We start from the raw sequence: 143,281 nt of genomic DNA on the forward strand, positions 1-143,281 counted from the left end.
ACCAAAGAGACTAATATGACTAGTACTTGGTTAAAGAAGGAGGACTGATCAATTCCTTTCTTTTCACTGATCCATATAGCTAGGTAATGGTATGAGAATATTTACCTGCAATTGTAAAGCATAAAACTTTTTCCTGCAAATGTATGACTCAGGGTCTACACCGGGTGCCTTGATCTTTACGAAGGTCCCGTCTATGGCACCTTAACATGAAAGTATAAATTAACAACATCATTTTACTATTTGCCAAAAATTTTGATTTTCAAACCATTTTCACTCCAGAGTTTATTTGGCTAATCCCTTCTTAAACCTCTATTTTCTCAAGCTAACCAACAATGAGCAACGAGACAGTTGATTTAAATGAGTGCCAATTTCAATTTTTCATTATTCTACATCTAATCCCTTGCACTGTACAATGTAGATTAAGAACCACCCCCTTTCCCCCTTTCTAATGTTACACACAATCAAAGCAACTCTTGCAGATAAATTAATCCAACATTGCTTCAGGGGAAGGGGGTAACAACGAACAGGGGCAGGGTGAGATGTGCCCAAGGAACTCAAGAAAAGTAGAGGGTCTCAACACTGCTGTTGCCCATTAAAGCAAGAAACTAAATTTTCAGGCTTATAAACAGTATATAACTGTGTGTAAAACGTATAGTTTGAAATATACATGTTAAGACTGAGGAACCTGCAAGGTATTCAAGGACCAGGGTGAGCAACGATATGCATAGCTGGAACTACATACAGCTTTTTCTTCTTTTCAAATATAGCATGTGCCAATAGACTTTCATTTTTATGTCACCCAGCTGAATCCAATGTTTGCAAAAGTGAATAAAAATTAAGATCTCCAGTTTGCTTTCCACTTCATCACTGAATTTTATTCATGAGGACATGGTTATTGGCTTCAGCGTACACTGACCCACGTCCATGGTAAAGAGATAAAGAGTGTCATGAGCAATATAGAAGGAACTTTCCATGTTTTCACCTATGGCACCTACCAATTGTTCCAGGCATTCCTCCATCTTCAAAACTTTGTGAGATTTCTCTCATTTCCGCGACTGCAAAATACCCCATAATGAAGATTAAAGTTTTAATTAATTTCCATATATACGTGTAATTCCTGTTAATAATGCCAAAAAAAGGTAATTAATTTACTCAAGCAACACTGATAAATTATGACATGCTCCAGTTATTACCACTGTCAAGAACAGACTGACAGCAGATAAAAACAAACAAACACGGGTTTGTTTACAGCTTAATTATGACTAACAAAAAATGGAGAAAAATAGTATAGTCTCACCATTAGGCCACTAGAGATAGCATGGAAGCATTGACAGGATGGCAGTATTTACTTTTCGCAGCACCCTACCGCAACTACTCATAGTGACATTGAAGCGATCGGCCACTTGTCTTGACGTCTCATTACGATTAGCCAGCATCCACAAATAAATCAAAATTTGTTTCTCTGGTGGAATTGGGGTCCTTCCAAACCGGTTTAAACCCCCATTAAGGCAGTCAGAGGCAACAATTTCTCGCACGAGCAACTCACAGGTGTTGCGAGTCAGCCGAAAATGACTCTTAAATTCGTCCCCAAAATATGATGGCACAGTTTCTTCGAAGTAGCCTTGAATTCTACTGAGGCCTCGTTGCATAACCGTAGAGCCCACAGCAAGTACAAAAACGTCGTCGTTGCACTCTACCAACTCATGACAGTCCTCGTCGTCATTCAAAACAGCAATCAAAAACCCATGTAGCGCCATTTTTAATTGTTTTCAATTAGCCACTTGTTGTCATAGTGACAGTGAATCAACCGCTACAATACCTTATCGGGGGCTCAAATATCCGTTTGGCACATGGTTAATGGTTCAAGACCCGTTTCCCCCGTTCTTTCCGGATGGAAATTAGCTTACCATTAATAGAGAAATTTTCATCCGGATGGTTCATGTAAATGGTAAGCACCCGAAATGTATTACCGAGCATCCAGGATTCCAGTCAACCTGTTTTGATGTTTGGGTGCTTGAAACTGCCTGAGGCAGCAAAATACAAGATAGAAAAATCCTCAACTTTTTGCGCAACATTGTTTTGTTGGAAGTTTTGGTCGATGTTTCCCATTTTTCAGCTTGTATGATCAACTTGTCGTGCAACAAAAACATTTGTTGCGGTTGAAGAAAGTTGATGTGAACAGTAGAGCACGGGTCTACTTTAAGCAACAAATTTTGGCTTTGTTGATCGTTTTTCACCAAAATCACAACTTTTCATGCAACAAATTTGCTCATGCTCACATCTGATTGGCTAGTAGAAGTCACGTGTCCACATCAGAGCAAGTAGCCAGAGGTAAACAAACATGGCGGACGTTTCACTGCAAAATCTTTCCCCGAAAGCAATATTACTACAATGCCGAAGAGGTGGATATTGTATTGGGTAAAACGCTTAAGGATGAAAGGAAGCTGGAGCTTATTGCAAAGTTGAAAGAATTCCCATGCCTTTGGGTGAGGAGCAGTCCGTCTTGTACAGTCAATAAAAAAGCAAAAGAGATAGCAATGGAGGAGTTAAGCAAAAATTTCAATCTTGAGAGAGACAGCCTCCGTAGTCTTATACATGGACTAAGGTCAGGTTTGAACCGTGAGTCAGAGGGAGGCAGAGAGCAAGGTTGTCAAATGGAAATTTTACCATGCACTCAACTATATGAAGGAGGACATTGTCAAAAGTACGAAGGTAGATCGCGTTTCATAGCATCCATTTATTATAACAACAAGAGGCTCCAAGTAGCCTATACTCATGTGCAAGGAATTTTTTGTTCACGTGTTAGACTTGTTTATGTTGGTTGTTAGGAATATATTCCAGTACTGGGCCACTGTAACAAATATCAACTTTGCCTTATTTTTATTATATTTGTAATTTGGTTTTAAAGTATACTTAAAACTTGATAAAATAACATTACTCCTCAGTAGGCACCTGGTGTTTTTTTGTAAGTTATATCCATGCAATGCCATATTTCCGAAAATTAAAATATTATTATATATATCCTTACTCATGTTGCTAAAAATGTAATAGGTTTCAATAACTGATACAAAATACAAGATGTACCAGACTAACCGAGAGGCAGAAAAGAATCAAAGGCTCTGTGAGCCAACTGGTGAATTTGATGAGGCAATGTAATTTAAATATCGTCAATAGAAAATGATGTTTGATTTCCATAAAAGGGTATGAAGCGTTCTATGAGGTGTTGGACCGGTAAAGGAACATTTTGAGGAATACGAAATGAAATTAAATTAAGCTTCAAAGACAGAAAATATATGCTGAGTAGAAGTTGGTGTAAGACAATCACTGGTCTAGATTTTAGTTGAAAGGTTTGCGGAGGGAAAGTTCAAAAGGGTGAAGTTTTGTTTATCGAAAAGCTATTGTTGCAATGTTAAGGTCGGTATTCACTTGCGATATAAGCATAGGGATAACCATAAAAGCTTATGCGCTAGATGAGAGGCCCGGACATAAGGATAAGCATATATGCATAAGATAAGCTTGCGTTGTTTTTATGTTTGTGTTGTCTAGTTAGGGCTTGGTTGGCATAAGCATAAGTATAAACATAAGCGAAAGACTTTCAGGCAATCAGCGAGCACTATACTGCTAATAGCAACCATTTCCTTATTTAACATGACATCGACGTAAGCATAAGCATAAGACTGAGCGTTTGTGCTTATGCCTATGCTGCAGCTGTGTTCACCCGTGCATAAGCTTGTTATGCTTATTCTTCTGCTTGTGTTGCAAGTGAGTACCGTGCTTAAAGCCTGTTTCGCACATCTGATATAATTATTAATATGAGGGTGAAGACAAGTACAAGGTTGTTCACACTAGTAAAGTACGCATGCGCAGTGCCAGTTAGATCATTGATGAAACAGCATAGTGATTGAATGAACTTATGCTTGTGCTTACTTTTCGGGAGTTCCCACATGTGAAATAAGCATGTGCGGAAGAACAAGAAAGAAGGGAAATGTTTCTTTTTCTTGTGCTTATGAAGGCTACTGCATGTATAACGGGAGCTCAGTCACCTGAGGCACCTAAGTTAGGAGTCCGGACGAGTTAATTTTTGTTGAAGGAGCCTGAGTGGGCGTCTAAACATGGCGTTTTCAGTCGCATCTACATAGAAATAATTACAAATAATTCCTGATTTTCACTTTGTTCTACCAGCATAAAAATTTCAATTAACAAGCGTGTACGACCATCGCTGGTCATCATGGATATGTGCAGGGACAATGCTAGTGGGTAAACTTGAGGGTTTTTCTAACTCGCGCTCGTTCTGACTGGCTGGGATGTTTCTCATGAAAGTGCTCATAACATCAGTCACACAATAAATTAAACTAAAACAATACTTAATCTGGTCTTGTTTTACTTTGATCGTGAGAAAAATGGGTGAAAACAAAGCAACAAAGTTTCCCTCCACTCACAAAACAGCGGAAAACAGCCATATTTGAAATCGCTCTATAATGCATTGCGAACTTAGTATTGAATAAATTTATATCATGTATGCTGGTGGATTTTTTTTTGCTGATACCCAACTAACGAAACTCTATGGGAAAAGCCCTGGGAACTAGGTTGTAATTCAACAGTACAGTGCCTCTTTCTCAAACATATATATGGATAGGTGGATCCCTAACTAAAACCATTCGATAAGTTAACAGATTTTAACAAATAAAGTTGAAAGCAGGGTAAAATTGTTACCCGCAGTGGCTTTCATGTGTTTTGTTATGACGAAGTTCACTGAAAATTGTCAGCATAAGCCAGTTTTAAATCAACCTCTTTCTCAGGGTCTCTCATCTTACCGCCCCCTAGAGTGAACCCTGGCACACGCTGGTCACGTGTCTTCCAGAATCTTGGAGATGACAATTAAATTATTGAAGGGATTAGTGGCCTAGTAGGAATTTTGTCTATACTTAGCCTACGGGAGTACGGGATGTGTTGTCACCAACATTAACCAGGATCAATATGATTTTCTCCCGTGGGGGGGGGGGGGTACTCTCAGAAAATTTGGGTGGGGGTGTGTGGCCCACTTCCCAAAACCCTTACCCTATTTGTGACCTGGCCAAAAATTCGATACCCTATTTATGACCGTTGCGGGTGGCCCAGTTGCCTTAAACTGACGTTATGAAGGGCTTTTGTTGACGGTCTTATTGATGATGAAAAAGTAGCTTCTTCTAAGAAATATACTCAATTAAAGACGAGAGTGTTAAAACCATACCCTATTTATAACCAAAATGGCCAAAATCAATACCTTGTTTATGACTAAAACGGCTGAAAAACCCTACCCTTTGGGGCTGCACATACCTATATAGCCCATATAAGGGAGTACCCCCCTCCCGGGGATGTTCTGCGGCAATGTCCTGTGGTAATATTCTGTGCTGTTAAACATTGCGGGTAATGGAAGTCGCAGTGCACTATTTTGAATTCGACAAAGTTCAACGCGACAAATTGCTGATTACAGAGGACCCCTTCCTAATGTTGTGAATTGTGAAAGTGGTACGTGACCAGTGTGTGGCAGGGTCTCTCCTCCCTCGCTCCAGGGGGCGGTAAGATGAGAGACCCTGGGAACGAGTTTGGTTTTAAATTTCCTGTAACTCTGTAGGTGCTGTGATCAAATGGTTTTAGTAAGAGGTGAGGCAGCTGAAATTTTCGAGAAGAAAATCAGCGTTAAGTTAGTTAAGATGTTAGTCTAGAATCCAGCCAATCAAATTTATTCTGTGTTTTCGGAGCCATGTTTTGCCCATGAAAGGCCCTGTGAATGGGCGGTCCTTGGAGCTACATGTAAGTTGAGGGGGACTAGATTCCAGGGTGTTGTCCCTCGTGGAAAGTTGCCAAACCTTCGTCACAACCAGATATTCACATGACGCCAGAAGAGCTCGTAGGGTTAGGGTGTGTTGTGAGAATGATGTCTTCTAAAAATGCAAAAAAGAAGAGCAACAGTGGAAGGCCACAATCTGCTACGAAGTTGAACTGCATTAGTAGAGAAGAAATGTCAAGTACTTCTCAGGAAGGTGAAGGTTCAGTACAAACTTCGAATAGTGGAAAGCAAATGGGGGAAGGCGAAGGTTCCGTACAAAGAAGTAATGTTGCAGTGGCGAGTTCATCCAGGGCGTGCGATGAATGTTGTGATTCCATAATTGCATACGTGCACAAAGTATGGGAGTCCAGAAGGAATAAGCGGAACACTATGGATTATTCAACAATGGTTCTGCAGACTTCAAGTGATAGGCAGCTATCCACGCTGATATACTCGAAGACCAAGAGGAAACTTTTGGTTGATAGTGAGTGGTCGCGCACGCCAGTAAAGCTGCAAAGGTTTACTTACACGTCGGATGGTTCCAAAGTCATCATCAATGACATGACCAAAATTTCTTCACCGCAGCCAACGGAGTATTTGTTTCAATTCCAGGAAGTAGGGAGCAATGATGAGGAGAAGAGAATTTTGGTAAGAGAAATCATTGACAAGTTCAACGAGGGAGACTTGATGTCCATCCGCGGCAAAATAGTTGGTGTAGCTGAGACAACAGTGACAAAATCCAGAGGACTGAAAGTTGCCAACGCGTTGTTTGCAGATGAAATGGGTAAAATTGAGCTGGATTTATGGGAGGGTCATATTTCCGCTGTGGAAGTTGGCCGCGTGTACACTATATCTCCTGTACAAGTTCGACGGTGGTTGGGCAAGAAGAAAGTCTCTACAGTGGTGAGCAGTATTATCAGAGCGGAAGAGATGAGTGAATGTTTGTCAGCAATCCCGCTGGCGACGGGAGAAGAAATACGAGAAGGATCTGCTAGTTTTTATTGAATGTAACACATGATAAAAAACTTGTCTCTGTTTTTCATTCAAAGAGCGGACAAGTGCAAAATAATTATCATCAGACATCCGCTTTATAACGAGTTCCTCCTCATCATTACTTCTAGGGAAGATTCCGATATCATCTAGCAAATCATACTGTTCATGGTCCTTGTTTTTTCTAGGATCAAAGCAAGCAAATAATTCACTAGGCTTCTCCTTGACAGCACAGTCCTGCTTACTGATATGCTCTGCATTTGGAGCAACAGTGTCAAAGTTGTCATATTCAGCATTATTCATATCTTCCATTGCTTTATCTAGTATTTCTGAATGGTATTCATGTTGACGCCTATTGCTGATAACTTTATCCTTAACCTGTTCAAATCGTTCTTGGTAAGTTTGACATTCTTTCATTAAATCAGTAGTTTCATTTCGCCATGGTGTATAAAGCATAAGCTGTTCTCGAAAATGGTTTTCTGGATCCTTATCTTTATTGTACCTAACAGATCGTATGATTTTAGGCTTCTTTCGTTTAACCAGTTTCATTCCTCCTTTAAGTTTGTATTCATGTGGCTCAAATTGACACTCAGTGACATTAATACTAATAGGGTCATCATCAGTATTGTCATCAAAGCTTGTTTCTGGTAAGAAGTCATCAAGACCTGTGACTGATGACCCATTTCCACTCCAATCAGCATGTTCATCTTTAACATAGTTATACCATGCAACAAAGTTAGCTAAACACAACTTTTCTAACTGTTTTGGTTTCCTTTGATAACGCTTAATTACGTTGTCAGATTCTATGTCAGGTGAACTGTCAGGCAATTCCTTAAGCTTATCCAGTTTCTTTAACAAAAATGTCCTGTCATCTGGAGGTGATGAGCTAATAAACTGAAAATCACGGGAAGATCTTCTCATGGGCATTTGTAAAACAAGATAAACAGCTTCTTGGGCACTGATTTCAACTGCATTTAAAAATTTGTTTCCAATGTGCCTCACTCTATTTGTAACATCTTTATTACCAGATTGGGCTTCTTCAGATGCCTTTTCTAGAAGCCTGCTCATACCTCTCTGTTCTTTTGTAATGTAAGAGAGTATGTATGTGGCACATGCATAGGGATCTAGTACATATTGAATGTCCATGTTTGCTTGCCAGGCTTTGAGTAAGACATTGTTATAATTGTTTATCCTTGTTTCAGATGGTGCCCTTTTCAAACATAACGTTGCCCTCTTTAGGGTGTGTCTTATAGCTAAGATGTAACTTTCTTCAGTTAATTGTAAGTTGCTAAGAAAACCTTCAAATGTTATATCTTCACCATATTTCATGTTGTCAAGAACTTCTTTTATTCTTTCAGTATTTTCTTTTATATCTTTCTGGTTCTCTTCATCGTAGCAGGAATTCTCAAGAGGTGTTAAAGTCATTGTCCTTAGCATTGGTGGTAATGGAAAGTTAAACCTGCATATCTTATGCCCCCCCCCCCTTCTTACATGTTTTGGCATGCCTGTGCAATTGCAAGTTTACAAGATCTTCCATTTCACTTGGACTATCTGGTTTACAGCAAGTGATATACTTGTCAACAAAGTTCACAATTTCTTCATCAGAACTTTTTTCATATTGTGGGGCTTCCTTCACCCAAAATAAACCATGAATATGTGGGTTTCCTCTTTGTTGAAATTCAACTCTGTAAAAATAACCAGCTATTTCTCCTATTGGCATTACATTACTCTTTAAAACATTGGAAATAAACAAGTGTACCATGTGGTCAAAGTTCCTTGCACAAGTGACAGGATCTTTTTGAATAAGATCTGATTTTTGTTCCCATGTCATTTGTTGGATTTCACCATCAGTATAGTCTTTTTTCTCAACAATTCTACCTAAAGTTTTGAGAAGGTGAGACCACCTTGTTTCAGCAGCTGAAAAAGAGCAAAACCATGTTGGGTTCCTAGTTGACGAATCATAGCAAACAAGTCTTTTTTACATTTTTCATAATAAGGTGGTGACCCTCTAAGATTTTTTAGAACTCTGAAACCTTCATCGAGATGTACCAGCTTATTGAGATAATCCTCTGACTTCAATTCACCAGCAGTGTACTTCTTCCCTTTTGTCTTACATTTTCTGAGAGAAATACAAGCAGTATCTTGAATTTGTTTGATTTGCAGTTTTTTTAACTTATAGAAAATGTTTGGTACAGACATTGCAGCTCTTCTATCCTGGCATCTTAGCTCCCACTTGCAAATTGTACAGTATGATACAGGAACCTTTCTTTCATTGTTAGCAGGTCTCCGTTTTCCACAGAACATTGTGGGAAATGATAAATATTCAGAATCTTTGTCCATAAATGTTCCCAATGGTCTATTCCCTTCCCCTGGGGCAAAAGAAATTATTCTGTCTACATTTTCTACTACATTTGGTTCCTGTAATAGTGTATCTGTAACCCCTGATGGGCGTTCATCAACTTCACACCAGTCATCACTATCTTCTTTTTCACAGCCTGGATTTTCATCATCTGCATTGGAAATACTCTTTTGACAATCTTGTGTTTTATCCTCTGGAACAATTTCATCTGTTTGTGTATGTAAATCATTATTACTTGGAGTGTCAGAGTTTTCAACAAATTCACTCCAGTCTTCATAGGCACTAGATTGCAAACTTAGGTTATCTAACCAAGCATTTTGTACCTCTATACCTTCTCTCTTGAATAAATCACTTGTGTCTACAAGATATTTTGCTGCATCTAATACTTTCTTAGGTCTAATATTCTGAAACTGGTAATGATGCTTATAGCTCAGACGCCTTTTAAGTTTTATTGGAATGGTTTGTGATTCATTGATGGTCCTTGGCAGACAGTGAACAGTTGAATTTACATCAGTTGGTACATTGACAATGTTTCCATGAATTGACAACTGGCCACCTCTTGGTAGCTCACGAATTTGCATAAATGGAATACAAGGTGATATAAGCTGTTCTTCCAATGGTGTTAAATTTAACAAGTCAGGTTTTTTAGGAAAACTCATTTTATTGGCTTTAGAGAGGCTGGGAAGGTTGCCTTTCTTTAGATTTGAGTCACAAGTTCTGCAAATCCATTCAGTATTTTCTACACTTCTCACCCCAGTGACACAAGACTCAACAAGATCTTGTGAACATGCCTTATACCTGTTAACATTACATTTCAATGCTGAAGACTTGTACCACAACTGGTCACAACAGGTACATATGTATTCTGGGCCACATTTAATGTTTTTGTGAAACAAATTAATTAAAGAAATAACACTGCTTTCATTTTTCTCTGTTTGTAACAACTGATCATTATTGGTTGATAAGTGTGATGACTTTTGAGCATTTTCAAATTGATTATCATTGGCTGGTATAGTCATATTTGAATACTTTAATAGTTTGAATTTAGTGGTTCTCCTAACTTTAGCATTTCTGTTTACTTGCTCAATGTGTACTGGGTTATCTGCTTTCCGTTTCCTAAAACTCTGTTTATCAATTTCTTTTCTATGTTCTGGATTTTTGGCTTTCCGTTTCTTAAAACTCTGTTTATCAACTTCTTTTCTATGCTCTGGATTCTTTGCTTTCCGTTTCTTAAAACTCTGTTTATCAATTTCTCTTCTCTGTTCTGGGTTCTTTTCTTTACGTTTTCTGAAGGACTTTTTGTCAATTTCTCTGACCTGTTCTGGATTCTTAACCTTTTGTCTTCTAGATGACTTTTTTGCAATTTCCTTTATGTGATCTGGGTTCTCAGCTTTCCGTTTCCTTTTAGACTTTTTGTCAATTTCTCTTATGTGTTCTGGGTTGGTCATTTTCCTTTTTGTGACAGTTTGGTTCTTTTTCTCCCTAATTGTTTCAATATTGTTGTACCTTTGCACGGAATTTTGATTCTCTCTTTTTCTAAAATCTGCATTAGCTCTTCTCTTTTTCATGTATTCTTTCATGTAACCTCGATCAGCTCTGCGTTTTTCCTTTTTATCAATTGTTTTTCTTTCATCTACACTAGATCATGTGTTTTGTTGTTTGGTACCCCACAATTTCTCTTTTCTACTGTAGAAACGTAATGAGTTTCACTTATGTGTCCGATGTAAATGTTTGTGCGTTCTCCTGTCACATTCACTGCTTGAACAATGGTAACAGGAGCAAAAGTTTCAAATGATTCGGCAATATGAATTGACAAATTTAGACAATTGGCCACTGCTTGAATTATAATTGCATCAGCCCATGTTCCCTGACATGACATATTGTTCAAATAGTCTTGCCAAGAATGATCAGTGTTACTCTCTATGAACTGTTCAGGGTTCTGCAGTAAATACTGGACACCAAGGCTACGTATATGAGAATGGTTATTAGGATTGCCATAAAGTTGATGTGAAACAGCTCGAAAGAAGCAATCACCACCTCCAACATCAACGGCCGTTCTATTTAATTCAGACAACCTAGTTTCCAATAATGAAACTGAATTGGTAATTGAGGAGCGATGTGCCACTAAATTACAAGTAGTGGTCGCACTGCATTGATTTGATGGCCCCGGATTCTCTTCAACATCACCACTTAGAGAGATGACTCTGTGAGATACACAATAAGTTTTGACCCGACAGCATTTTAATTTCTTTAATGTTCTCCCGTCAACACACATACAAAATAAGGGTGACTTCTTGTGCTTTAATGTTCTCAGTTGCACAACACATAGGTAAAGATTTTGGCTGAGGGAGAACTTTTTTGATGGTAATAAAAATTTAGATCTGACTAACCATTCACTGAAATAACAGCAATTACGTGCAGACAGAAAAAGTTTTAGTTTAGATGAACTTGGAATGCTTCTTTTAAGGTATGACTTCACTGCATTTCGAAAAACTTTTGTTTTTTTGAGCAGTTTGATGATTCCCCTATATGGAATTCTGGAAGGTTCTCTTTCACGTTTCCTTCTACAATGCAACCTCCATGAACTTGTACAAACGTCAACCGTGGTCCTTGACATTCTGCTCTTGATAATTTCATGACTTAGTGAAACACGATATTCAAGTGAATTATCAGTTGGCACTTTCACCAGAGGTTCCTGGTCATTAAATTTGGTTTTCTCCTTGATATGATGATCAGTTACCGCTGAGGTGTTTCACTCACATGTCTGGTTGGCAGATCTGGAGAATTGATCAAATTTGGCATTTACCTGCTCATATTTGGCTTTGATTTGCTCGTATTTGGCTTTGATTTGCTCATATTCGGCTATGATTTGTGTGTACTCTGCTTTGATTTGCTCATATTTGGCTTTGATTTGTTTGTATTTGGCTTGCTCGCTTTCCATAGTTATAAATATGCATAAATGTGACACCAAAACGGAGAAACAGAGATCAATTCTTAACTCATGTGCCATACTGCCCACCAGTAATTAACTATTAAACAGATTAACCTTTGGTTTCTTACTAGAACACTGATTTGCCTATTTTTTGATCTAAACCTTTTTTTCCTGGCACAAGGGTCGGTAAAAAAAATGCAAATGCAAATAAAACGCAATTGTAAAACTTGTATTTTTTAAGTTGTGCTGCAGGACCAGGAAGGGAAAGAGTGGGTGCCTGAGGAGGTCCAGAAATTAATAGATTAGTATAGGGACAATGAGGATCTGTGGAACCACAACTTAGCAGAATATAAGGACAGGCAGTTGAAGGAGTTAAACCTGCAGTCTTTAAGCACACTTCTTCCAGGCCAAAGTGTAGACAAAATCAAGAAAGAGTGGACAACTCTGAAAACCATTTTCTCAAGGGAAGTCAAGAGGAGGAGGGACGTAAAGTGAGTAGGACAGGAACTGATGCTGTGTATTCATCCTCCTGGTGGTACTCCAAGAGTATGTTGTTCCTCAAGGTGAGTGACGATATTGACCCCCAGACAAGCACTCTGGGTGAAGATTTGGAAAATGTTGAGCCATGCCCCCACGAAAAGCTAAGATCAAACAAATTCACACTTGCTAAAGAAATGGAGGAAGTAAAGCTTGAGTTATATAAGGAGGCAGCCAAGTGCTTACAGATGTCTGTCGCTCAAGTGCCCATTACCCCTACTCCTGCCTCAAATGATGATGGATAACCTCCTTCTTAAAGAGTGTAGAGATGACTTTGCAACAGTTCTCACATAGAGATCTTGCAAGAGCAAAAAAGAAAATCAATGATGTCATCTTTGAACTGGAGATGGAAATTTTACGTGGAGAGAGTGCACAACCTTGAGCCTCGTGTGTTGTGCACAATTACTGCCTTCTCAAGGATGATTTTGATAAGGGCTATCTCCTTGATAATAATGAGGACAACAATGATGATGATGGCAGTCATGGAAGTGATGCCAATGATGGTTCTACACCAGGGAGTCAAGATGGCCTATGAGTAACAGAAGCCAAAAGAGTTCGATTAACGAATATTGCTGCTTAAGAAAGGATTGCTATTGGGGGTTTAAGAACAGTTTTAATCTCAACTATTGATGGCAATGTGGTTCGGAATGTAGGAGATTAAAAGATGAAAAAGTCTTGTTTTTTTTCGTTATAAAACACATAGCCTCATTGTTTTCTAGTGCATGCATGTATATGCAATCTGAGATTCTCGTGTCTAGTAGGGGCAAATTCAAGGAGAAAAGTATGCCCTCCTCTCCTTATGAACTAACACTGAATGATGACCCACCCTGCTTTAAGGTGGCTGAACACAGTTTTTTGCACATGCTCTTCAGTCTTCATTGCTGATGCCAGGCGGTATGGGCTCAAAGATTGCCAAAAAAAGAAAATGGCAGTGACAAAGTGATGATTTTAAAAATACTGTAGTTGTAGTCAGGCATAGTAATAAAATCATAAAAATGGTTGTCACTGACTTAAAAATCTTAAAAATAGATGTTTTGGCTAAAATACTATAACCTTCTTCAGTGATGAAATGAATGTTAATGACGTCTAAATGTAAATGAGATGTTTATAAGAATGTGAGGAACTCGCTAGGGATTAATTTAGCATTTTGTAAATGTCTGGAATATGCGCACGGTCATTAATTGAGTTCGGTTCGTGAATGGAATGCCACGCTTCCAAGAACAATCTACGCGACCACAAGGGACAGCGGTCTATGACCTTGACATCATTGTCGGTCGGTACAGACGACTCAAACAATATCGAGAGCTCAATGAACACAGTCTTTATTCCTGAGCTTGATCACAAGGACTTCGTGCTACAACAACAACATGATCTGGGGAGCCCGGATGTAGTTTCCCTCAGGGAGGGCCTAGGTACAAGTGACAGGCCAACATCCCCCCTTCTTTGAAAAAAGAGAAATAGTAATAATAAATAAAACAGAATAAAGTAGGCAATATTAGCCTTATATAAGATTCTGTTCTGACTGTTATCATGGAAGGTTCTGCAACCGTGCTGTTATGCAGCACAAAAGTTAATGGCAGGTATTACTTGAGTTCAAAGTCTTTGAACCTAGTTGGTGGTTTGATGAGTCTTGTGCATGTTCTCACTTCGGGTTGGTGATCCCTTGGCGGTTCTTGGGTTGTAGCAAGGGGTGTGTCGGTAGGCGGCTCACTTTGGCCCGTGTCTGCTGTGCTGGGTTCTTGTGGTTGTGGCGGGGAAGAGGTGTCAAGATCAGGGCCGCTGTTGCTTGTGTCCGACGAGGGAGGTGGTTGCTGTTTAGGCTGATTAGTGGGCATGTTCAGCTCTGATCCTAGAGGATTGTAATGATGTGTAAGACTGTGTCCTGGTCAAGGCAGGAGTGTAGGTGGAGTGCTGGGTGGTCTTGGGGGAGGGGGAGGTGCTGCACGCCCTATGTGTATCCGATTTCGTTGGATGGTACTGTGGGGCGTTTGTATGGTGTAAGATTTTGAGTGGCGTTTTTCAGCGACACAGCCATACGCCCATGGGTTGCCTGGTTTGCTTGTTGTTGGTCGTGCATACACAAATTCACCAATGTTGATTATATTGTGCTCTGGACTACAGAAACTTGGCTGTCTTGTCATAGTGAGCTTTACTGGCGTTGCGTTTGGCCTTGATTTCTGCTGATACAGTGTCACGGTTGATTAACATGGGCTCGAGAAGGTGGTCAGGTGTTGGGAGCGTCGTGCATGTCCGGCGGCTCACCATGCGTTGGGCCGGAGTAGGTGTGGCCCTTTGGTGGTGTGTTTTGGTAGTTTAGCAGGGCGATTTGGAAGTCATCTCATTTCTTTAGCATTGACTCCGATACTTTCACTGCTGCCTCTGCTCGACCGTTGCCTTGGGAGTGGTAGGGACTTGAGGTGGTATGTTTGAACCCGTATAACCATGGAAACGAGATGATCTATATATTTCTAAGCAAAATACAGGGCAGGAAAAAAATCCAGTTGTCCCGTGGGCCAGTCAGTTTTCAGTTGCTCCCTCTAAAATACAATTATTACTTGCCTGCCCAATAGGTGTACAATGTTCATTACTTATCAACTATATCATTTGTTAGGTACTGTTTATACTCAGTGATAGACTAAAGCAATTTGAGCTTACTGGTACTAAACTTGGTGAAAGATTCTGGACAGTGACACAAACGCATGTATTCTAAAGCAATCCATGTTTTCAACTCATCGTTTCGCTCATGTTGCAGACTTGGGTTTTGGAAATGTTTTTGAGTGGAAATTATCACTAATAAGACTACTGAGGCTAATTTCACTTCCCCATGAGACCACCAAACTTCCATTTTCACTTGCCATAGGGCAAAATTTACTTGCCCTGGGCAGTCAGACCTGGCTATGAATGATTATTATGTTTACTTCTTCTGTTTTAGATAATGGGCCACACTACCATAACAGTGGGGTCCTCCTGTACTTATCTGAAGTGAACAGTGTTCAAAATCACCATGAAGGAATACAACGTTTTTGAAGGTGGCGAGGGAAAGTCACAACTTGATTCCCACTTTGCTCATATCAGCCATAAGATTGGGTGGTGGGTACGATTGGGAAACAATTTAGAAAGTGGAGAACAAGTTGCAGAGCTGATCAAGGTATATGTTCCCTAGACATTGGTATTTTTCTGTTGAATAGTCACTGAAAAATTTCACTCACAGACTTAATACTCACGGTGCAAATACAAAACAGCAAAACAAAAAAAAGACAAACAGAGCTCAGTAGTTTACAATCAAAAGATAGGTTGAATGTCAGAACTGCATTATTAACATAATTCTCAAGTTTTACATTGGTCTACTCTTTCATAGTAAGTCTACATTGCCCATTGAAAGGCTACTTAGCAAGCATGTATGTAAATGTAAATGCTTGGAAGGAGAAATGATAGTTAAATCTGTCCAGGATCATCGTAAGATGTAAATATGATTGTTAGCTGCACATGTTAGTTCGAGTTGAATTAGGTGCATATATTTTTATTTGGGTGGTTTACTGCATAATACATACATCTTATTAGTTGTTTTGGTGTGTAGTATTGCTGTGTATTTTTACGAGTTGTACCGTACGGGCTTGTCAAAATGTGAACAATGAGAAAAACTATACAGCGATACTACAAACCAAAACATGTAATGCATGCAAGTGATTTAATATCCAACTGCTATAGTCAAAAAATTTATCAGTGAACGAGGGAGAGTGTGACACTTTTGCATGCCCCTGCCAACCTGTCAAACAGGTTTTCAACTGTACAAATAACTAACTAGTCTACCATATTGCTGTATATTTGTACTCATTTTGCATGTTATTTGGATGATATTTGCTACAGTTGGATTGTGATGATATATAACAGGGTTGCTGTAGTCAGCAGAAACAAATAAGGTCAGGGAAACGTCAGGGCTTTTTTATTTTCCTTGAGAAAAACATTGGGTTATCCACCTAATTCAAACTCAGTGAATACTGTATATTTCAAAGGTCTGTGAAAAAGTCACGGAACTATTGAGCTTTTGATGATTGGCAACTGTGTAAAGTGGTGTTCCTGATTTTCACATGTTTTTATTTTCCTCCAGACAATGAAGAATGCAACTTGCAAGAAGCTCATCATCGATAGATCGAAAGCAACAAAAGTGGGAACTCTAAAGGATATTTCATTATTTGGAAACTTCACCTTTCCAACTGAAGGCCAATTTGCAAATGGTCTGCAGCTGAGGCCATTAGCAGGGGTTGGAAATGTTGTCGATAAGACACAGGCACAAATTGAAAGATTGTCTGGATGCCAGTTTCCAGTGGCTGGAGCAACTGGTGCGTCAACATCTGAAGAAGAGCCAGCACCAGAACCATCTCAGTGCCCTACACAATCTCCTGCTTCAAGGAATGAGGGATATGTGTTGAAGTTTATTCAACATGCCCCTGAGCAGTCAGTTGTGGTATCACTGCATGCTATTGTGGTTGACCAGTACCTGCCAGAAAGGCTGGAAAGTGGATATGCCTTGAAACATGATCCGGGAAAGAGAACATTGTTCAGCCAAGCTCAGAAGGATACCATGATTGCATTTTACAACGGACAGGTAGTAAACCGCATTAGAGCTAAACCACGGGATGTGATGAGAGCAATGGAAGATGCAGGCTTGGAGGTACTTACAGCAACTGAAATCAAGAGTTGGTGGTCAACGTACCATCACAAGAATAGGAATTTACCTGTGAGTGGGCTGCCCACTGCTAGTGTATCCTTTCCATTGCACCATCAGCTAGCATGCCTTGTGGTACGCCATCTGCTCCAGTACCATCCTTCACTGCCCCACCGGCTACTGTGCCTTCCAATGCACCAACAGCTTCTGTGCCTACAACTGCATCAACAGCTCCAACAGCTTCTGTGTCTAATATATAGATTTAGGCCAGCCTGAAAGCGTAGCTCCTGGGCCGGGTTGTTCAAAGCCCAATTAAGCTAACCCAGAAAAAGGTAGAATTTTGATTCGAGTTTTGTAACTTTGCAGTGAGGTTTTCTGTATATTGTTTAGCCTTCTGTTTTGAGTTTTTATTAAATCCATTTTGAAATCACTGTTTATCCTTGCAATCTGATTGGCTCTCAGTGGTGCGATTTATTCACGAATCGCACTATTTTTTCCTCTAAAACCCATCTTTTTCTCACCCAGTGAGAATGGGACAGTAAAACAAAACAATCAATCAGATTTCAAGATTAGTTTAAAGTAATCAATAAAATTTCAGGAAAATAAAAGGCAAAAAGCCATTGTGTGGCGAATTTTGCAACTACTATTGCCAAAACTTTGTTGTTATTGTAGTTTTTCCAAAAAAATTGACAAATTTAATTAATTACAGTTTCTGAATGACGATTATGTGCTCCTTCAGGCTGAAGACCTACTTTAATGGAAGTTTCCAACTTTCAGTGTCCATTTTGACGAATATTTTGGCGATTTTTCTTCAACATCTGTTCAAGATCCATACGATACACAGTTCGGTAAAACATAAACAAATGAAAACCACACAACAACAAATTCAGAGCCATCTCAAGAAGGTAGATGTTTCCAGGTTTCCGGTAGTTTCAAACGAAGCAACAAAAGAGCTCAACCCTGTCACTGTGAATAAACATAGTCGAAATACACCACACTGCACAAAATAGTGAATGAATGAACGTCTTACGAAGCCTGTGCCAGTCCCGCCATCTTGGAAATATCCTAAAACAAATGGCATCGCAAGAACTTGACAAGGTCCTGAGTATCGAGTCCTACACCGAGGTCACAAAAAGAAACGGAGAAGATAACGAGCTGGACTCCCTTAAAACCATGCCATTGAACAGTATTTAAAAGGAAAAAAACATACTATCCACTCGGCATCATGCACTCGAGGGAGTTTCACAAGTCAAAAGAAATTGATTGCAGAATTACACAGGATATGCACCTTCAAATTCCTTCTCCAAAGACAATGAAAAGTCTCAGCCTCAACCACAGAAGAAAGGAAGGCCTTCCATAATTGATTCAGGCAACGAGAATTGAACTTTTATACCTGAAGTAGACTATTTTCATTCTGACTTCAGAACTGCTTGTTTCTTTGTCATGCTCGAATCAGTTTTCGTCACATGACATCGTTATGCATACTAAATGAGACATAAAGGCGTTTCCGGTTCCGCTTTTTTTAGCAAACTGGCTACTGGAACAATACACCAAAAATTTAAAATTTAAGGCAAAAAAAATTGTGCGATTTCAAAATGGATCTGATGAAGTGGCAATTGAACTTCCGGTTGTGCAAGTTTGGTCTGAAATCATACTTGTGATTTCAAATTGGTTTATACCAGTGTCTTCCTCCCGGACTTTGCTGATCGGTCTTTCAGTCTTAAATAAAGCTTTTATTATTATTATTATTAAATCAAACTCGCGCTGCATGCTCGTTTGATTTTGAAATCACGCGTATGATTTCAGACCAAATTGCACTCCACTCAGTTCAATTACCATTATTAAAAATCACCCTAAACACAAAACAAAACAGTAAAAAACATTTGTATGGAAGAAAGAGTTATAATATTTGGTTAACTTTTAATCCTGGGTTAGTGTTAACCGGCTTCTGAGCAATCCTGCCTTGTTTCTAACAAGGTAACCTAACATGAGCCTGTGATCCAATTGATAACCAGCACTTGGTCAGCGGTCAACTTCAAAAAACACGTGACCTCGAGGAGCTGTAAACTTGAGCCTGCGATATGGTCACGTGATACTGGTCAGCAGATACCTTGTTTTTACAGGTGTCAATTGATCATAACATGGATGTCCAATATCAAGGGATTACACAGTAAACCAAGGCTGCATGTCTCAACCTATTATTTGGAGCATGGCCGCCATGTTGGGCAACTCCGTCGCCGTCGTGCATACGCGCCCATGAGCAATACCGCTAGCCATGATAACCATGAGAAAATCAACTCCTGGGTTTCTTTTTCTTTCCTATATGAGTATGGGGCTCCGCTACACCACGAACTACTGTGCCATCCAGTGTTCCAGCAACTTCTTTGTTTACAACTACACCACCAGCTACTATCCCATTGAGTGTGTCACCATCTGCTGTGCCACTCAGAGTACCCACAGCTACACCTAGTGCTGTGCCATCCAGTGTATCTTTCAGTTCTACTGCTGCTGCCCTGGCACCTGTCTCACCGCAAGCCATTGTCACTGGCTGTGTATTGCAAATATCAGGTGCTGTTATAGAACAATACTTGTGCTTTCATTTCTCTGTACTTTGGACAAGTAGCATCGAAGGGTATTCTTCCCCCAAGACAAGGACTTACACTGCATGTTCTTTGGAAGGAGGCGCTTGGGGAGGCAATGACTTGAGGAAATGACTTGCACGACGAAATGTTTGATCATGAAGGAATCAATCTTAATGTGGATGAAACGGTTGAAATGGCTGGTGATGACTGTTGTGTACTCTGTCTTGGAAAGCAAAAAGATCTATTTGGCAGGACTGTTGTTGCAAAACAGTTACTTGCTGAGTTGCTCGATGATTTAGCTGGCAGGAGGCAAAGAATTTGTCTGCTGTTCTTTTCTTGTGGATGAACAATGTTTTTACTTGTTGACAGCTGTGGACATATGTATTTTGTGGACTCTCATTCCCATAGAGACTGTGGGACAATAATAGCTAGTTCTCCACCTGGCAATGGAGTAGAATCTACTGAATGGATTGATAAAATGATGAACTTAAATTGGCAGACCTCACTCACATTGGGGTCTGTAACTGAAGTTATACATGCATAAGGGCTGATTTAGATTGCACAACCTAGTCATGTACGATTTTTCTAGTGCATATTGGACTTACATTAAGCACAATGAAAGAAAACTTTGGTCATACAGCACAGTCTAGTGTTACCTGTCACAACAGGACTAAAATCATGTCATGCAAGTTTCTCACGGTCATGTGTCATTTAAATTGGCCCTAATTGTTTGTTTAGACCATTCTCTATTGACTGTAGTCGTTCTTGACAATCAAAAGATCCATGTAATAGTTTGGTCATATTCACTATAAGATCAGATATGTCTGGGTGGCTTTCTGATATGTTCTTTACCAGTTGGTCTTACATAGCATTCTATATTTTCCTCTCGGGTAAAAAAGTAGAGAATAGTTCTTGTTACATCGTCTCCTCATGCTAGTATAACTGGTCAGAACAACAACTAGCCTAAGAAATAGGTCAAATGACATGCTGACAGTTGCAGAAGAGTTTTCTTCAGTAGTCTGATACTGTAATTGTGGCATTCATGCCCATTTATTTGTCTGTCTTGACAAAGAGAGTTTTTTTTCCAAAAAATATCAAAAGCAAACCTGTAGACCTTTTTTGTCCTTTCTCCCCCCCTCAACCTGCCCCTCTCCATCATTTCAGCTTTTGAGACCACCTCCCCCTTCAAAACTAACCTTAACCCCCACGATGGGTATGGATATTTTCTGGAACTGCACAATGATTGAAAGCAGAAAATTGTACTTGTATGTTGCAAGCACTTAGGCATAATTTTTATCATTTACTTTTCTTGAAAGAGGTCATTCATGTGGTTATCTTCCATCCCAAGATGGAATAGAGCTTGGTAATTTGTCCATTCCAAAGGATGTGGAACCCTGTGTTTGTTTTGTTTGTTTTTAACTTTGCTTACCTGCACTAAGAACTGAATGTCTTCTTTTTTGGGAAACTGGGCATTGACATAATATTGAGTAATAACAGAGACATTTTCTGCAAGTATTATTTTATACAGGGGGTAATACCTTGTTTGGTATGATAAAATTAGCAGTGTGTGTTATTTTTGATAGTGAAAAGCACATAAGAAAACTGCCATGGAAAATTGTCAGATCTCACAAAAAAGAATATTTATTTTCTTACTCTAAAAAACATGTAAAAATACAAACTAAATCGGCTCCAGCGGCAAGACAATCAATGCCATAAACCTTGGCGGTTGCCTCGGCAACATTTAGCTCAGACGAGAGTGTGGCGAAGTTTTTCCCAGCTGAGGCCCTGTATGACCAGCATCTTCTTCGGCAACAGATTGTTTTTTTCCGTAAAGCCTACATAGTTCCATTTTCTATACAAAGAAAAGAAAAGTTCGAATTCAGTTAACTAAGAAAGTTATTAGTTCGTATAGTGTGATCGTCCGGGTGAGTGTAGTTCTGAAAAGAACGGTTGTTGGTGACTGACGTTTCGACAACCTGAGCGGAAGTCATCTTCAGAGTCAAGTGACTCTGAAGATGACTTCCGCTCAGGTTGTCGAAACGTCAGTCACCAACAACAGTTCTTTTCAGAACTACACTCACCCGGACGATCACACTATACAAACTACTGATACTCCTGGGTTCAAACCATTTACTGTGTTAAGAAAGTTATTTCTGAAAGCTTAGGAATGAATTAATCTAGTACCCATGCTAGAATCTAACTTCTTTTGCTTTGGTTCTGAGGGTCCATCTCAACGTGGCTGTGAATCTCCCTTTCTGAAATCAAACCAGTAAGTCAGAACAAATAACAGGGCACTGATTCGAAATGTCTAATTTGTCAGAATGCTAACAAAGCTTGACTTGCCTCTTTTCCATTTTTGGAGGGATAAAAACTGGCTCCTGAATGATTTTGCTATTGAAACAACAGTAAGCTCTCTGCAGATCGAAAAATAATGCCCACCAATTAGTAAAGAGAGACCAAAAAAGGCAAGCTTCAGAACAGGTAACAAAAAGATGGGTTAATGTTTGTCTTTCTCGTGTTCCTTGATTGAATCTCTGAAAAGTGTCAAATTTGTGGGTAGAATGTGATGAATTATTTTTTATTGCAAAATGGCGAGTCTAGTGTCTTTGGTAACATTAAAGGAAGGCTATAAATGAGTTGTATCGTATGTTCTTTTAGACTGAGAATTGTTAGATTATATAGCATATGACATTTTCATTTCATTGACTTTAGTGAAGCTGAAGTAATTTTAGAGCCAGACTCCAAGCAATACTTAAGCAATGGATCACTCTTGCTATGGGTTTACTGGCAAAATAAACTGCGTGGGATGTTGGGAGAACACAAGAAAAGCTTGTGAATCACGAGTTGTTAGGCATCTAATTCATGAGATGACACGGCAAACCAATCACAGCAACTGAAAGAATGGAAACACAGACTCTGCACCAGACACAAAATCTGCAGAGCAAAGCAATGAAAACATTTCACGCTAAGAAAGTTTTAAGAAAGGAAAGGAAAGGGTTATAATTATCAGTGAAAGGCAAAAAGTATATTAATTAACTCGAAAGTATTCTGATGGGGAAATGCAGGGATTCGTAGGTGGAATCAATCATCACAAAAGCAAAAGGCTGTACGAAAAGTGAGCAAGTAGTCTAAACTTCATGTTCTTGGTGAAGTGATTCATTGCAGTGTTTAACGATAACTTTCCAAAGTTTTGCAAATGGAATAAAGGTTAGTTACAGAAACACTGCTTCTGAAATTTATTCAGAATTTATTTACTTATGCTGAAGGCTATGTGTTTCTCTGTATTTTGCTAAATCAAAACTATTGCTTGAAAGCTAAGCTTACAGAAACCAAATTCATTTATTGTGTTATGCCTGCATGCATGCATGCATTGAGTTTAAACTCAAAATTTCTGATAGAAAGAAATCTCTCTCCTGCTTTTTGGACAGTCCAAATTGATTAGTCAATCCCAGCTGACAGACCGTGGAAAACACTGGAAGAAGGGTTTAAAACCTCCTTAATTTTAATCTCAAGTGCAACAGGAGTCAGCGTAAAATTTTTGCCATTGAAAAAAGATAAAGCTTTATATGACGACCAACTTCTGGTCCTTTTTTCCTTGCAAATTTCCAAGTATATCTTGAATGAGAAAATGTTTTTGTTATTGATATTTCAGCCAGTGAAGAGCAAAACTGTTTATTACATTTGTTATTGCTAGAGTTACAAGTTCTCTGGTTCCTGCATAGAGCTGCCATAGATCAGGAACCGTGGTTTACCGGTACAACAGAACATAGGTTTAACAACTCTATTGACCAATCAGAGCGTGCATAGTATCTCAGTTATTTTATAAGGCCTGATATGACGCACACAATGTAATGGTGCAATGGTGCAGTTGATTATTTTCTGAATGGAGTGATTGGTAAGAAAGGTTAGACTACAACAAAGTGAATGATGGAAATAAATATTGGTTTAGGTTTATACAGAAACTTGTGTGTTTCCTGAAATGCACTTGAACATATATAACAGGGAATGCTGGGAGAAGACTTGAAAGGGTTGTAAATCACTGTTACTGCCATTACATGTGATGTCACACACTCTTTAGTTATTATCCCACGATGCGTTCCAAGTCAAAAAAGCATGTGCTCAATCAAAGTAGTGTTCATGGCGATTCGTTTAGGGGGAATCATTTCAATGCCCATATACCATCACCGTCAACATTATAAGGACACAAACGTAAGTTTTGGTTTCTTTTGTCTGTCTAGTTTTTTTCCCGTATTCATAGTTGAAATTTCCTGTTTTTAGTTTTCAAAACCATACAAGATTGTAGAAGTCGTACGATCTACAAGCAATGAATTACAAGTATGTGTATTCAAGTTTGTGTAGTTTAATCGTTTTATGCGTTCACAATCACATCCACAAATACGAGTTAATAACACAATTTAACTCAGACATTTCAGCATATTTCGTTACTCAGATGACAAATTATTGAACTATTTGTTTTCTTGTGATATGTCACAAGGATTGCTCTGATAAATTGAACTATTTCTTCAGTGTGATTGTTAGTTTTCCTTTGCAAATGATGAAAGTCAGAACTATGAATGAAAATTTCTGGGAGACATATTGTTTATGTAACACATTTCCTAACTAAGGTTTTATTATTTTTTCTAATATTACCTATTATTACATGGCCATGTCTCAAAAGGACTGGAAACAAACAGATTCAAGAATTTGATTGGCTAAAGTCAATATTGACCGTGGTCTAGATTTTCCCATCTAGACAGGCATCTAGACCGATCTTGTTGTAACAGTTGTCCTCAAAAAATTACGAACAAAGAATATGAAAAAATTGGCTTGTTCCTGGTAATAATACTAAATTGAAGAATCGGTAGACCTTCACAGGGAAGCAGGTAAAGAAAACGAGCAAACATTGGCAAATTTGAGTCCTGCCGAGGAAGCTATGAGCAAACATGAAGTCAAAATTGAGAAATTTTTGCAGGAGCAGAAATCCAAAAACACTCAATACAAGACTAAGAGCGATTTAAATGTGTGGAAGAAATTTTGTGAGTCACTGAAAGAGTCTAGAGCAATTGAAGACATACCTGCCAATGAGCTTGACCTTCTTTTGTCCAAATTTTTCAACTCCGTTCGTAAACAAAATGGCACTGAGTACGAGCCGGGTACTTTAAGCGGCTTCCAGCAAAGTTTTCAATGCCACTTGCATGAAAAAGGAAGTCTGATTAACATTCTTAAGGATAACGACTTCTGCAAGTCCAGAGAGGTACTTGCTGCCAAATGAAAGAACCTGGTTCCGCAAGAGAGAGGAAACTGTCCAAATGCCAAAAGAGAGCTCACTGAAGCCAAAAAAAGATGCACTATTTGAAAATGGCCAGTTCGGTGTTCAGGATCCAAAATCATTACAAAGGGCTTTGTGGTGGTTTCTTTCTCTTTGTTTTGGCTGGAGGGCTCAAGATGAAAGCCATAAGCTGTGCTGGGGAGATGTAGGATTGGCCAGTGATCCTGAAACTGATTCCGAATACCTTGTGTGGAAGTCAGAGAGAGGCAGCAAAACACATACCGGACAAGATGGTGGTCATCAAAGAGTGTTTGAATGGAAAGCGCACACAAGTAACAAAAAGTCGAGATGCCCAGTTGAATTTTACAAAGCTTTTCAAAGTCACCATTCCGAAGTGATGCTAGAACCAGATGCTCCTTTTTTATCTCGCCATAAATCACCAATGAAAACCAAATGACAAAGTATGGTATCTCAACAGACCCCTCGGAAAGAATGAAATTGGCAAGTTCCTCAAAGCCGCCTTTGCTGAAGCCAAAGTCAATGACACAAACAAGAACGTTTCTCATCACTCGGTCAGAAAGACCAGTGTTGGACGCCTTTTTGAAGCAGATGTTCAGCCAAACTTCGTTGCACAGCTAAGCGGTCATAAAAATTTGAAAAGCCTCGACAGCTACCATTCAGCATCTCTGAAGTGACAGCAAGAAATGTCTGCTATCCTGAATTGTCAGCCAGGTACATTCGCTCAGCCCAAAGAAAACCAAGTCAGTACCTCCACTACAACACAGCAAAATGTCTTCACAGTCCAACAGATCCAGCCTTGGGCAATTCTTGCTGGAGCGCATATTGACAAGTTCGAAGGCTGCACATTCAACATCAACGTTTTCTGTGGTGATCAGTCGAAGATCACAAGGCTGAATGAGAACTGATCGCTGAGTGATCGAGGCACAAACAGGCATTACTTAGATTGACATTGCACTTTTGGTCACTTTTCATTAATTGTGGTTTCAACCACAAGCTTTTTCATTGAGCTTGTATGAAAAATTTTGTCTTCATTCATTGATAAGTTTGTACAAAGCTGGACTTTGAAAGTTATTTTGTCCTGTTTGGACTGGAGACTAGTGACATAAGAAAGCCAGCTAAATGCTTGAGCCTGTGCAGGGAAGCAAATAAAATTATTTGTTTTTGTTCCTTTCCTTTATTGTTTGGCCATATAATAAACATCTTATTAACTGAGTTAGGTCAGTCTGTATGGGAGAATCTTGACCTCGGTCACTGGTACAGACCTCACTGCATTCAGTCTGTACTGGCGACCTTGGTCAAGATTCTCCCATACAGACCTCCCACTTGATTAAGAAGAGCTAAGTACAGTCATTGAATCCATAGTAGTGCCAAAGCTGCATGTTACTGCAGTATCGGGACTGAGTGTGTATTAAACAAAACACGATGCCATGAACTTGCTGACAGATGTGGTAAGGGCGGTTATGAATTGATACAAGATGTGTTACCCATTCCTTGCATCTGTAAAGCACACATAAAGGACCTCATAAGGTCAATACACTGATTTATAGGACTGGTATCTTACATCCAGCTCAATCATGCAAATGAAGTTATAGTTCCTTGCACTACAAATCCAGATGATATTGAAAATTATTTTAGCTTACAGAGGAGAACAATTGTTGGTGGGGAAGTCACAGTTCAACAGTATCTAGAGGGTAATGGAAGTTTGGCAACAGATCTGCTAATTATGGCTGAAAAGAATGACATGGACAGGTAATCACTTATTGGATCTTACTCTGCAGTGGTAATTCCAAACTATGGTTGTGTGCCCTTGAAAAGGAAGAAAAGTATTGTCAGCAGCAATGCAGATATAACACAAGAACGTTGGTGTAATTTCCATCAAAATGACAATGATCTTAACTTGGAAGATGAAGAAGTGAATGAATTTCATAGTCAAAAAGATTACAGACAGGTGCAACAAGTGTTTGAAAATCCAGCTTCATCATTATGTAACGTGCGTGAGCGACAACAACTTCCACTCAATAAGAGTCTAACAGCTAATGGTTAATTACATGACTCTTAACGTTTAGCTTACTTGTACACGGCAACTCTACTCGCACACACAGGCCACTACGCTATTACACTATTACACTCGCACACACAGGCCACTGCACTATTTTACTACAGTTAATGAAATTCATGCCTATAATACGAGACTTGCTTCCAAACAATCCTATTCATTGCCCAAAACCAGAGAACTAATTTTGGGATCTTCAACATTAGATATCAGGGACCTAAAATGTGGAATTCTCTTGATGAGTCTGACAAAAAATTACTTGATTTTCAATTAAAGAAGAAATTAAAAATACGCTTTATTGATTCATATGAAATATTACAATTATTTTAATTAATTCATTAGGATATATTCTGTTCCGCTGTAAGTTTCCATTCTGTTTGTATCTTTATATTTGTGAGTGTGTGTGTAAGTGTGTTACCGACTGATAACTGTATAAATAATCTATGTAACTTAATGTCTGCCCATTCTTTTTAGCCCTTATGGTTATTTTGGGCAGGCAGTACTCTATACTAATTTAATGTTTATGGTAATTATTTTATAAATTGTGAGTACAAATAAATGGTTGTTGTTGTTGTTACGCAATGTGAGTCCCATATATATCCTGTATTACGCGTACATTGCGCATTCCGCACTCACCATGTAACCGTCTGTTAGTCTTACAACTTGTGCAAGTATACATTCAAATACAACCGTTATACATCTTTGCATGCACATCTTATGCAATCACTATATCAATTTCATTACAATTAGACGTGGAAAGAGGTTGGTTAGCATTCTTTGTGAAGAATAAAACTGGAGACATCTTATGCAATTCTTAAATCCTTTTCAATTACAAGCTGAGGCATAAAATTTTATTCAAGGAAAATGGCACAAATACACTGTCTTAAATGTATGTATGTCTTAATGAACAGGGACTGAAAATGGCATGGAATAGACTCGTAATACAGATCAAGAGGCTAATGAGAAAGCTAGAAAAATGTCAAATGTCTAGAAGCTATGTCAAAGTGACAAAGTCACCTGTCAAGAGTGTAATATTCTGAATGAAGATGTATATCATAGAGGACAAGACAAAGTCAACACACCGGCCATATTTGAAGCGCAAGGTGTGCCATACCATTGTGTAATGCTAAACATTACAAAGAGGTCTCATGCTCACTCTTAAAGAAATAATAAACAAAGACTTCCAATTAGAATTGTTTGCTGTCTAACATTCCTTCCTCGATAATTTCAATATCAAAGATATTTTTTACCGGCATAATTAATTTGCATTTATGGTGCGATTTAATTTACTCTGAGATGTGAAAGTTGCTGGGGTTGCCAGCATTTACAAGTTGTCGTTCAGTCAGGATGTATATCGCAAGAAAGTTGTTCGAGAGATTTCGGTAGCCGAAAAGTGTGGAGGATGAGAAGAAAAGTATTGATAATGCAGTACCGAAATCAACAGCTTATAAAGCCAAATGGTCGCGTAAAGTTTTCGAGGAATGGAAACCGCATCGATTAGTGAAGTCCTGTACTTTGGAACCCGGCGGTCTTTTTACCACAAAAGACTTTGAAGAAAGAGTGCAAACTTTGGAAACGGCCATTACAGACATGCCTGCATGCAGTCTCAAATACTGGCTGTCAAAGTTCGTTCAAGAAGTAAACAATTCTTCTGGGGAACGTTATCCTTCCTGTTAGTTGTACTCGATTATTGGCGGACTGAAGCACCACCTTTCTGATGTAAATGGAAGTGCTGCATTGAACCCTTTGGACATGTCTGACCAAAGGTAAGTTACGTTTTTTGGGGATAAAATTTGTTTCGCGTAAACTACTTGTGTGCATTGTTTTTAATACTACTTTTTTTCTTTCGCTTTCTTAGGTTTGTGACATTTCAGCGTGTTTTGGATGCAGAAATGAAAGAAGCAACGTGAATGGGTGTGACTTTGAAAGCAAAAGGAGACACATTGTAAAAGCTTACTTCTGAGTAATAAATATTCATCAATTTTGTGCAAGTTGTCATTGTGCATATTTTAGTGGTATATACCACTCTCACTGGAGAGTGGTATACTGTTTTTCGTTGGGTATCCAAACACATGCACGTGATGTGGTATACATGTTGTGGTTGGTAGTTGACCTTATGAATTATTAATGAGTTTGAGAAGTCATTTGAAAACAGTCATAAAGAGTAACCATAAAATAAATGTTTGAAGTCACTTAAAAATCAGTCAATCATCCTTAATCAAATCTCTTGGATGAGTCTCCTTGGGGGCACGGATACACATGCAGACTTTCGAGGCACAGGTTCAGTCAGGATCTCAGCACTTCCACTGGGGTCCACTGGAGAATCTGTGGACTCCTGAACTGAGACTGGAATAGGGGAAGGAGGGCTGCTCTCAGCGTCATGGTCAACTGTCTCTCCCTCAAATGCTAGACTGGTTTGGAATGTTGGGTCTTCAGCCAGAAGCTTCTTGAAGTAAGATGAATTATGTGTAACCTTTTGGTCGGCATTTTCTGCGGTTAGCATACTGTGATGCTTCTTAGTGGCAGTCAACGGGGTCGGGTGATATGGCGTTGACAGCTTCTGTTGCTTTGGTTGTTTCACTAGCACTGTGTCTCTGACCTGAATGTCACAATCTTTGATGGTTCTTCTTGACTCAGCTCGCTTCTTGATCCTGAGTTTCTGCTGAGCATCTCTGTCACGTATGGTTACAGGGTTGGGTAGCTTGGTTCTAATTGGCCCACCAAACCGGGTGGTAGCAGGGGCAACACCGGTAGTACAATGGGGTGTGGCACGATAATTGCGAAGGAACTGGTACATATCTTGTTTCCAGTGTGCAGTGGTGCGCAGTACCTTTCCAAAGGTTTTCATAAAGCGTTCCACTTCTCCATTGGCTTTGGGCCACAAAGGAGACACCTTTCGGTGCTTGAAGCCGAGGTACTTAGCAAATTGTGCAAACTCACCACCATTAAAGGGGGGCCATTATCGGATTTTACCACTTCAGGTACACCACAGGCAGCAAATATGTGGTCGAGCTTAGGAATCACTGCTTTGGCTTTTAGCTAAAACTGTGGGCCCCAAATAGTTATGTCACACTTAAAATATGTCACACATTAATAATATTTTTATGCCAGTTTCCTAGACGCATTACCGAGCGGTTTGTATACGCAAATCCGTAGGTGTTGTTTCTTGCAAAATGCAGAATTGTATCTAGGTACATATACAGGTATACTTCATTGTATCGTTAAACTCCCTGAAGAAGTGTGCGCTAGTCACATGAAACGCGTAGGAGAAAATAAAAAAGTTTTACAACTCAAGTAGTTCGCAGACGTGCTGCTCACTGGTTTTACTTTAAAAAATTAAAAAAAAATTGCCATCCACTGAAGTCAGCTCACTGCAGACATTGGCAAATATCTTGAGAGTACTTGGGTCGACTCCCTCCAGTGGCATCAAGTTATCCCACTGGCCAGTTGAGATAAGGTGATATCTTTTCTGGTTGCTTCAATGATCTCTTCTCTGCTCAAAGCCTTGGGTGTGGCTTGAGACATCACAAAGTTGACATACTGCTCTGCAGACTCTATGATGAGATCACACTTTGTGTCACTCTGGAGATGCCTCAAGATGTAGCCTGCTGGATTCAGGTCACCTCTTGAATACAACACTTCGAAGTTGAAGGACTGCAGTTTGAGACGCCAGTTCTCAATCCTGGCTGAGGCTTGGGAAGTAGAGCTGTTGAAGATGGATAACAATAGCTTGTGATCTGTCACGACTTTGAAGTGACTTCCCAGGAGGTACATACGGAAGTGATGACAACCCCATGCAATTGCCAATGCCTCACGCTTGATTTGAGAGTAGCACCTTTCCACACTTGAGAGGGCTTTGCTAGCATAGGAGATCAATTTGGCACCTTGAGTTAACACAGCACCTAATCCAACAGGACTGGCATCCACAAGCAGGATGGATTTCTTACTAGGGTCAAAATACGACATAACTTCATCTGAGGTGAGACTACGCTTGAGTCAATCTAATGCTGCTCGGTTAACATCTTCCCATTTGAATTCAACGCCCTTGTGAGTGAGGTCACACAATGGAGCCACAATGTCTGTGTAATCACGTATGAAACAAGACACATAGTTGATCATGCCTAACAGGCTGCGCACATCGCTCACTGAGGTAGGTGCTTCTGCTTGCTTGATTGCTTCCACCTTTGCAGGGTTGGGTGCCATACCATCTGCACTAAAGACCATGCCAAAGAACTCGGTAGATGGCATGTAAAACTGACACTTTTCTTTTTTCAGAGTCGAGTTCAACTCCTTGAAGTGGGTTAGAGCAGCATGCAAAGTCTTATCATGTTCCTCTGTGTTAACTCCATAGATGATGACATCATAGCTAATGTTCTTGACACTGGGAATGTCACTAATAGCAGTAGCAATCACATCTTGAAATTTTTCAGCTGCAGCATTTATGCCAAAACTTAGGCTTGTCTACCTGAACAGACCACAATGAGTGGAGAAGATGGTAATATGCCTGGAGTCTGGGTGCAGGACCAGCTGATGATATCCTTGATTGAGATCTAGCTTGCTAAACACCTTTGCACCATTGAGGTCGGGTACCACTTCGTCAAGAGTGGGCATGAGGTGTTTTTCTCGGGTTATTGCTTTATTAGCTTCCCTCATGTCCACACACAAGTGTACTCCACCAGGTTGTTTGGGCTTGGGCACCAAGACCACAAGAGATACCCAGGGGGTGGGTCCATCAGAAGGCTCGATAATATCCTGTTGTAGCAGGGATTCAACACAAGCTTCAAGATTCTTTATTTGATGAAATGGGATACGTCTATGTGATCAATGAAGTTTCATGTTCTCATCAATATCCAATTTGACCTCAACACCCTTCATCTTTCCAAGACCACTGAAAAGACTAGGGTAGTTTTGGAACACATTCCTTTCCACAGACAATGCATTTGCAATTTGCAGTATCCCAAGGTCTGCAGCAGTTGTGTATCCAAGAAGAGATGTTTTGCCATCTACCACAAGAAACTCTGAGTCAACTGAATGACACTTGGATTCCAGTAAGGCCTTGAATTAACCCAGCACGGGAAGGGGTTTAGATGAGTTGAAAGCATACACTTTAGTATCACAAGATCCTAATCTACTATCCAACATCTTCAACACATCATAGCTTGCAATGTTCACACTGGCTCCAGAGTCCACTAAGAACTTGCATGTAGCATCATTGACCTTTAATGACACAAAAGGAGCAAAGGAGAATGCAACATAAATGTGTATTCATCATCTGAACTTGAAGGCAATGAGTGTGGCTTTGACTCTTCGTTCACTTGATTAATGGTTCGCGGGGGCTTGAAGTTTCGACATCTTTGCATCGTGTTTCCTTTTCGAGGTGTTCTGCCTTTCTCAGAAGACTGACCCTTTTGAGAGCCTTGACAATACTGCACATAATGGCTGTATTTTTTGCAGGAATTGCACTTTCGATTCTGAGCAGGACACCCAGCTTTGGCATCGTGGGGCCAGCTTCCACCACAGTTAAAACAACGAGCTGTCTTGTCCGGTGTTTTGGACTTCTGAGTAAACACAGCATTGGCACTTCCTGGAGATTTTATGTCAATCACTTGCTGCTCCAAGAATTCCAATGCTCTTGCTTTGGCTAACAGGGCTTCAAGTGTCATTGTCGAATCCCTCAGTGCTTTTTGGCGAAGATGCTGCAAAGTGCACAACTGAATTATTTGAGATTTAATTTCCTTATCGACATCATTGAATTCACATGTAGCTGCCAAATGTCGCAATCAAGAGTGATAGGTTCATGGTTTCACCCGAGCTTTGCTTTGCCTGCTGAAACGTGTATATCTCAAAGTCCCAATTCTTCTTCAGGTCAAAGTATGCATTCAGCTTTGTTTTGGCTGTTTCAAAGTCTTCACCCGTGTCCGGTAGAGTGTCAAAGATTTCAGATACTTCCTCTCCAGTGTAGTGCAGTAAAAGAGCTCTCTGTCTCTTCTTATCACTAATAGCAGCGGCAACAAAGAGGTTTTCAAGACGTTTTATCCATTTGCGCCATCATTGTGCAATCATGCCATCTGCATGTATGTCAAAAGGTTCGAAGGTTGGAAGGGCTGTAGCCATCACAAAGAGCACACACTCAGTTACACAGACAGTTATGAGTGTTTTGGAGCGATTTGCCAATCCTTGTCGCCAATGTAATATTCTGAACCAAGATGTATATCATAGAGGACAACACAAAGACAACACACCGGCCATATTTGAAGCACACATATATATATTACTTTTAATCCCAGCATGCTTTGTTACATGAGGCAAGGCGTGCCACGCTGTCATGTACATAGATAAACATTGGACCTTTAGTGATGGAACACTTCCGCTGTGTTACAACACTTGTTGATTTAGTTAATGTTTGATTTACATTTCTTGGCTGGCCGCTCTAGGTGTTTCGTCATTGTAGATATATTTCTTAGCACGTTTCAGTTTATCGGAGTGACACGTTTAGGAGTCGCTCGTAGTTCAACTTGGAGTATTTAGAGCTGTTTTCTTTGGAGTTTCCCACGCCCGGTGCTAGATCAGAGGTAAGTCATTTTTTCTCTTTTTTCCTTTCTTATAGTTTTATTCATTTTCATTTAGCTTGTTATTCCGTGTTTCTTTTGTGACTCGACAATTGTCTATTCATTTCTAGTTTTTACCGTAAGTGATGTACAAGGGGCTCAGCCAGTTCTTCAATAAATCTTGTTGAATTGTTATGCCCCATTTTGGTTAAGCTGGCAAACTCCGATGTACGGCACCTCCAATTCGCTGCATCGGGAACACGACACATGCCATTGTGTAACGCTAAACATTACAAAGAGGTCTCATGCTCTAAGGATACTCTGGGAAATCACGTTTAAGAAAGTCCAGTGCCTCAATCCTTTAAAGTCTTGCTGAACAAGCTTGGTAATGGCTTCTCTAATCTATCATCGTCTTTCTAGGTAGTATCAGCCATGTTTGTCCTCATAGAAAAAAGGGCAGATAGGGACTTTCCACATTGCTTTTTGTTTTAAATTTAATTGTCTTTTTATTTGATTTTGATTTAATTGCATTTGTATTTCAATTTAAAATTATTTTTATTTTGTTTTACATTTGATTTGCCGAACAGAAAAGAAAAAAATGCACTGAAAATGCAGTGGCAGACCTCGGCCACCATACACATGACCACGATTTTCCCGCTTTATTTTGCCATCTATGCCAGGAACTGTTATGTATTCTTCATAGGTTTTATGGTCTAGTATTAAGTGTTAATAGTGTCTGTTGCACAAGCTTATCTAGTTTCAACGGACCTTTTCAGCGATATGGGGACCATTTTGAATTGTATTGTTTCAACTAGCTATTATCGGATGCTCAGGGGGCAGATTAGTATCTGCCCCAAGGCAAATTAGTTGTTAACCAGTTAATAACGGGCAAATTAGTATGTATTTGCCCCCTAAGCATCCCATACTGTCTATCTGAAACAATAGAATTCAAAATCCCCACCATATCACTGGAAAGCCCTATGTTTTGGAAATTTTGTATGGGCTTATCTGTTTTTGGCTGTACAACCCACCCCATCTGAATTTCACTAATCATTAACCCAGCATTTGCATGAGAGATTATAAAGCTATGCAGTTCTCTCATCACTCCAGCCTTGTGAAATAAGAGGAATAGAATAGGCAATATACCTTTAACTTGTGACAAAACAGAAGGATCATGGGCAATTATTTGGTGTCTCCGGTCACAAACATATACTCTACTAACTAGTGAGACATTGTTCGTTAAATCGTAAAGGTGACGTGGTTCATCACATTTTGTTCTCCCGTCCTTCCATCTTGTAGCTCTAAGTGACTGATTCATTCCAGAACATTCAAGGCAATTGGGACAACATAAGGTCAAATTCAAAGAAACACTTAATGGATCCCAAAGTATGACATCATGTACCACATAATCTTCAGGATTACTGGATGATGGCCTTCTTTGATCACCCCTGATAACCACACCATGTTGCAACCATATCAAATTTGCATGCAATTCAGATGAATGAATGCTCAAAACAAGCTGTATAAATCTGTAACTTCCTTCTGAAATTGGCACGTTGCAGCCCTAGATGTTGAAAACCACTAAAAGACACACAACTTTGGTAAAACACTTCATTTTTTGTTATAAAACAACGAATTTATCAACCCGAAGGACACTCACTTGATCTAAAACTAAAGAGGAATACTGCTGGTATATGTGAGCCTGCACCCTCTGCCTCTCTCGCTTTTGACTTCTGCTTGAACTCTAACTTGAACTGGAAATGAAAAATATTACTTGTAACCAGGAGAACCACGAGAACTGCGAGGAATCACGAGAACCAAGAGAACCATGAGAACTAAGAGAACCATGAGGAATCACGAGAACCATAAGAACCACAAGAGCTAGAGAACTACTGTGAACTACACAATTACCGTGACTAAAAGTTATGTTATGTCAAGTCAACTCATGACATTAGCTGTGGCTATTACACCGGAGATCAGCCGGGAATTTTTATTATGTTCATTCTGGCCATGGGCCAGTTGGGTTACTTAGGCCATTTGAGATTGTTAGGCCAGCTGGGATATTGGTCATGCAATTTATGTTAACTGGTACACGAGGACACAACCACAAATTGAATGTAAAAGCAAATTCGCAATAAAGACTGTTAACAATGGGGTACCATATATCAATACCTTATCGCTTGTATAATGAAACATGTATTGAAATCTTGACACATGCCTTGCAATGATGTCTTCTTTGTTTCCACGGGGATTTGGTACAATATTTTGTGGAAGATGTGGCCTTTCAAGGTTGCTAACTTGGATCGTGGACAAACTGATAAGACTTCTCCTCATATATGGGCTTCGCTACCCACTGTTTCTGTAGCTTTGGATATTTAACAATTATTCACCAAAGGCAAAGTGAGCATTGGTGAATATTGACCAATGTTCACTGAGCACCTATGCAGCTGTAGTTTTAATGATGAGCTTACATGTACATAGATTGTCTATCAATTTACTCATCAAGTATGGCAGTAAAACAAACAAGCAAAACACTACGAAAAATAAATTCATCTGGTACCTTTGTTGTATCATTGTTGACTTCATTCACAGTTGTTATCATCACCTAAAAATGAGTAGCTTTAGCTTGGAGAAAAATAATTTCAGTCAATTGATCTGACCTGCTGGCTTTTTGACCAATCAGAATGTCTAATTCTTATGTTTACCTCTCAAAATAATACTAAACACACTTGTAGCACTCATCTCCAGAAGTGATGGTGGCCACCCCTCTCCCCACAGTTTGTTATTGTGATCAATACCAGCAAGCTGCATTCTGCTAACCATCCCATTGTAAGAATAATGCTGTGACTCATTCACATATCTCTTTGCCATTGAGCCACGGAAGAATTCTAAACATCCAGTTTCAACAAAATCAGCCAGGAGACAGATATCCTTCAGGAGTTTAGGTTTCCATGCCACTTCCTTTAAAGCATTGTGTGCAGAACATCCAATTGGAAGCCATACTTTGTTTCTTCTCTGTTCATTAGTAAGCTCATTATGGTAGCAAGCCGAAAACAATTGGAAATCAGGCCATCTGTGTACATCGGCCACATGGTAAATGGCTGATTTCCATTTCTCCTGACAAAGCAGTTGATCCCCATCAGAAGTTGCTGGTACCACCACAAGTGATTAACTACAGATGCGGTTCCATGGCAATAGATCAACGCATTCGCATTTCTTGGATGCAGCGGCAAGGTCTTTGCCACAGACTTTGCCAAGTGCCACGAATCAAATCTGTGTTTGATGTGGACCTTTTATGCTCTCATTATTGCGGCAACTTGGAAATGCCTGCATATCAAGTAAAACGTCGAGAGGTTAAATGTCTTTTTGAGTCTTTTACAGTGGCAGTGACGTTTTCCTATTCTTTTAATGTAGTATTCCTTTGGCTAAAGAGTTCATTAACATGGAAGGAGAATCATATGTTTTATATATTAGTTCATAGACGTTACAATTTGGAAGCACAGCGCACTGAACAAAGCAAAAAAATGGCATGTGTGGTTAACATACATTGTATACATGTAGTTATGTAAAATTATCTTCCGAACGTTATTTCTAACAGCAACAGATGGCACTTTATATGGGTTTACTGGCGTAATAACATACATGGGATGTTAGAAAAACACTCAAAAAGATTGTAAATCAGTCCTGTGGGCTCATGATTTATATACTTTACAAGTGATGAGTGATGTCCCAGCATTCCAAGGGGTTTACCCAGAGAAAGTGCAGTATATTGAGGGTTTCATCAATTTAAGCGAGTTAAATCTGGATAAGGTTACACAGACAGCAATTTGTAGACTGTTTAACAGCATGCTTTTCTGATTGGTAGATCTGCGCTTTGGATCATTTTTAGCTATATTTAGGCACCTGCCATTAGTTAAAGTTAAATATGTGTCTGTTGCTAGCAAGTCAATCACTTGACCATCTAAGAATTCAAGGCACCTTTTCAGCCCCTCCTCCATAGCATTGGAGTTGGCAACTTCAGATACCTGCACAAGGGAAAAATGCATGATCTTTTCTGACGTCACTTCCATCACACTGTATGTCCCATATTTAGCATTGTAACCAGGACTGTCGCATTGTCCGTCACTTGTAAGTACTAGAGGTTTTCCTCTAAATGGCCGAAGAATTTCCCTCTGCTGGACAATGTGATGGTTGTTCACCACTGCCCAGAGGTACTTCCTTTGAATATAATAAAAAGTACCTTTCTCAAAAAATCTTATGTTGCATACACTCATGAGAGTATTAAGTCTCATGAAGTGATTCCCAGTAAACAGGATTCCACTGCTACAAATGAGGTTTCCAGCTGCCATCCCTTTTGTAAATGGCTGAGAGAACCAAGGCTCAGTGTGGCCAGCTTTGCACACGGTGGTTACAAAAATCAAGCTTCCTTTTTGCTTGAGATAAGCATTCTTCACTATAGCACCGCAAATCCTGCAACGTTGAGACAACTGCTTTAAAAAGCTGTCAAAAACAATTGACTTACTCTCATTACAGGACTCCTTGTTTTCTTCAAGCCAGTTGATGCTTCAGTAATGAAAGAAATCTCCACTTTAATCATCAGAATCTTCATCTTTGGGGTTCCAATCTTCATCTTAGAAGTCACAGCTGCAGACTGAGCCCGTGTTATCAACATCATCACACCATTCCTCATCAGACTCATCGGAGAGCACTGAAATGTGTGATGAGACAACTATCTGCTACGCACAAGAAATGTTCAAAACTCAGAATAAGTTAAGCCTGCTATTATAATATAAGAAAGCATAGCCACAGATTGTAAGCTGTTCAAATTTCACTGTTTCAGCTGGCTCAGAACTCCCTTCAGGAACGATGGTCATTTGACAGCACGACAACTTAGATTCAACAATGGCAGGTGTAGTAGTGGGTGTGGTGTTCAATGAAGAGATCTGGTCCTTACGTAAAGGGAAGTGTTTAAGAGAGTTCAAATCATGGTGTCTTGGGGCGACCCTTTGAGGTGATGTGAGACGTCTCGAAATCCTGTTGAAGGCACAGTCTTTTAAATTAGAGACCAGTACTCCTATTTTCTGTCTTTTGACATGCTTTTTGTCTTGTAACATGTCGCTTGTGATTATTTCATTATTTACAAAGTGAACATTGGGGTACAAGCGCAGGCATCCACATCTTCCATTGAGTTGTGATCTCAAAGTGTCAAAGGTGTCATTACAGACAAGAAGGGATGAGATAACTATCTTTGTTCTCGGATACTTTTGTGCTGCGATGTTGTCCAGAACTTGGAAGTTTTCAAAACATGCATCTAGCGGTGTCTTTTCGATATCATTTGTTCCCGTGTGAATAATTATGGTTGAAGGGGTGCCGAAATTCTCCTTGTTCAAAGTATCAGTTGCAGAGGCGATGGTAGGTGTGAAAGATTTGAGCTCAATTGATGCTGAAGAGAATCTCTCGGTGTTGATAAACTTTCCGTTTGAATCAATAAGTAGAACATGGTCAGGTTTCTCATTGAGATTATTGGGTGTGATTTCGTTTTGTTGAGGAGGAATTCTGCTTGGATAATTATCATGCGGCGGAATAAAGGGATTTGTGAGGTTGGCTGATTTCATCTGTTTGTTCTCATGTGGGATAGGGTGCACATGTGACTGCGAGGTTCTTGAAGTGTTGTCCTCCTCGTCGTTCGCTGTTAAAAGGATATGGAAAGGATTGCTGGTTGAAATGTTATTTGGACTGGTTATATCTTGGCTGGTTTTGTCTTGAGATATCTTTGTTCTGGAAGGCACATCTTCAGTTTGGACAGTTTGATGACAGATTAGTGTGCTCGGTTTCAAAGTAATTTCCTGCAAAGTGTTTTTCTTTTCATTTTCCATAGTTTCTATCTTTTTACCCATCGCTTTAATGTGTTTCTTGAGGTTTTGCATCTCTGTTTTAAGTTTTGCATTTTCGGATTGGAGAAGTTCATTTGTTGTCTCTACATCAATCACGTGTGATGACAACATTATTTGATTTGCACTTTGTAGTCATTGTCTAATTGTTTAAGTTTGTCTTTCAGGAGATCAAACTTCGAAGTGCATAAATCATGTGTCACATTGGGTAGTTCAGTTTTAAGCTCAAAAAGATCCGATTCCAGTGAGGCAACAACCGATTTGAGATGGACGCTTTACTTCTCACAGAAAGTCCCCATGGTGAGTTGAGCGAATTCCTTCTCTTCCGGTGTACAGAAATCGGTGTCTCCTTGGTCAGAGATTTTTTTATCTTTTCCATGAAGGATAGGATCATTGGCCTCATTTTCAGAAAGGTTTTCTTCTGGTGGTAGTGAGGGGATGGTCATAGGTTGTTTGAGAGCTTTTCCCTTTTTGTTAGTAATGGCCACTTGTGAGGCTTCTTCCAGGTGGCTGAGTGTAATTGCGTTCTCCTCCGGTGTGAATGTTGTGAGATCGTGATCACTTACTGCTGTTGCACCGTGGTATAAAGAGTATAGATGTTCTGTCTTGTTTTATGCGATGAAAGTCCTTTGTACACCATAACTCGAAGGAGATGCCTTGGCACATGATAACCCCAGTTGTTAAATAGACAGTGATTGTGAATAATGTCATTCGATGCTCCGGAACTGCTGTTAGGCGACTTATTTTCATTTCTATGTGTTCATAGGCCGAGTCATCGCCGTTTAGATAATTAATCCATTTTATGTGATAGTCTTTGTTGTTATCAAGTAGATCAAAATAACATTCTTGTAGGGCCTTGACCCAGAAGAGAATGCGATCTTCATTTGTAATGAAAGCCGCACATCTTGCGGTGCTCTCGTAAATAGACAGATTGATTTCTTCAAATTTGAGCTTCTTTTGTGTGCTGGATTTTGGGGAAAACAGCTTGATTACATACTTGTCCCGTGATTCCTCCATTTTCGTATAGCTCACTTTGGTCGATGACCTATAAAAGGTCTAAAATAGGCAAATCTTATAGAGCCTTACATTGCCTTACATCGACTTACTTTCAGTACAACGGTAAACACTACAAACAGTTGCATGGAACAGCAATGGGGTCGCCTGTTTCTGTTGTTGTCGCAGAAATTGTGATGCAACACGTGGAGGAACGCGCCCTTGCAACTTGCCGACAAACGATACCGCTCTGGTTACGCTACGTTGACGACACCTTTACCGCCGTTCACAAAGACGAAATTGACGATTTTCACGACCACCTAAACGAACAGAACGCCGACATCCAGTTTACTAAAGAGATCGAAGAAAATGGAAAACTTCCTTTTCTAGACTGTTTGGTAAGCCGCGACAACAACGAATTACGAACGACAGTGTACAGAAAACCGACGCATACCGACAGATTACTTGACGAATCATCCTACAACCCGACTTCACACAAAGCCACGACTATAAAGACTGACGAGATGAGCGCAACTAGTTTGTGACACACCGGACAGCTTACGTGACGAAAACAGATACCTTGAACGTGTTTTTCACAAAAACAACTACAACGCTGACTTTATTAGACGAAACATTTACCGACCTACTGAAGCTGACGCTACGAACAGGAACCCTACGCCTGTTACTACAGTGACTATACCTTACATTAAGGGCACTTCTGAGACCATCTCACAGATCCTACAGCCCTACAACATTCGTGTAGCCCACAAACCTACAACTATGTTACGACACTTACTGACCAACGTGAAAGACAGAGACGAACCTAACGACAGACAGGGAGCAGTTTACAAGATCAAATGCTCCGACTGCCAGGCTTCCTACATTGGTGAGACTGGCAGAAACCTTAACACGAGACTGACTGAACACAAACGAGCCACGAGAAATGGTGATGCCAACAATCACATTGCTGTACATCATCAACTGACAAACCACAACATTGACTGGGACTCTGCTCAGTGCTTAACCTACAGTACAAACTATTTTCAACGACTGACTCTGGAAAGCTGGTACACTAACCTAGAACAAACGCCTCTTAACAGATGTCAACAACTACCGGCGCCTTACAAACAACTTATCCACGACAGAAACGAAACCGACAAACGGACTTCTAACAGACCGACTTAACAATACACGGACCAAAACCGACCTACTTGACTAACAATAGACGGATCGAAACCCACCAATGACTGATGACAAACCTTACACAAGTCTTTCAGCCAATACCATCATGGCTATACTGACCAATCACGTTCAACGGACCAGACTTATAAGATCATTGACTGACAAACACTATTCACTTGACTCTGAAGATGACTTCCGCTCAGGTTGTCGAAACGTCAGTCACCAACAACAGTTCTTTTCAGAACTACACTCACCCGGACGATCACACTATACGAACTTCAGTTCATTCTGTTTGTCCAGAGTGGCTATTATTATCATTTCAGGTTAAGAGCTGAAAATTCAGAATAAATTTGATACTCAAATTTTGATTGGATTAATTAATGCATAAAAAGTTTGCTCCATATCTAGCAAAAAATGAAAGGCTTCTAGAGCTTGCCTACCTTTGTCAGTGCAGGGATTTGACTTGACATTTTGAGGGGAGCAGGGATGGTGCAGTGGTGAGAGCATTCTCCTCCCACCAATGTCCCCGGTTCAATTTATGGACCAGGCATGGGTAAACAAATTACATTTACATTTTTTTTACATTTACATTTACATTTTTGCAAAATGAAACATAACCTACAACCTTGAACATTGTTGCTTGAATTGTTTTTAATGTTTTTAAGCCCATAAACTCTGACACTCATTGTTTCATGCTTTGTTTGCACTGTAAACTTGATTAATGGGCAACACGACTTACAGTGATGTGACGATTGAAGTGACGATTTACAGTGATGATTTTCCTATGATAACAATGGGCCTCCATTGTGGTGAGACAAACAATTTGCTTTTACAGAGAGTATTGTCGGCTTGTTTGGATCCAAAGAAGTTGTGGTTTGCACTAAATTTGGCTTTGTGCGGTGGAAAACCTTCCAGGTTTTGTTCGTTTGGTTATGCTTGGATATTTCCTGATAAATACCGTCAAATACAGTTTGATGATCTTCTCGGAGACAATGAAGTTCCTGCATCTGCGAGTTGGTTCTGGGCTGACAGTCGACGAACAGAAAAGATGTACATTGCCTCAGCCTTTGGCCAGGTGCTTGGAATCCTCCGCCAAAAGTTGCTGGACGAACTGCTGTTTCTCCATTCTGAGGACTTCCAAATGGTTGTGTCGTGGATCAATGCATTTACCAGTAATATGCCTGTATGTTTTCTGCCAACTCCATCGAGTACACCGAGCCCGCCAAAAGAAAAAAGTGTGCCATTTCCTGAAAACCAATTCCAACAAGACATCTCACCAAAATCCGAGAAGAGGCTGAGGACCCTGAATGAACTCAAAGCCAATGAAGACCTTTCTCTTGCCTTCAAAAAAAAAGAAAATATGGGAGACAGTGGTACATGTGATGAATGAGACCACAAGAGTGTGAAAAGAATGGGGAATCGTTAAGCACTGTACTTGGAGAGTGCTGTTCTCATTCAGGTAAAGCTGGCCACAACTCACGGGAAGTCTTTAGGAACGTTTTTGTCATTTTTTTTTACATTTACATTTTTGCAAAATGAAACAACCTGAAACCTTGAACATTGTTGCTTGAATCGTTTTTAATGTTTTTAAGCCTACAAACTCTGACCCTCACATCCTTTCATGTTTTGTTTACACTGTAAACTTGATTAATGTGCAACACAACTCTCTCTTCTCTCAAAGGCATCTTAAGTGTGTTTTTGCATACATTAGAAACCCAGCTGCTTACAGTGTAGATTTCAAAATGTGATAAAACCTTTTGTTCATCAATCCAGTCAACACCTAGTGTTGATCTCTTGGTTTGAATTTTCAGCTCTTTGTCTTGAGGTTACCCTATATCTTTCAGAGTGTCTTGCATCCATGCCATTTAGCATGTCTACTTAAAGCCGATAAAACTGGCTATCAATCTACATGCACATGTATACCAAGAATTTTGAAATAAAATGAATTGTCAAATTCTTCAGGGTTTCTCTATGCAAACATCCAAATCACATTTTGAAAGCTAAGTCAAAGTGAGTCTGCCTCAAATTTTGGACAGTAGCTAGTTCATTATCCATGTCTGTTAATTTTTATTTTGAAACATTTTTTCTCTGAGAGTGATTTTTGAGCCATCACTCCACCATTCTTTAATCCTGTTTGGAAATGTTCTGTAACTTTTTCCTGCAATTGAATATGGCACCACACAGGCAATATTTTTAGTGTTTTGTGTCCAGAAACTGAGAAACAAATTAAATTAACAAGAAACAAAGTTCATTTTGACTTGTACATGTAGCTTTCAAAATGTGATCATAATAATAATGATTTGGACGCCAACACTAAAATGTCTAGAAAAATTTGGCAATTCATTTTATTTGAAAGCCCTTGGTATAGTTTGGTAGCCAGCTCTATAAGTGTTAATTTGATATGGGGTTTACATACAGTGTCTACAGATTAAATCGGATGCACTACATCCCTTTTGTGAGAGACACCTCTAAAGGCATATGGTAATATTAAGAGGGTTCCAATTGTTGAAACAAAATAATACTGATGTTAAATATGCAAAGTAGCAATTCATTAATTCATCCTTAATTCTCTTTCGTAACATAGCAGCATCTAGTTCTAAAGTTTGCATACAAAATGTAAGTGTTTTTTTGACTGCTTCTCAGATGGTTCCTTGTGCTTTTTCATAACATAGAAGCATCTAGTTAGAAAGTTGCATGCAAAATGTTATAGAAGTGGTTTTTTAGACTTTGCCTCTCAAATGCTTCATTATGCCTTTTCATAACACAGCAGCATTTACCGGTAGTTATAGAGTTTGCAAAAAAATGTTGCGTTTTTTAAAGACTTTGCTTCTCAGATGGTTATGTTTTTTTCATAACAAAGCAGCATCTAGATATAAAGTAAATGCATACAAAATGTTAGTGTTTTTAGGTTTTGCTTCTCAGTTGGTTCCTTATACTTTTTCATAACATAGGGTCTTGGCAATGTAAATTCGTCCATAGTTCGATGAAAATAACATACATGAACAAGTAACAATATAAGTTTCATTATTTATAAATAAAGTATTATTTGAAATGAAATAAAGATGTCATCACGGCAGTTGTTTACTTTTTGTTGGGATAACATGCATATTGTCCTAGTAATTTTCTTTCTTTTGGGTGGGTTTTGTTAGGAATCCAAAGGAATTAAAAAGTGTGTTACACTTGGCAGTTTGAACACAGTTTGGGGGACATAGTATTCAAAGACGTTCACGTCAGAAGTGCCGTCGTGCATTTTGTGTTCCAGTCGCAAACTCTCGAAGAACTGAGAGTATTCGAAAATGTGCGAGTCATAAATGATCACTATATTTTCAAAGAACATCTAATGCAACATTAATCTACCAAAACGTGGCCCGTGTGATTTATCAAACACTTCGAATCATTCATGAATATTAAATTTGAATACGGAAAAACAGGCCGGATTCTAATAGGATATTCCAGATGTAATTCGAGTCAGCCGTAATCGAGTACTTCAGAACATTGCGGCATACACGGCATGCGCTGATCTGTATTCGAGTGAATTCAGGCCCAAATATTTGGCTTTTCGCGTAGTGAATGTTATTGCTATTTTTATTTTCTTAGTTTTTAATCCTGTGTTTTTTTATGTTTATTTTTTCATTTTTTACTCTTGTTTGTTCTTTAATTGTTTTTATTTTTTATTTTAATTCTTATTTTATATTTTTTTAAATAAAAGAAGCATTTCTAGCTGATTTTCCTATGATAACAATGGGCCACCATAGTGGTGAGACGAACAATTTGCTTTTACAGAGAGTATTGTCCGCTCGGTTGGATCCAAAGAAGTTGTGATTTGTGCTAAATTTGGCTTTGTGCAGTGGAAAACCTTCCAGGTTTTGTTCGTTTGGTTATGCTTGGATATTTCCTGATAAATACCGTCAAATACAGTTTGATGATCTTCTCGGAGACAATGAAGTTCCTGCATCTGCGAGTTGGTTCTGGGCTGACAGTCGACGAACAGAAAAGGTGTACATTGCCTCAGCCTTTGGCCAGGTGCTTGGAATCCTCCGCCAAAAGTTGCTGGATGAACTGCCGTTTCTCCATTCTGGGGACTTCCAAATGATTGTGTCGTGGATCAATGCATTTTCCAGTAATGTGCCTGTATGTTTTCTGCCAACTCCATCGAGTACACTGAGCCCGCCAAAAGAAAAAAGTGCGCCATTTCCTGAAAACCAATTCCAACAAGACATCTCACCAAAATCGGAGAAGAGGCTGAGGACCCTGAATGAACTCAAAGCCAATGAAGACCTTTCTCTTGCCTTCAAAAAAAAAAAGAAAATATGGGAGACAGTGGTACATGTGATGAATGAGACCACAAGAGTGTGAAAAGAATGGGGAATCGTTAAGCACTGTACTTGGAGAGTGCTGTTCTCATTCAGGAAAAGCTGGCCACAACTCGCGGGAAGTCTTTAGGAGTGTTTTTGATTCCTTTGCCCAGGAGAACGTGTTCGAGTAGCTTTCTCAAAGCTTATCTCGGAAGAGGCTTGGGACAAGAGAGTGGAATGTATAAGGGTCCCAGATTGGATATCATTGCTCTTCAAATTGAAGTCGAGGATTTTGGACAGTGCCTGGCAAGACTTGACAAACCTGACAAAATTAGGACAGACAGGGGTAAGTTGTACTCAGCCTTGTAAGCTCATTTATTACCTTTACTGTTTTTTGTCCTTTGCTTTTCTTTGTCAAAATTGTAGGCATGGATCTTTTTTGATAGGGGGGATGGGATCCACTCTCAGCAAAAATTTTGGTGTTATATAGTTCTTTCTATCCCTTTGATTGATGTGCAGAATTTATTCTCCATTTTTCCCATGCATGATTTTTCATGCAATTATCCCCCCTACAAGATAACTTACCTTGTCAAATGTATTGAACTATTGTTGTGGCCGCTGTCAAATCACTGTTTGAAGCTGTTAAGAGTGATTTTCGCAGAATGTCGAGAATCGGAAGACACTCACGAAAAATTGATATTTCTTTTATTTTGCCAAAACATACCTTTGGGTGAACTTATTCAAGGAAAAATAGTTTAAAGTTCCAAAGATTTATTTTACAGCCAAAATTTGAGAAAGTTCAAAATTTGCATATAATGGCGGTTTTCGCAGCTTAAAATGTTCAAAATTTCATGCGTCTTTATGGAAACAGTGGGGGCATAAAAACGATCCTATGAAAATGAAACTTGGCACAAATATTATTTCATTCTTATACTTTAAAATCGTGCAATAAGTTTCTTGAAGTTTTGTTTGTAAATTTTTAACGAAGCGTATTTGTACAACCACCATTTGCGTCTCTTGGCGAGGAACAATTTAAGGCCAACTTTGACTAGTATACATGGCCTCTGGTATATATAATTTAGTCAAAATATCTACATTTTAGGAAACCTTGGTTACTGTTGTTCCCACCAGGTAAGTTATAGCTCTGGGAATTAAAAAGTTCCCCGTCAGTAAAATAAACAGTTGCGGTATGTGAGCAAGTTCAATTTTATGCAAATCACAAGGTTATTCTTTGGGAGTTAACGGTTGAAAACAGGAAGCAATGACTCACCATTACTTGCATTCCTTCTGCTGCTATAGAAATGATTTTAACTTTCCAGTGTCTTTTTGAGTTGTTGTGTAAAATTTTTCCGGTTAAACAGCAAGCATAAATGGCCATAAAATTCGACACTTGAGGTGGACAATGTTTATATTTGCGATGAGCCACTGAGTGGCACACACAGTTGTGGCTGTTTTCATCATCTTGCTCAGTTGCGAGTCCTTTAAAAATATGATAGAATGTACACTTCAAACTGTAGCAAATCAGTTTCTCATATCCATATACCTCATGTCGACTCATGAGTAAAAAAATCAGTCCCCGTACACTGAATAAACAACTCAATTGACCTTTGCGGTCCATAGGTCACCTGTTATGTCGTTACATTACTTTTCCCCGGTTTCACATTACACGCGTAACGCCGTGTTTAACATGGTATTTGTTTCATTTATTTAAAATGTTGAAAGAGATTTCAATCACGGAACAAAAGCAAAAACAAAAAATGATTTAATTATGAAATTAGGTGGCACAGCAGAGGATTTCAGAAGATGAACAAGTCAACATCACACATGCTGTGATTTTACTAATAATCAAATTAAAGTTTATGAAAATAAATAAACAAGCGCTGTCAGCTGGTAAGAGTTCATTTCTCTGAGTTGTTTTATTGATCCAAGTGAGAAGTGGCTGGTATGGCATCACCATCGTGCAGTTTTCCTGCTATACTGGGTAGCACGACTGCCTGTGGTTTAAGCAGCGACTATCCGGGTCAGGTTGAAGTTGAGTCCCTAAGACATTGTACTAGAGACATTTCCAGACATCTTCAATTAAATTTAAAAATATATATATTTCTAGCGCATTACATTAAAAAATCTCAATGCTATTACAGAATAAAAATGAGAAAAACGATAACGAAACCAATATAAAGAAAATATATTAAATTACAATGATGATAAAATACTAAAATTCATTAAATACTAAAATTCATCATAAGATACTAAAATTCATTATAAAAAAAATAAAGATCATTATTAAACAAAAACATTTTAAGCTTAGTTTTAAACGTATCCACTGATGGGGCACTTCTCACATCAAGTGGGAGGCTATTCCACAGTGCAGGCGTACAAGATGAAAAAGCACGTCCCCTGTAGGTCTTTGTCCTAAACACCAGTATGTGCAGTCGCAGGTGATCATTATTTGAATGAAGACACCTTATCGGTTGACGAAGATTAATAAGTTCCGCCAAGTAACAGGGTGCTAAACCGTTTAAAATTTTGTAAGTAAAAAGTAAAATCTTAAAATGAAACGCTTGCGCACGGGCAGCCAGTGAAGCTTGCAGAGGATTGGCATGATGTGATCTGCTCTCCTTGTTTTTGTAACCAGCCGGGCGGCCGAGTTCTGAACACGTTGAATTTTCAAGATTTCCTTGTCAGGGAGACCATACAAGAGACTGTTACAGTAGTCCAGTTTAGAGGACACAAAGGCGTGAACCAATTTTTCTGTACGTGGTTGGTCAAGATACTGACGAATATTTCCAATACGCTTAAGAGCAAATGAAGCAGATTTGAAAAGATTGCTTACATGCGTGGACATCGTTAAGCACTGGTTGAGAGTGACCCCAAGATCCCGGGCATTCACGCTTGTCTTGATCTCAGAACCAGCAATATTCACCGCGGCTATAGGTTGACGCTGAAGATAACGAGATGAAAAATGCAAAATTTCAGTTTTCGATGAGTTGCATAATAATTTATTATCAGCCATCCAAGATAAGATAACCTGTGCACAAAGCTCTAGCTTACTCAAACAAGATGATTTCTCAGATCATTGCATAACCAAGTACATTTGTGTGTCGTCCGCAAATATCATGGACTGGAGGCCATGGGCGATGATTATATCTTCAATGGGCGAGACGTAGAGGGAGAACAACAGCGGGCCCAGCACCGAACCCTGAGGAACACCGCAGATTAACTTAGTGGAAAAAGAGTGAACATCTTTGATAACAACCACCTGCGAGCGATTTGTCAGATACGATTTGATCCAAGCCAGGGCAGTACGTCTCAGACCAAACCAGGTGTATAACCTATCCATAAGGACACTATGGTCTATGGTGTCGAAGGCAGACGATAAGTCAAGCAAGACTAGAATAACATCATCGTGATTGTCAAGTGCTAAGTTGATGTCTTGGAAACTCGCAGCAAGGCTGTTTCGGTGCCATGATATACAGGGTAAGCTGACTGAGTTTTGGTATACAGGTTATTGATGACCAGATGGTGCTTAAACTGCACTGCTACTACGCATTTGATCATCTTACCAAGGAAGGGAAGGTTGCTGATTGGACAGTAGTTCTTCAGTATTTCATGGTTGAGATCAGATTTTTTCAATAAAGGTGTTACAAGGCCATGCTTGAAGGTGGCAGGGAACTCTCCAACCTCTAGCGATCGATTTATTATAGAGGTAATACAAGGCAGCAATACGTCGATACCCTTTTTCAGTAAACTGGTCGGAAGTGGATCCAGTGAACAGGACTTGGAAGGCGCTGCCATGACGGATTGTTTTACATCTTGAAGCGAAACTGCCTTGAACTTCGATAAAGTGGAAGAAGAAGGCTGTTCTTGATAAGGTATCGACAGGCTTCTGGATGGCATTGTATCAAGCTCCGACCTTAGAGCACTGATTTTATCAGTGAAGAATGCACAAAATCGGTTTGCAAGTACAAGCTCAGAATCATGAGTTGGTAGAGTCGGCGATCCTTTGACCTTTAACAGACTGTCAATAAGATTGAATAACTGTTTTTGATTGGAGTTTGAAATCTTATTGCTAAAATGTGCTCTCTTTGCCTCCTTTATAGCTGCATAATAGTTGCACGCAGAATCTCTGTAAAGTTGCTTGTGCACCTCAAGGCCTGACGTAACCCACCACCTCTCACATCGCCGTTTGTCACGTTTCAAGGCTCTAAGCTCATCTGAGAACCAAGGTGCATGAGGCCTTAACGTTGTAGTACGCTCTTTGATAGGAGCATGCTTGTCAAGTAGGTTGCTCAATTGAGAGTGGTAAAGCATTAACTAACACAGGAAGATCAGCAGGCGGATTATTGACCACTTGCAGACTAGACAGATCTTCAACAAAGCAATCAATGTCAATGTTACGCACTCTGCGATGCTTAGAGTTGACTCTAATCAGAAGTGACCTGGGAAGGTCCAAGCAACAAGTAATAGAAGCATGATCAGAAGGCAATTCAAAGGATGAGTACAGCCGAGAAATAATTTCCTCACCACAGGTCGTAATAATCAAATCCAAGGTATGACCCTTTGTATGAGTCAGAAATGTTACATGTTGATGTAAATCAGCAGAATTTATAAGTTCCTGAAAAAGTTCAGCCTCAGGGTTGCACGCATTCATGTGGAAGTTGAAATCACCACTAATTAAACAGCATGTCTGTGAAGTGGATAAATCTTCAATAAGCCTACTGAAATCATTCAAGAACATTGACATAGTCAAATTGTTCTTGGTTGAGGGAGGTGGTCAATAGATGGATAAAAGTCTGAGAGATTTATTACTGGCTTTAACAGTAACATCCAGGCACTCCATGGCAGTGTACACAATGTAATCATTCATTTTAATACCAAAGCCATTTCGCAAGATGACTGCAACGCCTCCACCGTTCCTGTTTTTCCTCGGAAGATGTACAAGTTTGTGTCCACAGAGTGTGTTTGAGATGTCAGCAATCGTTCGAGCATCACTATCATCACCTTTAAGCCACGTCTCAGTTAAGACCATAATATCCAGTTGATTAGAAACCACAAAATCGCACAGCGTAGTTGTCTTATTCCTGATCGAGCGGGCATTCCACAAACCAAATCTGACCCTAGGCAAACAATAATGCGTATTAGGAACACAAATGGGTGGGATGGAAACTAAATTGTCAACGTTCCTCGTGGAGAAATTTGAAACATCACATGAGAGCCGAGTTGTGATCCTTACAGGAATTGAAGAATAGTGATTGTTTTCCTTGGTTAACGTCGGTAAAAGAGCTGACAAAGGAGCTTGGCGTCGACGAGGACAACGTGGTTGAATAGTTGATTGGTCACCATTGTTAGGCCCAGGATTCAATTTAAACACCAAGTCACCCTCCAAAATGCAGTGAAATGTCACAGATGAATTTGAGTAATACAAACAAGGGTGTTTGCAACGCTTAAAATTCTGCTCACATGTTAAAATTCCAACTTTGGCGCTTGAAAAGATTGTTGCGATATGCCTAAGTTGCCAAAATGAGAATAACTTACAAGGCGAGGAATCTGCCCTATTGTTTGTAGGATGAGCTGTAGATAATCCATAACGCAAAGTTGGCCTAAACCAGATAGCAAAACCTGGTTTCTCTGCAGACGTGGCAACTTTCCTCACCAAGAAGTTGCTCCAGAATACATTCTCGGTGGTTAGACATGACTTGATATAGTTTGAAACACCAGTGGAACCGATGAAAAGGAAAAACAAAGCAAAAATAACGAAAACCATGGCTGCCCGTCATTACAATACCAATTACATGGACTAAGTGGAGATAACGCCCTTGACAGTGAATTCAAATTGTTGTTAGCCAGAGCAGGTAAGGCTCCTGTTTTCCTTGATATAATTTGAAAAATTAATTCTCATACTGTCTTTAATTTAGCTCAAATTTCGGTAAGAGTGCTTGCCTGATTCAGAGGCACAAGGAGCGAGCTGAAAATGCGAAAATTACGCTTCGCTCTTGCTGCTAGTATATCACCAGCCTTTGCTAACTATAACTAAAATGAGACAGCCTGTGTTTCTGTGTTTTTTATCAGTTTCACTCACGACGCTCATTTTCGCTGTTATGATTAGTTTAGATCACCCCACCCCACCCCCCAGAAAAGTAATATCAAAAGTCGACTGCTAATACTACAGAAAATAGTGCCCTCCCCCTCTCCCCCCTCCCCAACAGACACACACACATATATAAAAGCAGCAAGAATGTAACATACATGTATAGACAAGGCTCAAGGGGCGTACTCCCTCATAAAAATGATGGCTGTGCAGGAGAAATTTTTCAAAAACACTCCTAAAGAGGTTCTAAATTTATTTTCACCTCTAATAGGCAGGAACACATGTGAAATATCGTTGACATTATTGTATTTCAGGGATTTTTTCAGTGGAGGAGTCCCACAAGTCTATGACAATATGTCCCCGTCATAGAGCAGAATTTGGTATTCGGTGGAGATGCTCTAAAGTGAGATGTAGCGTTCCCACAGAAATAACTGCACATAGAACAGACACAGTTAAGGGCGATCGCCGATTGGACAGCATGCAATCTGCATTTGTATTGAGAGCTACAGGAAAGCTCATTCCAGTTGGAACTCGTAAGTTAAATGTTGTTTCATTTTGTACCAAACATCTATTAGAGGGGTCAAGTAAGACTGAGAATACATGGAAGGAAATGTGGCATTAATGGCGGATTTGTTTTTCTTATTTTAGCAATATGTAAGATGTGCAAGCAACACTTGGTAGAAGTCAGCCAAGAAGAGCAGGAAAAAACGGTCGTACCAGAAATAGAAATGCAGTCATGTGTGGAACCTTTTGTAGAAGTAGTGGTGAGTAAAAAGGACACATTTGTGTACTCGTCTTCAAACAGTACCGTTTAACATAGAGTTTACGCAGGACGTTAAACTGGAAATGGCAAATGCAGGCTTGCCCAATATTTTGTTTTGTTTTTATCGAATTCTCAATAAAACCTCCCAAAAAAATAGACAAAAAATCCTACTTCTACAAAAAACAGAAACCTTAAGTCCTCGCCGAGTATTGGCTTACGTTCGATGGCAAAGGTGGCAAGTAACGGCATTCTTTTTGTTTTATAATGTCTTACATAAGATTTCAACTAGCCAAGTGTGCTAAACCACATGTTTATTCTACTGCGCAGTTGTTCTTGATTCACTAAACTAGTTTTTGTTTCTTGTAATACGCGAAACGCAGGAAGTCAAAAAAATAGAATGCAAATTATTGGAACCCAGCGAGAGTCAGACAACATAAGCATTTTCTGAGAGAAATTGGGGGAAAATGAAAGACGAATTTTCGTTTTAAAATTGTTTTAGGAACACTAGCTTACGCGCCTGAAGAAAGCTTCAAATCTTCCACCATTCTGTTTTGTTTGTCTGAGTTATAACGTCACTTGCGTGCTTCACTATTGTCTTACCCCAACTAGCTTGTTTCCAGGTTCCCAGGACCCTTTTCGAATAGTATGATCATAATAACGATACTGATTGTGACAATTAACAATCAAAGACTTGATTTCGTCTTAGGGTTTATTCCACAATATTCACTGAGCCTGAGGAAAATAACCGTTCAAGTATAATGTTGATTATCAGAGCAACTGTATCATTCTTTCATTTTCTTTGTTGTTTCGTAGCCTCTTTGCGTGACAGCCATTTTGAAACTTATTGCTGCAGTATTACAATAACCTCGCACGGGGTCATCATAGCAAGATGTGACGTAATTGTCGACCAATCAGAACGCGTGCAACTCTATACTCACCTGAATAATTAAACTAGTAAATGGAGATAGAGGCGATAATGTGTAAAAAGCCACGTTGATAATACGATTTTTCTTGTATATCTACTACCTTATCTTTTAGGGTGGCAAGATGTCATCTGCGAGGAAAGTGAAAGTGAACAGTCTATCGAGGATTTTGTAGAAACATTTGGCCAACTTAAAATCACCAACGAGACCTTTGTGTCACCTGACACGGCAAGCACTGCATCAAATTATAGTGACGAATCTGCGCCTATAACATCAAATGAACCACAAGGAAAGCTAAATGAGTTCCTAAATTAGTTCCTTTTGTCATGCAAACTTGAACCACTTGGAAAACTGTGGATGAACTGGAGCAATTTAACTGAAAGCACAAAGCTACGCCAAACCAACAGAGCCACTGAAATAGTATCAGCTGTTTTGAAGACAGTTTCTCCTGAAAATGCTGGCATTTTGTGGCAAAACCTAACTTCTTCTTCGGCTATGAACGAGGCTCTGGGTGTTGACAAGTTATCACCTTCAGAACAATCATATTTACAGGCCTTAGCTGAAGCGTACCACAACGCATCCAGCTGGGACACTCGCAGGCAGGTCCTTTGTATCATGACTGGGGTTGCAAGCTTCAATGACATTTGTCAGTACGTTTCAGGTCTCACAAAGTACCGCTTCACTATGGCTAAGCTTTATCAACTGCAGTTTGGCAAAGGAGCTCAAGTACCACAACAGACCACTACGAGGATTCAAGTGGACTTAAGTCAACTCAATCGCTTCCTCGGTTTCATTACGAGTCCGCACCTAGTGCAAGACCTTCCATTTGGTCAAAAACATTTGAAGCTTTCTTCAGGTGACTTAATCGAAGTGCCCAACGTGATTTGCCTGATGATACCACAGAGGGTGGTACAGCAATATAAACAGTACTGTATGGAAACTAACTTCAAGCCATTCAGTGAGTCAACAATGCTGCGGGTTCTCTCCAAATGCAGTGCTTCTGTAAGAAAATCTCCAGAGGGGTTGGACTATTTTGCAGCCGAAGGTGCATGCGCATTTGATGACCTATCTGTTATTGTCCGCCAAATTTCTCGCCTTGGTCCAGGCAAGGAGTGGAAGACGAGGATTGCCCAAGCTCTCAAGACTGACAAGTTGTATCTAAAAGGAGACTTCAAGGTATTCACAAGTTAATTTAGGTAATAACTATTGCACATTCGAATAAAAGAAGAGGGGAGAAATTCAACCCTGTCGCTTGAAACAAAATAAAGTGTTGAGCTCGTTAAATTAACTATTAACTTTCCTGCCTTTTGTTTAGCTGATTATATATATTGGGCTTATGTTAAAACTTTGTGTTATCAACAGGTTCACAGTAGCAGCCCCTCTGAAGTTGCAGACCACTGTCCAGTGCTTGCTCTTAGCGACAGTACCGAAGTACATTATCAGCAACGTTGAGACCACGACCACACGGACAGGTGTGACAGATGCCAAACTCTTCTTGAAAACCTGACAGAGATTGAACGCATCCTCAGCGAAGCAAAATTTCTATCGGATGATGAAAAGGACAAAGCTGTGTTTCTGTTCCAGACAGCACAACGTGCCATCCTCTCCTGGAAAAGTCATATCTTGAGATCGGTAACCAAGACCGGGCATGGTTAGATGTTTTGGAACAACTTGACAAGCAGAACATCTTAATTGTCAACGACTGGGCAATGAAATTTCTGCTGCAGAGATATCAAGAATCTCAGGCAGACTGGTTTGGTAAGCGAGGGATCTCTTGACATATCTCTGTGGTGTACCGTCGCCTGGATGGTGTGCTCCAGTGGCATGGCTTTATTCATATCGAGTCATGCAATCAAGAAAGTTCCTCAGTGGTGAAAATAATGCAAGATGTACTCAGCACCATTAAGCTGGACAACAAAGAAGTTAGCAGAGCATATTTACGACAAGACAACGCCGGCTGTTATCACTCATCTTCAACCATTCTTTCTTGCCCAGTGATATCAGCCTCTACCGGCGTCAAGATACACCGTATTGACTTTTCTGACCCAAAAGGCGGAAAAGGTGCTGCTGATAGGTTAGCAACAACATGCAAATCTCATTTCAGAATCTTTATCGACAAAAGGAATGATGTAACTACAGCACATCAGCTCAAAGATGCTCTTCCTTCACACAGGAGGATAGATGGGGTGCGGGTTGTTTCAATGGAGACCATTGAAGATTTGGTAGAAGACAGCAGAAAGATCCCCACTATCAGCAAGCTTAACAATTTTGCATTTCACGGTGACAGCATTACAGCTTGCCGCATGTATGGCGTTGGAATGGGTAAAGAGATCGTGCTGGAGAAAACATCATCAGGTAACTACTGTAGATGGAAAATATATTATGGGGTTTTATTTATTTGCTGTTTAAAATCATTTCTTTAATTTCAAATGATAAGCTATATTTTACCACTGACCACCACCTCAATTTTTTGGCTCACAGCGTACAGTTAAATTGGTTATATTTCAATACAAAACTGGTTTTCAAAGATGTAGATGTCAAGTCATTAATCAAATTCATCCGTTTCCATACATTAATGCATGTCACTCATACTTGCCTGTACCTAACCGCCAAACAAGGAATCTCTCTTCCACAAGTTCTTAAAAAGTCAAGGATTATAGATTAGTAGCTCAACGATGTAATGGAATGTATTTGATAGTGTCTTATCGCTCCCATTTCAGAGCCTAATAACAGTTGGCTTATGTCAGAATTTTCCCCTGGTGGATTCAAATCCCTAGGCACAAAACGCTCAGAGAAGGAGAACCCAGCTGAGAGGCTGCCCAATCAGACCCACGTAGCTGCTGAAGAAGCAACGTCAATCTTTGCCTGCCCTCAAGATGGGTGTGTTAACAGGGCTGTCATTAAGGGCCGTAACCCGTAACACCTGTTGCGGCTGAGTTCACTTGATGTTACGGGTGAAGATGTCGATTGATGGTAGGAACATGCTTCACTTACCTCATTTATTTTTAAACATTTACCTATTGAAATAAACATAACTGTTTCTTGGTGTCTTGCCTCCTTGGTTCTACTATTTATATTTTACTCTGGAGATGAACTTTCAGTTTGCTTTATCGCCGTGAATTACATTTAGACGCCATTTTAAGCAGCAGAACTTATTACGCAATGCGTTGCTCCTACCTTTTGAGAAATTCCGCCGACCGATGTAGAGTGTTGTCCAGGCTGATCGATCGTGTTTGGTCCCGCGCGTGTGTAGAGAAAGTTATGTTTTAATATGAATAAGAGAAAAGAACCCACGTCAAAACAGCCTGGGATCGACAGATTTTTTTCAAAATCCCAACGGACCGATGGAAATGAGGAAGCTCACAAAACAGCCGGTTGAGGCGGTCGACAAATACCAACGATCCAGCTTCAAGTACTGCAAGTACTTCAGCCGCACATGGGCAGCCTGTAGAACTGAGTACTATGATACAAAGAGTGGAAGAAAAATTTCCCGAGTCTAGAAATTGTAAAGCATTTCATTCTTATTACCACTGTAACGGACAGAGATGTTTAATGTCTGATCCAGCTTATTTGAGCTCCTCTAACGGTAAGATAGCTCGGTAAGGTAGAGATGATATAATAATTTTTATTTCCGGTTTCACTCCCGTTTTATTCATTTGACCATAATAACGAATTATTATAACTGCTAGCAAACATCAAACCATATTGCTGACTATGGACTGTCTTATTTATTTTTTTTTTAAACAGGGAACACTCGAGTCTGTTGGAGATATTTTATAACTTTGTTCATTTGATCTCTGTAAATTAAGGTGCCTGAATTTGAAATTATGCACTGTGAAAAACAAACAGTACTAAAATAAGGACCACTTGCATAGGTTGGTGCAACAAAGATGTTATTTCACTATTTGCTGATGATGTACTATAACATATCACTCTGTTTTATCAGCATTTTCGATTAGGAAAATTGCCATTTTCATGCCCTAGAAAGCAGGAAAATGCATTTCCAGGGGTTTCGTGTTCAAAAAATTTCTGGGGGGCATGCCCCCAGACCCCCTAGATGCTCAGGCCCTTTCGGGCCTTCGGAACATGTGGCCGTTGGTCACGTATTTCACTGCTACGGGTGATAACTTACATGCAACGGCTGCTTCAAAACTTAATGACAGCCCTGGTTAAGGTATTCCAAAGGCTCTCTTCTCTAGAAAAACACCTGTCATTAGAACGATGCACTAGGTCATTAGAGAAGTGGACTTTGTTAGACCTTGCCAAACTGGGCTACAAAACACTATGAGTCATGTCGACATCAGAGAGAATCCTTAATCCTGCATTCATTGTTGAAAATAGGGTATCAAGCATCTATGAACGATATCATAGAAGCTAACATTTATGTCGAAATGTTACTTTTTCATTCTTTTTTAATCGAAATGTCTTAAAATAGATTTTAAATGATTGAAATAAATGTCGTGATATTCAATACGATGTTATGCGTGTAATTTGACACTGGGGAAAAGTAATGACATATCAGGTGACCCCTGACCTCAGAGGTTATTCGTGTTGTTAACTCAGTGTACGGGGACTGAGTTAAATACTCATGAGCTATATGGAGATGACAAACTTATCTGTTACGGTTTGAAGTGTATATTCTATCATATTGTCAAAAACCTCTCAGGCAAGACGATCAAAACAGCCACATCTGTCATTCAGTGTCGACCCTGGCCTCAGTAAAGAAGCAACAACTCATTTGCGAACTACTGGAGGAGAATGTCATTCAGCCCTATGTTGAAGAAAAATGAAAGTTTCCGGAGACGCTCAAAGTCACCGAAGGAAGGCAGTACCGTCAGAGAGGACTTCTGCACATTTCAGATCACGGATACCTTTTCTTTCTGGAACTGGAGAAAAAACGGGTGAAACTTCTCAATCGACAGATTCTTAAGAAAGAACGCGATAAAATGGTGGAGGTTGCGTTAGCTGAACTGAATGCTGATGAAACATTAAAGACGAGTTGGTACTCCTGCTTTCATGATGTGGATGTCAAGGAAAACAAGGTAATGAGCCCGGCTGTATGCACTATGTAGATATGTGTTCGAAATAATTTTGGAAAGTTCAAATTGCTGGTGTCAAGGTTAATCAGAGTAAAAAGTCATTCTACTTTGTACAGTATAAGGATCTGAAATGAAAACGCCCTTGTATCGTGCGTTCAATTGCAATGAGGCTTGAATGACAAACACTGGAACCAAGTGACCATTTTTACAAAATGGCGCCTCTTGGTGTCTCGATTACTAGTTACATGTTAAATTTTTTCTTAACAGGAACTGATTGGAAAGATGTTGCAAACCATTTTGATGTATTACATAAACATGGGTGCAGCTCAGTTTCTGAGGGACTTCAGAAGGGAATGTTCAATCCAGAGGAGCGCAGAACTACGGAAGCGGGTACTTCAGAGACGAGAGAAAAACAAAGAGAAAACAGACAGTGTGCCATTCCAGGTATTTATTTTAGATCTAGAGCCTTTCATCTTCCAGATGTGAGTTTTCATACATGATACTGAACATTAAATACATTTGTTTGGTTCTATGATCGAAAATCCAACATCAAATCAAGTTTTTACTTTAATTAAATTATGTGTTTATTGATTCTACTTCTTCTCGTGGAGTAAAAAAATGTGCTAATAATATTTGGGCCAAAGGGAATTACTACTACCAGTATAAAGAAAATGAGCTGGACCTCTTGCATGTTTCTTAAGAGGATTACGAGAAAGGCTCTACATTTTATAATACAAAAACTTGTAACAATTTTTAATTGTAATGTTTTGCCCCTCTATTTCTACATGAAATAATTGAAATACCTAAAACTTTTAGCACAGGATAACTGAACAGATAATAATACAAAACATCTGGGTCCTTCCCAGATTTCTGATCACCTTCCCCAGCCAGACACTCTGACCTATCACAAAAGAGTACTGAAAAGTGCAATGTGACTTAACATATGATATCGAATCGTGATTGGTAGAAGTTGAAAAAGAAATGTAAAATTTTATACAAAATCAAAACAAATGTGATTTCCATTTAACACTCAACTGCACATTACTTTAATGCTGGTGTATACTGACACTTGATTAAGCTATCTGTCTATCGACTGACTACGGCCTTTTCAAGTTTTGCAATGTCGTATTGAATAGGGGAACATTTCTTTACAGGCCATTCTCAAAGACCAAAGCCAACACAAAGCAGTCTCACATGGGAGGCTGATTGCCTTCACTCAACAACACAGTGATCATGCATCTCTTGCTCGGGTGTATCTAAAAAGTGAATTGCTGGCACTTTGTGAAGCATACGGAAACCCACTGTCTGAAAGAGCAACAAAGCAAGTTTTAGCTAAAGCCCTTTTTGAAGTGATTGCAAACAATCCACATGTGCCCTTCACAGTGACATTAGACGACAGGATTTTCAGGGTGGTAGACAGGTCTGAAAGCGATGGACACATCAGAATATGTTTAGTGAGAGGTAACATATTTCTGATTATGTTGACTCACATTCTCTTTTCCTCATCAAAATGTTTCCTCATTAAAATCCGTTCAAAATGAAAAGTCATTAACAGTGTAATACGTAAAATATTTAATTTGCCCTCATAATTTTACCAAAAGAGAAACAGTAGTCACTGAAAAAAAACTAGGAGGCCTCATGGTTAGTTCGCTTGACTCCGGAATGAGTGGTCTGGGGTCGAGCCCTGGCCGGGGCCACTGTGATGTGTTCTTGGGCAAGATACTTTACTCTCACGGTGCCTCTCTCCACCCAGGTGTATAAATGGGTAGCCCTGAATTTTATCTTGCGGAGTAAGCCTGTGATGGACTAGCATCTCACCCAGGGGAGAGGGGGGGGGGATTAAAAATACTCCTAGTCGCTTCATGCCACAGAAACTGGGATGAGCTTTGGGCAGGTGAGTCACTTGGCTTGTATGCAGACGTAACCATTCAACGAAAAACAAAGATTTTACTACTTAGAACTTGCTATTGAAGGCCTTGTGTTATTATTACTACCCTGGCAAGATGCATTACTCTTAGGGCTGATAGTTGTCTGTCCAAGTCTGATAGAGTTTTGAGTAGATTGCTGTTGCAGAAAGGTGGGATTATCATTTTGGCCATTACATGAACAGACTTGGCAGAAGTGATTTTCTACACAGTCTTGGTTCACTATTGCAGGCTTGATGACTGCATTTTGATCTTTAAGTAACTTAAAGTGGACCCTAGACTGAAAGCCAAGGCACATGGATTGTAAATCAAAATGTAGTTTGGTGGAGATAAAATGATTTTTTTGATTTTCTGTTGCTTTTGCCCACTGGGAGATCCATTGGTGGAATTCATTAAGCCTGTGTAGACGGTTGTCCTCAGTGGAAGAGATGTAAAGCCTGTCATTAAACAAGCTAACCATCTCACTGGTGTGTTGTAGTAGATCAACCACTGCATCCAGTGATGCATCTTGTGTGTGCTCTTGATATTTCTGCAAAGATATTTACAAAACTATAAGTATAGGGTTGACCAGTTATAATTGTGATTGTGTACATGCATGTATAATTATGGGTTATGATAAAACATTAAAAGGATGTTGAAGGTATAGTTTGTACTGATTTAAACCTTTCACATCAACATTGGGAAAACAGAAAGTAAAACAGTTAATTCCCCATAGTGTTCACCTGCATCAAGAACAACATCTTCATGTCCAATACATCTTCTGCTAGTTTATTCCTCATCACTGAAGCAGAATCCAAATCAAAATGCTGTGGTGTAAGTTTTTCATGCAATGGTAGGGAGAAGCTTTGCTGGTCCCACTCATATGCATCTTTGAATTGTTGCCATGTGATTGTTTTTCCGTCAATGGTCAGGCAGCGTGGCTTGCCACTTATGTTACTCTTTTGAATATTATTGCGGATTTTCTCTATATTGTGCTGTCAAAGAAGGCAAAAGGAGAAAAAAGACAATAAGAAGAGGCTGTGTACATGCAGGTTTTGACAGAATGCATGTGGAATTAAATTCAATACCAGCTAGAAAATTGAATGTTCTTCATTTTGGTTATTAAAAATATACAATGAATTCTGAAAATGGCAATAAATAAAATTAAAATCCTGGATCAAAACTCTGGTTGTAGTGTAAAACTAATTTACTAATAAGTTACGAAAAAAATAAATAGATAAATAGATATTGAATAAATGTTAATTGGTTTGAAAAGTTTTACATCTTTTGAACCATAATTCCAATTACCATGATCACAATCTTTAAGCAAAGGAAATGCAAATCAAAGTTGTTGGGGTTCATTTTAACCTCAATTTACCTTTGGATCCATAATGAAGATCATAGGTTCACCAGTGTATAGATTTGTCGTCATAAATTTTCTTTCAACAGGATCTTTATTCTTGAAATGAATTTTGATAAACTGCCTGTTACAGTCAGCACCATCCAACACACACCAGTAAATCCTAATAAGAAAACAACACATTTTAATTTGCCTTTGCATAATGGCTAGGTGGAGTCATATATATATATTTTATTCAATCAGGGCTTATGATTTATGTTATGTTTTCAGCCCCAAGGTCAACACCAGAATGATCAAGGATATTCAGGCAAGTAATACTTTCACAAGGTTAGTAATTAATTAGGAATGTATTGACTATAGTAGAAGAAAAGAAATTTGCTTTACTTACTGAAATCCAATTTCCAACATTCTCAGGACTCCTTCCCAGAACAGATGATATAAATCACTTGGGGTGCAGTTCCCAGATGGCCACTGTGCAACTGGAAACCTGAAACCACTGTCGCTTATGAATATGAACTGCAGAACATGAGTTGCCAGTTCTGGATTACTGTCCTGACCTGGAAGAAATGGAACTCCTTCAGTTAGACTTGTATATACCATGTAAAGATTATCAACATTTACAGGCTGATGTATAGATTTGCCATTTTATTTCAGAATTTGGCTTTATATCCACATCTAAAGTCAACTCAGCATTCACTAACAATAATATAGTCAAAGACTTTGTTCATGTTAGTCCTTTCAAGACCTCAATGTTATTTCAAGACATTTAAAATTATACCTGACAAATCCCTCATTAGATCATGATTCTTCCCCAAGTCGACAAAGCCTACCATCTTGTGCTTGCCACCTTCAGTCATTATTTCAAGGTTTTCCTGAATTTAAAAACAAATGTGGAAGACAGATATTTACAAATTTTGTTTGTACATGTTAATTAAAAACATTGTTCACCATGTGTTGGCATACACTGCACTGTTTAGCTCAGTAACATTTAATTACATTATTTGGAGCAGTAAATATTACTAAGCAATGCCCCCAAATCTATTATTCAAATATTATTGGTTGCATAGTTTAAGGATGATGTAATTATTCATGTGCAGTTTTCTAAAATTGAGATATTACCGGATTTTCATCTCATCAATTGCAAAGCCATCCATATAATCTCCAGGTTTCAAGCCGTTTTCTTTAGCTGCACCAAGGCACCATTTCAGCACTTTATCATCCCAACCAGCACATTCCTTGACTTTGTTCTTATAGAGTCTGTAAAAGGGATATAAATTATGAATAAATAATTTGATATACTTTTCCGACAAAAAGTATCAGTGTCATTTTGCAACAACTGATTTCAACAGCCTAAAATTATAACTATCCTATAATAAATATTATTTTGAATAGTACTTATGTCCCTACCTAATTGTTCTATTACTGGGGAGAATTAAGAACTGTCGCAGAGGGTCAAGCACATGAGGATTCTTGCAGTAGAGGTCAAGACACAATCTCATCACCCTGTAATAATACAAAATAATACAAAATAAGGTATATTTTTGAATTGTGTATGCCGAGTAAATCTGAATTTAGGGCCCATTCATTACTTATGGAAGGGGAGGGGGGAAGGGGGGGGAGGGTGTGACTTAAATTTCCAATCAAGTGCCTCCATTTTGTCATCCATCTCCCTCTCATAAGTCCCTTTGATATTCCTGTACTGTAAAATTAAGTTGAACAAGCATAAAAACTGAAAACTAACTTGGGATGCCAACGATAGGCATTTTTGCTTTTGCTTGACAGAAGCACTTTTTGCTGTTCCCACAGGCCTACCATGTGCCCTGGGATATTGTGGGCACTTTGGAACATTATTGTCAAGTCTGCATTGTCGTCTTCCGTCATTTCCAAGCATTCTTCCGCAAACTTTTCCTTCCAATATTTTTTGCGTTTCACAGCATTTATTCTTGCTTGCCTTTCCAGTTGTAGTTGCTTTGCATAATCATCTTTAGACATGAAGCGTTTGTTTGTTTTGGGGTGTACCTTTCCTCCCAGTTCTAGTTTCCTTTTATTTCTCTCATCGCTGTTATGTTTGACCTTTTGGCACTGGTTACAACACTGCTTTCCTGCACTGCAAAGTAGAGAGCACTTGTTGGAAAAAGCTCTTTTTTCTTCAACTGGTCCATTGTTGTACAGTCCACTTTGATGGGGAATTACACTATTCAAGACCTCGCCCTCCTTAACTTGTACACCCTTACAGACGGTCCAAGTGTCAAGAATTTGGAAGTTTTTATCCACTCTTTCCATAAGGGAGTATTTTACTAGGTTTTTGTCTATCATGTCTGTGATATCAATAACACATCCATGAGAAGCGATGACTTGAATTCTCCCCGTCTTTCTCGATCCTTAATTCAATGCTGCCTCTTTGATTTTTAAATGACCAAGGAAGGAAACGATGAAACGAAGTTTTCGTTCCTTGATCTTCTACCAACTGCCAACATCTGCTTTGAAAAGTGGAAGTAGTGCAGCTTGCTGACTTCACAGCAACATCAACCGATTTCTTCTTTAGGTTAAGGTAGAAATTCTGCCTTTGATTCCTCGAGCCTCTTTTCACCAATGGGACCTTGTCTCCCCATAGTTGTTTTATCAATTGACCGATTTTATGGGAACTGACGGAGCCGTAAATATTTTCTTTGTCATTCTGAGCATTGCTAAGAATGTGTCTCGCCGCTGTAAGGCTACCCTTGCAGTGTTCGAAGTTCAATAACAACCTAACCAAAAAAGTATTTTTGGATCAGCTGATATGCTTATATAGTAACTATAATATAATGAACTTTGAAACGCCTTGTACGTGAATTACAAAATGCGATTTAAACATTTACACAGCGAATATTACTTACCACGTTTTTCATTGAAAATTTGAAGACATCCTCCAAAGCAAAGCTAGTTAAAACTTTCACGGACAATCCAACGATTAGATTGAGATTGCCGGTGTGAACGAAGAACTTTTTTTCAACATTTGTAAACACGTCTAGTCATTGCTTTGATTGGCTTGTCACAACAATGCTCCGTCGGCGGCCTGGACAAAAATCTTCCCAGAGAACCATGGAGCAAAGTACCTGGCTTGTCGAGAACTGTGCGCTCCCTTCCCCTGGTCAGGGTCAATTTGTTACCCGGCATTTCGCTCGGGTTTTGAATGTGTCCACGAATGGAGCCGGCAGCATGATCACTGATTCCGGATGGTTAGCTTTCTTCGATTCACAGCTTTGTATCGTGCGTTGTGGAGATGAATTTGGCTTGGAATTTAACTGCAAGGGAGTGCTTAAACCTGTACTATGATTCTGCGGAGGAATTGGGGCGGCTGGTGGGATTTCAGTGGTTTTTTTTTCGCTTCGAGTGGGGGTCAGTCCAGAATCGAGTGTGTAGCCTTTACCCTTTCTTAGTAGAGGAAAACCAAAAAGCGACAACTTGCTTAAAAGGCTTCGGATCGAGCTGAGAAGCGAGATGACAATAGAAAAGACAACAAGGCATTGAGGTGAGTCATTTTTATTGCAAAAATACCAAAATTTCAGCTATAATGTCGATTACCGTTTTTCCCCATACAAACCTTTATAAATTCAAACCGTTGTAACACAGCACCACCACATACTGCGAGGCGAAGGTCACGTTTCGCGTAACCAAACTCAGTCGTTGTGTAATAGTAGATGTCGGCGGTAACCGTGTCACGTTTCGTGCGCTGAACTTTCGCATAAAGATCAAAAAAAACTCCTCACATTGTGAGCTTGGGCCGCCTGTGCGAAGAACTCATGTAAAACTCAATCTGAAAACACAAAATCAAGTAATTTCTTCGCCATGCGACAAAAATATTATGACACTGTGAAAGAAAGATAAAAGTCGTAAATCAAAAAGATGACAAAAAGAAGCGAATTATTTTGAGATCAGTCGTATTTCAACTGTGTTAATTAGTAGCCATTTTGTTCTTTTCTCAGCGGTTCTGTGGTAGCTGAATAAGAATCCAAAAAATATTTCAACGAAGCAAATAAACTAAATAAACAAAGCACCTGGAGGTCGCTGTAAATTAAATATGCAGAAATCCAGCGTGCAAATTATTGTTCACTTCTAAAACCCAAAATTCCCAAATACAGGGAACCAAATGAAAGAAATATGAAAGAAAGTTCAATAACAATAAATTTTCATTCAAGCTGATGTGAAGAAACCTATTTAAAAGCAAAAAATTGTTCAAAATTTTGCAGACGCACTTCACTGCATGAACCGCATGTTCAAATTATTCTTCACACTAACACGAAAGCTTGAGTTTTGGCCGACTGCTTTTGCAGTCATTTTAACACCTGTGGCTTTACCAATCATTTCAAAAGTTGAATTCAACTTTGAAGTAATAATGTACATTACCATTTTTGTTTCTTAAGTCCGAAAAGCCGCGTTAAATCTGCGATCTATTGTCAAAACTTACTTGAAAGCACTCTGATCTTCGTGTTTTTGCGGCCGTTGTAGCAAGGAAAACTTCTTCACCAGAAAGTTTTGAGGACTCTGTACTCCTTGATCCGCCATTCTGAGGTCACCTAAATGTGACGAACTGTGCATACCCATAATTAGGTGTTATTATGATTGTTATTACCCATTGCATACCCATAATTAGGTGTTATTATGATTGTTGTTATTTTCGTAAGTGCACGTGCACATATGCGGTATTTAACATGCAGTCTTGTAATTTATGCGCCTTGCGGTCAGTTTCCCAATGTAATGGCTAGCGCTGTTTGTGCGCCATTAAAGACAACATTTTACCGTTATCTTTCGTTACACTAAACATTGATTTGTATTTTTCCTTTCTATTTTAAAACCCAAATCAGTAATTTATCTGTGTTAGGAATGAAAACAAGACCTTGGAAGTTTTTAGATTTGGCCCACAACACGCCATGATTAACTGCACTTTTTGAGTGCACGATTCTAAGTCCCCTAAAAATATGCTCAGAAGGCACATTCTGATTGGTTTACTTGTCCTCAAGAACAATAGAACAATAGGAGAACCAAAAAGTCTTCAGGGAGGGTAGGAAAGACAATTGTTTCCACATGCCTTTTTCGGGTGGTTACAGGTGGCACAGGGAAATAGAAGAGTTTTTCACACGAGCAGTTACAGGCGGCACAGGGGTCAATAGGTTAAGGGTAAGTTTATTTTACCATTTATAAAACAGGCAATATTCTGTTATTGTTTAATAAATATGCAAAAACTGATAGTTGGCAAGTGGAAATCCCAAAACAATGAATCTTTTGAGCATTACACTTTTAGTATTATTTTATTGCATAACAACTCAGGTGATGACTACATGTAGATCATGCTTTAAGCCTCAGGGATGTCTGTGCATCCCAATTTGTGAAGAAATTTGTAGACAATGCACCTAATCTCTTAAAATTGTATGGTTGAGTTAAACATGCATTCAATATGTCCACCTTTTAATTGACTAAAAGCCAGACCCTGAGTAGTCACTATTGTGACTAGAAACATTAGCATTTCCACGCAGCTATCATGATAAGTAGCCAACAACCAGCTATTACGACTGACTACTGCAATGAAGATTGCTGGCTATTCAAAGTTTAAAAATGACTAAAAGGCAACAGCCAATGAAGGCTATCTTGAGTATTTGAACACCTCCCTTCTTTGCGTAGCCTTACTGCATCAAAGGTAATGACAGCTCTGTGCAATTCTGGTTAATGCTATTACTGGTAACAATGTTTACATTATTTCCTAGGCTTGTGATTGTGATTTAGGAAGGTATGAGGTTTGCCTTGAGCATTTCCTTCAAGTGAAAGCAAACATCGGCAGGTAATTATTAATATAAAAAGATACACTGTGATTTTGGTGGACATCCACAGATTAGTTCTCTTATTCACTGTGAAGATTTATTTGTAAGTTTAGTAAAGCACATTTTTGTGGAGAGAGGGATTTAAACCAGAGTACCCTTGTGGCAATTAGGATGAGAACCATCAATAAATTCAACCACAGAATTATGAGAACCTGTCCCTGCAAGTGTTATATTTTCTTTGTCTGCTTCATTTTGCGTGATATGAGTAAAAACCAGTAGGTTTTACTTTTGCTCTCCCTCTTTCCTGTTGTTTTTGGCTTTTGATTGATATACATGTATGGCACTGATCCTTTTACCTGTCTTAAGTATCGGTCCATATAAGAAGGATAGCACCACGCGGCAAGGAATGCAAAAAGGTGCTAACTTTTGTGCAATTTTGCTATTGTTGTACCATACTTCTGATTGGCTCAATCAATAAACTCTACCAAAACTTCAGATAGCTGTTTATACATTAATGCGTAACTGATCAACTATCTTCCTTTCAACAAAACCTGTTCTGAGTCTAAATACCACAGTAATCCTACGTGGGGAACATTGGAAAATTGGAAGCTTTTATTGTCTTTGTTTATGACTGTTGTGATTGGTTGAATGTTTTAACACAAAGGAAACTACCTTTCAAAATAGAGTTAAAATACATTTTATTTCATAAACCTTCTTTCCATCAGTTGATTCATTCTACGTATGAAAACACAACCGTTTTGATGTGGGGAAAGCGTATTGCCACAGAATAATAGAAAATGCTACAGTTCTTATCTGGATCATTACTTAAGCTTTAAAGGATTGAGAGATGACCCGACATGCCTACTTCATGAGGATTTGTCTTCTCTGTGTCTTCGTGCTTTGCATCGCAAGATGCGCAATACTGAGCAGATTCTGAAAAGTGTTGGTGTTCTGGTCAACGAAATTGGTTCTCTGCAAGAGTGTAATGATGAACTATCAAAGTATGGCCCAGAGAACTTCAAAGCAGACTGGATCACAGTAAAATTTAGACCTGTACAACAAACAGCTCCTGGTAGAAACAACATTTATTTTGCCTCATGTTCACGTCAACTGCACAGTATTACATATTATTAACCATTTATCGAAAATGAAATTTCATCTTGAGGGAGCCTTGCCTTGAGAGACTTAAGGTAATTTTAAAAATTTCAATGATTTAAAAAATGATTGACAGGCCTAGCATGACTCCCACTGTTTCGTGATAAACGGTCTTTGACCTTTAGAGTTTAGCTCTAACAAGTATGTCTTTCAGAGATTTTCCTCTCCTGTAGGAGATGAAAGGAGGGTCTCTGTATATTTCTCTAAGCAGAGGTTGATCTTGGATTAAATGCCATTTGCTCATTAAAATGCTTTTAAGATTGGGCACTGATGGATTATATTGTGTGACAAAAGGCAATAATCTCTTTTGCAATTTTGGTTTCTGTTGTAGTGCCGACTTCCTGTTTTTAAATTCGCTTTTTGCGAGGATGATTTAAAAAATGATTGACAGGCCTAGCACGACTCCCACTGTTTCATGATAAATGGTCTTTGACCTTTAGAGTTTAGCTCTAACAAGTATGTCTTTCAGAGATTTTCCTCTCCTGTAGGAGATGAAAGGAGGGTCTGTATATTTCTCTAAGCAGAGGTTGATCTTGGATTAAATGCCATTTGCTCAATAAAATGCTTTTAAGATTGGGCACTGATGGATTATATTGTGTGACAAACGGCAATAATCTCTTTTGCAATTTTGGTTTCTGTTGTAGTGCCGACTTCCTGTTTTTAAATTCGATTTCTGCGAGGACTTTGTTGACCAGTTTCTCTGGATAGCCTCAAACACGCAAATTTGATCTGAAATTTTTGATCTTTTCTTCAAAACTTGTTTTTGAAGAGTTTGTTCTCAGAAGCCTAAGTGCTTCACCTTTTATAAAACCTTTTTTCACACCTGGAGCGTGACAGGAAGAGAAATGCGTGTATTGAAATTTCTCAGTCGGCTTGAAGTGTGTGCAGATATCAAAGATTGAATCTTTGTTAAATCTCTCGCCTTTGAAGACAGTAGTGTCTAGGAAATTTATTTCTTTCTCTGATATTTCAGCCGTGAATTTAATGGTAGGATGGTGCCTGTTTGCTTCTGAAATAAACTGATCTATTTCCTCTCTGTTTGTGTTCCACAACGAGAACACGTCATCTATGTATCTCTTCCACTCAATGGGTTTTATCTTGCTTTTACCGATAATTTTAGATTCTACTGCGGACATCAAAATGTTCGCGAAAGCAACTGCCATTTTTGTCCCCATTGCGGTACCATGGGTTTGGAGATAGTTCCTTCCGTTAAAATGGAAGGAGTTCTCCTGAAGTATAAGTCTAAGCATGTTGCGGAGTGAATTTGTAGGAATGGGAGTGTTGTTCTTATAGAAGTCTTCGTATGCTATGCATACAGTGTTTATCCCTTCCTCTTGGGGAATATTGGTGTACAGGCTGGTAACATCCATTGAAACTAGAATCATATTTTGTTGGACTTTTGTCCTTTCTATAAAGTTAATGAAATCTTTGGTATCTTTGAGGTACAATTTTTGCGCTTTGGCAATAGGCTGGAGGATGTGGTCTATAAATGATGATATACGTTCTGTTGGACCTTCACAGCCCGAAATTATTGGTCTTCCAGTAAGAGTCAGTTTGTGAATCTTTGTTCGTGTGTAAAACACTGGTATGCGCGGTGGGTTAGGTGTTTGAGAAAGCCATTCTTTGGTCTTTGCGTCTATGTGACTTCCTAAATGGAGTTCATTAATTAAATCTTTGACCTTTTGTGAGGTCTCCTTCACCATTGGTGTTTCTAGGGGCATGTAGTTCTTTCTATCATCAAGTTGAGTTTGGCCCTCTGTTATCTTATCTTGTTTGTTCATAATGACCATTGTGGATCCTTTGTCTGCCTTTTTGATAACTATTTCTGTGTTAGATTTCAAATCTTTCAGTGCTATACGTTCTTGGTAAGGCAGGTTATTTCGTGGCTTAGTAATCTCGATCTCAGCGAGTTGTACTTTAATTTCTTCTAAATATGTTTCAAGTGCAACTGATGGTTGAACTGGAGGTTCCCAGTTCGATTTAACGTGGAAGGGGTGCTATTCACTATCTTTGTTGTTAAAAATGTATCGGAGACGCATTCGTCTCGCGAAATGTTTGAAGTCTAGAAGCAGTTGTTGCCTGACGTGATTCTTATCTGGAATTGGTGTTTGGATAAATTTCAGACCCCTTGATAGTAAATTTGTCTCGTGAGTTGAAATTTTGCAATTTGAGAGGTTTTTTATGTACCTCTGGTTCAACTCAGTGTTTTTTCTTCTAATGTTTAATCTCTTGTTGCTTTTACGTTCTCGGTGTTTATTGTTTACGATTTTGCGCTTTTCTTTCTCCCTCCCTTTTCCTGAACAGTCAGAAAATACACAGGGATAAGATTCACTCTTTTTATTGTCTAAAGCTTTCATCATTTCTTCCACTTTTTTGATTTTGTCTGTCAGTTCGGTGGCTAAAGCTATTACATTCTCAGTGCGAGTTGGCCTTTCTGGACGTGGCCTGTTCTTAACTAGATCAGGATTGTTCGTTTTCTTCTCTCTGGTAGTGTTCGGTCTATGCTCAACTTTACTGAGCTTGATCTTGTTGCTTTCCACGCGTCTGTAGTGGTAGCGTGTGAGCGCTCCAATAAGTTTTTGTTCTGCTTCTCTCCGGATATGCTTGATGTCACTTTTGAAGTCATCATCCGGCACTATGTTCACTCTTACGTTGTAGCGCAGATCTTTTGGGCACGTTTTCTTTGTTCTGTGTGCTTCCAGTTTCTCTATGGACGCTTTGGATTTTTCAACTTTCCTCTCCAGAGATGGGGTGCTGTAGCGATTGTTCAGGCGAAATCTTTTCTGAGGGATGTTTTCCTTCCTACCTTCTGTGTGGCGACAAATTAGCCGAATGGGAAACCCTATGGAAAATGGAGTTCCATCCAGACAATTGTGAAGTACTTAGAGTAGGGCGCAAGTGTGCTATGGTACAAAATGACTATATTCTTCATGGTAAGACATTAGCAACGGCTGACTCAGCCAAATACCTTGGAGTTACTATAGCATCAGACCTGAGATGGAACAAACACATCGACACCATCTCGAGTAAAGCTAATAGAACTCTTGGATTCCTGAAAAGGAATCTAAAGATTAACTCTACTGCACTCAAGTCCACTGCCTATAAAACATTGATCCGACCTACCCTCGAGTATGCCTGCACCGTTTGGGATCCTTACACACAGGGAAACATCTATAAGCTTGAGATGGTGCAGCGTCGGGCAGCGAGATTTGTTCTTGGCAGATACAACAACACATCCAGCGTAGGGGACATGCTATATGAGCTCGGCTGGACTTCCCTCCAAACTAGGAGACAGACACTTAGACTCTGCATGATGTATAAAATTCATAAAGGCTTGATAGCCATGGACGCACAAGAGTTCATGACTCCACTTCAAAGGAGATCATGGCACGTAAATTCAGATGCGTACAAAATTCCCCGCTCAAAGACGGACTACCACATGTACTCGTTTTTCCCGAGAACGATACGAGAGTGGAACAGCCTGGCCAATGAAACAGTAAATGCACCAAACTTGACGGCCTTCAAGAAAAGCCTGCCACCTGACCAAGGCCAAACCAAACAATGTTGACTTTGACTTTATTATTATTATTATCACTATTGCTATTATTATTATTATTTAGTTTTTATTATAGCATTTTAGCCTTATTTTAATTTGTAGTTTTTTATTTATACGCTCACTAGAATCTTCAGAATTGAAGGAGGTGAGTCGCCCAGGAAGAAGTAAGAGAAACTAAATAAATCAAGGATACTTGAAACTGAGGCAAAGTTCATAAAAAGTTATATTACAGGATTGATAGAACTAATACTGAAGCAGTATATTAATATGTAAGAATATTGACAATAATATTTAAGCATGAACAATAATCCATAACAAAGGGATTTGCACGACTTTTATAAAAGAATATTAATTTTACATTTTAAGTACGAAAAAATCAATCACTTAAGAATCTAAAGTTCCTTTTTGCACAAAAGTACATTTTCAACAGTTCAGCTGGCATTGCCTCTCCATTCTAAAATTTGAGACATCAACTGCGTTCAAAGAAAGCCCATGTCCCTGAACTCCCACTGGAACGGAGGAAGGCATTTTGCACTTCTAATGATATCTCTGACAGAGAGAATAACCCCAATACCACAGCTACCTGCTCCTACACCTGTTGTTGTCTGCTGTGGCATGTTGATACGGGGTAGAGGAAGGCAGAGTCTTGGGTGGTTCCATTGTTCCACCTTGAATCTGGAGTCCTTTGAAAGAACACTAAAACCATTCAACATGTTCTTAACAACTGGGACAGTGCTTCGGGGTGGGATGATCTTCAAGCCATCATCAAAATAGGCTGTTCTACTGACTGGATCGAGGCAGAGAAGTCCCCAATGTTGTCTATCTGGCATATGAATTGGAGTCAGGATCACATTTACTGCATCTACTGAGCAATGATTGAAGTAACCCACAACCTTTTGGCTGAAATACTGTGCACCTTGTTTTGCCCAAGATTGACTGTAACATGGGAGGTACACAACCTTACTTTGTTTCTCTTCCTTTAGAAAGGCGAGGCATGTCGTGTCAATGGCAAAACTGTTAACATAACGTTCATAAGCAAGGTTACAAAAGTCTGATACATCCATAATACTCTGTCCCTGTTGTAAAATCACATCATTAAGCCTTGCATTAATAAGTGCATCTTTGATCCCAGCAGTGTTCTGTGCCTCAGGTGTTTGGGAAAGCCAACAAATTTCTTGTCTTAAGTTTGAGGCATCCGACTCCAATGCACACATTTTCTCAAACACTTTTAGTGAAGTCAAGTTGTAACAACCCAGATCACCAATCTTAACAGCCTTATTTGGGCATGTGCACAGCAATTTCATTGCATGTTGTACAATGCTTGCTGATGGACAACCAGTAGCCAGCAAAGGGTTAAATAGTTTTGTAAAATGTTTCAAAACTGAGACATCTCCAGGTGCTATAAAGGACACTTTGGAAAAGTAGTATACTGCTGCCTCGTTGCAGGTTAGGCTATTTAATCTCCCATTCTGAAAATCTGTAAGCATGAGCTGCCTCTTTTGAACACTGCATGTGACATTGTCTTCACCATTAGTCAGTTTACAGCTGCCTTCACTGACACTGCATGGGATATCATCTTCGTCGTTAGTCTGGTTACAGCTGCCTTCACCACTGACACTGCATGAGACATCATCTTTGTCAGTAACCATGTTACAGCTGCCTTCATCACTGACACTGCATGAGACATCACCTTCATTATTAGTTAGGTTACAGCTGCCTTCACCGCTAACAGTGCACGAGATATCATCTTTGGCATTAGTCAGGTTACAGCTGCCTTCACCACTGACACTGCATGAGACATCATCTTTGTTAGTGACCAGGTTACAGCTGCCACTGGATGTACTGGCTTTGGCTGCATTGTCTTGTACTTCTAGGATGTCTGTCACATCATGAGTAATCTGGCCTGGAGAGAGTATGGAAGCTTTTGATGGTTTTGTGCATTCATACTCACAGAAGTCAGGACCAAACAGCCTAGTGAACACTGCATCCATCCCTTTGATCCATTCTTGATCTTCGTTAGACCAGTCTGGCCTCCAAGGTTTCTAACCACACCCTCTGTAATAGAATGGTTTTCCTGGTAGAGGAAAAGAAAACAAGAAATAAGAAACTCAACAGTCATAACAGTTGCATTTGAAACTTAAACTCTTACAGTTTTGGCATTTTAACCTTTTCTCTAAGTTCTTGTCTCTACCTTAAACATTTAATATTCAGCTTGTCAAGGAAAGCAGACCAGTTGGTTGCAGCCAATATACTTCTGCTTAATCCTGTATGACAGCAGGCTGCTATGAACCAGTATACATGTCGATAGCGTAAGTGCATACAAACCATGTTCAGTGCAAATGGATGTGTTTCCTTGCAGCGGTAGTAATATCTCAATGGGTTAATTATCATGAACTGTTTCAATTAAATATAATTATTTACAGTAGAACAATATACTTAATCTTACCTAGTGTATTATACTACATTAAATTTAACCTATAGTAGCCATTTTATTATTTAACAACGATATTATTATTTTTGACTTGTACAAGATACCTGATTCAAAGCAATTAATGGCTTCTCTAAATGCATATCTCATCTGAAGGAGCTTTTCAGTGTACAGGTGTGTAAGAATTTGGTCCACTGAAAAATAAAATGCATTAGTTAAATAAGATTTAACATTGCATGTGGTTATATGCAAATTACCAAATTCAGTATCTAGGTCATAAAGGGACAATCAGGTAAAAGAAGGATGTTATGTTAGTGGACAACTGTGAAGGTAGAAAAAAAAAGGAGACCAAGTTTTTCCTTTGGGCGACTTGTTTAACCTTTTATTTTTATGAAAGCTTGTTATATCTGGGCACCAAAGATTTCCTACATAGGAACCTTGGCCTCCCTGCAATTTCACTTAGAGCACAGCCTTGTCTTTCTACTCAGACAATCAGGGTGAAAGAGGCAAATTAAAAGGAAAACATAATGTAAATAATATTTTATGTAAATATCTATTGACTTAAATGTCAGAAAGACCATAAGCAAGACCCAGATAAAAACACAATGGCCTGGCACATAACTGTTAAATGAGGTTTTCAAATTGGCCACCTTTGTTGTGATATAGTAACACTAAAATTATTTTTTACTGGCCATGGTGACCAAAATGGTTGCAGCTTCGAGGGCTGGCACTTATAATGTCTAACAACTATGAACTTACATGATGAGGTGCTGTTGGATGCATCGTGCGATGTAGCTTTTGTGTAGAGTTGCCGTTGAAGCTTGTGAGCAGCTTCAAAACCTTGATTTGAAAGTTTATTCAATGACCGGTGATTGCAGAAGAGCATTGAAACATGCTCAATTGTTATGTGGCCATAATCACCAGTTCCAAGGGTTGGGCCAAACATTTCCAGAAGGAGAAACCCCCATTCTTTGCACTGAGAGAAAATTAGTAAAAGGTGCCTTATAAATAAACAGTTGAGACTTGCAATCCTTATTTTTATCCTAACTACCCGCTAAAATATATTAAAACAAACGGACAAAAGACACAAACATGAATGTTTCCGAAAAAAGGATATATTTCAACTCTTTGGCTGTACAATGTGGTGTTATGAAAAGTTGTTATGTAAATCCACAAATTGGAGAGAAATAACATCTCTTAGAAATTTGCTAGGGTTGAGTTGGACACTTTAGGGTAATAATGAACATCAAAAAAGATAGCTGGTAATGCTGTGAAAGTTACAAGCATGTACAAACCTTAACATCCAAAACATCAATGAGATGTTCCTCATCTGCAGAGAACTGGCCATCTCTAATAATAAGCACAATTTCCTTCCACTGAGAGCACACCTAGTAAGGATGAAAATAATCAAATGGTAACCCCAAAAAGGTTTCTGTGATATATTTCAGTGGTTTAAAAAGGTCCCATTCCAACTTACAGTATCTCTCAAATTCTTAAAATTGTTACCCAACTTTTAGCAATTCCATGTTACATTTGGAGAAAGCCCAACATCTCAGAGCTTATAAACACCCAGCCAAACCAGGTGAAAGAGCAACTTAGAAAGTAAACAGAAAAAGAAAACAGTTGGTGACTATACTAAAAGGCACATGGCCCCTGAACACAGCTCACCAAACCATCATGGTGATCAAAACTGTCACAGCCTGGAGTTCCCAGTTCTTCTGATAGTAATTCAAGCATGTATAATTTTTTAAACCAAGCTAAAGAGTGCATGATGTACAATGTGTGAGCATCTGTAACACAGAGAAATTAAACCCAAGGCAATCCTACTTTAAAATAGGAAACTTATTATTAAATTACAAGGACAATATATGGTACAATGCTTTTTATGTCAGAACCTTAAAGTGGCCCTTATAAAGTCAACCTCGCCATCCAATAGCTGTATGCTCAGTGCCAACAAGGTAGTTTAAGCTTGGCTTATAATAAATTATCAGATTTTTGAGGAATTGATTAAACCCACCTTCACTAAAACTTCCACTGTTAGCATGGCTGCATATGAACTAAGAGCATGGTTGTGATAGCTAACTTTCTCCTTCCCCCTGTTATGCTTGTCTTTTGGCATTTTGTCCTGAGCTTGGTACACAACAGGTTGAAATTGAGAATGAATTACTTTAAATTCATTCTCAATTTCAACCTGCTTTTCTTTCCACCATTCCAGCCTGTAGTGTACACTAAGTTCCAGAATCCTCAGAGTACATTTTCAATGTTTTAATAGAGAAACTTTATTTATTTGACAAAATAATGACAAGCATTATTTGAACACAAGTAAACTTGCACTGACATGTCTTAAATTGAATTTACCTCTTAATTAGCACCATAATAATAGTCAAATAATATATTATGCAACTCTTACAGTACAGTCACAAGATGTATTAGTCCAAGTAAACAACAGATTTCACTCAGTTATACAAGCTCTGACAATACACAATTCTTCAAAAAGAGACATGTGGTACACTTTCAAAATACATTATTTACATTGTATATTTTACTTTTTTAAAAACATTTGACTTCATTACCTGAATCTTTTAACTGAATCTCTTCCAACTTTGTTCCAAAATCCCGGATAAAAATACCACTGTCTAGCATTTCCTTGAAATACTATATCAATGGGAATAAATTACCAGACAATTTTGTGAATTGAGCACAGTTGAATGTGACATAAATCATAAGAGTGAAGGGTGGTGTTTCGTGAACCATTAATAGCACCATAACTGCCTTAAAATCATAATAGAATAAATCAAAAAAATATTAATGTTCAGGAACTGTACTAACCTTTTGACGTGCCTCACAGAATGTTATCTTGTTTAGAATACATAGCTTTGCCGCTTCAGGGTCATCATAGTGGGCTATCATTTTGTCTGTAGGCAATGACTTTTCCACAATTTCCTCAAGGGATGAAAGAATTTTTCTCTGAGTGCTGCCTAATGGAATAAAACACATTGAAGGTTAGAATAACTTTAATCACATAAAAGAGGTAAAATACATTCATATGTATTAGACATGAATAAAATTAACATTCATATAGTTAATTTGAAATGACAACGTAAACTATTAGATAAAAACAAAACAAAACACATCTATCACGCAGTCAGGAAAATCATTAGCAATTGAATAAAGCTAGTAATAATAATACTGTCGTTAAAAATTATCTTTGTGTCTATGGTGAAGTTTCATGAAATTTATATGATTATAAACAGCTGCTGATGATAAGCTTATTAACCTAAAAATAAATTGGTCTAGCCTGAGAATGAAGCAACAGAAATGCTGTGTCTCCCAGCAGCAGTTTGTTGCCCCTGCTTAAGTTTAACAGAGATTCTATCCCCCTTAAAATTTGAGGGGCCATATTGGGAAAGTTCCTCATTGCACTCTTGCAGGGAGCCAATCTTGTGAGTGAGCAGGCCAGTACTTTTCAATAGCTGCTCTGTATTTCGCATCTCACAATGCAGAGCACAGAGACTCATTGAAGATAAATCTTCATCAAGAAGGCATGTGAGATCATCTCGTAGACCAGTGAATCTATATTTGACAGTTTAAGAAAGGGAAAATAGCACACATTAGGACTTTTGTACATGATTTTAACTCACTAATAAACTTACTTTAAAAACAGGTTTTACTATAAACTATGAAACTGCAGAACTAGTAAGAGTAGACAGCCACTTTTTTTCCATTTTCCACCTGGGCTGCACTGAATATGGCACTTTTCCACAAAATACTACCAGTTTCAACTCCAGAGCAAACTGTAAGGAGAAAACTAAAAGACCTAACTTCAATGTGTTTTTTGTTTTTGTTTGTTTTTTTTAAGCATGTCTTCCATACCCGCCAATGTTTGCCTTTATTTGCTGGAAATGTTCCAAGCAGACTTCATGTGGTCCTAAGTCACAGTCGCAGGCCTACACAAAAAGATGGAGAAAATAACAGTTATTACATTAGTGAATAGTGGGACAAACATCCTTTCAATTTTGCTCAATGAAGAGGCTAGTCCTTTTATCACCCGCTGTGTTTGATACTTAAAAGTCCTTCTTGCCTTGCTTGTTCAGTCAGTAATCACCAAGAAATAATGATGAATAGGGCTAGGAACAGCTAACTTCCCTTTCAGCCCATGACCTAATATCTCACTTAATTACTTTAGAATCTCACATTTCTTTTAAAACCTTACTCTTAAAACTGTACAGAACAGACAGCACTCCACATTCAGGCCTTGCCCCCCAAGCATGAACTTTTCATCATTGATTGTTGAACAAGTCAAAACCAGACCATGTGCATTTGACAACTCCGGTTTAATACCAAATATGGACATTACAAAGCAATGCGGACAGTAACGTAATCCGAGTAATCTTGGCTATCATAACATCTTCCCCTTTTACAAAAAAAAATGTCTGAGTATAACCTACGAAGTAGACCACTAGTGGGTTGCAAAAAAAAATAAAAATAAAAGCAAAGAAATAAAATAAAAAAATGTAAACAAAGTTCTCAAAACAGTTTCTCAGAGTACATACATACATACTTTATTGACTTTCCCTTTAGAGGCTTTTCAAAGACTATACAATAATAATTTAAAACTACTTAAAAACTCTAAGATTCATTAAGATTAATTAACTAGAATTAGGAATCTATAAAATCCTTAATAAGTTTACGTTTAAGATAAAACTTAAAAGCAGATACTTTCTCGAGAGTTTTTAGAGAGCTATCCATGGAGTTCCAGATACTGACTGTTCTGTAGTAGAACGTTCTCTGACCACTGGCAGACTTAAAAAGAGGAATGTTCAGCATTTGTGAACTTCTTGTGGCACGTCCGCTTATTTCTCCTCGCTTACTGAACTGGGAAGACAGATACTCCGGCACGCGAGATGTTAGACATTTGTAGGCCATGATAGCGCTCCTGAAATATAACTGAGTCGTGACTGGTAGCCATTTAAGTTCTTTTAAAACTGGTGTGATGTGATCATATTTGTGTGTACTGGTCACAATTCGAGCGGCAAAGTTCTGAATACCTTGTAATTTATTTATATTACTTTTTGATGTATTCGCCCACACGTTCGAACAATAAAAAAGTTTACTAAAAACTAAAGTATTTATAATAGTTAGTAGGGTGCATTTATCAAAAACATGCTTTGTGCGGCTTATTTGACCGAGACAAGACATACAGGAGGAGACAGTTTTGGTAATGTGTTCGTCATAGGTCAGGTTCTTGTCCAAAATCACCCCAAGATCTTTAGCGGTGTGCTCCGGTAGAGTTCTCTTCCCATGAAGGTGAGGCTGGGAGTGTCCAGTCTGGAATCCATTTGCCTGCTGCCAAACACCATGAGTTTAGTTTTGCTTGGGTTCAACAATAAATGGTTGTTGGAACACCATTGGCCTATTCTATGCAAATCAACTCTTAAGTCAGCAAAGGCGTTTACAGTATCTTTCATTTTGAAGGATATAACTAGCTTAGTGTCGTCCACGTAGCTCTGGACGCTGCAATTCTGTGGTGCTGAAGAAAGATCATTTGTGTAAATGCTAAATAAAAGTGGTCCCAGTATACTTCCCTGCGGAACGCCACAGACTATGGGCAAGGGCTCTGACAATGTTGAATGGATTCGAACCACTTGTCGTCTATCATTAAGGTAGCTACCAAACCACTGGATAACTGGGTCTGAGGCGCCTACATCTCGCAACTTCAAAATTAGGGTTTCATGGTTGACGCTGTCGAATGCCTTACTCATGTCTAAGAGCACTACCGAAGTCAACATCTTCTGGTCTATCGCTTTAAGAATAGTGTCGGTTGTTTCTATGACAGATGTTTCGGTTGAGTGCCATTTTTTGTTGCCGCTTTGGGTCTTTGTTAACCTGTCGTTTAAATGCAAGTAAGAAGTGAATTGATTATGTACGACCTTTTCACACACTTTTGATAAAACTGGTAGAAGAGACACAGACACACAGTTCAGTTAACAAAGTCCTTGAATCTTTCCAGTGGTTTCACTACTCTGGTACGGGTGCACTTCACGGGCGTCGCAGGCACGTGATCAGTAGAGATATCAGGCACAGGATCCGAAGAGGCAACAGGCACTTGATCCGTTGAGGTGCGGGGTGCTGGATCAGGTAAGTTTGAGCTGTCTTCTTTTTGATCAGGTGGAGCAGCAACAAATTGTTCTTTGGCAACTTCTGGTGACACTTTTGAAGCAATACTTGATGCTGACTGTTCCTTAGGCTTGAGAAACTGTCTGTTTCGACGAATAGTTTCACTCCCAGTCTTCACTCAATAGGATCTGTCTGATAGCTGTTCAACAAGGGTTCCAGCTTGCCAAGGCTTTCCCTTTTGAAGAGGTGCTACTCTAACCTCTTGACCAACTTCTAGTAGTGGTAGTGGGTGTGCCGTCCGATCATGATAACTCTTCGCTTTCTGCCTTTTCAACTCGATTTCTTTTCAACACCTTCAACAACGTGAGGGCGAAGCAAGGTTGAGGCAGTTGGCATGAGTGTCTTTGTTCTTCGAGACATGAGTCTCTGTGCTGGACTTGATCCAATGGTTTCAACAGGTGTGTTTCTGTATTCTAACAAGGCAAGCCATGGATCTCTTCCATCCCGGAGGGCCTTCTTGAACAAGTTCTTCGTGACTTTACCTGCAGACTCTGCTTTGCCGTTAGATGTGTGATGATGGGGAGATGACGTCACATGCTTAAACTCCCACTCTTCTGCAAATCGTCTGAACTCATGACTCACAAGCTGCGATCCATTGTCAGACACAAGGACGTCTGGAATTCCGTGTCTGCTGAACTGTTCCTTTAAGAATTGTATGATGGTTAAGGAGGTCGTGTCAGCTATCTCTTGGACTTCTACAAAGTCTGAGTAATAGTCTACTAAAATGACATACTCTTTCTTATGAAGAGTGAACAGGTCAATGGCTACACGGCTCCAAGGACGATCTGGAACTTTTGAAGTCTGCATGGGCTCTTTGTGGTTCTTTGGCTGAAATTCTGCACACACAGAACACTGCAAGACGACTTCCTTGATCTCACTGCTCATTCCAGGCCAGAAAACTGAATCTCGCGCCTTTCTCGAACATGACTCGATGCCAAGGTGACTGGCGTGACTTCTTGCTATGATCTCTGGTCTGATCACCTGGGGAATGATGATACGCTGACATTTGAACAAGATGCCATTATGTAGAGAAATTTCATCACGATAGTTCCAGTATTCTCTGATTGGAATAGGTACCTGGCTTTTCTGTTCTGGCCATCCTACCAAAACAGTAGTCTTCAAGGTTTGGAGAACTGTGTCCTGTTCTGTCACTTTCTGCAACTGAGCTAGCCTTTCGCCGGACACTTAGTGAGTCCAAGGGGTTTAAGGATTCAATCTCCAGTGCAAAGGCTTGGAACTCCTTGTTTTCCTCTCCTACGCTGGCAAGGTAGGCCCTTGACAGATGGTCCGCTATGTACATCTTCGAACCTGGTTTGTATGTGACATCCAGATGGAACTGTTGTAGGCAGAGTAGCATCCTTTGCAATCTGCATGGCGCTGCTAACACGGATTTCTTGAAGATTGCTTGGAGAGGTTTGTGGTCGGACTGTACTGTGATCTTTTCTCGTTGAGAGAGGTACTGGCTGAACCTCTGACAGGCAAACACTATCACAAGACACTCCTTTTCTATTTGGGCATACCTTCTCTCTGTAGGTGAGAGTGTTTTTGAAGCAAAACCTACAGGTTGGCCGTTCTGAAGAAGGACTGCGCCTAATCCTTTTTCGCTTGCATCACATTGAAGGGTGACTTCAGCATTGCAATCAAAATATTTGAGGACAGGGTGGTTGACCACCAGCTTCTTCGCTTCCTGAAAGGCTGTGTCATGCTGTTTAGCCCATGTGAATTTAGCATTCTTTGCAGTTAAGTCCCTTAGAGGCTGTGCTACATCTGCAAGTTGAGGCAGAAATCTTGAAAGATAGTTGACGAACCCAAGTAGACTTAACACTTGTTGCTTGCATGTTGGCTTGGGTATTTCTTCTACAGCCTTAACTTTTGCCGGATCTGGTTTTAGTCCATCCTTACTGATATGTCCCATAAACTTCACTTCAGATTTCTTCAGCTCCATCTTCCTGCTGTTCAGGCGAAGATTGACTTTACGTGCTCTTTCTAGTAGCTTGAGAAGATTCTCATCGTGATTGTGGACTGCTTGCTCTTGTGTCTCACCAAAACCCATGACGATGATGCCATCTCTTATCACTGCTACACCTTCCAAGTCGCCCAGTTTCTCCTGTAGGTTCCTCTCGAATTCTTCTGGGGCAAGGCTCACGCCAAAGGGCATTCGAAGATAGTGATAGCGACCAAAGGGCGTCCAGAACGTTGTCAATTTGCTGCTGGAACAAGTCAAAACCAGACCATGTGCATTTGACAACTCCAGTTTAATACCAAATATGGACATTACAAAGCAATGCAGACAATAACATAATCCGAGTAATCTTGGCTATCATAACATCTTCCCCTTTTACAAAAAAAATGTCTGGAGGTGTGCTGTACTGGTACTGCTGAGAGATCCACTACGAAACTGCTGGTACCAATGTGTCCCAGTCCTTTGAAGACTTCTTGATAATCTTGCAAGATACTCTGTGCTGTTAGGGGGGCTTGTTTCACATCTAAGGATAAGACTTCAGCTTGTGATCCCAACTTGAGAAGTCCCAACTTGAGAAGTCACAACTGTTGGCAAGTATCGGCAGACAGTAAAGGCTTGTTAGTACCACCAACAACTTGAAACTTGAAAACTTGAGCCTGTCCACCATGTATGACTCGAAGATTAACTTCTCCAAGGGTCTTCATCAGAGAGCCATCAAATAATGTCAGCTTTGTTTTGCTGCTTTCCAATTGGGGGTTGCCCTCCTGTTTGATGATCGACAGGTCTCTGTAACTGAGTACATTACAGGTTGCACCTGTGTCGAGCTGGCATTTGAGCTTGGTTTCATGCTTGTTGTATTCACAATAGAAGCTGAGTGTGGCGAACCATCGATTACCACAGGATTCAATAGATGAAACATCTTCCACTTTGAGAACTGATTCCTCTGAATCTGAGCTTTCATGACTTTCTTGGACGAGATTGACCTCACGTTTCTTCTTAGCCATACACACACTAGCGAAGTGGTGCCATTTCTGACAGTAAGCGCAACGTTTATTGTACGCCGGGCATTCGTTTCACTTGTGTTGGGTGCCACAGTTTTTGCACTTTCTGTTTCCAGGGTCTGCTTTCTGTTTCTTTTTATTGGGGAAACGATTCTTTCTGGATTTGAAATTGTCATTTGACTGCTTCTTAAAATTCTTGCTCTTCTCTTTTCCTACGAGATTCACTTCTTCTTTTGGCGGGGCCATGGTGTCGGATTTCGTAGCTTCTAATTGTTTGCTGGTTATTTTGTTAGAACGCGCAATGTCAACTGCTTTGTCGAGCATGAGTGACTTCTCCCGAAGCTTTCCTTTTGCTCCCTGTCGTTTAGGCCAATGACCAACTTGTCACGGATTAACTCATCAGTGAGCGTTCCAAATTTGCAAGACGATGCAAGTTTACGAAGGCGAGTGACGTAACTGTCAACTGACTCTCCTTGATTTTGCTCAAGAATTGAAAACATACCGTTCATAAACTACGTTGCGATGCGGTTTGAAATAGTTCTCTAACGCGGTAATGCATGCTTCCACATTATTCCTGTCCTCGGCCGAGATATTGAGATTCAGGAATGTTTGAAGGCAATCTTTTCCCATCATGGAGCGAAACGACGCCAATCGTATTCTGGAGCTTTGTTTATCGAGACCGGTCGCGACTTCATAATCTTCCCATTGTTGACGGAAGAACTCCCAGTTAGCTACCAGGTTTCCTTTACAAACCATAGGTGCAGGGATCCGAAAATTGTAAGGAACATACGAGTAAACAGCGGAAGCAGGTGGCGACGCGCCTTCATCTTCGTGATCCGACACGTTGTGTTTGATCAGTGCTCGATTTGTGGAGCAAAATCGGCATTTCCTCGGATGTGACTAACGACAACTATTTCGGAGTGCTTCTCCTCGTCAGCGATGAAGTTGTACTGCTATCTGTCGGTGTATTTCCTACGAAAAATGTCCTTTTACTTCTGACACCATGTTGAACAAGTCAAAACCAGACCATGTGCATTTGACAACTCCGGTTTAATACCAAATATGGACATTACAAAGCAATGCGGACAATGACATAATCCAAGTAATCTTGGCTATCATAACATTGATCTTGAACCAAAGCAACAGAAGGCCTTTGTAATCAAGTGTCACTGCAAGCATAATATAAGATGTAACTGCATGAAATTATTCCAACCGGCTACGAAATTGCACAGCACATCTAAAATCAGTTTACATTAATGAGTTCACAATGCTGTGATTATCAAAATGAATATCCTCTAGCTTAAAAATATTTTTCCTCTTAGTAGTTACAGTATGTCTTGACAGATAAGTAAAACTCACAGAACCATGGGCGGACCACCTGGTGTTTCTGTTGCAATTTTGTTTTGCACTTCGGAGTGACATTATGAACACAAACATCTGCCACCTAAAAATTGCCTTAGCCTTTATTGGATGGTACAATGCAGTCATTAGGACCAACAGAAAACACTATATAACATCTAGACTCACAGAAATCACGGGCGTGCTACCTAGTGTTTCTGTTGCATTTCGCACTGAGGAGTTCTAGACTTCCCTAGAGTATGAACATTGGTCAATTCCAACAAGTTGAAGGCCTTCTCCACATGGTATATGGAATAAATTCCTCATCTGTGATCTTGGCCATAAGCCTGAAGCTATACTGGCTTTGAACTGGAGTCACTGCATAATGGAAACACAACTTAAGGAAGATCACAATGTAATGCTATAAATGCTTCCTAGAGCAAACCTTCTACATACCTGATTGTTACATATGGAGTAATTCACTGAAGAAAGCCAACTACTTCACAATGCCATGATATCAAAGAACTCACAGACTCACAGGCGTGCCACCTGGTGTTCCTGCTGCAATATATGCACTTCGGAGTTTAAGATATCATGGCATTATTAGAGAGGTGCATCCATTCTATATACCTTTTGTTCTGTGCAAAATGCTCCTCTTAAGAATGGAATCTGGCACACAGATTTAAATTAATGATTACCCTTGAAACTTACCCGGTAGTGCTTTCCATCCACGTAAATTCCATTTCTCTTGATTTCATCTTTTTGCTTGTTTAAGGTGACAACAATTCTTTTAAGCTCCTCCCTTTACAAAACAGGATGTACATGTAAGAATGAGTTTAATTTAGGCTAGAGTTATTTCCAAAGTAATTTTACAGAAAATTAGAAGGTTTCCATTTGTGTGATGGTAAATATCAATTGAAATTGCAAAACATGTAAGTAGTTTGGCCTGACTTTGGGGAGGACTTTCAATAGTTAATAATAAAACTGACCTTTTCTCTCTGCAATTGGCTATAGAAATGGGCATGACTGACTTTGCACTCTGAGCTGAATGACACCCATCATCCAAGGGAACAACACCAAATGTCAGCTGGTCTTTCCCTAAAAACATGAAATTATTACCTTATTGTATACATGTATCAATATCAATACATTGCAAGTGCTGAATATTTGCCCTTAAACTCCCAGGTCAATAATTATGGAGAGAGAAAATGTTGTTCTAACTTTGAATGAGATACTATGGTGACTGTTAAAACAAATAAATATTAAAGTTTCTCTTTGCACTAGCTTTTCATTGGGAGGTCATAAGTTCCTATGGTTTGAGTTCTCTCCAAATGAAAGCTTCTAGATCTTTCCTTTAACCTCTCTCAATGTGCTATACTCTTACTAATATTTTTGCCTGATCCACTTTTATGAAAACAATAGTTTGTTTTCTTGTTTTCTCTTATGGCAAGTGGCCAAGTATTTACACTCTGATATTAATCCATTGCCATCAATATTATAAATTGCCTACTATACTATGCTTCATTATCCTTGGTACATCTCTCATACAGCTCTTAGAAAGTGTTCCTTGGAGAATAGCACAATATTTCACTGATATTGATAGATCCCTCTCTCTTTGCATTTGATGCTTATATCAATGTAGATCTCTTCATTTGAATACCAGAATGAGCTCAATCAAACTGTGCTGGCAGCCGGCAATTTGGCCGCCTACTTCAAATACAAGGTCTCTAGTAGTTACAATTGTAAGCAAAAGAATTGAAGAGATAAAAATCAACATTCAACAAATGTATCTTGCACACTGAGTAGAGGGCCTCCTGGGGACTAGCAAAGCCTTGAACATTACGTGGGAAAATGAGCAGCATGAAAGGTAAGCAGTCTATGCTCTTGCAGTTACAAACAAGATGGCAAACAAGCTTGTATAGATGATTCATCTGCCACACCAAAAATTTCTCAATTCTTCCGTAAGGTATCGGGCATGTAGATTTATAAACCTATAGTTTTGTATCTGTACAATGTATTGCTCAAAGGATTTGAATAATTTGATTAAAATCTTCGACCTCCTTGTTTGAAGGCCCTCAGCCTCTATTGCCTATTGCTCAAGCCACCTTGCCTACTACTCAAAAACATTTTGACTGGGCTGCAGAATTGTCCAAAAACACTAAAGCCACCACATATCCTTGAGCTATACTACATGTAGTTTGTAGCCACTGTTGGAGTGAAAATGTTTAATAAGCCACTGGATACTTACCAAAGAAAGGGCGCCCATCACACTTCAAATTCAAGACCACTTCAGAAGAAACAAAACCATGCAGCCACATTTCTCTGATGGCCCAAGTGACAATATTAGGAAGACTCACTTCATACCCTGGTACATCAGGTGGAAGCTTCCGAAGACCAACCAATCTTCTAGTCACTTTAAACTGCTCTTGTTTTAATGCCACAATGTTGTTTTTGGTCCGGAATATGGGCTCATCAGCTTTCTTCTTTAAAAAAAATATAATAATAAAGCAAATATATCTAAGTATTAAATTGTGATCATTAAATAAAGCAAGATATTACATGTAATAAATACGTACTGAATTTCTAATTTCTAAGAATGGGTTTTTTGAACAATAAACTAGGCTAGAGCTAAGTACTGCAATGACTACATAAAGTAATGAAGTAAAAAGGAGAATGATTGGAATTCTTGTCTTAAAATGAGCTACATGTAAGTTCACTAAAAGCAGTAAAAGGTACTGCACACAGTGGCAGATCTGGACCTTGTGGTAAGGATGTTGCCGTTGGGAAACTGCTCATCCAGATCCAGAGATGAATATCAACTATTTATATAACAAGCTTCTGATAAGAATTAAGGACATGATCCTGCAACATGAATTTCCTTGATATTTTAACATAATTTCCTTTCTCCACTTTTCAAATTGAGCAATTTTGGCCACAGGGGTAACAACATTAACAATGTAGAATGTAACTTAAGCCATAACTTACCCCTGTTCTTCCAAGTTTTGTCAAATTGGTGAAGTCTTCCCAGCCTTTATCTGAGATTCTGGATTTCAGCTTAAACACAATACCAACACCCAATCAGGAACGCACATGCATTGGGCCCTTGCAGTTAGGGTCTCTTCTGAGAGCAACTTCGCAAATGCTACACGTGGTCCCTTCTCTTTTACCATTATGTCAAAAGCAGAACGTACTGCTTCTTGTGCTTTGGCAGTGTCTTTCCCTCCATTGACACAACACTCTCCCAGGATGGATCCCAGTGATTCTCCTTTGGCATAACATACCCTGTCTAATTGGTTAACAATTGACCTAGTTCTTTCCCGGATTTTTTGTCGTTTAGTTTTCGGTGAGAGGTCTTCATCAACTTTTGAGCTCTGATATCCTTCTTTTTCTCACTCCTTTTAATCGCTTGGTTGTTTCCTGCCTTGGAGACAATTGATTTGGAATATTCTTCTCCATGTTGGATTTTGGCGGGAGAGCGCAAAGTTTTGGCAGGCTCGGAGTTGCCAGCAGAGTGGGGAGATGATCTTCGACATCTTTGTTCTTGAAAGACTTTAGCTTTTCATGCAAACTTAAAATCTCTTGAGAAGCTGAGGATAACTGGTTTTTGATGGCTAAAACATGTGATTTCAGCCTAATCAGTTCAGGAGTGCATTCCCTCGAGCTTTCAAGGTCTAAATCAAAGGCCTTTGCGTTCAGCAGCGATACCACTGATTCAAAATATTGGGATTTAATAAATGGGCAATCTTCTAATGTTTTTAACCGAAGAATACCGAGGATAAGACCAAGGGCGATTGCCACATGCACCTTGTCACTCCGCAGTCCTTTGCTGTGAAACCATTTGCTGGAGGCGGGAACTCCATCCTTCCCACATAAATCTTCAAACAACACTAGAGCATATTCCCCGTGAAAAAGCTTTGCTGTAGCCGAGGAGCAAAACATGGATGGCTTTGTACAACATAAAATTGAGTTCAAGGCAAACCAAGTCTTCTTAGGGTTCAAACTGGCAGAGAAGACTCTGTACACCGTAATCTCAGATTTATCGATCTTTGCAATTCCGTCGCTACTGCTCGCCATATTGACAAGGACAGAATGAAAGAAACTTGAATAGCAAATGCACATATACATTTTCAAATCTGGCGCTTCCCAGTCAGAGAAATTCCATATAAAGCATAATTCACCTGCTGCGTTGGTTAAATTTTCTCCAAGCGCCATCTTGCTTTGTAAATGTACTACTGCAGCTCAATCAACGTAGGTGTAATAACAAATCCAGATTCCTTCTCGAGCTTGCTTGCCTTTCCGTGTTCTCGCGTGCACGAATTATCCGTTTCCCTTCCTTCGAGCGTCTGTTGCTCAGGCTACGGTGAGGGTCAAGAGTCACGGTAAAGAATGAGTTGCATGTAATGGTTATTTTTTGCGTGGCCTATGTGAGGCCGTACTCTCCCCTAAGCGGAGCCAAGTTTTCTCTGCCTAGGGGAGGGTACGTCTACATGTAGTCATTGAAGGCCAGGTTGCATTTGTTAGCACTAGTGTGGTTGAATCGTGGAAAGCCTTACTTGGGATGCAATCCTATTGTTCATCGTTGTTGTCTGGAGTTAAGTTAAATAATAGGTCAATTAATTATAAGAGAACATTCTCTCTTATTTTCCCTGCAAACTGGCAGACAAAATGCAACAAACAAAACCAAAGCAGCCGTCCAAACAGTGTCTGCAGCGTAGTGGACAACAGACAAACAGGATAATCTTGGCTTAACTTTTGTATTAGCATCGGCGAACTGCACGATCACTACCCACTAGTGTTTATTATTATTATTATTATTAAGTACAAAAAAGTACAACCCTTGAACTTCGACAAATTTCCTGTGACATTGAGTCGAATTACAAACTACCCATTTCCGAAGACTGACACATTTCTCAAATGTCAGGGGAGCTGTTTTCAATCCCGCTATGTCTGAACCAGATAAACCGCTAAAATCGAAAGTGGATAGGTATTTTTCTCGCCCACATTATAGGGAAGAGAAAAAAAAACAGAAAAGTGAGTGGAAATGAAGGCAGAAAGAGAAAAATTAAAGCAGAAGCGAGCAGAGAGACAAAGAGACATGCACGTGGCAAGGAGGCGAAACGCGATGTTAAGGATGTCAGTTTTGCCCAACGCAACTTCCCCAGTGAGAGAGACGAAGAAGCCACGCTGAACAGTGTACTGATAGATTTTGGCGATAAAGGTGAAAGCAGAGCAGCACTACAAGTCGACAAAAATGGAGAGGCAGAGAAGGCTGAAAAGGCAGGGGAGAAGGAAGAGCGCCGGAGGGGCAAAGTACGAGACCTTGAACGCAGCAGAGGGCGGCAAATGTTAGCGTTATCACTTAAAAGGAAGAGGCCGGAATTTTCAACTAAACTAGATGAACAGCCCCGCGTTTTCAGCAAATCGGCCAGAGTTGGAATGTCCACACGGCCTACAATTACGACCCCTGATCAGAAAAACCTGCCAGTTCTGATGAACCGATAGGCTCCGGGACATTTGGAACTGTCTATTTGGCAGAATACAAAGGCATGAAAACGGCAGTCAAGGAGATCAAGAAAAGTAAGGACTCGCCCAAAGAAACTGAACGGTGTAGACGCGAGGTTCTGCACGAGGCTCAAATTCTTCAAAGTCTCGGCGACCACCCAAATCTCCCATTTCTTTTTGGTGTTAGTACAAAAATGGAGCCATTCTACCTCGTTCTTCAATTTCATGGCAATGGCGGAAAAAGTGCCACTCTCCATGAGGCTTTGAAGAAAAGGCTGCTAAAAAAAATTCAACAGCCCGTGTTTTTTATGAAATTGCGGAAATGCTCAAATATGCACAACAAGAGTTTCTTGCATAACGATTTGAAGACAAACAATGTGCTGATGCATCAGCGAAACTCAGGGGAACTTCATCCAATCTTAATCGATTTTGGCAAAAGTCGAGCCATAGCCAAAGCAAAGGGATATTGGAGAAGTGATTTCGATTACCTTGCGCCGGAAGTGAAAGCGGGCAAAAAGGAAAGTACGCAAAGTGACATTTTTTCTTTTGGCAAAATGCTTGAAGCAGCCATTCGTGGGAGAAGTTTTCTTCCGACGTTTTCGGAACTAATCGCTAGCACTACTGCAGTGGATGCCTCAAAAAGGCCATCGATTAGTGAGGTTGCTAACGAACTAAGTTTTATAAATGAATATTATGGTTACCTAGATAAGAACTTAGTGAGAGGAACTATCACCAAGGCTTGTTGGGAGTAATTGTTCTGTTTACTGTTTTTGTTAATTTGTAAATCAAATAGGCGACAACTAAAATTTAATCCAAAAGAAAAGAAAAAGAAGAACTAGGTGGCCATGGGGTGCAAATCGAGCCACGGCGGAACCGATGTGAAAATATTTCAAAACATTGTAATGCGTTATCAACAATACAACATTCATCTGGGATATATAGTAATGATTTGGGTGTCTAGCTTTACTTTACAATAAGTAGTCTGCTGTATTTTCACCAACTGCGGTTTTTAGATATGGTAATAAATACTTTTACTCTACGCATTCATTCTTCAGCATAATTCTTCCGGTGCCATTTAAGTTCCGTGATCTGTAGACACCCTTTAGTTTTAGCATTTGATTTTCTCCCATCTTCGTTAAATGGACCTCTCTTTGTTATGGTCATCACGAAAGTTGCAGGTCACACGCGATTTTGTGGAGGACTCACGAGCTGAGAAAATATCGCCAATCTCTGGCGTGTTTCATTTTATCGCTTGTCAAATTACTCAGTACCACGAGATGCGGCCTTCATCTTATCAAAAAATGTCACGCCTTATCGAATTACTCAGGGACAGATCATTAGCCAGAATGGTGAAAAAAGTAATTGCTTTTCGCAGTGGGATGTTTAATGATAATTGCTAAAAGGCCTAGCGTCCTTAGCAACTCCGGCGTCATGTGTGCAAAAAAAAGTCGTCTGCAGGTCCTCATGAAAGGATCAGAGTCCTCATGAGACTGAAAAACCTGATACCAACAAAAGCAAAGCTGCAATCTTACCACACCTTACTTATATTCACCTCACCTGGCACTTCTGCAAGGCTAGCGACAAGAGAAAGCTTGAGCGCATACAAGAAAGAGGACTCAGGGCAGTATTTAAGGACAAACATTCTAGCTGCGAGAAACTACTGGCAAAGCAGACAGCATCGTTGTACAACAGACGATTACAGGATATTGCTAACTTCATGTATAAGATTAAGCATAAATTACTACCAAAGAGACTTTAGAATCTTTTCCAATTAGACAGTAGCTCATATTACTTAAGGAAACAAGAATTTGTTCTACCACAATTCTCCTCGGTGACATATGGAAAACACTCACTTCGTTACCAGGGGCCCAAACTGTGGAATGATCTCACTCCTAGAATAAAAAATTTACCCTCTTTGAAGCAATTTAAAAGCATCATACATAATGAGGATCTTACTGCTCTAACTGCTAATGTTAGTGACTGTTGAGGCTGCAACCTATGCCAAGAATGACTGTTTATTTACATACGTTTCACAATTAATATACATAATTTAAATATTTGAATAGGGTCTAAGATATATAATTTTAATATACTCGTAGTCTTTTTAGCTCAGTTAATGGTTGTAATTAGGTTTCTATATACTGCATAAGTGCCCACAAGTATTTTGTAATTCAGAGTTCAACAAATGATTTTAATTAGGTTACTAGTTAGGTGTCCACAGCACCGACAAGTATTTACATTGCGACTACAATTCGGAAAAAGGCTGCTCTATTCTCTGTCTGTTTACAAATGATAACAATTTTACTCTATGAACTATATTGATAATTCATCAGTGACTTCTATGATATTTACACTGCTTATTGGAACATGGTACATTGTCTCTATGCCATGCTCTTACAAATGAACCATAATAACAAGATACTACTAAGTAAACATTCTTTTAGTATTTATCATTCCACTTATGTTTGAAGATTTGCAGCTCAGGGTTTCTTTTTCTTTTTCAGGGGTGAAGATTTTAGAAAAGACTTCAAAGACCTGTCAGTGGTGAAGGCATTCTTTCCCAATGTACCTACAATGGCTCTGACAGCAACAGCACCACCTTGTTTATTAAGAGACTTGAAGCAAAGTCTGCAATTGAAAAATGACTGTAAAATTGTTGCACGAAACCCTAACCGGGTGAAGATATACTGGAGAGATGACCGAATTGATTAGTGACATTTTTGAGCTGACTATTGCATGACTATTTTGAAGTACCAGGCACACCGCAGCGTGGGGACTCAAAACGTGTAAAAATTATGGGATGTGACGAGAATAAAAAAGACATGGAAGATGAAAATGTCGTTGTGTTTTTATGAGTTTCAATTCTGCATTATTTCTATCCATAGTGGTCCTTTGAGCGCCAGATCTCGGTACAAAAGAATAGAATCAGCGGCGGATTAAAAGTGAAGCGTAGAATTGAAAAATGGCAGAGAATTCGCCAAAATCGCATGTGAATGCCGATGGATCTGCTGTAGAGCAGAGGACATGTGAACGAAACCTGCCGAAACATTTAAGCGACTACACCGATGTTCCCGGTCGAAGCAAACTGCAAATGATAAAGAACAGAAGAAGTTCGATGAAAGCCAACCTGACAAAGAAGATAAACATCATAGAGAATTACATTGAGGGACGGAAAACCATAAGTTGATTGAACTTGCACTCACTCAACTTAATAGACCATGGGATCAATTGAGAGAACCATAAAGAATTTGAAACTTTGTGCAGTAATGATGAGGAACTGCAAAATGCCGACACATGGTTGCTAGAATCCCAAGCAGTTGTAGAAGAACTTATCTGTGGAGTTGTTGATTATCAGGAAGACAAAATAGATAGTGAGGGATCTGAGTTAAATGCCCCAATAGCAGCCCGGAAATCTAAACAGGCTGACCAAAGTGATATTGCTTCAGTCACTGGCATTGGCCATAAGAGTAGCAAAGAGAGTGGTAGCAAGCTAAGCAGGACAACTTCTTCCTCGTCCAGCAAACATGCAAAAAGAAGCTGATCTCACTAAACTGAAAGTGGAGCAGCTAAAGGAGAAAGCTCGATTAGAGGCCAAAATTACAGCACAAAAAGCCCAACTCAAGGCACGATTAACAATCAAAGAAGCAGAACAGGAAGCAGATAGGAAAGAAAAAGAGGCACTGCTCCTAAAGGAAGAGATAGATGAGGATGACATTGTCAAACGCTCAAAAGATTTTGAAGATGATGCCTCGGTAGCAGAAAGATCAGACAAAATAAAGATTGTTAAGCTGATGACCCAAACTAAAAAAGAAGACCCCTCTAAAAAGAATACCAAGTTCACTACACAGAAATTTAAGGAGTGGCTAGCTGATGTGAGCCCCAAGGAAGAACCAGATGAATCGAGTAATCCTCGTAAGCAAACAGAGGACAAGGAAATAGTTGTGGACTTGACAAAGTTGAGTATCCCAAGGTCAGCATTGGTGTCTTCTCTCCCCAAACTTAACTTACCTGTATTCAATGGGGACCCATGTGATTGGCCAAATTGGTATGGAATGTTCAAAACACTGGTACATGACCAGCGACTTACCAAAACACAAAAGATGATCTATCTTAAAACATCAGTAAAGGGAATGGCAGAGAAAGCCATCACAGGAATGTTCTTTGATGGGACAATGTATGACGAAGCTATAAAGGAGCTGACTTGTCAGTTCGGAAACCCAGGACTCATTTCAAAGTCCTTAATTAGCAAGCTGTTGGAAATGCCAGCACTTAAAGATGAAAGCACTTCAAGTCTGAGGTCATTTGTTGACACCTTGCACAGCCTTGTGACAGTAAAGCCAACATGCAACATGTCATGGGAAAACTACCTCCAGCAATTTCTGAAAGGTGGAGCAGGAAAAAGCTTGCGCTACAGCCAAAGGAGGTTGACCTCACAGATCTGGATAAGTGGCTGGAAACAGAGGTCCAAGTCAAAGAGATGGCATTTGGTTGTTCCAAAACAGAAGTCTCTAAACAAGATGGTGGAAAGTCCAAACCATATCCAAACAGATCAAAATGGTCCAAAAAACAGGACCCTCCTAACAACACGTTTGCAGCTTCAGGGGCCAAAACAGAATGTATCATTTGCAAAGGAGACCATGGGATCACGTTGTGTGAAACTTGGAAGAAGGTAGCTGTGAACGATCGCTGGGAGTTAGCGAAGAAGTTCAGCTTGTGCTTTCGATGCCTTAAAAGGAACCACTGGATCGGGCGTTGTTCACTGAAAGGGACTTGTCCAGTGGAAGGATGTGAATGAAGGCACCACCCACAAAACCCGTCAGCGGGGACATTTCATCCACCAGAAGCGACTGTAGAAGAAACACCAGCAGCTAAAACACCTACAACCTATGCAACCTGTGGAGTGATTGAGGAGCCTGTGAGCATGCCCTGCCCTGCAAATGGTACCAGTAATCCTGGAAGGGAGAAATGGAATCAGGATTAAAGCAAATACTTTCCTTAACGGAGGTTCTGGATCATCATACCTGAAAGAAGAAATAGCTGACATGTTGGGTCTGGAAGCTGAACGTAGATCACTTCGTGTATCAGTCTTTGGAGCAAAGTCAATTGTTACAGATAGTAAAACTGTGACTGTACACATCGAGAGTTTGGATGGTGGCACTAAGAGAGAAGTTTTCTTATGGACTACCCCGAACACTTGTGAGATGAAAGCGGTAGATTGGTCTCACAGTACAAGAAGTTTAAATCATCTTTGTGATCTTGAGATCCCAAAGCCAGTTGGACATGGAGAAGTCGATATACTCATTGGGAGTGATTATTATGAGGAACTTCTTTTACCACTTGAACACCACATAGGAAAACCAGGAGAGCCTGTGGGGGTAAAGACACCGCTTGGATGGGCTGTTGTTGGACATGTTCCAGGAGAAATGGATGAGTGTCAGGTTGCTAACCACGCCTGCACGTTCCATGCAAACCTTACCCCAGAAATGCGAGCCAATGAACTAATGTGGAAGATATGGGATGAAGAGGTGATTGGCATCACAGACCAGAACAAGCCTTTCACAACCGAAGAAACACTTGCTGCACAAAAAGTGGCAGAGTCACTTACAAGACCTCCTGAAGTCTATGAAGCAATGAGATTGATGTTCGGTGACCGTGCATCACCTTACCTCGCACAGTACATTGTTCGACAGCATGCAAAGGATAACAGTGACGACTATCCATTAGCAGTAGCTATCATCCTTCTGCAGATGTATATGGATGACATCATGACCTCATTGGAGACGGATGATGAAGCAATAAAGGCTTGTGACCAGCTTATCGAGTTACTTAGCAAGGCAGGGTTCAAGATACGGCGATGGTGCAGTAACCGGTCTAATGTGCTAGAGGATATTCCCGTAGAAGATCGCATGGCCAATGTTAACATTGAGGAGTCTGAGTTACCCAGCATGAAAGCTTTAGGAGTCCAATGGAATGCTGAGACGGACATGTTTAACTTCAAATTGAGTCCACCGAGGGACATTGAGTACACAAAGTGAGGGTTCCTTAAGAAACTTGCAACACTTTTTGACCCACTGCAGATGTTAGCGCCATTTACAATCAGAGCAAGGATGGCCAATCACAGCAAGGAGTTTCCTGTTGAGTTGGAAAAGAGATGTAAAGAGTGGTTCAGTCAACTACCGGAGCTCTCTGGCGTCCAGGTACCGAGATATTATCATGAAGTGGGTAAAAACGTTGTTGACACATCCATTCACACAATGGTAGATGCATCACAATTGGCGTATGCAGCTGTAAGTTACGTGCAGCATGAATATGAAGATGGGAAAGTGACTGCGATTTGTTGCAGCAAAAGCACATCTTGCACCTATAAAAGCAACAAGTATTCCTAGATTGGAGCTCATGGCAGCAGTGTTGGGATTGAGACTGTCCAGAAAGGTTTCAGAGCTGTTACAGATTCCTCTCAAGAACTGCACATGGTGGACTGACAGTGAAGACATTGTTTGCTGGATTCAGGGCCAGTCAAGGAGGTACAAGACCTTTGTCGTGAATAGAATGTCAGAGATCCATCAGAAGTCAAACCCCAGACAGTGGTGCCACATTCCGACAGACTTGAACTGTGCTGATGATGCGACACGTGTGCTACATGCAAGAGAACTGACAATAGATCATCGCTGGTTCAGTGGACCTGCGTTCTTGTATGAGAATGATGCTTGGCCTCAGAGAAAACGCATCAAACAGGAAGAACGTTCTGGACTGTCTAGCTGAGATAGCAAAACCGAAGATGACCTTTGCAACAGATGTTTCATCGCCATGGATGGATCCATTGAGGTACTCAAGTTGGACAAGGCTGAAAAGGGTCACGGCATGGGTGATGAGATTTTTAGCCAAATTACTAGTCAAAGTGAGAAAAGTGGAGAAACCTTGGGGTGTTGAGGTCTCCACAGAAGTTACGTTAACCCCGACCGAACTGGACAGAGCTGGAAATATCTGGGTTAAGCAAGCACAGCTCAAGAGATTCCCAAAGGAGATGCAAGAGTTAAAGAGTGGAAAAGAAGTCAGCAAGCAGAGCCATTTGAAAGCCCTGACTCCAGTAGTTGATGAGTTTGGTGTGTTGCGGGTAGGAGGCTGACTTACCAGAGTGCAACTTCCTTATGATGCTGCCCATCCTATGATTCTACCCAAGAAACATCACATCACTAGACTGATTGTAGCAGATGTCCATAATTGCTGCTGCCATGCAGGAGTGAATCATGTACTAGCGCAAGTATGATGTCGTTACTGGATCAGAGACGGTCGGCAGGAAGTGAAGAATTGGGGTAGAGAATGCAAGGCTTGTGAGAAGAGGTGTGTAAAGCCGGCAGTGCAGATCATGGCACCACTTCCAGAGTCGAGACTTGGGTCCACAATGAGAGCATTTGCGAAAACTTGCGTTGATTATGCAGGGCCCTTCATAACCAAGATAACACAGAGAGTATCAGCCAAGAGATACTTGTGCCTGTTTACTTGTTCTGCCACCAGAGCGGTACACTTGGAGATGGCCTTTTCACTGAGTACCACAGACTTCCTAAACGTGTTCAGTAGAATGGTAGCCACATGAGGAAGACCAGAAGAAGTTACAAGCGATAATGGGAGCAACTTTGTAGGTGCTGATAGGGAACTTAAAGAACTTATTCAGTCAATCGACCAAGAGAAGATTGTGGATGACAGTGCCAACAAAGGAATTAAATGGAATTGGAACCCCCTGAAGGTTCTGACTTCGGAGGAGTGTTTAAGTCACTGATTAAAGTAGCCAAGAAGTCCTTGAAGGCCATAGTTGGAAATTCAGGACTGAACTATGACGAACTTCAAACCGCATTAAAAGAAGTAGCAGCGCTGATGAACTCGAGACCTCTCGGTTATGAGGGAACAGACCCGCGTGACAAACCTGTGTTGATGCCAAGCCATTTTCTGATTGGGCAGTTGGGAGGACAGTTAGCCCCTCGAGTGACAGAGGAGATAGCATTCAACCCTAGGAGATGGAGGTTGGTTCAGAGTCTGGTGAAGACATTCTGGAAACGGTGGAGAGAAGAGTTTCTGGCAACACTCAAAACTCAGAAGTGGTGGGAAGCGAAAGAAAATTTGCGTGTCGGAGACATAAATTTGGTTGTTGATCAAAATGCCCCACACGGGAATTGGCATCTGGGACGAATAGATGAAGTATTCCCAGGACAGGATGGACAGGTGCGTGTTGTCCAAGTGAGCGCAAGAGACCACAAGTATATCCACCTGATAACCCAACTGTGTCCATTGAACGTCTCAGACCATACAGAAGATGTGACGTAGAGAGAAGAGCTGACGAACCCTGAGGCACTCTTCCGGGGGGGGGAGAATGGAGAGACAACCGAATTGATTAGTGACATTTTTGAGCTGACTGTTGTGTGACTGTTTGGAAGTCCCAGGCACACCGTGGCGTGGGGATTAAAAACGTGTAAAAATTATGGGATGTGACGAGAATAAAAAAGACATGGAAGATGAAAATGTCATCATGTTTTTGAGTTTCGATTCTGCGTTATTTCTATCCATATACCTGGACAAGAAAGTACATCTGAGTAATCACCATGGGGATGAAAGTTATGACAGAATCCTTAAACCCATTGCCAATGAACTGGCAATTCATAGAAAAAAACTACCCAATGACAATCATTTACTTAAAACTGAAATACTGCGGATATGCATATGGCTTATTTGAAAGAATATTGAAAGCCAAACAGTGTGTTGGCAAAACATTAGAACCCACTGCAAGACTGTTTCCATGCCCCCCAAACGAGTCGCATGAAGAAAGACATAATATCAGAAATAAAGAAAGGACAATCAAGGGTGAGGGTGCTATTTGCAACATGAGCACTTGGCATGGGGGTTGATGCTCCTTATGTGACCAACACCATTCACATAACACCACTAAGTAGCCTAGAAGCTTACATGCAGAAATTGGTCGTGCAGGCCATATGGGACTTTCATCATGTGCTACACTTTATTATAATAAATCTGATATTGGAAATAATGAAAACATGTGGAAGAATCAATGATGTCATATTGCAGATCAGAAGACACTTGTCAAAGGACACTCCTTCTGGATTACTTTGGATTCTCCAGTGTTCAACACGAGAACTGTTGCTGCATATGCGATGACAAGTTCAAAACAACTGAAGAGGATCTACCCCAAGCTATTAGAAGCAAGGTCAGATTTCTATCTAACAATAACCGTGTTATCCTTGAAAGGTTAATCAAAAGTGCAATATCTGACCACGAGTCCCAAGAGATGATCTATTCATTACTGCAAATGCTACGGTAGAATCTCAGTCAAACTTCAACTTACAGGTAAGTCTTGTTTAGTTATACAAATTTCCAGATCCTTTGTCAACTGCTGAACACAACCCTAATGAAAAAGGTATTTGAATGTTCAACTTTGTGAATTATGTGACAGTAGAAAGTTTATGGTAGATCAAGGTCTCCTAATGAACTGATGTGTAAAACTTAGACATTAGACAGTGTGTTTTTTGACCTGAGAAAATGCCCCTAAAAGTGCTTGTTGCAGTGTTTCAACTGCCCCATCCATGGGAATAAGAAAAATACTTAGTATTGAGAATTAATTTCCTTGATCAATTATTTTGTCACCTTTATTTATACTGTAAGGTGCAATTCAAGGGCAAGGAGACTTCAAAGAAGAAATTGGTAACCTTGCAAACATAAAGGAGGATGAAATAAGAGTAACTGTCAGAAGGAAACACTTGTGGTGGGACTTTACCAGAGCTTGGGATGAGTACTTTTGTCCCACCAATACCATCAAAGTTACCTTTTGTGGTGAACCAGCCAATGATGATGGGGGACTAAAGCAAGAATTTTTTACAGGTGGACAGTCTCTCATCTTTGACATATTACTCCCAAAGCTCCTAAAGTAAAACTGATATTATCCACCAACACTGTGTAGATGCCTACTTGGAATAAAGGGGTCATATGATATTTTCTGTTAGAGGTCAATTCTAGCACATTATAGCAAGTACAATCCTGGACAAAGGTACTTGAGACACTTCATTTAGCAACAGATAGCATGACTATGTTACAATTGCTATTATATTGCAATGCGCCAAAATAAAGGACAGATCCTTCATGTAAATACACACGTGTCTTTTTTAATTCTCTTCTCAATTCTCCGACTCAGACCTCTCCTGGAGATCCTATTACAACAGCGTGGTGATTTCGCAACAACAAATAATGTCACACATTCATTCATCACACCACCCCCCCCCCTAAAAAAAACCCACTAAATTAGAGTCCCCAAAATGTCACTAGCCGGATATAGAGTAAACAAAGTCTTAGTCCATCTGATAGTCAACTGTCCAGGTCGGTCTCCTTGGTGTCCGACACAGTCTTTCCTGTGCTTTCTCGGCAATGGCGGGCGCCTTTTCGAATTCCTTAGCTGCCAGCATAGGCCTGAAGTTCTGCTGCTTAGTTGACTGGCAACTCTTCAAAGCTTCACCTGCAGTGGATACTCCGTCTTTCCCAGTCTTCCCTTCGGTTAGCCAATTAACAAAACTGTGTCCCTGGTACTTCTTAAGCCAGTCAACATGGATGACCATTGGTCTCGACCTAGGTCCTTTCTGGATCCTATAGATCAGGTCATCCAGGTGAGATATTACCAGGTACGGTCCTTCCCAGGGCCTCTGTAACTTTGGAGTCCTGCTTTTCTTGCATCTGGGGTTATGTAGCCAGACAGGGTCCACACGCCCAAAGCCACGGTGTGATGCCTTGTGATCGTAGTACTGCTTGTTCCTTTCGCTCCCTAACTTCAAATGCTCACGGGCAAATGCATGAATGCGTTCCAATCGGGGCCTGCAGGCGGTGGACATATTCGGTTTTGTCCTGGTCACCACTTTCTTGCTTGGGACGCCCGAACTGAAGGTCAATTGGAAGGTCAATCTGCCACCCAAACATTAGCTCACATGGAGTAAAGGAAGTGGTTTCGTGGACAGCGGAGCAATATGCCATCATCAGGACAGGCAAGTGGCTATCCTAATCCCGTTGATTCTCTGCTACAAACTTGGACAACATGCCTTCTATTGTCTGGTTGAATCGTTCAATCATTCCATCTGACTGTGAGTGGAGGGGTGTGGTTCTGGTTTTATCCATTCCCAGTGCCTCACACATTTCTTGAAACACTTCCGACTCAAAATTTCTTCCCTGGTCAGAATGAATCTGCCTTCGGATGGCAAAACGAGCTACGAATTCTTCAACTAACACTCTTGCTACAGTTGTGGCCTCTTGATTGGGAATCGCGAAGGCTTCTGTCCACTTTGAAAAGTAATCCCCTATGACAAGGATGTACTTGTTGCCATGGTCTGACTCAGCCAGGGGTCCCAATATGTCAAGAGCCACTCTCTCAAGAGGGACACCAACATTGTAGGTCTGCAACGGCGCTCTTGGTGTGCGGGTCGGCCTCTCTCTGGAGGCGTAGAGGTCGCATGACCGACACCAGTCTTTCACATCCTTTGTGCACCCGGGCCAATAGAATCTTTCCTTAACTCTTCCCAACATCTTATTGACACCTAAGTGCCCTGCGGTTTCCTCAGTGTGGAGCTCCTGGAGAATGTTGTTTCTGAGACTGAATGGCATAACAAGCTGCCAACACACCTCGTCTCCCGCTTCAGATTCCCACCGCTGGCAGAGGACACCATTTCATAGGGACAGACGGTCCCATTGACTCCAGTAAGTCTTGATGGTTTTGTTTTCGGTTGACACATCCTTCCATGCTGGGCGAGAGGGACAGGACTCCTTCCATGCGATTATCTTTCCGAGGTCATTATCGGTGACTTGGCTAGCGCACATGTCACTTCTGCTACCCGTAACAACGAAGGCCTTCTTGGATTCAGAACTTTCACTTGGGAACTGCTGGCTTTCAGGTGGAGGTTTGGGGTCCGGCTGAGGAGAGGATAGGCTACCCCCCTCCGCAGGCTTGTCCAGGGCCTGAGGTGCACAGCATGGGACAACACCTGCACTTGCAGAATCTGCGACGATGTGGTATCCCGCTTTTGTTTGACACGATAGCAGTATCGGCAGTCACCACATGGCCTTCTTGAGAGAGCGTCAGAATTCCCATGGTGTATACCAGAACGGTGTTCGATCTTGAAGTCATAAGTACCCAGCAGTTCCAGCCACCTGGCGAATTGTCCCTCTGGATTTTTGAACTTCAACAGCCATTTCAAAGCACCATGGTCTGTGCGGATGAGAAATTGCCTTCCACACAAGTAGTGGTGGTAGGTCTTTACCGCCACAATAACTGCCAAGAGTTCCTTGCACGTCACGCAGTAGTTTCTCTCACTCTTGTTCAGTGATTTGCTGTGGAACGCAATCACCTTCTCCTCCTCCCGTTGGATTTGGGATAATACTGTGCTAAGGCCAGTGTTGCTTGCGTCTGTGTCCAAGATAAACAAGCCGTCAAGTGTGGGGGAAGGCCAAAATGGGAGCTGTTGTTAGCAGGCATTTGAGCTGACAAAACGCGTCTTCGCACTCTGGTCCATCGGAATTCTCTTTGTGCTTCGGTAAGCCTGTAAAGAGGTCTGGCAATGTCAGCAAAGCCACGAACAAAGCGTCTGTAGTAGGAGCAAAGGCCCAGAAAGCTTTTAACATCCTTTGCTGTTTGTGGGTAAGGCCAAGTACGTACTGCTTCAATCTTCTTGGGGTCGGTAGATACGCCATGGTCGCTCACCACATGGCCAAGAAAAGGTACCGATTGCTGGAGGAGAATGCACTTCTAGGGGCTTAATTTGAGGCCGGCATCGCAAAGGTGCTGTAATATGGTGTGGAGCCTCTGAATCACTTCTCCAGACCTGCGGCCATGGACTATGATGTCATCTAAGTAAATAAGGCTCACCTCCCAAGGTAGCCCAGACAACACCTTTTCCATGAGCCGCTTGAAAGTTGCAGGGGCATTGCAGAGACCAAAACTCATGACCGTGAACTGGTATAGGCCGTTCCCAGTTGTGAAGGCAGTTTTTGGCTTGTCAGCCTCGGCCATGGCCACCTGCCAGTAACTGCTACAGAGGTCTAGGGTGGAAAACCACTTGCAGCCTGCAAGTGCATCTAAGCAATCATCAATCCTCGGAAGAGGGTAGCTGTCCTTAATTGTCATGTCATTAAGTTTACAGTAATCGACGCAGAAACGGGTAGACCCATCTTTCTTCTTCACTAACACGATGGGTGACACCCAGGGACTTGAGGAAGGCTCAATCACTTTTTTCTGAAGCATTTCTTTGATAAGGGTATCAGCTTCGGCTCTTTTGTGTAGGGGGAGACGTCTCGCTGGCTGACGGATGGGCTGTGAAGATCCAGTATTGATCGTATGCGTTACTAAGCTAGTATGGCCAAGGTCGTCGGAGGAAACTGCAAATACATCAGCGAACTCAGTCAACAGTTCGGCAAGGTGTGAGTGCTCATCAGAGTTTAGAAGATTAGAGCTGCGTTCGAACAAGTCTAAGAGGTGTCCAGGGACAGAAGGCGTACCACTGTCTGGCTCTACAGCAGCTGTCATCCTACCACCCTCCTCGCGTACCTGGCAAAGAGCCACGCTGGATTGTCCAGTGTGGGAAGGTTCAACAAGTTCCACAGGTTCACACATAGCCGCCACGGTGTCCTTGTATAATGTACGAGGATAATCTGTCGGGTTGAGCACTCTTAATGGAATAATGTCAGATGCGCCATCTACCAGGCTTCTAGCTAGCATCAGGTGGTTCACTTCCATCAGTCTGGCTGTAGGTTCCAGCAGTCCTAGGGTAGGGGCACATGGACTGACTATCTTGCCAGCTACAAAAGCTTTGCTCCAAGGAGGGACGACTGTTGTGCAGTCAACAGACACTCGAAAGCAGCTGGGGGAGAGTGGTTGACCTTGCTTGGCTTCACTGCCATCTCCGAACTGCAGCTCATAGCGGCCATCTTTGAGCACCAATTGGCAGTCATATTGACGAAGGAAATCTAAACCAAGGACTCCCTCTGGTTCAATCTCTGCTACCCACATCGTACAGTCAAATTCTCGGTCGCCTAGTCTGAGTGTCATGTTTCCACGTCCCAGGAAAGAAGAGGGGCATCCATCGGCCAGTTTCATGGTGTCAAGAACGGGCTGGAGCTGTCTTGGTGTTGATTCTGGATGGCAAGAGATGACCTCCCATGTTTGGGACTTCAGGATGGTGATGTTTGCTCCTGTGTCCACCAAAAACTTGACTGGCATTCCATTCACGAACCTGCTAACATACAAGCCGTCATTGTCGGCACCCACGGCATCTGTTTTGATTGAAGGTAAGGTGGGCCTCAGTGTTGATTGGTCTGTCGGGCTCTGGCCCTTGAACTCGACAGTGTCTTGTTTCCCGGACAACCCCGAAACGTTTAGGGCAGTAGTGTTGAATGTGCCCCAGGGCGCCACAAGCCCAACACTCTGGTGAATTCCAGGCCATTTGCCGACTACGTTGAGACAAATCGGAGGTACCTCATGGTTGCTGGACCAGGCTTGTACCAGTGTTTTAAGCTCATGCAGTTCTTGCTTGAGAGTTGAATCTGCTGGTGTCAGGCTCTGCATAGTTACCGCCTGTAATATCTTCGTTCCACTACCACGTTGTTTCTCAGCGGAGAAAAACGCCTCAACTTCAACAGCAGCATCCAACGACTCCGTGAGAGTAGCTGCCTTGGCTTGATGGACCTTCCAACGAAGTTCTGGATCAGTCAATGCCTCAATGAACTGGTCTCCCGTGATCGACTCTTGAAGGGAAATCGGGGCATCAGGGTAGGCCTGTCTTGTCAACCTCCGGATTGCCTGAGCCAATTCAGGGAGGGTTTCTGCAGGCTTTCGGGTGTGGCTTCGTAGGGAAACCCAAAACATTTCCGTCCTGTTTGATGTTCCAAATCTGCTATCAAGTGCTGCGATTAGGTCAGTGTAACTAGTATGCTGGGTTTTGTCAAGATCGCCAAGCACTGCTTGAGCTGGGCCGCTCCGCTCAGACTGACTGCCAGGTAGGCTGCTTTGGTTCGCCTATCCCATCCATTTATCTCTGCTACAAGCTCGAACTGGGCTTTATAATCCTTCCACAGAGTTGAACCATTGTAAAGTGAGGGACGGACACATGGCTTCTCTTTTTGTTGTGGAAGCTGGTGATAAGGGCTGGGTGAGAGGGGCTGGAAGTTCACTAAAACGCACCTCCTCGTGATTGCTAAACAAATCCAGACTGCTATCGCGGGGACTGGTGCCCAATGTAACACGACTGTCACGCTGTTTTGTTTCAAGGGCATCGAGGTGTTTACTAAGTTCGCTGAAACGATCCTCTAAGGCACTGTTTTGCTTTTCAATGTCAATGCTGATTGCCGTAATTGCCTTTAAAACTTGGTCTACGGTTTCGTCGTTGCTATGTCTTTCAGTATGTGGAGTACTACTCCCGACCGGGACAGATTTCGCCATTGTCGTCGCATCCTTTTCAGTTGGAGCTAAATTCTCAGAATTCAGGTCAATCAGCGGACCAAAATTAACCTCACCATCGTTATAGTGCGCCATACTATCGGTTTGGCAAGAATCCCACCGCTGCCACCAATGTAATGCGCCGAAATAAAGGACAGATCCTTCATGTAAATACACACGTGTCTTTTTTAATTCTCTTCTCAATTCTCCGACTCAGACCTCTCCCGGAGATCCTATTACAACAGCATGGTGATTTTCCAACAACAAATGTCACACATTCATTCGTCACAATATAGAAACCCCCTCACAAATGTTGTAATTTGAGATAGCACTTTGGAGACATTTTTTCACGTAATACAACATCGTAAATGGAGAGAGTTTGAAGCAAGAAATGTATAGTCATGTTTCAAGTGGACAAAATAGCAAGTGTCCCAAGAATTTTGTCTGAGATAGTAGCTTTGGTGTCATTTCCATCAACATGCATCCTAGTCAGATTATATTGACAGTATTACTTCCAGGTTGGTAGTAATATTTTCCTCCTGATCAGCTTGCCTGATTTTTATTAAGCTGTTTGATCATGTATATGAACAGGGTCATAGAAAAACTGGAAAGTCGTGAAATCTTAGCATTTCATTTTCCACTCCTGGGAAGCAATGGAATTTGGTCATAGAAAGTGAAAAATTATGTACATTAGAAAAATACAAAATAAATAAGGTTTTTGTTGAGGCAAATGGTTAAAATATACCCAAAATAAAAGGTGGTCTTCAAAACGAAAAGGTCAAGTTTAGATGAGGAAAATTTGGAGAAGCCATGGAAAAGGTCATGGAAAGTGATGGAATTTGAAATCATAAAAGAGTATAAATCCTGATGTAGATAATATTTTCTCATTATCTTTTGAAAGATATTTTGTTTTTAAATACTTTGCAAGTTTTAACTTAGACCCCTGTTGAATTCTGTAATTTCATAGAAATGCCTGAGTACTGTGAAACCAGGCTCTTCCCTGATGGATTCCCAACAGAGTTGGTGTTGGCTGTAGCAAGGGATGATTTTCTGAATGCTGGTGAAGTCATGGCTTTGTCCATTGTCCAGGGTGGGCCATGCCCAATCTTTCGTGCACCTGAAATTTACAATGTGCTCAGCAGATCATTTGTGATTGAGGATTTGAAAGATGAATCATGAAACGAAACCTGTCTTAAGGCATGTCTTTGATAATTAATTTTATGATGAATTATGATGATGATGATGATGATGATGATGATGATCTTTTATAAGGATGCACCCATCATTAAAAGTGGTTGGGATATTAGCAGAGCTCCTGCGCACCGAAGGTGCACCAGTGGAGCATCCATTCCTTAGAAATTTTGATAACCCATCAAGTGAAGTAAATTTGGTTATGACATCACCGTACGAACGATGTCCATCCGTCCGTACAGACTCTGGGTGGAAGGCGAGTCTCAAGGTAAGCTGGCGGGGGAGCTTGAGAATGCCATCCTTTCTTGGCAGGATGAAAACTCATTGATATATGTTATATCAACAAACGATAGCAAAGTTGATAATGTAATGTTTTCAAGAGAGCGTTTAACTGAGGCAGAACGTAAAAGAAAATAATCAGGAGCAAGAATTACCAGTAACAGGAAAAGATCACAAAAGAGAGCAGGCACGGCAAGGTCTAGAGAAAGGAGGCGAAACAGTACAGAACAATGCCATGAATTAGAGCGAGTGAAGGCTGAGAGAAAGGAGATGAAACAATACCAAGCAATGCCATGAAGCAGAGCTAGCGAGAGCTTGAGAAAGGAGGCGAAATGGCTGACAAATTGTCTCAGAATACTATAGAACTTCCCAAGTTAATTCGCGTGTCGAGATGTGCAGCCGTGCAAGGAAAGTCACATGATGTTTACTGTGCTTAGAGAAATTACAGAAAGCTAAATACAGCAGAAAAGATGGTTGATTCGTTGATCTATCGAAAAGATTAGTTCAGTTCAGTCTTCACTACTTTTGCTGCAAGTTTCTACCTGGAAGACTTAGCCAGTGGCCAAACTTGGGGTAAGCAACTGATCTATTGTTGTGGTGTTTTCAAGTGTTTTCAAGTATTTTCTATACAAATTATCAAGTTACCTTATCTTCAATAGGTATTTTTTCAAAGTCTTCCTGACAGGAGGCCATGCTGTGAGAAATTCTTTTAAATTACATTGTTTTAATTTCGCTCATCGCTAAATAATAACACTTGAGTCACTTTGTGGAAGTTGTTGTAAGTTGCATATTGTAAACAAATAATTTTCGTTAACCTCACAGACTACAACCTCACATCTAAAAATAATCACACTGTAAGCTTATTTGTTAACACTGCAAGGCGAGTTTTGAATCCTTTATTCAGAGGCACTCACTTTGTGACTGCTAAACTTTCCTTCTCTGTTGTTGGAAACCAAGAAAGGTCAATAAGCCATTTTAAGCTGAAGCCAACAAAATTTGCTTGTTTGTAGTGATCTGCAAATTGTGTTTACAAAGTATGGAACTTCCTCGATTTGTTAGTTCAATTTATTTGGTTTGGTGAAATGCTTGGGGCTTAAAGACTGATAAAGCCATCGCTGATAAAATGACTGCAAAGCTGTGGGCAAAAATAACATTCAAATCTGTGCTTAAGCGTGAATAATTATTAAACTTTAGCACTGCAAGTTTTTTAACTTCTGGAGTGTCGTTTTCAGACTTGTAAATGCATTTCTTGGCTTTACTTTGAATTTGTATTCTTTTGTTGATAATTTCAGTCATCCAGGCTTCATTAAAACGGGATTTGCTGTTTGATACTCAGCTGTAGTGATATATGCATATTGTGTTTATTTAGATTTCCTCTTAGCTTAGTTGAAATGTTGAGATTATGCATGTAAACCCTGTCTGCACATGAAGCTCTTTCATTTTGATTTTCTATTTGATTTTGTTGAGGGCACATGGACCCTCTCTTCCTTTTGAGAGGTTTTTGGGATTTACATGTCTGGCTTTGGTGTATGTACAGTGAGGTATTTTGAACAAAGGGCTATATTCAGTAATGAACAATGTAAATAAAAATATCATTTAATATATGCTTATAAAACCTTTAGGGTGAAGAAATCCTCACCCTGCAAATCCTTCTGTAATAAAAATATCATTTACATACATATAAAAAATCTAGTGGGTGACAGCGTTCTCCTCTCTCTGCTCTTTCTCTCTCCCCTCTTCTTTGCTGTAATAGTTTCATTAACAACTTATTTAACTGATAATGATGTCTTTACAGGAAAATCTTAAACCGAGACTCTGCAGTATTGAATATGGCAAGGCTGAGGTTTGAGATTTTCCTGTAAAGACTGAATGTTCAAGGTTAGGAAGTAGTCAATTATATGGCCTAAAAAACATAATCTAAACAAAAAAGCCATCTGTTAATTGGAGCACTTATCTGACCATGCATTCATCGTTACCAACTGCACAAAACAGGTGAACTAATGTATATTAAAAGAATTCTACATTCTCCTTGTTTATCGACAAGAAACAACATTCACTTGAAATTTTTTTCTTGTCCTATTTTGTGGGAGAATAATGCCCTAGAATTATTTAATCAGAGCACGCATTATACTGGCTACAAACACAAGCCATATAATAAATGTGTGCAAACGATATTTCTATTATGGAGAGCTGTGCTGGGTGAGAACTTCTGCACCCTAAATTTTTTATAAGTATGTAAATGATATTTTTATTACAGAGAACTGGACAGGGTGAGAACCTTGTCACCCTAAATTTTTGATATGTATGTAAATGATATTTTTATTACAAAGAACTGGGCATGGCAAAAACTTCTTCCCCCTAAATTTTTTATATGGATACAAATGATATATATTTTTTCCAGACAACTGGGCAAGGCAAGAACTCCTTTGCCATAATTTTTTTATTTGGATGTAAATGATATTTTTATTACAGAAAACTGGGCAGGGCAAGAACTTCTTTGTGCTAAATCTTTTATATGTATGTAAATGATATTTTTATTACAGGATACTGGGCAGGACCAGAACTTCCTCGCCCTAAACTTTTCACCTCTATGTAAATGGTATTGTGTTTTAGAGAACTGGGTAGGGCAAGAACTTCTTCACCCCAAATGTTTAATATGTATGCGAATGATATTTTTTTTACAGAAAACTGGATAGGGCAAGAACGTCTTTGCCCTGTTTTTCATATGCATGTAAATGATGTTGATATTTTTATTACAGAGAACTGGGCCCCTCATCCTAAATTCTTATACATATAGAAATGCTATTTTTAATTCAAACAAAAAGAAAGAGAAAAGATTTCTTTGCCCTAAGTGTTTTATTAGTTATATTTTTTTGGAAGAGATAACCCAATAAAGTTTTACACACAATTTTGCTTTTATATACAGTTGAACCCTGCCATTTCGACCCTCGGGAGAAACAAAATATAGTTTGAAATAGCTGAGAGTATTTGACTTGAGTGCAAATCCATTAGGGATATGGTTTTGAGTTTGAAATAATGGGGAATTCAAAATGGCTGAGTTTGAATTAGCGGGATCAAACTGTAGTACAGTATAATTTTTTTGTAAATTATGTTAGTATATTAATAAGATATAATTATTGTTTATCCATTCTGCTGTAATGTTATTGATGTGTCAATTCAAACATATCTTGGCTTGGCTGACCAATGTACCAATGCCTCATAACCTTTCAGTAGGTTACCCAAGTTGTATAGTGACTGTAAAATACTCATAGCTTCCTGATATTGCTTCCTTCCTTATAATTTAATTTTTGGCATTATTTAATTAAAAAAATAATAATTAAAGGTAATCCAGTAATAGTTCCTGAGTAATAGGGAATGAATCTCATTATAGGGGAGCTCTTGTATGTGAGTGGTGCCCCATACCTTCAAAAATTATGTAACCCATCGATCTTAAAATTGTGGTTGTCACATGACTGTCCGTGCATCAAATCCAATACCTTGAAAATTTAGATAGCACCATTAACATGGGTGCATCTTTGATATTGCTCATCTGCATTATGGTTTATTAATAGCTGTCAAAACAAGGTATCCACTGACCAGTATCATGTGACCATATCACGAGCTCAGGTTTAGAACTCATTGAGGTCATGTTTTTTTTAAAAGTTGACAGTTGACCAGGTACTGGTTTTTCGATTGCGGGCTCAAGTCAGGTTACTACTCTGAGAAAGAAAGAGGGAGTACGTGCAAAGGCAAGATTTTGGTGCAAGTTAACCTCTGGCGTGTTGTGGACTTTCCTCCTAATATGTTCCTTGTGTAATTGTCCCTTGGAATGTCCCTTGGAATGTCCCTGATGTACTACGTACATAATTTTTACAAAACAACACGCTGAACAATTACATGCTCATAATTGATCATATTTTGAGTTTCTAATCCAAGAGAAACAAATCCTTTTGTTTTCCTTTATGGTAAATTTTTGAAATCAGGAGCTACGCTTTTAGGCTCGGCTAAATCTATATATTATGATGTGAAGTTTATATGAAATAATTAGTATGTTAAGTGTTATATATTATGTTAAGTGTTGAAATGCAAATATCTTGTTATCTCATGTAAATAATGTTTAAATGCATACCCAAATCAAGATCACTAGATATGGAAAGTATCTACATGCACAATGACTTACCCTATCTACATATATACCTTAGATGTATGATGATCTGATATATAAAAACAAATTTTGATCTCACTTTATCTTAGAAGTGCATCAGAAATGGAGCTCAAAGACATTCTTCTTGAAGACCATGTTCTAGATACCCTTCAATGCATTGGCTACAATGGTGTCCCAGCAAAAGAGAACAAAGAATTAACAGAAAGAGTTGTAGAGTAAGTTCATCATTCAAGGAGAAAAAATTTTTTTGACAGAGTAGTGGATATTTTATCGTTAAATGCTGTAAGAATGTATTTCAGTTCTTAAAAGCATTAACTTGCTTGGAGATTGTAGGCAGTTTGAAGTGTTTCACTGGCAGATACTTAAAAGTATTTTTTCTTTCTGCTACTTTATTTTGTGGTGCTGCAATCCATGTCCTATTTATATCACTTATTAGTGAAGTGGTTATGGTGTTTGCAGTCATTTGGAAAGTATCAAACATTTGTTGAATTTAGTTTCATTGAATGAGAATTTGCCCAATATGTTATCACACCAGGCAGCATATGTAAAAAAGGTTAAACCTAGGTTGCTGGTACACTAGTAGAACTGCTGTTGGAGTTAACAGCACCTTTTATTTACAGTAGTAGAACATGTACACTGTATCCAGACTGATTTTTTTGTTTTTTTTTGTTTTCCCATTTTTTGTTTCAGAGCCATTTGCATGCATGATCAAACACCTACAGGAAGTTTGTCCAGTCTTGTGAAACTGGAGGAGAGGTTGAAGACTTACAGCCTCTTAAAATCAATCAGGGAAAGTCCAGATATGTGGAGACCAGTGTTTGTCCCAGGTTGTGCACCTACAATGTAGTGTGACTGCTACCACTTTCCTCAATGAGCTAGTTGTCGTCCAACGACATCTACTTGTGATCTTAGAATCACTATTCCAACTCGTCTTGATAATGAAGATGATATGAATAGCATCATGGCTTCAGCCTTGGGAGATTCTGAGGGCTTTGGCTTGATTTGATTTGATTTGACTTTCACAAACAATTCTTAAATCAACATGTGTTGTTACTGTTTAAATTTGTTAATTTGTTTGGAAACATGGATTCCCTATTATTATCAAGATGGGCAAATTCAAAAAAAATGTGAGCATTACATGATTGGAAGTCAGCTTATACTTAGACACTTGTGGACTACCATAAACAACATATTGTTTGTCATGAGAAGACTTTGCAATTGGAAACTAGAAATTGTAGTTTGAATCAAGGTTGATCTTATTGTTTCATGTTGTTCAATGCCACAATAAGAAATTATTAATGCACCTTAGTGCAAATATAATTATAATTAATATTATAACAGTAGTTGTTCTGTGTTTGAAAGTTACAAGAACCATTACTACTATCAGATTGTTCAAGTCTAGTGATAAAAAAAATAGTCATTTATTGTTTGTCTGATCTTGTCGAGTTCCCTCTATTAAAATATAACATAAAGGGGAAAATGGCTTTGTTTCACAACTTTATCAATGTGCTGCGATTGACTGTAACTAAAGATATCGGTTGTGTGTCCAATCCCTGATTCCCTCTCTAAGACTTGTGCGCAGGGAACCATGGTAGTTGTATTCATCTTCGTGCGCGCAAAGATGAAATCTTGAAAATGGCATGTGCATGACAAATACAACTACCATGATCCTGCACATGCAAGTCTTGGGGATTGGTGAGACAGTTGTGAAATATTGTTCTTGCCAATTTTCATGCTAAGGCTTAAATCCTATCTATTCAAAACAGGAGTTGCTTTTTCGACTATTTCACTTAGGTGTACTGCTCAGTGTGAAATTTACTGGAACAAGTGCAAGTTACATCGAACACTGTGACGCTGGAGTAGTATATGAGTCAGACACTTCACCTTGCAAAAAACCGTTATAGTCACAGTGTGAGGACCTTTAATGATGACCTTTGCAGTACAACAAAAAAAGGATATGCTTCTAAGTACAGTATTTACCCTGTTGCTACTTTAAGAATTGTGCATTAGGATCTGTCATGGTGTAGCAACAGCAATAAATTGAAGATATAATGACTCAGCCTCTCTCCAATTGTTTGGCATGACGAGGTTGCTATTGGCCATAATGTAGTCAAAGTACTCTTCAAATTCATTCAATTCTTCTTCAGACTGTAACAGGTTATCTGACACATAACATAGCTCATCCGTGGAAATTGGAAGAAGTAACCCATCTATTCCACTACTGCATTCTGGTAAAAGGAATAATTCATCTGGCCTGCCAGGCACAGTGGCATGCTTCGAGTCTCTACTATGGTGAGCGTTCCAGTGTTCCCTCACCAAATCAAGATCCTTCTGTAGAACTCCAGAGAAACAAAACTATACACCTTATTCCAAAATGGTGGCCAATTTATTATCCTTTTGTTTGCATGTTAATTAGCCCTCATTTTCACTTCAAAAATCTTTTGTATTTTGTACATGTTGACCAGGCAAAGAGGGCTAATTACCATGTAAACAAAAGAATAATAAACTGGTTGCCATTTTGGAATAAGGTGTATAAAGCTGCTTCCTCTAACCGATTTCCAGGGTGAAACAAATCCTTGTCAATCAGATCTTTGAAGAAGTTGATCCACCTGGTAGAATGATTCCTTTGAAAGAAGGACCACCAGCCCTCGATCTCTGATTAGCTGGAGAAGACCCAAATGCATGAGCATCAGTTGAACCTCTGAACTCACATTGGATTGCAGCAAGAACACCATTTTCTGTGCCACAATCGCTTCCTACTTTGACTGGACAACCTCCAAATTCAGCTATACATTGAAGAAAATTTTTGCCAGGAACTTTGGGATTCTTGTTTGAGCATGCCAATTGTAGCCACATTATCTTTCTGCTCCATCCATCAATACAACCGTGAATAGGAAAATCGAAAGGTTTTAGTTTGCCATAACTGTCAATGTGCCAACAATAATTTGGACCTGGTACCTGGTATGCTGTACTTTCTCCTTCTTAATTGTTTGCTATTCCTAATTTCACAGCCCTTGGGATCAAGTTCTCTAACCACTCCTGCAACTACTCGTCAAGGAACTTGAAGTCCTCTTAGACGAAGGGTATGCCAAATTGATCTGTATCTGCTCATACAGCCAGGGCCATCAAGTTTTTGAGCAACACGCTACCGTACTTGAGCTAAATCATAAGTAGGTAACCTCTACTCAAGCTGTAACTTTTTAAACAATATTTTAGTGTTCGCTCACTTATTTAAATATTGTGCTGTTTGTCCAGTGGCTTGAGAATAATTTGATAAGTATATCCTCAATAAAAATAATATTCTATCAGAGATCATTCATCATCAATCAACACCTCTTTCCCACATGAAGGGCAATAGTTGAAGTCATTAATAGCAATAATAACAGCGGAAATAACATTGGGACTTCTCTTGATTTGTACACAGGAAAATACCAATACTGCAAACGGCCATCTTGTTTTGGCGGGAACTTTACTAGGTGAGCAATGCAGCAGAGGAAAAATCTTGCAGGATGAATATGATATTTGTGCTGCGAGAAAATATTTTTGTGCTATAAAAGTTTTTGTACTGGGATAAATACTTTTGTACTGGGATAAATATTTTTGTACTGGAAAAATATTCTGTACAGGAAAAATATTTTTGTACTGGGATAAATATTTTTGTACTGCCCCTGTGGGCTACCGTATATATGCCGCTGTTTTCAAGAAGTTTAACAATTTGCCGAGATCCTAACTGACCCAAAAGTTTGTCAGCAGCCTATAAAATCCTCCTCCTTATCAAGAACTTGTTTAAGTTCAGTTCTGTTTTGATCTGTTGAGCATCCACCATTATTCCACAGATTGCATTACATTTGACAAGTGCACATTCCAATGGGTTGGGTAAGGTGGGTGAGAAGTGAAAATGTAACCGGTTTAAAGCCATCTTATGCATTTTAGTGGACATTTCAGTGGCTAAACTGGTAACTGGCTTTCCCGGAATGATTTCAATATGAGTTTCTGCTTGGAAATTTGAGTCATTTTCTAGGTTATTTTTTGTAGGGTGCAGAGGAGGGGTGGGGAGGGATGCATTGTATTCAGAAAAAAGAAAAAAAACGATAGACAGTATCAGGTCAAAAGGTTATCACCTGTATATAATCTCCTGTTCAGCTTTATCAGTTCATCAATGATGCCCTCCAGGATACTGGATATTTGGGTTAAAAATTGACAGGAAACACAAAATTTAAGGGCAAAATCACTGGGGTAGAGTATGTTTAGATCAGCTAAAACGGGACATTAATTGAGTAGGAAATTGTTAAGCTGCAATTAACAGCATACAAGATATTTAGGCCAAAAATTAATAGGACCTCATCAATGACCCTAGGAACCTCATCAATAGTCTGCTATTTAGGTTAAAAAAATAAAAGTATGCCAACTGCTACAAGCATTTATTCTGGACCTTTAGTACTTATATGTAAACAACTATCCTAAGCTCATTGACAGCCATTAGTTTTTCCAGAGAGTTTTAATTTACTACAAATAAAATGGGGACAGAATTCCAATAAAAGGCCTCTTACTTGTTTTTTTGGTCAGCATTATACTTGTGTCTTTTGCTGCCCGAAATGCTATCAAATACTTTAAAAGGCAACAGACTGACAAGCAGTGCACAAAAAGTAGTGGTGAGTGGCATTTTATCGAAACTCCTTATATTTTCTAAGCTGTTCAAATTTTGCATCAGACAAGGAAATGCTAAAATAATTACTGAAGAACCATTTACAGTACAGTTCCTGAAAGGGAAAACCCATTTGACAAGGCCAAAATATGCTATAGTGACAATCGTGATATTCACCTGGTTCTAGCAAGTTCTACACTTCCAGTCCCTGCTGAAGAAATTCAACCTAGAGGCTTGGCCGTGAAAGTGACGAAAATGGCTACTTGTTTCAATGAAAAACAAAAACAATACCTTGAAGAAAAGTTTTTCTCAGGTCAGGAGACGGCCATAAAGTCGAAGCAGTCACTGTAGCACAAAAGATGAGGGTGCGCAAAAGATGAGGCCAGAATTAGGTAGTTCACCTTGGATGATTTCCTGACTCCTCACCACATTCAATCCTTCTTCTCCAGAATGGCTGCGAAGCTTAGAAACAGACAGGAGGAGGTCCTCGAAGAAGACACAACAGCCCACTGAGAATAAAGCTGCAGATATTCTTGATAAGTGTCAGTTAACTCATCCAATTGCTTATGATACATTCAACTTGTGCTTTAAACGCATCTATAGGCATCAACATGTTTCGCTTGATATGTGAGTATTTTGATCTAGATGTTTGCAACATCCCAAGATCACGTAAAGTGCTCTCCATAGAGTTATTTTCCAAAGCGCTTATTGCATCAAGTCGTTATTTCCCTACAAAGATTGCATCAACCATTCCCAACTGTCAAAAGTTGTGTATAAGGCTAGTTGTTGGGACTGCCAGGATTTCTACCTTGGAAAAACAAGATGTAGATTGCATGACAGAAAAACTGAACATTTTAAATTGATCACGAGTAGCTGTTATGCTTCTGGTATTGCAGACCATGTCACGTCAACTGGTCACAACTTCAAATGGGACCACTTTGATATATTAGCAAAAGGTCGGACAGATACACATTGCAAGATAAAAGAGACTCTGCTAATAAGGGAATTAAAACCCACCGTAAATGATAATGTAAGCAGCGAAAAGCTTTATCTTTATTAGTTTGCATTGTTTATATGCAAATTTTTCTCAGCGTCTGTCATTGTCATTGTTAATTAGTTACTTATTTTAAATTGTAATTTAGTTGTTACTTCTATTCCTAATGGTCACTTCTGAAGATGTATGTTGAAGCATACGAAACATCAAGTAAATGAACTTTATTTTTTAACATGCGTTTCATTGCCATGTTATCTCCACAGTTTGCATGTTTTCTTTTCGAGCTACGATGGTCAAAGGAAAAGAGCATTTACGACAGAGTTGAAGACCACCATAATTTCCGACCATTTACCCGCTCGGTAGATTACCCACATATTTAACATTTGCCAAAGGCAAAGTAAATATATTGGTGAATATTTACTGAGCAGTAGGTGAGGTAAATATTTGCCAATGCCAATATTTACTGAGCCTACAGCAAGTAATTGTTAACTTATAATTTTCAGACGTGGACATAAAAAAGAATAGAATAATGAGCTACAACATGATAAACAACTCGTAACAATAAATGCTACATGTATATTCCCTGGTTAGCCAGGACCATGAAAGTTTTGTATGTGTAAGAAGTTTGCATGGTGTAATACATGACTTTATACAGTTTATGTGTATTTCCCAATTTTTTATTCCCAGAACAAAAAATGCCCATTACTGTCCATTATTTTTAAATACATTTGGTTTGTTGTAAAAATCACCCACTTTTTTACAAATTGTTTCAAATATAATTTTGCAGGTATTCCTTTGGAGTGCCATCCGGCTGTTCCACTTGATGATGTGCTGTGGTTACAAGAAACTATTGTGAATTCCCTTTGAGGAGGCCATCCTTCTTCTTCGAAAGATGTTTCCAGAAAACTATGAGCCATGCACTTGGGTCAAAGGTGATAGCTGAACTAAAAATGTTTACTTTATGTTTGTAATCCCATGTAATAATGTACATGACTGAAATAAATTAGCACCATGAACAAAGCAGGATACGAAATAATGTTATTTGGCCTTTTTCACAGGAGCAAGAAGTATCAATTTATTGATCAATACTTCTCACTCTCCTGCTCAACCTGTAAATAACCATTGCAAACAAGTTTGAAGGTTTTTTTTAAGTAAGGGTAAAGGTACTCTAATGAGAAAATTACTTTTAAAATGTTTGTCACAGGAAAAGATGAGGATGCAACTGACTGCTTGAAGTCAATTTTGGCCATTTACCTGTTTAGACATGAGATGAAGTCTCAAGCAGAAAAAGGAAATTGACTTCAGAAACAGCTTGGTGGTACCTGAAGTTGATGCTGACACCCAGGAGAAACTTCACCAGTGGGAGGACCATAACCATTTGCTCAAAAGAATTGTGGGCTGTTTGAGAGAAGGGTCAATTCCTGGATTCCAAGTAAAATTCTAAAGAATGCCCTTCATGATCCAGGTTTGAATCCAAGTCACATGATTATGTGTAGTACCCATACTTGATGTATGATATTACAGCAATAACCTTGTCCTGAATTTCAGTGGCCTGCCTGGTTGCACAAACTCCCAGGAGTCAAAGGAAGCTGCATTTGAGGACAAAATTAATGCCTTTTTTTATTATCTTTGCAAATGTAAAAGGTTTCCAATTAGACTTGCTATCATGATGTTTCATGGCTTTTGCTTGGCAAACCTCTGCTGAAAGTTGAGAACAAGCCTATTTATAATAAGAAATAGCTCTGCTTATAGATGAACAAAAACCAAGATGTTTATTAGATCCTGAGACAAAACTTAGGCACCATACCGCCAAGGTTCTATTTTCATTTACTCAGATTCTTTGTTATTTAATCAATTACAGATACTGGCTTGACATAAGAGGCACTAACAGGCAAAAACAAACAGTCTGTTCCTGCTTGCGAGTGGTTAATATCCAAAGGGGTGATCAGCTTTATTGGGAAAATTGTCATCACGCTGAGGCAAAGATACTTTCCATCATTCACAACTGGCACAAGGCGGTTGATGGGCATGGTCTCAGCGAGGAGACCCGGGCACAGTATTACAAAGATATGGTGGCATGGCTGCTTAAAGACTGGATGCCATATCTGGATCAGGATCATGACTACTCCACCATTGACGTGAACAGGTATTACGCCCTACATGTATGTACTTATAACTTGTAACTTCAAATTTAGTATTCTTATTTTAGAGGATACTTATTCAAGAGGGGCCACTTGTTGAATTACTATCAATCTTGGGCCTCAAAATTTTCTGGCTCTTCGTTGGTGGTTGGTTACTGGAAGAGACTCTGGGATAATGGAATTTCTTTGGTTGATTGCCGAACAGAACAAAAACCAATGTGTGGTTCCATAAAAACATTGCCATGTCAACAAAATGCTATACCGCATTATTGGCAAAAAAAGTCACAATGTTTGGCATGCTTTTCTTGGATCTGTTGGTTTAGTATCTAATCTGGAAACACGCCAGCAATGCAGAGAGGAATACACTGAGAGAGACCTGGTACTTGCCTCAGGAACAGTCCCTTCCTCTACTATGGAAGGTCTGTGGAAGAAAGCTGAGTGGCTTTTGAAGACGTCAAATCAAGTAGCTGTCACCCCAGGCTGTTCACCAGATGCATGGATGGTGGCAAGTAGCAGAAACCTTGACTGGCCACAGCTTGTTATCCCAGGAAAGGCAGAAGGAGAGTTCCTTTGCGACAAAAGCTGTCCTCAGTGGAATGGCCCAGCTGTGTGCTCCCATGTGTTGGCAACAGCACAGTCTACAGGGAAACTTCTACCCTTCTTACAGTGGTATCAGAACAGCAAGGCAAAGAAAAAAATGGAAACCACTGCTCTCGCACAAACAGATATGCCAGCTAATCCGGCAAAGAAGGGCGGGCAAAGCACTTCCAGAGTAGGACCCTAGCGACTACCCATTGATGGCATGACAAACAGGGAGTATGCTTCAAAGCAACATAGTTATGCAACCCCACTGAATAATGAGCAGAATACAAATTTGTCAAGGCTGCCAAAAATCCATTCGAGGCAGAGGAGGAAGGATAGAGGATCTACCGTTTGACTTCTGCGGGTCGAGGATGGAAAGAAGGCCTTTCCCAACACCCAAAGGTAATTTCAGGATCCCAACACATGCTAGCAATTGCCACTACCATCTTTGCATGTGCTGTATAACAGCTGTGGAGCTGTCATTTAAAGGAAAGGCACTAAAAATACTAAATGAAGTGAGGAGTTGCCTTCTGCAAGTTCACCAAATCTACCTTGCCAATGAGTTTGGTATTCAATTGCAATGAACAGCCATCTAAAAACAAAAATAATGTATACTGTGTAAACAAAACTACCTAAAGTTTATCCTAAAACAGTACTTGCAAAGGCTACGCAAGTTGATAAGTTTCCCGCAGTTTGAGTTACAGCTTGGCTGTTTATTTAACAATTATTCCATGAGCGCGCGTTGGATATGAGATGGTAAATTGCCAACAAGGCCCATAGGGCCGAGTTGGCTATAACCAAACTCATATCAAACAAGCACGAATGGAATAATTGTTTTATTAAATTCTCAACCTTCGGTTTTGCTAAATTTTTATTTAAGTTTAAGAAACGACCGGAAAGTGAGGTGACTTCTGGGCGCCAAAACGACATGATCTCATGATCACAAGATAAGTGCACCGCCGTGCGAACAGTTGAATGAAAAATCAAAAGCGAAGCAAATTACAACTGAACTGAATTTACAGCATTCCAAACTTCACGGTCTGTTTTGTACAGGTAAAAACCTTACTGCAGTGTCCTCAAGAGTTCAAAGTTCAAACTCATCGGGAAGAGTAATAATTGTGGACATTTACGCTACAGTTGTAAAAATACTGGGGAAAGCTTCTCTGATCACCATGCTGTGAGACCGAAGTTGAACTGGTGGAAAAATTATTTTCGACAAGAACAGCTTTCCCGGACTCTTGATGGGGAAATTTGTCAGGGATTGGTCTGCTCTGCTGCTGGATTTCATTTTCTTTACCCTGCACTGAAGTGGCACTACCAGAAGACGCATTTCCAATGAAATCACTGAGAGCAAGTGACATCTGTTGTTGTTCCATCAAAGGCCGCTCGTTGTAGGACTCAACTGCCTGGTCAGACTTGTGTCCCGTTATGGACTTGATGTGCCTCGTCTCGCAATTATGGTCGGAGAGCACTGTGACAGATGTAGCTCTCAGGCAGGGGTTTGTGAGATGTGGCTCTATACCTGCTCACTTTGACATCTCTTTCATTGTGCTGTCGAGCGTAGTTGTACCAAGAGGTGCGCTGCAAAACCAGATTTTGTCGGCTGCGGGATTGAACTTCTTGCTTTGACCATCTCTTGGTCTCTGAAACAGAGCATCTGACGTTGGATTGAGATGACCCAAGTAGTTCTTGAGCATTTTCACTGGACATCTTTCAGATCCCAGAATGGAAAATATCTTTGCATCTGATTCATCCTCAGCATCTGTGAGGCCTCCCTGATGATTTTTTGTAGCTAGCAATGAATCAGGCTGACTCTGTTCAGTTTGTAGTATTCAACCCTTTGTGGAGTTTTTCGTAGAGAAAGCATGGCGGGTGTCCACTGTCACTGGTTTTCACGTCCCCGTCTTCCAAAGAAGAGGCCAAGGTAGAACCAAGCCATCCTCTGTAACTGGGCAGGATTCAAACTGTCGGCTGGGCCAAGTTCGCCACTCTTAAATAGTTTCTTCACCTGCTCTTTTTTGTGAACGACGCCAGCTATTTTTCCCATTTTCCTTAGGTCTTTCACAAAAGCAAACCCTGCGATGGACGAGCATCCCATCCAGGAGGGAGTAGAAATACTCCTAGTTGCTTCATGCTACAGAAACCGGGATAAGCTCCGGCCTGATGGGCCACTTGGCTCACATGCAGACTTTACCTTTCACAAAAGCTCCAAAACTTTATTTGCCTCAGTGAAAGCGGGGTCAGAGATTATGGAAGATGGTTTGTTGTGTGGCGGCGAGCGAAGAAAACGATCAATGGCGGCTCTTATGGATTTCGCGGATGAACTCTTATAATACGTGCTATCTTTCTTCCTCACTGATGTGTAAAAGCACTTCAAACAAACATTCAGCTCATCTTTTGACATTTCTTTTATTGGTTTTGAAAATGTGGTGCCACCAGGACTAGCAAGCCATTCTGTAACATTAAGGTAAATATTGTTGTTGTTGTTACGTAACCTTAACGAATGCATAAAATCTTGACAGTCACATTTGAAATTTTGCTACTTTTAATTGAAAATTAACGGGTACGTACCGTTAAATAATCTCATCCTGAACTTTGTGGCTTTTTTTGTTGTTTTTGGGACAGCCTTGTCCATAATTTCTTCTATTTCTTCCGTGGATAGCTCACCAAATCTGCTTTTTTCATCTATTTATTTTTTTGTTGACGAAACTTGGCTTCCCGGGAAAAATTTTATGCTGAACGACATTTGCCGCATTCATTTCCATATAAGGTCAAACATAGGCATAATGGCTGGTAACCGAGATCTAGTGAACCAATCAGAAAGCTAGAATTGCATTATCCGAGGTTGAAACAAAACACTAAACAGTTAAGGACTTTCTATGTTGGATTTTACACCTAATTGCAATAATGTCATAGAGAAAAGAGAAATAAAAAAACAATGGAAAACAGGAATTAATTAAGCATTATAATGATAACTTTGAAATTGGCAGGAAGAAACTGCCTCAAAATACCTTGGAACACTGGTAAATGAATCTTTACTTGCAACATCATTTGATATGATTGTTCTGAAAATGCTATCTGCTGTGTTTAATAATCAAACTTATTTCTATTTATCTTTTTCACTCATTTGTTAAATGGTGTCACTGCAATTAGGTGTGTATTTTTATCATAAGTGTTCAATTTAAACCAAATAACCACAAACAAACTGAATAATGATATAAATTGCTCTTGTAACAATACTAAGGAATTCTGTGTTAAATGGACAAACAACTACTTGGTGGTGTTTTTTCATTAATCTAATGTTTTCTACAAGCTAGAAAGCATCTCCCCATGCCTCCCTAAATTTTTGCATTATGTATACAGTCAAGATTTACTGCATTCACAGGGGTTACTAAGCGAAGTGTAGCCAGGTTATTGATACACTTCTTCACAAAGGCGTTCCTTTAACGTAGCAATAGCACGAAAAGTTGAAGCGACAAGTGCAGGTCATACAATGTTCTTTTATCATTTATGCCAATTTGTTGTTGTTTATACATTTCCTCCGCATTATAGTCGTGGTGTTACCCATGCTACTCCCAAGTTTGGTATTTCTAATGTTATCATTCAAATATGATTTTAGTTATCATAAAATTTTGCAGTTAGTATGAAGATTTTCCAGTCTTTGTAGTTGGACCTACTTCTAACATTGGACGGAGATAAGTTGTTTATACTTCGTGTTCCTTATCATCGACAAACTCGTTGTTATATTACTACGTTTCAGAATAGTTGTGCAAAAGGTTTCAATAAATTAACAAAAGTGTTAATGTAGAATGGGAGAAATGTCTGCCATTTTAGATAATTGAGCTCGTGACCATTGATAAACTCCACAGTAAAATAAGCCGGGGAGCACAGTCAGTGGTCAAATGCAAAAATCTAATGCCTAGTGTTGGTAATTGGGTAGAACATTTTTCTGGGATCTTAACATCCGAGTTTCAAGTGTTTTTTATTTTTATTTATTGATTTATTTTTCATGTAATCCAGCTTTAGTAATTTTGTGTTCCGGGTTTTAGTATTCCAGCATTCCATGTTTTAGTAAATTCCATTTACCCCTGTTAGGTATGAACCGTGGCTCACAAGTTCAAAATAAACATTTTATTGAAGAAGCAATTTTTGACATAAATAACCGCAGTAGCAGAATAGCCTTTTGCTGCACTTTCTGGCGTAAACACTGTTCCTTATGTAAATACCAAGTTTACAACTAGTTCAAGTTTCAGAGTGGTTAGAATTAGTGGGGTTCTACTGTGTACATGTAATAAAGAACTATAGCAAATGTATCTTATTAGATGTTTTGGTGTGTAGTATCGCTGTTTATTTTTACGAGTTGTGCTGAAGTTTGACGAGTTTGTAGGGCAAGTTAAAATACAAACAACAAGTAAAAATATACAGTGATACTATACACCAAAACATCTAATAAGGGATTTATTATCCAATTACTGTAGTAAATAAATTTATCAATGAAAGAGGGAGAGTGGGACAGTTTTGCGTGTGCAAACAGCTGTATGTTCTCACCTGGTGAGTTGGAAATGTGTTTTTCTTTTCCATGGTGACCATGTCAATATTTCCAACCACCAAATCTGCCACACAGTCAGATTGACAAAATCTAATTGTGTTAAGAACAAAGCACTTTATCTGCCTTAAAATATTATCACAAACACAACGATCAGTACTGTTGACCCCACACATCTTTCTCTGCACTGCACTCCAGAATAGGAGTAAGTTTTTATGCCATGATTACAACAAATAAGTCAAGAATTCTTCACACTGAACACAGAGGAGTTTTTAAACTCCTTTTAGACTCCTCTTTTAACGCCCTTATAACCTGCGTTTTCGTATTTTTTTCTGTTTTAACGATTAAATGAAAGCTTGCTTTCTTGCCAATATGTACTTTTTTAATAAAAAGTTTTCACTTGACCCGGAGGTGGCAGATGAAAACAGCTCAAAAACAGCTGGAAAACGTGGCTGCCAGCAGCTTCCCGCATTTTTCTGGCCAATCAGAGAGGAACCAAAAGGTCAATGAAGTCAGCTGTGAGGAAAACACGCATTTTTCTTCATTTGGCTTCATTATGGCGGTTTTGGGGCAATTTTCATTGTGTTTTTGGACCAGGAAGGGTGTCTTTGAATTTCGTTCAGTTATTTTTAATGCTCAGAGAATAACACAGTTTAAAAAGTAAATTAAACAGGTGAGTAAAAACGGCCTTTCACATCTTAAATTTTGGTGGCAAAGGTTTATTCAAAGATGATCTTTGATTCGCGTCAAAGATCGTCAAAAGTGTGCAAAGGTGGCCTTTACAAAACCTTTAGTCAGACATTTGACGTGCAGTAAAGGCGATTTTTCGTGCCGTGTATTACCTTGCAGATGGCATAATTAGACACTCCAAACAAATCCCCAATTACTTGATGAAAGCTGGCTGTAGCATAAAAACGCAAGGTCAGAAGAACTTGCTGCATTGGTGTGAGGGGCAAGCCTCTCCTCGTTTGATGTTCTAGATCATTTTTCAAAATGGCAGTGTGTGATAACAGAATCTTTCCTAGGCAAAACTGTAGACTAAAATTGGCATCGTCATATTCTTCTAAAAGATTAAGCCTATTCCACAAGTGTCAGATTCTTCGAACACGTCAAGTATTAGCCCATTGGTGTGGGCGTCTATATCTCAAACTTCCTTCCAAGACAAAAACCTTCACTAATAAAACGTTAGACTACGTCTAAACCTACTCATGACCAGGTCTAACTTGCCATTGCTTGCAAGGCTGTGTTTAGACTCCATTTAGGCGGGGTTTAAGATAAGTGACGTTTCAATAATGTGGTTTCCCGGTCAAGACCCGGTTTAGGCCAAAAACTTCTTAAATGATGCCTAAACTTTGTTTAAATATTCAGCCCTGTAAGTTCATTATCCACATTTTTAACTCATGAATTTGTGAATCATTGTACATCTAGTTTGATTGTTTTAAAATGGTTTTTGTACATTCCTCTTCCCAGCAGAGTGCTTTCAAGTTATGAGTTGCACGTGTATTGTAACATCTTTGATTTATTACCACCAAAAGTGGGCAAATTGAATAGAATTTTTTACCTCCTCTCATAGACTGTTTCCGTAAATGGCGACCAATTTAAAATTGTTTTGTAGGCAATGAAATCGGCATTTTCAACCTCATTTAGAGTAAAAATTCTTTTGAATTACTAATTCAAAAATGAGGTTGGGAAGGTTACTTTACAGTGCGTTTACTGAAACCTGGGCCACCCAGACAATGAAAACCAATCAGATTTCAGAACTAAAACAATAGATTCCAACACTTTCAAATCCAGCCAAATGTCTGATGCAAAACAATGAGATTTCAACTTGTTCATTTCATGAAGATACTTCTCACTTTGTCCACCTCAATTTATTTTTTTTAATTCATTTTATTTGGATGGCCTTATTGACACATGCATTAGGGAATGAAACCAACATAATCACTGTCCTTTGATTGTCTATAATAGGTATATTATGAAGCCAGATGGCTGCAGCTTCAATTCGTCAGATATAGATATATCTGAGAGAGATGCCTGTGCTACATTAACAGCAATCTTCGAAAGTGACATGACAATGACACACTATAAAAAACCTGGTTGCCATAACACCAGAGAATGATGATAGCATTACCATGAATGAAGAAAGGCAGTCCAATGTTGAAAAGACAGGAAATAAGGACACCATGGAAGGACTAGTCGTGATAACACCAGAGAATGATGCCACTGTCACAACAGATAAGGAAGGACAGTCAAGTGTTGAAACAATAAGAAGTAAAGTTAGTTCAAGTCAGAAGAAAGCAAAACTTAAAGAAGAACTTGTCAAGTTGTCTACTCTTTCAGATGATTTGGTGCCATTTGTTAAATTTCATAACTGGCAGAGACTTATTACTCGTGTTGATTGTATATATGATCTGTTTTCTGCAAGCTGTCAGGTGAGAGTTTGTGTGGGCGAGTCTTCCATCAATACTACAAAAGCTGAAGGTGGTGTTTCAACAGTTACCTGGGTCTGCAGTAAAGGGCATAGTGGTGTGTGGAATTATTCTGCCTTATTAGGAAAACAAGGGGGGCAAAATGTGTTTGTTTCCACAGCATTAACAGCTGCTGCAGTTTTGATATCTGGTAACAATTTTGAAAAGATCCAAATGATGATGAGATTTTTTGAAGCATTTTCTTGATGTCATCATTGATGTTGAAATTGTTGATGTGCAGGACTCACGAGGTGTGTCATGTACCATGGAAAGGTTGGCATTGTGTTGGCTAATTGAGAGAACCATGAAGGACTTGCACATTGAAGAAACTGTCACTAATGCCTCAAGCATGATAAGTAAACTAAAAAGGTTGGTTGGATGAAATATCTGACTACAATGTGTAATAATAATGTTGTGCACTAAATATGTTACCAAAAGTATAGTTGGATAAACCTTCACAGGAACAATATATAATATACAGATTTAGCCAAGCCTAAAAGTGGAGCTCTTCATTACAATAAGTTAACTATAAAGGGGCAAATTAACAAATCAAATGTGGTTTAGCATGGTGTGTACTCTTATCAACAATGATACGTGTCACCACAGAGGTCAAAATGTTGTGGACTCCCGAGGCCCAGCTGAGTGAGTCCAGAACAAATTTTGACCACTGTGATGACGTGTATTGTTGACAATAAGAGTATGTGCAGACCACGCTAAACCACATTTCTGTCAATCTCAGATCCTTCAGTCCCCTTGTCCAGCGGAACGGGAAAACAAAGACATCTGGGATAAAGCGTTTCCGATAACAGGATTCTTGTTATTCTGGTTAAACTGCCACGTGTGAGCGTGTATTTCAAAATGGCGTCTGACTCCTCGTCTGAGTTGAGTAATTTTCACAATGCTAATGAGTTCTCCTTAAAGAAACTGGGTAAGCCGAAACTAGAATTGAAGAGAGAACAGTATGAAGCCATAAGGGCAATATGTTTTGAAAGAAAGGACACGCTAGCAGTATTGCCAACTGGATTTGGTAAATTGTAGACTTATCAAGTACTACCGGGAATTTTTGACTACATTCGAAGCGACTGCAAGCTTGAATGTCACGATTCTGTTGTGCTTGTTGTGTCACCCCTAAGCACACCAATGAGACCAGTTAAAAAAAGTTAGAAGCATTCCTTAATGTCTGCATTCTACAAAGTGCTGTTGAGGATGAAGGGGAACAAAAAGTGACCATTCCCAAAAATGTCAACAAGTGTAGTTTGGTTTTTGCACAGAGGTCTCTGTTGATGACAAAAATGCAGCAAAAATGCTTAAAAGAAAGGAGTTCAATAAGAAAGTGCAAGCAATAGTTGTGGACGATGGCTCATTTGGTGCAGCAATGGTAATTTGTAATTATTGTAACTGGTCTCATTGGTGCGCTTAGGGGTGACACAACAAGCACAACAGAATCATGACGTTCGAGCTTGCAGTCGCTTCGAATGTAGTCAAAAATTCCTGGTAGTACTTGATAAGTCTACGATTTACCATAATTACAAATTACCATTGTTCTCAATGTCATTACATCAATCTATTTCCTGTAATAACAGCATAGGGAATTTAGTTACTATTAACTACACTGCGTTCATAGATTTGACCACATCCTGATAGTTCCATTATATTTTCAATTAAAACTTGATGTTGTTACTTTGTATTCTGCAGTCAATGAATAGTGATTACAATATTTCGTGACATTTTGTTATTGATAATCTTTGTGTACATGTACACATATACTCAAGATGCAAGTCGTTCAAAATAAATAATACCACTCAAGTCAAATCAAATGCTACTTAATACTAAAATTAACCAATAATTTTTTCTCTATTCCAAGGTCCGCATTCAGGCCAGCATTTGCAAAGATTAGCCTCCTTACAAATTTATTCCCCTCAGTTCCAGTTCTTGTACTTACAGGAACTGCTAAATGTACAAGAGATACTAAGTATGAAATAATCAGTATCTTAGGGCTGTCAAAACCAGTGGTCACTGAATGTAATCCAAACAGGGAAAATACCTATTACGCTTCACATGTTCATGCAGACAGGGGTGAAAGCACATTATATGAAATTCTAGACCCAATTGTCACTGAGCTGCAATTAGAAAAGGTAAATATGCCTCTCACCCTGATCTATGGAAATTTGGAAACCATCATAGACTGCTTTCTGTACTTCGCCAAAGAAATGGGTAAAGAACAGTACTTCCCCACTTCAGCTGAACTCCTTGCTGAAAACAAGCTTTTTAGCCAACATCATGCACAATACCCCAAACACGAGACAAAAAGAATAGTTGATGAACTGGTGAATGGTACGTCAAATCACAGGGTTGTGCTTGTAACAGTGGCATTTGGAATCGGTATTGCCTGCAACAACATTCGTAGAATAGTTCACATTGGGGTACCATACATAATGGAGGAATATTGCCAAGAAGTAGGACGGCAGGCAGAGATGGACTAAAAGCAAGGGCAGACATTATAATTCCTATGACATTCCAAAGGCCCACAACAATATGACTGAGGTGATGAGGACCTATGTCCAATCAAAGAAATGCAAACAAAAAATTATTTTGAATTATTTTGATCGTGATGTTCCCAACAGTCAACACCCTGACCAGACATGCTGCGACTTTCACAGGGAGCATTGTCAGTGTGAAAACTGTGAGCTAGTGCATGTGGCAATGATTTGGAGGCTCTCAGTGTCCAAAAAGAAATGACTGTCACTGAAAAGAATGAAAGTTACTCTCCAACTACATTGTGGAAAACTTGTGACATTGCGTGACATTTTAGGGACTTACATGCTCACTCTAGCTTTATGAGCTTGCAAGTTTATTCGTTTTCTTTTATTTTGATGATGGACTGTTGATTCGAAGACTTATTGATCCTTATGTTGATTTATTAGGACATGTTTTGTTGTGATTGAGGACGAGTGTTACATCTTACTTAGGATATCAGATGTTTATTGTGTACAACATTCTAGAACGTTCAAGAACAGGCTTAAAATAACTTTGGGTCGGATTTCAAGTCATGTGATCATCGCTTTTCGGGCGCGTGTGAGTCAATTGAAAATCAAGCATGTAATCAGCTACAATCACAGCGGGAATATATTTGGTTAAAAGGTGAAATTGTGAGTTCTTCAGTGTCTAAGGGAATTCGTGACAGGGCAGTTGACAGGGCAACTTAAAAATTCCCCACACAGAAAGGTGGCGACCCTGCCAGGACAATTTGGATTGGAAATATACTTTGGATTTCATTGTGTCGGCATGTACGCGTCATTCGAGCAACGAATTTAATCATGGAACAAACCGATGTGAAATTCGGCAAACAACTAGCAGTAGCTGCTCCCCAGCTTGAAGAGATCTGTGAACTTTAGGGCTCTGGAGACAAGGAAGACGTATTCACCGCTTACGAACAGCTTATGGAGCTTATTAAGCGTTTGGAAAAGGCAAAGGACACGATAATTAATTACTTATTGGAATTGGACAAGGGACTGGACTTCATTAAACAGTGGACAGTGGAATAGAAGCGACTTATTCAACCCTTTCGAGAAACATGCCTTCAAATCAAAAAGCAAGTGGACGAGACTGCAGCAAGAGAAGCTAAGGAAAAGGTGAAGACAGAAGTACTTGACATAATTTCAAGACGAGCGATAATTACTAGGAAAGGGTTGTGCTTCAACTGTACGGGTGCTGGACACAGTGCATCTCGCTGTAGGTCCAGGGGGTGCAGAAACTGTCAAGGCAAATATCATACTTCAATTTGTGATCAAGCACCGAAATCAACAGTGGATTCCGTCCAACAATCGAGGGTAGAAAAGAGTATGAGCTCTCTTATGAACCAAGTTGGCACACTACATCCAACAGTGTTGGCAAAGATTGGGACAGAAACATTCCGAGTGATGTTCGACTCCAGAGCCAGCAGCTTTTACTTATGCACGGACGTCATCACGAAACTTGATTTGAAGCCAAGCAGGAACGAACAAAGATGCATTGAACAAATGTTCAGAACTACACAAAGAAATGTAGAGGTATACAACATGAAAATTGAGTCACTAGCAGTGGAGGGATTTTCCTTTGATGTAGAATGCATCAATGCTGAAAAGAATGTGCTTACATTGCTGCCCAACCCCAACATCCACAACCTGAAGAAACAATATGCCCGGTTAAGATGACTACCCTTTACTGAAGAGACAAGGGGCGAGTCCATGCCCGTGCACATCATCCTTGGAGCAGCTGACTACCGACGAATAAGGACAACTGAGCCTTTAATCTTGGGAGCCAATCCAGACAAGGACCCCAGTGCGGAATTCACAATGCTCGGTGGGCCTATTTACGGCCGACATCCTGGAGTAGAGAGTGGTGTAGACAAGCAGTTCCTCCTAAAGACCGGACAAGAAGAATTTGAAAAATTGTGCTCTCTTTATGTTCTTGGAATCACTGACACAGGAGCCAAACAGGATGGCTTAGTACACAAGGAATTTCTACAGCAACTGACGAAGACACCTGATGGATACTACAAGACCAAATTGCCATGGAAGGAAGATCATGTCCCGCTCCCTGTAAACAAGAATCTGCAGCAGCTCGGCTCCATAGCACCGCAAAGAGGCTTGAGAAAATGGGAAGATTGGAAGAATACCACCAAATAATGAGAGACCAGATCAGGGACGGCATCATTGAATCAGTACCCTCGCTTCCAACAGGGGAGGTTGTGCACTACATACCTCATCAAGCTGTCCTTTGAGAGGATGCCGAAACAACAAAAATGAGGATCGTTTGCGACTGTTCAGCAAGAACCAGCGTTCAAAGTCCATCCTAGAACGACTGTTTGGAGACGGGACCACCACTGCAACCCTTGCTGTTTGATATTCTCCTATGTAACCGGATGAAAAAGTATTGCATCACAGGGGACATTCAGAAGTTGGTCGCTGTCATGTAGATATAAGTTGGCGTTGGCCACATGCTAAGTTAATTTAAATTAATTTCTCATTCTCCCAAACTTTCAATTGTGTTTCTATAACTTGATAGAAGCACATGCAATATAGTCATATAGTTTTACCAACTATGTTCAACTTAATTATCTGTGCATAATGTCCACAAATCCAATAAATATATTTAATTCAGTGTTAGGGCCACTTTCTCCAGGATGTTTATACATGTTTTTCTTACCTCTCTCATCAGACAATCTGAAAAGGAAGGGCAGAAAGGCAAGTGCATTTTGTTTAGATATAGATTTAACAAGGAGTATTTCTAAACTCTTCTGGTTGGGATGCTAGTTCTTCGCTGAGCTACACATAACTTTAATTTTACCCACACCAATTTATGAAAAATGGTTGAAGAGAGATCTCTAGATTGCTCCCTTTTAGGCCATGTCACTGTGCTGTCTAGTCAATCTTTAACATAAATATATATTTTTTTAATTTCATTTCTTGTCAACAGATTTGCCCTCTCTGTGGTGCACAACAGCCAATAGCAAGTAGAGGCTGTTCGGAATGTCGCCAACAGTTTCCCAAAGTGCAAAAGTCATTAGAAAAAATACATAAAATGGGAAAGACAAGTGTAACACAGCAGAGACATTTAATGGAAAAGCGTGTAAGTCACAATAAAAGGCAAATACAGACAGACTCAAATAGACCACTGTTTGCAATCATTAGTATAATAAATATCCCAGCATCCTTTTTTTCTGTGGGCATATGATACATATTCCTAGAGTTATAGTTGTCTGCCAGTACTTTTATCTTGCCATGGTTTTAAAAATAGTTATTGTTATTCACTGTACCATTCCCTGTGCATGCAGCTGGCAAGTGTGCACTTGATATTTAAGTGGTAATAAAATATTATTTTGCTACATAATTTGGCACTGTAAAACCCCAACAAATTTGTCAAATACCTCTAAACTATCTGGAAGCTAAGAGTGTGTCCACATTATTAAGATTAAAAAGGCATCAGTTAGGAATAGATACCAACAGTAAACAGTGACTATGGTCTAATGAAATGGCAACAAACACAAATGCATTGTAGGTTTATGCAAAAATTTTGACAGTGAGCTAGGTGTTGACCTTTGAAACATTTGACACAAATAGGCTTAACATTAAGATGAGAGACATCCATTCACATATTACAGTACAAGTGAGTGTCACCAAATGCATTAAATTGAAATTTTGCTGTATAGGCTGATATCCTAAATGTGAAGCATGACTGTGATGTCGTAATCATCATGAGGAACAGACATGGTGATCGTGACACACTAAATGTGTATGGCACGGCAGGTGCAGGCGTTAACTTCAATGGAAATAAATCTTCAACTGAAGCCTCAGAAGGAGGAAGGATGGCAATGCAGCTTTTTAACAGGTTTATAACAGGTATACTCTACAATTTGGGCAAACAAAAAAATAGCATTTCATTAGGTTTACACAGGTGTATCCTCCAGGTATAGAAATGATTACTTAATATCATAATGAATTTCATTTAACATTATTATTTTAATTATTATTACCGGTATGATTATTGTTATTATTAATGGTAATAAGACTGAGTGGAGTCCAGTTCAGTCTGCAATCATATGAGTGATTAACAAAATCGGACGACCAGTAAAGCAGGAGTCCAATTTTTTAATCACGGGACGGTATGATTACAGACAAAATTGGAAGACAAAGTACTGTTACTAATTAATCAAAACTATGACAAAATTTGAGAAAGAAACTAGACATCAATTAAATGTTTTCATAAAAGAAAACAACTTTTAACTCGGCAAAACATTCGACAACAGTTGAGGCACGACATGTTCTGTCCATACATTGGGGCATGACGTGTTAACTGTCCTATTACACTGTCCAGTTAGTGATGCATACACTGGCCTATTTAGTGCTCAAATTGGACTGGTGATAACAAATCATGTCCAAGAATTTTGTAATAGTTTTGATTAATGTTATTATTAGTATACACCGGTATCATTTACTATGGCCTTGTTCATTATTTTTAATATTAATTTGTTTACAAGTAGAGAATTGCTTGAGAAACACCTGTGTAGCAATTAAAAAATTAGCTTTTTTCAGACAATTAGCTCTCGATTTTGTTTGCCTGGTCAATTCTTTTATCATATTTCTTCAGTTTAGTCTGCAACTAGCTTGACTAGGCCACTTGCTGAGCAAGATGTAAAAATATTACTGGCCCTGAAGGAAACAGCAACACATGTTGTAGCCCTGTTTTCTGGCACAGCTGTTAATTATTTTTTATTACCTTGTAATTTAGAGTACAATAGTCAAACTAAAAGGCCACCTGCATCTTCATGTACCTCACCTGACCCAAGTGAAATGTCTCTGGCCAATAAAGGTTTGTTTTTTGTTATTCCCTGAGAGGCACTTTGCAGCATAAATAGTGCCCAAATTTGAATCATAACACGCCTTATTATTGGGTATCATTATTGGATGTTTATAGACAAATGTTTTTTCATGTTTGAGGTTAAGGATGTATCAGTGGTATTTAAATAGTGATATCATATATGCAAAGTGATTATTGTGATTAATAACAATAAAATGCAATTTTTGTTGTAAATGTATGATTTCCATCTGATAGCCAGTCTGTTTTGGAGGCTCTGTCTGTGTGTTACCAAGGAATTAGTAATGTATATAGCACGAGTCTCCTGTGTGTTAAAACCATTTCAGAGTCAGCATCACAGCTTTTGACACGGGAAGACAAGGTTAATGAAGTTGATGCTGTATATGTTGTAGGTCAAACTGCTGTTAATTTGTTGCTTCCCTATCCTTGTATATTATTGAATTTGTAATATTCAAATGATGTTTTTGCTCCCACACAGATTCACAGTCCAAAGGTAGCTCTGTACAAAACTCACCAAATCCAGAAATCTCTTCAACCTCCACAACTTTGAATCAGCCACATGGAATGGCCCCTTCAACTTCTGCATCCTATTCTTCCAATCAAGGTTTATTTTCTTGTGTCTGTTTTTAACATCATATCATTTCCATTGAATGACATCTGCAGCTTCATCTTATTTCCTTGATAACAAATTATTGTTTGTTTGTTTTTGTTTTTAGCATTTTCCAACCATCAATTTTTCTGTTGTTTTTACTCCCACACAGATTCACAGTCAAATTCTGCTCTAAGCAACTCTAAAGGGTTGTCAAAACCTACATGTTTGAACCAAACAGACAAAACAACCATTGCAGCTATTGGAAGTAATTCATGCAATAAAGGTTTGTTGGTTTGTTACACTGTAGTTTGTCACCACTGATTTTTCATATGGGCATTTGTAGCCAAGCTCTAGTGTGTCAAGTGTGTCAGTGGATCACCATTGGTAAGACATTTTAATAAAGGCATTGGTAGGTGGTTACGACCGTATGGGTATACATACAGACTCTTATGAGGGTGCAGAAATATGTGAACCTTATTTTTCTTTTCAGCTTACATTCTTGACACTGGTCGTGTTCATTTTATGGGCTTTCAAAACGAGGTTTAGCCCTGGTGACCATTATCACATGACATATCACATTCTGCTCCCATATGCCAGTTTCTAACTCCTTAAAAAATCAAGAAAGATTAAAATGATTACTTACAGGTACTTGTTGTGCAGTCTTGAATAACAACCCCAGACTGATATACCAGTAGTTATTAATTTTATAGCACTAACATATTAATGTTTCAGGTTCTGGACTTATATATAAAAAAGAAGATGAATATTTAACTTTAAATACCACATGGCAAGAATTTATTAATTACTAATCTTTTGTAAAACTCATCTTCAACTAAATGTACAGGTCACTGCAAATCAGCCATAACATTTGTGATGGGTATTCTACTAGTTGTTTTATATTTCTCTTTTTTTCTCTAGTTTTACAGAAATGGTTGTTTACATGATTAACTCAGACTGTGTACTTGCAGCAGGTTATGTGGATCCAACTCGACAGAAATTACCACCAGACCATGTTTGTGTGCTGCTAACAACAGCGCAGCAAAACATTAAGGCACCATTTCTTGCTGGTCACAAAGAGGAAAACTCCTTTTTGGAAAAAGGAAAGTTTTTTGCTTTCCCAAAAAAGTTCCTTTATTTGGCAAATCTTCAGAACAAGTCACTTCATCTAACACCTTATAGTAATAAAAACTAAAACCTAATTGCTGCGAAGCGGGCGTAGCGAGCGAGCCGCAACATAATCAGGATTTAAAAAGAATATATAGAAGAGGGTACGAATTCTCAAATTCCTCACTTTTTATCAGAATGCATTGCAGTTAACCAGACTGCACTGCGCCACTTTTACCAGAGTGCATTGCGCCTCGAACAACACGAGGATGTCATACTTGTCGAGCCATTGTCCTTTTTCGCGTGGATTCCACTGAGAAAGTTTGCTCTGATTTACCTGTAAAGCGATGTGAAGGAGATCGTGCTTGACTTTTACAACTCTTGCTATGCGGTATGTGAAAGTTTGTAAATCTGGACGATTAATTGTGGCATCTTAATCTTACTATGTCATTTCTTAGCAGTCTCGCCTCCTTCATCGAATTCTTAAATGAAGAGAAATCATCGTTACTAAAGCCCATAAAATAATTAAAACAAACAAAAACCGTGGAACACGCTGATTTCATATATGCTGCAATCTATTCCTTTTCATCGAAACATGAATTTAAGCTAAAGCTTGAGCATTTTCACACATCGCGATGGACACGTTCTCGACACAGTCTGTCAAGTTCTAGAGATATTTAATGCGTACCAGTACAGAATTTACAAGTTAGATTTCTGCTCCTACAATTTCCACATCTTTCGATTTTCACGATCTGGTAAAGGGGAGGCTGATGTGTATCGTTTTACGTCCAAACATACTTCCGATCACAATGTGCTTTTTTGTCTCGATCCTTTGTCATACCTCGCCATCGATGCGTCATCATGCATGAAGTTGATGCATACAAGGACAGATTTTAAGTGACACCACGATTTGACACTACTTTGAGAAATAACAGTTAATTTAAGTCTTGAAACGCACAGATAGATGAATCACGACGTTAAATATGTCACTATCAACAGAATGTGCTGCAGCATTACTTTCTTTTAGATACCCTAGTAGTAATAACTATTTTTGAAATCATGCAAACGGACTTCATGTGGTTCAAAATAAGGGCAATCAGTGTTATTAATTTCAAACTGGCTCTGCACTACATGGCAAATCTTAAAGTAGTGGGTCAATTCCTCCCTAATATGCACTCCAATCAGTCCTTTTGCCATGGCTATTACTGTGTAGGCAGGTAGGAATTAAAATAATATTGAGCTACATCATTACAATACATTACATTACATTATTATATGGCTTTGGCTTGTGGCCGATATAACGCGCGCTCTGATTGGTTAATTGTCACTGAATTGTAGGGCATTATTCTCCCGTAATGCCCACGGGCCGATTACGGATTACGCAAATTAGAAAGAACCTGGTTCTGAAAATTCAAGCGCATTGAAGCGATGAAAGCCAATTAAAATCAGTACGAGAATATCAGTAGCTAAAAGTTTAGAGATATTTCTTTAATAAAATTTATATAGATGACTTACCAGTCGGTAACCTTGGCGGGCACTAGTGAAAAACAATCAAAGTTTGCCTAGTCTTGAGTAAAGCTAAAATCGCTAAGTAAAAAACACCATCGGCAGATCTGCCATGCATCCTGAGCAGAAAACCACAAAGAAACTTATAAGTTATCATCTTAGTCACAGCAATTACCGAAGTATTGAACTCCGTCAAAGTTCTCGTCAAATAGATTCCCTCACTTTGACACAAGCAAGTGTAAATCAGCTTCTAGGACCATCAGACGTAAACAATCGGGCGGTTTCTGTCGGTAGCAGTGTTTCTGATAACTGCAGACGTTCACAAGGCTTGAAATGTTCATCCATAAATCCCAGAATGAAGAAGGCGAAGATATGTTGTCGAAAGCGAATGCGAAGATCGAGTTAAACTTATTTTGAGCAGTGCATTCTGAAGCATTAGTATCTTCTTTCACCGAAAGACGGTTGGTCTGGACAATTTTGAAGCACTTGCTGTCTTTCCTATATGCGTTGACGTTTCGCCCCAAAAGTCGGAAAAACTTCCCCATCAACTTGTGGTACTACGATACTAAAATACGTTTTTGAGGCTGACAGTAACTTTTCCGTAAAGAAATGAGTGTTTTTAACGGAATACGTAATACAGTGGTGAAATTCACTGACTGTTTAGTTTTGCCCTAGGTTTGAGGTGATGAATGAATCGGTAAACGCGCGCATCGCCGGATGTAAATTGACGACTTCCGCTCGAATGATTTTTCTCTTTATTGATGAGCCATGTAATAAACAACTTAATAACCTCGACCGTTCGGTCGTTACGGGAAAATCTCAAACCTTGGCCTACCGTATTGACCAAGCGATAGCGAGGTCAATACGGCAAGGCCTCAGTTTGAGATTTTTCCGTAACGACCTCACTGTCAGTTATTAAGTAGTTATTATTCCTATGCATACAGTATGTGAAGTACGTGAATTTGTAAAAAGGAAATAAAGGTTCATCTGAAATTGCATGGCACTTTGATCAAATTTTTACCCATTGATTTTTAAGGTGTATGACATAGAAGTCCATGAAAGAATAAAAATGCCTTTTACTGTTTGCAAATATGAAAAATGTGTAAAATGTGCAAATGAGATGACTTATTTATGTCATACACTCAATCCAATATTATATCAACTACATAAATAAGGCTATCTTTGCCAATTTGCAACACAGACCACTGAAACTCTTTATGCTAAAAGATCCACACTAATTTGCAATCTTAGAATCTTGATTATCTCTGGAACAAATAGAGATACTTAAAAATAGTAAACAGCATTTTTTTATACAGAGGACTTGTTTATGTTCTAAGATGGCAGTTTTCATCACTTGAAATATTTTAATTCACACAAAAGTGCAAATGCTATATCTTAAGCCTATAAAGGGCAGCACACATGAGGCGACTAGTCCCTGCAACAAGTCATAGGAGAAGTCCCATTGTGTGAACTTGCCATTTTTGCCACAAAATCTAACCACAGGGACTGAAATTTGGTCCCTGCAACTAGTCCCATGAATACAAAATGGTTTACAAAATTTCTGAGACAAGTCCCTGCAACTACTATCTTTGTGTAAACTCTTGAGAGTCCAAGTTACAGGGACTAGTCCCCTCATGTTTGCTGACTCTATGGTATTAGAATTTGGATATTAAAATTCCTGTTTTTATCTAAGAGCATAAACAATAAGAACATTAAATACCCCATTAAATACATTGTAGTAAATGACTGTTTAATTCTTTTGAACTTTTAGAGTTTCATTAAATAATTGGCCCTTTCAGTATCTAGTGGAAAGGCATGTGGCACAAAAGCTTTTTACACACAACAAATAAGAACTACCAGCAACAAAAAATATAGGCCACCAGCTACCATTACTGAGGTGAATATAGTTTTTTTAGCATACTTATGCTAGGATAATCTAGCTCCTAAATGATTCATCTCATTTACTCAACCAATTAATTTATATGGTGCCCATGAGTTGGAGGTGTTTGGACTCCATATTTATTCTTCGAGCACATGTTTCTACAACCCCTATAGGGGGTACAACAATTCGTGCAACGTCACATCCGGGTTACAAAACAATACAAAACGACTTATCTAGAATGTTCGGCTTGTCATGCAATGTCACGTCCGATCTCTAGTGCAAAACGGCTAGTCTAGAAAGTTCAGCTTTCAACATCCTCCACCTCGCAACTTGTGGTAGCCTGTTGCGACTTAATCAGTCCTTAAAGTAACTTGGTCCTTAAAGTGACTTAGTCAGTCCTTATAGCGACTTAGTCAGTCCTTATATCGACTTGGTCAGTCCTTATAGCGACTTGGACGAACAATCTCTCTTCCTCTCCGAGTCCTCTGTGGAAGGGTGACTTCAGGTTCAGCTTCTTCATCTTCATCCTCCATCGTCTCGGCCTCGCTGTCTAACATCCCACCATCTTGTTCAGTACTCTCTGGTGAGCTTGTAATGGGCGGGAGATTGTCAGATTCAGCACAGAGCTCCAATTTGTAGTTTGCGAATTGGTCGGGTTAGCAGTCCCGACTTCACCTGGACAGTCGCAGCACGGCATCTTCCATCTCTGCCAAGAATGAGCTGCCAGACAACCCCCATCTTCCAATTTAGACGTTTCTCTCTGTCATCAGCTACAAGGACAACTTCTCCTTCTTTTAAAGGATTTGGCTGAGTCTTCCAAACTTCCCCTTGTGAACCCAGCACTTGATGCAAGTATTCTTTCTTCCATATGTCATTCATGGAGGACAGCCACTTTTTTCTCCGTTGAAATTCATCAGAGATGTTTAGTTCTCTTTCTTCTTCCTTGATGTCTTCTCGTGGTGGCAACAGAAACTTTTCAGGACACAAAGGGATAGGAACACCACCATCAGGATTGCTCGACTCCCACAAGTAAGTGATAGGCCGGCGGTTGATGACTTTCTCCACCTCGGTTAGAGCGGTTACTAATTCCTCCCAGGAAAGCACATCATGGCCCAACGAGCGACGTAGCAGGCCTTTAACAATGCCCACTAACCTCTCCCACGCTCCTCCCCACCAAGGTCCGCGTTCCACCACAAATTGCCACTTCATGTCAAGATTCTTCTCTTTAACCCACTTAGCTGCCGCCACAAAGTTTGATCCGTGATCACTTATGCACAACTGTGGGACACCTCTTCTGTTCATAAATCTCTGCAGTGCCTGAGTCAATGCTTCTACAGACAACGACGTCACAAGTTCCAAATGAATGGCTCTAACTGACATGCAGGTAAATACTACGAACCAGACCTTACTGTTATCCTTCAGGTATAACGGTCCTCCTAGATCCATGCCAGTTGTTTCAAAGGGACGCTTACAAGTTACACGACACCTAGGGAAAGGAGGTGTCTGTTCAGATGCAGGAGCCGCCAAGAACCTGCTACATTTCCTGCACTTCCGTATCACTGATGAGACTGATTTCTTAGAGCGCAGGATCCAAATCCCTTGGCGTATCAGTTCCGAAATAACTGTTGCAGTACCAGCGTGTTGCATTTGTTCGTGAATATGAAGCACCAATTGGTTGACAACACCACACTTCTTAACCAGCACTGGATGGAGTTCCTCAAAGGTTGCCTCCACTTGTTGCAAACGACCCCCCATCCTGATTAATCCTCCTTCCAAGAACGGGTATAAGGACTGCAGACTAGACTGGCGGTAAACTGGTTGGCCATTTTCCATTGACTCTAATTCCCTCCAGAAAAACTTCTTTTGCACTTGTTTCAGGATGACCATTTTGGCATATTGCAACTCTTCTGAGGTCAGCATATTTTGGGTGCTTTTAGGAGACTTGCGCCAATGTAGCATCCAAGCTACACTTCTCAAAGTGCGAAGGTACTTGCTCGTTCGGGGTGGGTCAACAATTTCCTCCACATATTTCGGTTCTTGATTATCAGCTACGGCCATCATCAGCAATGCAGCATCTGTGTCATTCTTTGAGTGCTTCGGCCATTCTGCCTCAGGTCGTTTCAACCATTCCGGGCCGCTCCAGCAAATCTTCGAGTCAGACAACTGAGCTACCGTCATACCCCGAGTAGGTAAGTCCGCAGGGTTTTCATCTGTTGGAACCCACGACCACACTCCACCAACAGCAGTAATCTCTTCCACACGGTTAGCGACAAACACTCCACCCACACGTGGTCCCTGACTTATCCACGAGAGAGCAACACTGGAATCTGTCCAAAGGAATTCACCATCAATCTTAAAGACACCGCTGTACTCCAATCTCAGTGAATTGAGAAGTTGAGCTCCTAGTAGGGCACCAAGAAGTTCAAGGCGAGGTATCGTGTCTCCGTTCGGTGGGGCAAGTCAACATTTCGAAGCAACAAGATTCACTGTTACGTCCCCATTTGTATCTGCAACACGAATGTAGGCTGCTGCAGCATAGGCTCTAGAGGAGGCGTCACAGAAAACGTGAAGTGACAGTTTTGTGTCCTTGCACTGAGAGGGTGTTATTCCCAACCATCGGTTTCTCTCAGATGGTTTCCTCCTGATAACCCTTTCAATACTTCTTCAACACGCCTTCGCAAATCCGGGTTAACTTCCTCATCCCATCCGAGCTTCTCTTTCCAACAGTCTTGGACAATAATCTTCAGTGGAGTGACAGCCGGGCTCACTAGCCCACATGGGTCGTAAATCTTAGACAGACAGGACAACACTTCTCGCTTTGTAAGTTTCTTGGGTACCATTACTTCCAGATCAACAAGTGGAAGAAGTTCATCAGATTTTAAGTCCCAACTAACCCCAAGTACTTTGTGAAGTTGCTGCACTTGGCTGTCTGAAAACTCGTGGAGCAGATTTTGATCGTTAGACTGAAATTTCCGCAGGTTAAAGCCACCATCTTTAAAGATATGCACTGCTTCGTGCCAGAACTCCCTTGCTTCCTCAGTGTTCTCCATTGAGTTCACTGGGTCATCCATGTAAAGGTTGCAAAGAAGCTGGGAAGCCATTTGTGATTCACTGATGAAACCCTCTAAATGCTGTTTCAGGACTACTTGCAGCAGAAATGGAGAAATGAAATGTCATACAGAAATGTCATATGCTGTGTACTCTTCAGGCGTCAACTTTCTCACCATGTGACGAAGCCTTGT

The 143,281-nt window shown here is 39.7% G+C and overlaps 12 protein-coding genes, 1 long non-coding RNA gene and 2 pseudogenes across 16 annotated transcripts; 7 read left to right on the forward strand and 8 right to left on the reverse strand.

Annotated features, from left to right (window-relative positions):
* Nucleotides 1–3,109: 3,109 nt before the first annotated feature.
* On the reverse strand, nt 3,110–8,302 carry LOC145499496 (uncharacterized). The gene has a single exon (XM_081479012.1). It carries the CDS (start codon nt 8,300–8,302, stop codon nt 6,755–6,757), a length of 1,548 nt encoding a protein of 515 aa, XP_081335138.1. The 3' UTR covers nt 3,110–6,754.
* Nucleotides 8,303–58,182: 49,880 nt separating this feature from the next.
* LOC145499658 (uncharacterized) lies at nt 58,183–62,512 on the forward strand. 2 transcript variants are annotated; one of them, XM_081479175.1, is made up of 3 exons: nt 58,183–59,384; nt 60,095–60,401; nt 62,475–62,512. In XM_081479175.1, the coding sequence occupies exons 1-3, from the start codon at nt 59,223–59,225 to the stop codon at nt 62,495–62,497; spliced, it is 492 nt and encodes a 163-aa protein (XP_081335301.1). In that variant the 5' UTR covers nt 58,183–59,222; the 3' UTR covers nt 62,498–62,512. The 2 variants fall into 2 exon arrangements, with proteins under 2 accessions (XP_081335301.1, XP_081335299.1); XM_081479173.1 differs by lacking the exon at nt 62,475–62,512 and having other exon boundaries at nt 60,095–60,481.
* Nucleotides 62,214–62,804, reverse strand: LOC145499659 (uncharacterized). The gene is made up of 2 exons (XM_081479176.1): nt 62,593–62,804; nt 62,214–62,367 (listed from the first exon to the last, which is right to left on the reverse strand). The coding sequence occupies exons 1-2, from the start codon at nt 62,802–62,804 to the stop codon at nt 62,214–62,216; spliced, it is 366 nt and encodes a 121-aa protein (XP_081335302.1).
* A 215-nt stretch (nt 62,805–63,019) lies between these two features.
* On the reverse strand, nt 63,020–65,306 carry LOC145499657 (uncharacterized). The gene is made up of 4 exons (XM_081479172.1): nt 63,946–65,306; nt 63,612–63,707; nt 63,324–63,461; nt 63,020–63,076 (listed from the first exon to the last, which is right to left on the reverse strand). Exons 1-4 carry the CDS (start codon nt 64,518–64,520, stop codon nt 63,061–63,063), a joined length of 825 nt encoding a protein of 274 aa, XP_081335298.1. The 5' UTR covers nt 64,521–65,306; the 3' UTR covers nt 63,020–63,060.
* Nucleotides 65,307–69,864: 4,558 nt separating this feature from the next.
* On the reverse strand, nt 69,865–70,944 carry LOC145501489 (uncharacterized). The gene has a single exon (XM_081480956.1). The coding sequence runs from the start codon at nt 70,942–70,944 to the stop codon at nt 69,865–69,867; it is 1,080 nt and encodes a 359-aa protein (XP_081337082.1).
* A 956-nt stretch (nt 70,945–71,900) lies between these two features.
* Nucleotides 71,901–72,722, forward strand: LOC145501490 (uncharacterized). The gene has a single exon (XM_081480957.1). The coding sequence runs from the start codon at nt 71,901–71,903 to the stop codon at nt 72,720–72,722; it is 822 nt and encodes a 273-aa protein (XP_081337083.1).
* A 456-nt stretch (nt 72,723–73,178) lies between these two features.
* LOC145499653 (uncharacterized) lies at nt 73,179–77,372 on the reverse strand (annotated as a pseudogene). The gene is made up of 6 exons (XR_014050968.1): nt 77,156–77,372; nt 76,434–76,526; nt 75,898–76,114; nt 75,246–75,332; nt 74,357–74,784; nt 73,179–74,299 (listed from the first exon to the last, which is right to left on the reverse strand). The product of XR_014050968.1 is annotated as an uncharacterized LOC145499653 (transcript).
* A 179-nt stretch (nt 77,373–77,551) lies between these two features.
* LOC145499656 (uncharacterized) lies at nt 77,552–78,136 on the reverse strand. Its single transcript, XM_081479171.1, has 2 exons — nt 77,968–78,136; nt 77,552–77,793 (listed from the first exon to the last, which is right to left on the reverse strand). The coding sequence occupies exons 1-2, from the start codon at nt 78,133–78,135 to the stop codon at nt 77,689–77,691; spliced, it is 273 nt and encodes a 90-aa protein (XP_081335297.1). The 5' UTR covers nt 78,136; the 3' UTR covers nt 77,552–77,688.
* A 245-nt stretch (nt 78,137–78,381) lies between these two features.
* On the reverse strand, nt 78,382–79,676 carry LOC145499654 (uncharacterized). The gene is made up of 3 exons (XM_081479168.1): nt 79,352–79,676; nt 79,012–79,085; nt 78,382–78,711 (listed from the first exon to the last, which is right to left on the reverse strand). The coding sequence occupies exons 1-3, from the start codon at nt 79,490–79,492 to the stop codon at nt 78,432–78,434; spliced, it is 495 nt and encodes a 164-aa protein (XP_081335294.1). The 5' UTR covers nt 79,493–79,676; the 3' UTR covers nt 78,382–78,431.
* Nucleotides 79,677–83,913: 4,237 nt separating this feature from the next.
* Nucleotides 83,914–91,097, reverse strand: LOC145499655 (uncharacterized). 2 transcript variants are annotated; one of them, XM_081479169.1, is made up of 5 exons: nt 88,603–91,097; nt 87,866–88,100; nt 86,607–86,715; nt 86,316–86,419; nt 83,914–85,448 (listed from the first exon to the last, which is right to left on the reverse strand). In XM_081479169.1, the coding sequence occupies exons 2-5, from the start codon at nt 87,933–87,935 to the stop codon at nt 85,330–85,332; spliced, it is 402 nt and encodes a 133-aa protein (XP_081335295.1). In that variant the 5' UTR covers nt 87,936–88,100; nt 88,603–91,097; the 3' UTR covers nt 83,914–85,329. The 2 variants fall into 2 exon arrangements, with proteins under 2 accessions (XP_081335295.1, XP_081335296.1); XM_081479170.1 differs by having other exon boundaries at nt 85,370–85,995.
* Nucleotides 91,098–97,515: 6,418 nt separating this feature from the next.
* Nucleotides 97,516–97,881, forward strand: LOC145501491 (uncharacterized). The gene has a single exon (XM_081480958.1). It carries the CDS (start codon nt 97,516–97,518, stop codon nt 97,879–97,881), a length of 366 nt encoding a protein of 121 aa, XP_081337084.1.
* A 960-nt stretch (nt 97,882–98,841) lies between these two features.
* Nucleotides 98,842–99,438, forward strand: LOC145501492 (uncharacterized). Its single transcript, XM_081480959.1, has one exon. The coding sequence runs from the start codon at nt 98,842–98,844 to the stop codon at nt 99,436–99,438; it is 597 nt and encodes a 198-aa protein (XP_081337085.1).
* Nucleotides 99,439–99,592: 154 nt separating this feature from the next.
* Nucleotides 99,593–100,610, forward strand: LOC145500038 (uncharacterized; annotated as a pseudogene).
* A 30,648-nt stretch (nt 100,611–131,258) lies between these two features.
* LOC145500437 (uncharacterized) lies at nt 131,259–133,883 on the forward strand. The gene is made up of 2 exons (XM_081479955.1): nt 131,259–132,301; nt 132,844–133,883. The coding sequence occupies exon 1, from the start codon at nt 131,826–131,828 to the stop codon at nt 132,264–132,266; it is 441 nt and encodes a 146-aa protein (XP_081336081.1). The 5' UTR covers nt 131,259–131,825; the 3' UTR covers nt 132,267–132,301; nt 132,844–133,883.
* Nucleotides 133,884–134,079: 196 nt separating this feature from the next.
* Nucleotides 134,080–137,918, forward strand: LOC145500439 (uncharacterized). The gene is made up of 3 exons (XR_014051064.1): nt 134,080–134,949; nt 135,434–135,559; nt 135,717–137,918. It is a non-coding gene; the product is annotated as an uncharacterized LOC145500439 (long non-coding RNA).
* Nucleotides 137,919–143,281: the final 5,363 nt, after the last annotated feature.

Source organism: Orbicella franksi, chromosome 10 (assembly GCF_964199315.1).
Source record: "Orbicella franksi chromosome 10, jaOrbFran1.1, whole genome shotgun sequence".
Classification (NCBI taxonomy): Eukaryota; Metazoa; Cnidaria; class Anthozoa; order Scleractinia; family Merulinidae; genus Orbicella; species Orbicella franksi.

What these genes read in the sequence shown, in the direction of transcription:
- LOC145501490 (XM_081480957.1), top strand. Translation starts at nt 71,901, where the DNA reads ATGGGGTGCTGTAGCGATTGTTCAGGCGAAATCTTTTCTGAGGGATGT.
- LOC145499654 (XM_081479168.1), bottom strand. Translation starts at nt 79,492, where the DNA reads ATGTCCATATTTGGTATTAAACCGGAGTTGTCAAATGCACATGGTCTG. An exon ending in TGTTCTGTACAGTTTTAAGA is followed by an intron (nt 79,086 to 79,351) that starts GTAAGGTTTTAA and finishes CTTTTTGTGTAG; the next exon opens with GCCTGCGACTGTGACTTAGG. An exon ending in ATAAAGGCAAACATTGGCGG is followed by an intron (nt 78,712 to 79,011) that starts GTATGGAAGACA and finishes TGTCAAATATAG; the next exon opens with ATTCACTGGTCTACGAGATG.
- LOC145499655 (XM_081479169.1), bottom strand. Translation starts at nt 87,935, where the DNA reads ATGTGGCTGCATGGTTTTGTTTCTTCTGAAGTGGTCTTGAATTTGAAG. An exon ending in TGATGGGCGCCCTTTCTTTG is followed by an intron (nt 86,716 to 87,865) that starts GTAAGTATCCAG and finishes TCATGTTTTTAG; the next exon opens with GGAAAGACCAGCTGACATTT. An exon ending in CTACCGGGTAAGTTTCAAGG is followed by an intron (nt 85,449 to 86,315) that starts GTAATCATTAAT and finishes TTATGCTTGCAG; the next exon opens with TGACACTTGATTACAAAGGC.
- LOC145499658 (XM_081479173.1), top strand. Translation starts at nt 59,223, where the DNA reads ATGTTGCAAACCATTTTGATGTATTACATAAACATGGGTGCAGCTCAG. An exon ending in CAGACAGTGTGCCATTCCAG is followed by an intron (nt 59,385 to 60,094) that starts GTATTTATTTTA and finishes ATTTCTTTACAG; the next exon opens with GCCATTCTCAAAGACCAAAG.
- LOC145500437 (XM_081479955.1), top strand. Translation starts at nt 131,826, where the DNA reads ATGCCCGTGCACATCATCCTTGGAGCAGCTGACTACCGACGAATAAGG.
- LOC145499496 (XM_081479012.1), bottom strand. Translation starts at nt 8,302, where the DNA reads ATGCCAAAACATGTAAGAAGGGGGGGGGGGCATAAGATATGCAGGTTT.
- LOC145499657 (XM_081479172.1), bottom strand. Translation starts at nt 64,520, where the DNA reads ATGATAGACAAAAACCTAGTAAAATACTCCCTTATGGAAAGAGTGGAT. An exon ending in GCCTATCGTTGGCATCCCAA is followed by an intron (nt 63,708 to 63,945) that starts GTTAGTTTTCAG and finishes GTATTATTACAG; the next exon opens with GGTGATGAGATTGTGTCTTG. An exon ending in CCCAGTAATAGAACAATTAG is followed by an intron (nt 63,462 to 63,611) that starts GTAGGGACATAA and finishes TCCCTTTTACAG; the next exon opens with ACTCTATAAGAACAAAGTCA.
- LOC145501491 (XM_081480958.1), top strand. Translation starts at nt 97,516, where the DNA reads ATGGCAGCAGTGTTGGGATTGAGACTGTCCAGAAAGGTTTCAGAGCTG.
- LOC145499659 (XM_081479176.1), bottom strand. Translation starts at nt 62,804, where the DNA reads ATGGTATATACAAGTCTAACTGAAGGAGTTCCATTTCTTCCAGGTCAG. An exon ending in ATGTTGGAAATTGGATTTCA is followed by an intron (nt 62,368 to 62,592) that starts GTAAGTAAAGCA and finishes TTTTCTTATTAG; the next exon opens with GATTTACTGGTGTGTGTTGG.
- LOC145501492 (XM_081480959.1), top strand. Translation starts at nt 98,842, where the DNA reads ATGGAATTGGAACCCCCTGAAGGTTCTGACTTCGGAGGAGTGTTTAAG.
- LOC145501489 (XM_081480956.1), bottom strand. Translation starts at nt 70,944, where the DNA reads ATGGTCATTATGAACAAACAAGATAAGATAACAGAGGGCCAAACTCAA.
- LOC145499656 (XM_081479171.1), bottom strand. Translation starts at nt 78,135, where the DNA reads ATGTGTTTTATTCCATTAGGCAGCACTCAGAGAAAAATTCTTTCATCC. An exon ending in TCTGTGAGGCACGTCAAAAG is followed by an intron (nt 77,794 to 77,967) that starts GTTAGTACAGTT and finishes CCATTGATATAG; the next exon opens with TATTTCAAGGAAATGCTAGA.